The sequence below is a fragment of the Pelobates fuscus genome, chromosome 6, assembly GCF_036172605.1.
Source record: "Pelobates fuscus isolate aPelFus1 chromosome 6, aPelFus1.pri, whole genome shotgun sequence".
NCBI lineage: Eukaryota > Metazoa > Chordata > Amphibia > Anura > Pelobatidae > Pelobates > Pelobates fuscus.
Window position 1 is genome coordinate 199,093,142 of NC_086322.1, and position 144,179 is coordinate 199,237,320.

At 40.8% G+C, this 144,179-nt stretch overlaps 1 protein-coding gene across 1 annotated transcript; it reads left to right on the plus strand.

The window, feature by feature from the left end:
* The first annotated feature begins 566 nt into the window (after positions 1–566).
* Positions 567–108,199, plus strand: SNCA (synuclein alpha). The gene is made up of 6 exons (XM_063460112.1): positions 567–854; positions 1,964–2,105; positions 10,387–10,428; positions 13,004–13,149; positions 105,686–105,766; positions 107,477–108,199. The coding sequence occupies exons 2-6, from the start codon at positions 1,985–1,987 to the stop codon at positions 107,507–107,509; spliced, it is 423 nt and encodes a 140-aa protein (XP_063316182.1). The 5' UTR covers positions 567–854; positions 1,964–1,984; the 3' UTR covers positions 107,510–108,199.
* Positions 108,200–144,179: the final 35,980 nt, after the last annotated feature.

A 144,179-nucleotide genomic window follows, 5' to 3' on the forward strand; every position in this document is an offset into this window, starting at 1 on the left:
TCATGACTCCTGGAGCTCCGGTATTACAATTATTTGACAATAAAACATAATACACAGCAGGTAGAAAATAATTTGAAGTGATCTTAGCTTTTGTTGGAGCTCATAAAATGGCACAGCTTCCCCCGGCTATATACCAACTAGCAAGTGACTACAAAACTGTTCTTGGAAATATTTATTGCATAATCATATTAATTTGGCATTGAATAATTCAGCACAGAGTGTGTACGCTACAGCTGCCGCTGGAAGATAGCTCTTTCCGTGCATTTCTGGGAGTTCGAAAAATTGAATTGTTTTATGCTTGTGTTTGTAGATAGATGTGATTGCTGCTTTTTAACATCTGCATGATTAATTAATGCGATGCGAATAAACATTTTCATGCGACCTCCAATTCTTAATCTAAAGGAATCCTGCTGATAATGGCTCTCATTGTTTGCTAGAGCGGCAGTCAGCTTACAAGTGGTCCAGCCTGGGGAGCACGACTGCGATTATTCAGTTTTCACACTGACAAATCAGGCATGAGCAAAAAGAAGAAAGAGGAGGAGGGATATGTAGAGGGTGTTGGGGAAGGAAAAGAGACATAGGCAAACGAAGGAGGTTGCTCTCGCAGAGTAAAAGTGTGGATCTGTTATTCATTTTTTTCCCACTATTCCTCCTTTATTTTGTTTCCCCCTTTTATTCAAAAATATATATTGTCGTTGGATGATCTGTTACCTGAATAGACATTCCATCAGGTTGCTACATAGGAATATATGTCTCAGGAGATTTATATAGCAGACATGTACTGAATTTATTCACTTTTTATACTCAAGTGCTAGTATTTTACCTTCTAAACAGCCCTCCCCAGGAAGATCTATGTAAGTATGTGTGTGTGTATATGTATATGTATGTGTGTCGTGTGTCGTGTGTGTGCAATTATATATATATATATATATACATGTATATGGATAAAATCCATATGTGTGTGTGTGTGTGTTTATATATATATATATATATATATATATATGAAAATATCACAAAAAAAGAAATCAGATTATCTTTCATGGTTTATATCAGTCACTAGATTAAATATTTTTTTTTTACATTGATGCTGATATTTGGACACACTCTTATTTTTCGCAAGCTAGCTGCTGTGGAAGTAAGTCTAATGAGTGTGACTGATGATTTCACCTGGGATAGCAGATCACCTGTATCTCTCTGGTGTAAAATGGGAAATGAAGCTGAATTGTTACACGTTTAATTAATTAATACACAGACACACTAACATTGTGATTAAAACATTTATTGGATATATTGTTGTATTTTTGGCTGCACCTTTATTTTTTTTTAGAAGCATTTGATTTTTTGTAAATCTATGAAATCCACATCAGAGTGTACTTTTTGTGATAAATGCAATCTAAAGTTATTTTGTTATAATAAAGTATGTAGATGCTTAGAATAAATTCTGTATAGTCACATCCCAAGCAGTTCAGTGCCTATAAATTCTGTTTGAAAAAGGGATAGATACATGGAAAGATAGACATTAACTCTGTGATCACCATTGAAATACACGGCATGTCACGATAAAACAATTTGTCTGACACTTGACCCATGAGGATTGATTTTTATTTTTTTTATTGTGTAGTTTTACAATTGTAATCCTATAAACATCCACTAATGGATGCATTGTCGTGATTTAATGTAGCACAGCATAAAGGGTAGATGGAAAGTCACATGCATTATCTAAACGTTGGTTACTTTATGTCACATCCCTAGGGCACCAGGGTCAAATAACGGAAAAAATAAATGAATGAAATGCTGTGGAGAGGTCACATTGACAGACTGAATCTGATGCAAATCATTCTGTTATAGTAGAAAGAACATGATGTTCAATAGTAATGTGAAAATTCTGATTTTATTTTTTTCTTTTACGCTCTTTTTCACTTATATGTCACATAGTCAATTTTTCCCTTTATATTCTTGACAGATTTGCTATCATATATTAGCTATGGATGTATTCATGAAAGGGTTCTCCAAAGCTAAGGAGGGAGTTGTAGCAGCTGCTGAAAAAACGAAACAGGGCGTGGCAGAAGCAGCAGGCAAGACAAAAGAGGGCGTTCTTTATGTGGGTAGGTACAAACTAATCAATAAACTGTCATCTGTTAAACAGGGAGCTGTTTTTCGTCTTTACTGTGCAAATGAGCTTTTTGTAGGCAGATGGTTATATTTTGTATTCCTGTGTCGAGGATTTATTAACAAGATATGTAATTTTGTGTAGTCTATAATAAGTTTAAAGATGTAACGTCTTTTATTGGAATAAGGTGTAATTACACGATTATGATTATTTTCATTACGATTATTATGTACAGATTTTAAATAAACTCAAATAGCAATACATTAAAACAAAACATTACTCTTGTATTTGTTCATAAAACACGGAATAGCAGTGAACTGAAAATGGAATGAAATCATTCTAAAATAGTAAAACTGAGACTAAGGCTGAGTTGAAGGATGTTTCTAAATTAGTACTTTATCCCTAAATTCAGAAATTTAGTTTTGAATTCCTTGGAATTCAGTGTTAAGTGAATAAAACATTATGTGTAACTCTAAAAGGGTGTATTTGCTGATATTTGAACTGTCAGAAAATCTTGAGTGAATTCAAAGTTAATTTAAAATTCTAAGCCAAAAACAAACAAACATAATTAAAATAAGTATCCATAGCTATATTTTCAAATAAATTTGAAATTCACTTTGAATTCTCAATTCTCTGATTTGGAGAAATGGCTCATTAAGTTATGTGTTAAATTTTGAAATGATTAATTTAATGTTGATAATTGATACTGCATTTAGAATTCAATATAGGGAAAATAAGAGTAAAATCAATATTATTACTCTTGTATACTGCTTAATGTATTTGGTAATGTTAGCAATTCCAATACACATGTCAAGTAGTGTTCTCACTACTACAGGGTTCTGTGTAAACATTGGAAGTAATTAGTTAGCTAAACTGTGCAGCAGACAGGAATTTCAATGGTAAGACAGGTTCTTGTCTCAATGGTAGGCAACGTGTTGTCAGTCCCAGACCCAGGTAGTCACGCTCAGCCCACGCCAAGATTTGGAAACAGGTGAGTGTAGTCCTGAGGTACTATTGCTGGGCAATGGCATTGTGTGTTCACCTTCCAGCACCAGGCCTTGGTATGGGCCCGCATTATGACACCACAGACTCAGGGGCTCGTGACAGATTCCAAGTCCTTCCTTGAGGAGAAATTACAGAGTTTCCTGGGTGTTTGGCGTTGCTTGCGGCGAGGGGTCATCTGCCTTCGTGGTCTATGCCGCGGGTGAGTTCCCTGGGCGGCCCTCAGCATAGGTGGGCCGTGCTTATGAGGTACAGTGGCTTGTTGGATGCTTGTGCACGAAGGGGTTACATGCACCCCGTGCCCATCTCCTCTTCACGCTTCCTCCTCACCTCAAGCTGGTGCCATCCCGGTCCATGCTTCCAGTTTCCAAGCGTTGCTCCAAGCTGACTTGCGGGCCTGGTGCAGCTGGTGATAGTCGTTGCTCGGCTGAGGGAGGCCCGTCCTCCATTTTGAATGGGAGCATGGCGGTCTTATCCCACGCAGGAGCTGTCTGTGAGTGCAAGAGGCAAGTGGGGGCATGCAGTGGAGACTGGGATTACCCCCACCGGTCCAAAGGGGGGTGGGGAAACAATACACTGAGTACTCTGTCTGTATTAGAGCCAGGAGAGCAGCCGCCTCTCCTAGGCCTATGCTCGTCTAGGCCGCAAGCCTCCTGTGCGTGGTCAAGGGTGAGAGGGTGACAGGGGACAGTGTGAGAGGGTGACAGGGGACAGAGTGAGGGAAGGAGGGAGTGGCAGGGGACAGAGTGAGAAGGTGACAGAGTGAGGGAAGGAGGGGGTGACAGTGGACAGAGTGAGGGGTGACAAGGGGCTGAGTGAGGGGTGACAGAGTAAGGGAAGAAGGTAGTAACAGGGGACAGAGTGAGGGGGTGACAGGATGCTGACTGAGGGGGTGACAGGATGCTGACTGAGGGGGTGACAGGAGGAAGAGTGAGGGGGTGACAGGGGTCAGAGTGAGGGAAGAAGGGGTGGCAGGGGACAGGGTGAGGGGTGACAGAGGGCAGAGTGAGAGGGTGACAGGGGGAAGAGTGAGGGGATGACAGGGGGCAGAGTGAGGGGATGACAGGGGGCAGAGTGAGGGGGTGACAGGAGGCAGAGTGAGGGGGTGACTGGGGCAGAGTGAGGGGGTGACATGAAACAGAGTAAGGGGGTGACAGAGGGTAGAGTGAGGAGGTGACAGGGGCAGCGTGAGAGAATTACATGGGACAGAGTGAGGGAAGGAGGGGATGACATGGGGCAGAGTGAGGGGGTGACAGGTGGCAGCGTAAGGGGTGACAGCGGACTGAGTAAAGGGGTGACAGGGGGCAGTGTGAGAGGGTGACAGGAGACAGAGTGAGGGGTGACAGAGTGAGGAAAGTAGGGGGTGATAGGTGGCAGAGTGAGGGGGTGACAGGTGGCAGAGTAAGGGGTGACAGGGGACAGAGTGAGGGAAGGAGGGGGTGATAGGTGGCAGAGTGAGGGAGTGGCAGAGGGCAGAGTGAGGGGGTGACAGGTGGCAGAGTAAAGGGGTGACAGGGGACATCATGAGGGGTGACAGAGTGAGGGAAGGAGGGGATGACAGGGGGCAGAGTGAGGTGGTGACAGGGGGCAGAGTGAGGGGGTGATAGCGGACAAAGTGAGCGAGTGAGGGGGTGACAGGTGGCAGAGTAAGGGGGTGACAGGAAACAGAGTGAGAGGTGACAGAGTGAGGGAAGGAGGGGGTGACAAGGAGCAGAGTGAGGGAGTTGCAAGGGGCAGAGTGAGAGGGTGACAGGGGACAGAGTGAATGGTGGCAGGGGGCAGTGTGAGAGGGTGACAGGGGACAGAGTGAGGGGGTTAAAGGGAGTGTGGCTGGGCTAAGGCCATGACAGTGTGGGTGGGAGTGTAGTGATATTGTGTGTGGGAGTGTAGTAACAGTGTGTGTGGGGGTGGTGACAGGGTGTGTGGACAGAGGGGATGAGAGAGTGTGTAATGGGGTGACAGAGAGTGGAGGGTGCTGACAGAGTGTGGAAGGGAGGGACAGAGTGTAAAGCGGGGTGACAGAGTGAGAAAGGGGTGACAGGTGGCAAGGTGAGGGAAGGAGGGGGTGACAGGCGGCAGATTGAGGGGACAACAGGGGGCAGAGTGAGGTGGTGACAGGGGCTGACAGAGGACAGAGTGAGGGGGTGACAGGGGACAGAGTTAGTGGGTGACAGGGGACAGAGTGAGGGAAGGAGAGGGTGACAGGAGGCTGACAGAGGACAGTTTGAGGGGGTGACAGTGGGCTGACTGAGGAGGTGACAGGGGACAGAGTGAAGGGGTGACAGGGGGCTGAATGAGGGGGTGACAGAGATCAGAGTGAGGGGATGACAGGGGACAGAGTGAGGGGCAAACAGGAGGGGCCTCGCACCCGGCGGCACACAGGGCAAACTGCCTGGCCCCCTCTTGATGTCGGGTCCTTGGTCATGGACCGAGGATCCGACATGTATGTCTTCCCTAAGGCGATTTAGGCGGACACAAGGCCCCAGCCAGTGCAAGGCCTTAGGTGGCCGCCTAAATCGCCTAATTAGAGAGCCGCCTCTGTGTTTCAATTCCGACTTAAAAGAAATAACTTTTAATAGCCTACGTTCAAGCAAACTCCAGTGAGCAAGCTCTGTGAGTCAGCAGTGGCAATACAAATCCCACACAGGTGAATTTAAGGGGCACTCCCGTTAATTAGCTCAGCAACAGCCAACAATACACAGTCACCTACATTCACACACATATACTGCATAAAAAAACATACATTTAAACATAATAACACTGCCCACTTATAACACACTGCAAAGATGGGCAAATGGTATTTCCCCAGATGGCAATGCATCGTGGGAGATGTATGACAGATGAGAATCTTTTGGCCACCCTTGTGCTAGGAGGGGTACAAAAAAGATATCTTGCACTAGGGCTCTCTCTACATTTGATCTGCCACTGCACCCCTGTACACTAGCTCACATCAAGTGTTTATCTGCTTGTCTGCGGACTAAATGCAGTGGTTATCCTCATCCGATTGGTGGTTACACTTTCACGTGTGTGTGGGTACTGCCAAGGAAAGCAGTGACATCAGATGCTATGTCAGTGCTCTGTGGCACTTTCTCCTCCGCAGGTTAGCCTTATCACCAAATCCCTCCTACAACGTGCCACATTTACCATACACCTATGACATTCACCCCCCAACCATGACTCAAGATGTTTATACACTATGTCAAATGGTTCCACTGGAAAAATTTGGAAACCCTGCTGTATACAGTCAAGGGAAAAAGAAAGTATACCCTCTTGGAGTTTTATAGTTTTACACATTAGGACATAATAATAATCATCTGTCCTTAGCAGATCTTAAAATCAGGTCTCTGTGACACATCGTGTCATGATTTGGTTAACAAGCATAAAGCCAAAATGCCATATTGTTTGTAATATGAGATTAAATGATAGTGGATAGATGGAAGTTAACTATTTGCAGTAGCAAGCCTCAGACTTAGTAGCTACCTGGAGCTCCTAATTAAGATGGTCCTTTTGGCCACATTAAATACATCTTTATGATAGCGGCAGGGTCGCCACTTGAAAATGCTGGATTCTTTTTATCTGTAAGCTTGACATACAATAAGAATTCAATCAAGACCTGTGCTTGCATCACAGATGGTCAGACGCATGTCTAATTGTTAGTCACATTGAATACAAAAAGCGAGAATGAAAAATGAATCATAAAATGAGAAGTGAAGGATGATATTGAAAGATAAACTGAGGATCTTAGACCTCATACAGAGAAATGAAGACATGGTAATGATATAAAAAAAAAATGATTTTTGTATTGTAAGCAAGGCATTCGGTAGAGCATGTTATCTAGTTTCAATTATGCTAGAAAATTGGAAAAATAAAATTATTCTGACCAATGACTTCTTACATTGAGTTTTGAACATAACTCTAGCAAAACTTTTTTTATGAAAATATTCCTCTAGCATGTTCAAAGGGATTGAGATGTCATATATGTATTAAGGGTCCTATGAACCTCTGCTATTTGCACCTAATAAGGTTCCCCATTATTATTAATCAGAAAAGGGTAGATGCAAACCTCTCAGCTTAAGTAACTTTTTTATGAAATAGAATCAGAGATAGCAAAACCCACTGTTGTGTTCTCCATATATGATGTGGCAAATATGTGTTTTATCACTCATTATGACAAGATGTCTAATCACTTTTAAAACAGTTGTTTTTTTCTGATTATCTGTGATTTTATCCTGCTCCAAAGAATCATCTGGCCATTGAAAAATAAATCTCCAAAAAGTAATAATTGTAAAGATTATGAGAAATTCGACACTAGTTCCTGGCATTATCAGACTGTTATCTACTGACACAGAAGCTAAATCTGAAGTTAAATCGCAAAAATTTGACACTAAAATGACACTGTAAATGGGGATTGGTTAAAGCAAACACTGTTAAGACTTTCTTGATAATGTAAGGATGGTTATAATTCAGAGACACATATTAAATCAGAAATTAACTCTATTAGGCTGGGGTTGTTGGAGATATTCTGGCTCTGGGAATCCCTCACATTCCAAAACTGGTGGGCCTCTCCAGATGTTTTCAAGGAGTGCAAGACAACACTATGACATCACAGACATTACTGAATTACACCTGAAGCTAGCAATAGCAGAGCCTTGACCAAACATAGCAAATTGCCCTCTATGGTTATAATGATGTTTGTCAGAGTTAGATAAAGAGGGATTCCATTCATAAATTAAAGCTTGAATACTAACAGGGTTACTTACTAAAGTGGGAATTCAAACTCAATTCAGTGTGAGTTTGAAAGGCCATAGGAGCCAAATTGGAAGCAAAGCTGATTTAGAAAATATTCACATTTTGGCTATGATGACCCAGTAAATCTTTATTGCCATGTTAGTCAGGCACCTGTGTTGTGACAAATATGCATCTCACAACTTCATCAAGCAATTGTCAGGTGTAGATAAATATATCAAACTGATCTTTAAATATTCAGCTTCCCCAGAGTGTAGCACCTCTACAGGGAGTGCAGAATTATTAGGCAAGTTGTATTTTAGAGGATTACTTTTATTATTGAACAACAACCATGTTCTCAATGAACCCAAAAAACTCATTAATATCAAAGCTGAATATTTTTGGAAGTAGTTTTTAGTTTGTTTTTAGTTATAGCTATTTTAGGGGGATATCTGTGTGTGCAGGTGACTATTAATGTGCATAATTATTAGGCAACTTAACAAAAAACAAATATATACCCATTTCAATTATTTATTTTTACCAGTGAAACCAATATAACATCTCAACATTCACAAATATACATTTCTGACATTCAAAAACAAAACAAAAACAAATCAGTGACCAATACAGCCACCTTTCTTTGCAAGGACACTCAAAAGCCTGCCATCCATTGATTCTGTCAGTGTTTTGATCTGTTCACCATCAACATTGTGTGCAGCAGCAACCACAGCCTCCCAGACACTGTTCAGAGAGGTGTACTGTTTTCCCTCCTTGTAAATCTCACATTTGATGATGGACCACAGGTTCTCAATGGGGTTCAGATCAGGTGAACAAGGAGGCCATGTCATTAGCTTTTCTTCTTTTATACCCTTTCTTGCCAGCCACGCTGTGGAGTACTTAGACGCGTGTGATGGAGCATTGTCCTGCATGAAAATCATGTTTTTCTTGAAGGATGCAGACTTCTTCCTGTACCACTGCTTGAAGAAGGTGTCTTCCAGAAACTGGCAGTAGGACTGGGAGTTGAGCTTGACTCCATCCTCGACCCGAAAAGGCCCCACAAGCTCATCTTTGATGATGCCAGCCCAAACCAGTACTCCACCTCCACCTTGCTGGCGTCTGAGTCGAACTGGAGCTCTCTGCCCTTTACCAATCCAGCCACGGGCCCATCCATCTGGCCCATCAAGACTCACTCTCATTTCATCAGTCCATAAAACCTTAGAAAAATCAGTCTTGAGATATTTCTTGGCCCAGTCTTGACGTTTCAGCTTGTGCGTCTTGTTCAGTGGTGGTCGTCTTTCAGCCTTTCTTACCTTGGCCATGTCTCTGAGTATTGCACACCTTGTGCTTTTGGGCACTCCAGTGATTTTGCAGCTCTGAAATATGGCCAAACTGGTGGCAAGTGGCATTTTGGCAGCTGCACGCTTGACTTTTCTCAGTTCATGAGCAGTTATTTTGCGCCTTGGTTTCTCCACACGCTTCTTGCGACCCTGTTGACTATTTTGATTGTTCGATGATCACGCTTCAGAAGCTTTGCAATTTTAAGAGTGCTGCATCCCTCTGCAAGATATCTCACTATTTTTTACTTTTCTGAGCCTGTCAAGTCCTTCTTTTGACCCATTTTGCCAAAGGAAAGGAAGTTGCCTAATAATTATGCAAACCTGATATAGGGTGTTGATGTCATTAGACCACACCCCTTCTCATTACAGAGATGCACATCACCTAATATGCTTAATTGGTAGTAGGCTTTCGAGCCTATACAGCTTGGAGTAAGACAACATGCATAAAGAGGATGATGTGGTCAAAATACTCATTTGCCTAATAATTCTGCACTCCCTGTAAAGCAGCCAATGTACAATATATATACTGTAACAAGGATACAGCTAAAAATCTACAGAAAAGAAAAAAACATTATGGTGTTTTACAGTTAGAAAACATCCAATGTGTGCCCCTAGTAATGCACTCACATAAAAAATTGAAACCAAATGCCTCAGGGTGCCTCCCCAGAAGGGACCACGTCCACCTTGGTCTCCAACCTCCAGGACTAAGACAAAATTTGCAAGGACTCCAAGTAGGTTTTGGAATAAATGTATTACAAATAAAATGATAATAAATAAAATATACAGTAAAATGATATGGTACAATGTGTTTCTTCCAATATATTGACTTCAGGGACAAAATACTTGATAAAAACAATTAAACAGGTACAAAAACCATAATGCCTATGTCTCTCCCATCCATGTCCTTCTTACATAGAGCCAGTTCTTTGATCCCAATGGTGCTTCAATGGGGGTCCTCCAAGGTTTCCTACTCATTGACTATCCAATTTCCACGTTAGTCGAATCTCATTCATCAGTAAATGGCACACTCATTACCCCGTGAAGAGCTCGGTGCATGTGGTATAGACACATCTGTTTGCGTGTTGTGAGCATGCTGACATTATTCTAGTGAAATGTATTAAATCAATAAGCTTTAATGGTTTAGTTTTTGAACCGAACACTCTTGATTAAATAGAATGATGTTGTCTCACTTATTGTTTCCTTTTTTTCAAGGTTCTAAAACAAAGGAAGGAGTCGTTCATGGGGTAACAACAGGTATGGAAAATTTCACATTTTAGCAATATGAAAAATTGAAAATCATTAGGTAATATTTATCCAGATTATCAATTTTGCAAGGATGAAGAAAACAAATCTCTTAAGTGCAACAAGTTGTGTGTTATAATAACAGATGTTATTGACTATAAGAGAAGGGATCATTGTGTAGTCATTTGAACCTTTACATTTCATCTCTGCCATTATTCTTGTTTAGCAATAAGTGCTAATACCTGGGACGATATTAACTCCTGGACCTTTGTTCAGTTTATCTTTTATCCTTTTGCTAGTTGAACCCATAATGAATGCTATATTGTGAATGGCAATATACATACTGTATATGAGCAGTACATCCCAGTACACAGTCCACACACCCAGGCTCTGTGTCATTCGATCTCTTTAGAAAAAACATGAAAACCTACTTACCAACTATAAACTGGCTTCCTGTGAGCTCTGATCTATAAAAAAATAAACCACTATACAACAGAGATATAAACCTGCTAAGGGGGAATACCCCAGTGAACATTTGCCCCCCTCTGGTAATCAGGGGTCAGTACATTAGGACTCAGTAAAAGGGCGTCACTTACTAATCCAACTGGGAATTAGTGCCGTCAGAAAGCTAGTCTATGGTAGCAATAGTCTAGAATCTAGATAGTCTAGAAGTTGAATAATTTCCAAGAACTAATTTAATAAGAACCAAGAAAATATAATGATAAACCTCAAAAATGCATTGAATGACATATTAATACATATATTTGTTTAGTTAATTGGTGGGAGACAACATGTATCTGTGTTTTTATTAACAGTCTATTCAGGAATTATGAGGAAACATATACATTGAATATGAATATTTTATGAATATATAGTTTACAGAAAATTTTAAAACAGCCACAAATGTATTCCAATATCAAGTCAGGCTTTATTTGTGGCAAAGCTTTATCAGAGTCTGCAACTACTAAAAATCTGCATTTTCTGTAACTATAATTTGCATAATTATAGGTTAAATATAACTTTTTTCTCCACCTAAGGTTGTTAAAAATGCAATGTCACTTTTACATAGTTACATAGCTGAAAAGAGACTTGCGTCCATCAAATTCAGCCTTCCTCACATTTGTTTTTTGCTGTTGATCCAAAAGAAGGCAAAAAAAAATCCAGGAAGCACTTCCAATTTTGCAACAAGCTAGGAAAAAAATTATTTGTAATCTAGTAGCTGTTTGAACATCTGTATGGACTCTGATAAAGCCACTTCTTCAGGCAGAGCATTCCACATCCTTATTGTTCTTACAGTAAAAAAAAACCTTTCCTGTGCCTTAGACGAAATCTTCTTTCTTCCAATCTAAGGGCATGACCTAGATTTCCACACTGTTGCGGTTGCCGGCCCGTCGCGTGGCACGGCCATGCCCGACCGGCACGGCCTCGCTGACAGCACGAGCTTACCTGCTCGTCGGCAAGCCGACAACCGCTTCCCCAGATCTTCCGGGCATCGTGCCCAAATCCAAAATGGCGCTGACCGCGTGGTCGCGTTTAATGCTAGCTCCGCCCCCGAAGTTTATACTGACGTGCGCGTGAAATCACAACATCAACACGCACGCACGTTTTGGGGTCAGAGGTCGCCCTCTGACCAATCAGAGCTTAGAGAGGGATATTTAAAGCCTTGACACCCCAGTACCTTGCCCTGTCATGGTTTCCTGTTCCTGGATTCCTGAAAGTGCTTTATCTTTGTGAATCTGATATCTTGGTATCCTGATCTTGGCTTTTCCCTGGTTATTCTGAATTCTGGTTTCCCTGACTTGGCTTGTGTAGACGGTATTGCATATTTTCTGGCTTCCTTGACCTCGGCTTTCCCTTTGACCATTCTCTGTCTCTAGCGTATTAGTCCAGCCATTCTAAGGTCCGGTTTACTCTCTGTCCTTTTATTTTCCTTTTCTTCCCTATGTATATCTTTACATAGTTTCTGCGTGCTAAACCACACTAGTAGTCGTGACACACACAATAGTTTGTATTGGCCCCGAATATATTTGTATAATGTTATCATATCCCCTCTCAAATTTGTTAACCTTTCTTTATAGCTGATATGTTCCATTCCTTTTATTAGTTTTGTAGCCCGCCTCTGCACTCCTTCCAGTGCCGCAATATCCTTCTTTAGAACAGGTGCCCAAAATTGCACAAGCCCAAAATTTACTTTTGAAAAGTAAACTAAGTAGAAAATGATATTAAGTAAATTTCCCAACAATCCACACAATAATCTTAAACAGAAAACATAAAAATGTACATAAAAATACAAATATTGATCTGTTTTTATTTTGTTTGTTTTCTTCTTCTTTCTTCTAAGTGTCTTTGGGATAAATTCAGTTTTTATATGAAGGTTAGAATTTAGAACTGTTTAACCTTTAGCAAAAATGGGCTATTCGATATTTGCTATTTAGGAGTTGTTGACCTGAATTCAGTGATATGGGCTATACATCTTAAGATGGTATAAACAATTCTAATTCGAATTAGTAAATTGCAATAGTCTATGTAATAATAGCAAATCCTATAATTAAACCAATGCTGATGAATTTTCTTTTTATCATAATAGTTGCTGAAAAGACCAAAGAACAAGTGTCCAATGTTGGAGGAGCTGTTGTCACAGGGATGACTGCCGTAGCACATAGGACAGTTGAAGGTGCAGGGAACATAGCAGCAGCTACCGGGCTGGTAAAAAAGGACCAGTTGGCTAAACAGGTTAGTTATTAAAATAATGTATTAAAAATATGCAGATATATGATGGCCTAACATACAATTGCACTTAAAAATCACTAGTACATTTTGTGAATATAGGAAAAGGTATGTATTATTTTTTGCTAAAACATTTTAGAGTTATTCAAACAAATTATAAAAGAGAGAGTTTAAGACTAATTGTTCATTTCTACCTTAATGTATCTTTCCTATTGCAATGTACTTTGACTATTATGATGTATGTATGAATACTAAACAAAGACAGATTAGATGTATAAGGAGTCCTAGGCAATGTGCCACCATAAATGGACTCTCCGGCCACCATAAATGAAGCTGCTATAGAGGGAAAAGTCCCCCGTTCTGGATTGGTGTAACCCCAAAGGATGCCTCAAACACTGATCTAATGGCCACCCAAGTGGCATCCAGCTTCTGAATCTGAGTTACAGGAAGCACCAAGTGCAACTGGGCAGGTTCACCTCTGATTTGTTAGAGCGGTCAGTTGACACTCCAAGCACACCAGTTGCTCCCCATTTATAAAAAAAAAAGTACATATAAAGATAGCTTCCCCATCTTTTCCTCCCAGTTGCACATTGTTTCTTGTTTTTATTTTTAAATAAAATGCTCCCTCCTTCCTCTTCCCCACTCTCTTTCTTCACCTCCTCTCTTCATTCCCCTTGCAAGTGCATACACTCTGAAGCAGCAATAGGTCCAATCACAGGCTTTTCTATAAGTGAAGAAGTCAGCATGTGGGGCTGATTCATGTTTTACCCAAAAGGGAGGAGGGATGTTCTCTATAGTGTCCAATAAGGCATATTACACAGAAAATGTCCTCTTCTCAAACAGTTAAAGTAAGAGCAAATGAGGATATGTTAATGGTAGTGTTACATTCATATGGGTGCTGGTACAACACTTAAATATGATGCTGTGGTTGATCAGCGTATGACTTCATATATACTCTGGGATGTCTCAATCATAGAGCAAGTTAAAAATGACCTGACTTCAAGACTGGAATGCTTCCTTCTAGGTATAGCTAGAGAAGTCCACAGAGAACCAGGACTAACCTACACTATCAGCTTCCTTCCTATTCTTTGGCTAGTTATCAGCAAGCTGTTACTATGTATTGCCTAATTAGAGCAGTGGTAATCCTGGTCAGGTCACCTCCCCAGTCGGAGTCCTTAAGCAAGGACATGTATCCACCTGCCTCAATACATAGAAACATAGAAACATAGAATGTGACGGCAGATAAGAACCATTCGGCCCATCTAGTCTGCCCAATTTTCTAAATACTTTCATTAGTCCTTGGCCTTATCTTATAGTTAGGATAGCCTTATGCCTACCCCACGCATGCTTAAACTCCTTTACTACGTTAACCTCTACCACTTCATCTGGAAGGCTATTCCATGCATCCACTACCCTCTCAGTAAAGTAATACTTCCTGATATTATTTTTAAACCATTGCCCCTCTAATTTAAGACTATGACCTCTTGTTGTGGTAGTTTTTCTTCTTTTAAATATGGTCTCCTCCTTTACTTGTTTTAAATGTTTCTATCATATCCCCCCTGTCTCATCTTTCCTCCAAGCTATACATGTTAAGATCCATTAACCTTTCCTGGTAAGTTTTATCCTGCAATCCATGAACCAGTTTAGTAGTCCTTCTCTGAACTCTCTCTAAGGTATCAATATCTTTCTGAAGATACGGTCTCCAGTACTGCGTACAATACTCCAAGTAGGGTCTCACCAGTGTTCTGTACAATGGCATGAGCACTTCCCTCTTTATACTGCTAATACCTCTCCCTATACAACCAAGCATTCTGCTAGCATTTCCTGCTGCTCTATTACATTGTCTGCCAACCTTTAAGTCATCAGAAATAATCACCCCTAAGCTCCATTCCTCAGATGTTGAGGTAAAGACTCTATCAAATATTCTGTACTCTGCCCTTGGGTTTTTACGTCCAAGATGCATTATCTTGCACTTATGCACATTAAATGTCAGTTGTCACAACTCTGACCATTTTTCTAGTTTACCTAAATCATTAGCCATTTGGCTTATCCCTCCTGGAACATCAACCCTGTTACATATCTTAGTATCATCAGCAAAAAGACATACCGTACCCCACTGGTGACAAGTCCAAGCTTCGAATATACTCCATTGACTACAACCCTCTGTTGCCTGTCACTGCCACTGCCTTACCCATTCAACAATATTGGAATCCAAACTTAAATATTGCAGTTTATTGATAAGCCTTCTATGTGCAACAGTGTCAAAAGCCTTACTGAAATCTATAGATTGAAAACTCATTGAATCAGCTTCTTTTTTACTTGTAAATATCCCTTTCTTTAATTTTGAAGCACTGCAGAATATGTTGGCACTATAAAAATGATAATAATAGTAAGTTAAACTGACAGAAACACAGTATCTCAGTTGTTAAAGCAGGAACATAGAGTAGATGTATGGTACTAGCTAACATGGAATTTCAATGGGATTTACAGAAATATAGTTCTATGATAAGGAGTTGTAATTGTCACAATACTTTCCCGATCAATGCCACCATTCGGGATTTCTCGAAAGCAAGTTGAATGCACTATTTGGTTGCGCTACCTGCTTCCACATATTGATTCGGATGCTGGTCACTTGAATGGTGCACTTCTGGTTCGGAATTGTTCACATCACTCAAGCAACCTTGTTTCGGCACTTTTTTTGAGTTACAGGGGTGAGGAGGACCAATCAGAGTCTACATACCCTATTTAATTTTACTGTAGTTCAATACCCTAGCGAGATTTTTGCCTTATTATCCAATTAGTGCATTCCTTTTAGTCTTTTGTGTATTTCTGGATTTTGACCACGGCTAGTCTATAGGAAATTTGAGTATCCTGACCCGACTTGTTAGATTGATTTTCCGTCTATCTGTATACCTGACCTTGGCTTGTTTATTGACTTTCTTTCTGTCATTCTTTATTATGTTAAGTTTGGCCATCTAAGGCCCGATAATATGTATATCTCTATTTCTCCTGCCTGGGTTCCTGTTTCCTGCATATTTGGGTATACTGCTCATGACAGTAATATCCTAAAGCTAAAAACTACAGTATAAAATGTTTTATTAGTGACAATAATATTAGTAGTGAGGGCAGCATGTTATGGGACTTCAACATTGGTTGGTTTTAATTTTCAGTTTTAATCAAAGTTTGAACGTAGAAGCAAATCGTGTTTTTCTTAGTGTTCACCATATGGCTCAGACAGGTGTTGTTATTTAGACTGTAAACAAACAATTACTGTTTATGATTATGAGGCTCTGGATCCACATCATTGTACACATTCATTTCTCTTAGTTTCTACCCTTGTGACATTAGAGCAACATGTTTATAATTTTTACTTGAATTTGTCTTTTTGTTCATTGCATATGTAAGCATTGTATTTTGTGTAATGTACCTATTTAAGTATCAAAAAATAAAGAAACTCAAGAAATTGAAACCAGTACATAATATAAAATATATATAGATACCAAATGCACATTCTATACAGTAGTAAAAACACTGCATTATACGTATCACCAAGAAACTGTGCTGGATAGGATCTGAACCACTCAATGTTTCTAATTATATAGATATAGATATTTCTTTAGATATTATGGGAAAAGACATGTAAGTACATGCTGTAAGCTTTTTAAAAGTGTAACACTTGTATTTCTGGAACAGGAACAATGGTTTTAGGGTTTTGAAATGCTTAAAATAGGCTCTGTTGGAGGTAGGCTTTAGGGGCTAAGTACGTAACTCTAAATCTGTAACGTAACCTCTTTAGTCCCATGCTTGTCCTTTGTCCCTTGAAAGGATTACTATTGTGCCAGGAAAACAAACTCGTTTTCCTGACCCTATATAGCCCTTAGGTCCCCCCTAACCTCAGGGCCCCCCTCCCTTGGCGCTGGATGGGTTAAACCCCTTCAGTTACTTACTTTAATCCAGCTCTGGGCTCCCTCGGCGCTGGTGACCTCTCCTCCCACTCCGACGTCGGCTCCCGAGTGGAGCGGAATGCGCATACACGGCCAGAGCCGTGTGCACATTAAAAATGCCCATAGGAAAGCATTTCTTAATGCTTTCCTATGGACGTTTAGTGTTGCCTCTAGAGGCTGGATTAATGAAGGAGTGTAAACATATAGTTTCTCTGAAACTGCTATGTTTACATCTGAAGGGTTAAAACCTGGGGGACCTGGCACTCAGACCGCTTTATTGAGCTGAAGTGGTCTGGGTGCCTATAGTGGTCCTTTAAATATCAGCCTAAAAATACATGCAAACATACATTTAATTTTAGAACAGTATATCAAATCAGGAAGAACAAGCGAATTTGGGGAGGAGGGGGGAGAATTTTATTTCTGGGCAAGGGAATAAATCCTTTTTAAACATTTTCTAATATAACACCTGAGATATAAAAAATATATTTTCATTGACAAACGGGTTTAATGTATGTTTTAAATGGAACTCGTTATTTGTTATCTATAAAAATGTGCAGAGGCGGGGATCATAATGATCAAGGCCATATTATGCTGTAACTGGAGAACAGTTACTCTGTCACATGGGAGAAGAATTTGCAGTATAATCACCTCTTTTCTCTATTCTGAAAAAAATATTAGATGGAAAAATACTATTGATAAAATAGTCTACTGATTGTTCTGTACATCAGCCAAGTGACTAAACATGTCATGGCACCTTTTTATAATAACCAACTGCATCTACATTTAGAGAGAAAAAAAAGGTATTTAACATCGGAATTAAATACTATTAAAATGAAAGGCTGCAATTCTTTGCACCAATTCAGTAAGTTGAGGTGGTTATGGTGCTTATAGTGACTTTTAAATAAATTATACAGTACTAGGTTAACTATTACCTTTCTAATAGCAACAACAAACTTGTTCTCATGAGAAGCAAACAGTCAAACTCAATATTATATTTATTTGCATTCGTATGCTTTTTGCTTTAATTAAGTTGTCAGATAACATTTTCTAAAAATGCCTGACAGCTATGAGTTCTAGTTTCTATTTGAAATTAGTATTCAAATGAAAAATGTAAATTTATTTTGATAGAGACCAAAACGGCTGTTGAAGTGGAACATTGGCATAATGCTGCAACTTATCAATCCAATCTAAGGGCAAGCTAAACATGGATCTTCAAATACTGCAAAAATACTGATAAAGTATTGTGTAAATACGTGATTGGGTTTAATCTGTAGTGAAAGTGTTTTTTAAGACACATTACAGCCAGCTATAAACACCCAACAGACACAAGATATCTGCATCCATATTAACCATTGCAAAGGGAAAGAGCAGGCCAGCAAGTGGTAAAACTCTATCAAATACCAGGTAGCAATTCAGCATGGCCTGAATCTGTGATTATATGCTCTGCACTTCTAAATGACCTCTAAAATCTAATTTAGCAGACTTTAAACGAATCAGTAATATTTATGATTACTTAAAGCAGCTGAATTTGCAAAGTCCCCTGATGCTAACATCACCGCTGGGTGTCTGGTTGCAGGGGGGTCAGGTATAAGTAGGATTTGCTTACCTGAAACAGTTACTCATGGCTGTGACCATCTTCATCTGGTCCTCTTAAGTTCCAACATCACTGCTGTACTCTCTTGCATGCACAAGAGTTCATCATTGAGGTCTATAGAGGTTCCTACAAGACCGTGGGATCCTCCATAGACACAGACAATTCCCTGCAGCTGTCACTGGTGATGGCTGTCGTGATTGACTCTTTTTTTTTTTTCAATTTGACAATTTTTATTGTTTCAAATATTATCTCAAAAGAAAAGAACTCAGGGTACAGAAAATAAAAAGGGATTGGGGTCAAATTGGTAACATACCATGCCATGGTAATCAAAAGTGTTGTTCAGTTACATTGTAAAGTAATACTTTCATACTACACTCATTACATAGGTACAGAAGGGAAAATGGTTAGGGTTAGAGTGTTGCCATATCTTGCCCCGTCATTTCGAATTGTTATACGTTAACTTTATACAATAATACAATATTACAGTATCATCACCATTCCATGTCCCTTATGATTGTTTTGCGGCGTTTTCTGATTGGTATGGTGGCTAGCTGCTATCTATCCTTGTTCCTGTTGTTATGGTCTGTGCCCTTTTCCTCAAGGGTTCTCGTGTTAGTTGGGGTTTTTTATCTACGTTAGCATTGTGCCATCTAGTGAGTGCCTCCATGCTTCCCCCTTCCCTCTTTCTCCTTTAGCCATTTGTCCCTCCATTCTTATAAGACACATCTCAGTCCTTTACCTTGTTCTCCCTACTATACTCTGCCCATCTCTCGCCAGCTGGCCCTATGTGTTTTTTGATTCCCATATACGTGTTTGCCATTTTTTCATATTGCCAGTTCAGTGATACTTGCTGCATGAGAGCTTCCCTGGTCGGAGGTAATGGTGACCTCCACGATCTAGCTATTAATGTCACCGCTGCTATCAGTAAGTGGAACAGCAGAGCCTCCTCAACTCTGGTCATTGCCTGTGGTAACATGAATAGTATGCTTTGTTGGATGGATAGCTTCCATTCCCTGCCCATTAGATCCTTAGCTATTTCCTCTACCATTCCCCAGTAGTCCCTAATCACCTTGCATGACCACCAGATGTGGCTCATTGTACCCTTTTCTGCCCCGCATCTCCAGCATATATTTGGAGTGTTCGGATAAATCCTAGCTAATTGTTCGGGTACCCTGTACCACCTATATTGCAGTTTCCTCATAGTTTCTAGATGCGATGTGCATCGTGTGTTGCCTTTGTGTATTGCAAACGCCCTTTGCCACTGTTCTTCATCTATGTCTTGCCCCAATTATGTATGCCATGTCTTTTGGAATGTCATGTCTGGGTCTGACTTGTCATCTATGAGCATGTTATAGATCTTGGAGATTGTTTTTTTGGGGGGTTTACTAGTGAGGCATAGATGTTCTATAGATTATTTAGCGGCTGACCCTTGGTGGTTTATCGGTATCCCTGTGAGGAAGGATTTCAGCTGTAAATATGAAAAGAGCGCATTGTTGGATATGCCGTATCTAGCTTGGAGGTCTGGGAAGTGCATTAGTTGGTCCCCCTGGTACATGTGGGAAATCGTAGAGCAGCCCCTTTCTGACCATTTTTTTGCATCAAACGTCGAGATCCCTACTGCTATGCATGAGATTGGGGCGTCCCCAGATAGTGTCCCCTCTGTCCCTTCCCGCTTCCTATTTTCGTCCCAGAGTTGCAGTGTTAGTTGGGTGGTTGCTAATGGGAGTATGTGTCGGGGTCAGAGTTTTTGTGGTAGCCATAACAGTTCTTTGAGGGGTGTACCTTGTGTCCAGTGTGATTCTATCGTTGTCCACTGTGGAGCCTCCCCTCCCGCCGTGGCTACTTTAATTGCTGACAGTTGGGTCGCCCTATAGTAGGCCTGTACATGTGGCATGCCTAATCCCCCATTTCTAAGTGGTATTTGTAGTGTTCTGTTGGCTACTCTAGGTTTTTTGTTCGCCCACACATATCTGGTTATCAGTCTCTGGAAGGAGGCTAGATACGCAAGTGGCAGTTTTATGGGGAGGGTTCTCAGGAGATATTGGAGTTTTGGGAGCAGCATCATTTTTAGTGCTGTAATTCTTCCTACCCATGATAGATATTTCCCTTCCCATGATCCCAGTGTGGCTGCTGTTTCCATCAGAAGTTTGGTGTAATTGAGTTCTAGTAGTTTGTCAGTACTCGGTGGGATGCGTATGCCCAGGTATGTTAAGTAGTCCCCACGCCAATCAAATGGAAAGGCGCTTTTAAGTCTAGCTAGTGTTTCCTTTGGCATCCCCATCCCCATCGCTTGTGTCTTTGTGACATTTAACTTGTAGTAGGAGTGTTTCCCATACTCCGTGATGGTAGCCATGAGGTTGGGAAGTGATATGTGGGGCTGTGTCAGGGTCAGAAGGACGTCGTCCGCGAATAGACCTGCCTTGTATTCTTTATCTCCTATTGTTACCCCATGAATGGAGGAATGTTGTCTGATTGCTGCTGCTAGGGGTTCTAGGGCCATTACGTAGAGTAGGGGCGATAGCGGGCAACCTTGTCGGGAGCCATTTGTGATTTTGAGAGGTTCCGAGACAAAACCTGCATTGATGACCCTCGCTGTTGGCGTGTGGTATAGAGCCTTGACCGCTGAGATGAATCCCTCAGGTACCCCAAATTTCCTAAGGACCTGCTCTAGGAACTCCCATCCCAGTCGGTCGAAGGCTTTTTCTGCGTCTAAAGACACCAGCACTCCTCCCACTTTTAGCTTTTGGATACTGTGAACAATGTTAAGTACCTTCCTCGTATTGTCGGTCCCTTGTCTATTCTTTATGAACCCTACTTGGTCTGTATGGGTGACCTGTGTTAGCATTCCACTCAATCGCCTTGCGTAGATCTTTGCATACAGCTTGGCAGTGATTGACTCTTAGACTCCCCCCTGAGTATAAGAAAGTCGGAACGAGGAGAAATGCAAAGACAAAGTAGTCCCATGAAGATTATTGCTAAATTGTGCTTGGATTTTCTTTAATCAAATTTGGCTGGGGTAACCTAGGACTCTCCATTTTTTAAATTGTCCTTTCTTTTTTTTGAATGTGTTTTTTTTTAAGTTTTTTTTTTTTTAAGTGATACATTTGGTCAATATCACAGTTTGTTACAGATATGGGATATACAAACAAAGAGGGAATATAACAATGTAGCGATATAGAATACAGTATGGTATAGTTGTGCGAGCTGTTCATAGTTACATTACAATCAATCGGTTTGATATGCAAGTTCTGGTTGAAGTGATAGTGTACAGCGTCAATTAAATACAGGTCAACGTGCTTTGATTATTGTGCTATTGAACAATTAAACAGGGTTTGGTATGTCTAGATTTAGTTGCCTGTTTGTACTTGCATTGTCCACTTATGGACCGTAATGGGCTTTCTTCCGTTCACCTGGTAGGATGTATTTCTGTGCTGGGCTCCAATTTGGGTGTATAGACATGCTGCGTATTCCAATGTGGTGGTGTGTTTTCATTCTGGCTTTATCTGTGGGCTTATTGTTGATAGTTGAGGGAGCGGGAAAGGTGTTTGGGGATCGGGTGATAATGTGAGGTAGATGATGTCTTGGAGTTCCCCGAAAGACCCTTGTCTGTAGGTGCCGTCGTGGTGATGGAGTACTGAGCCTACAGTGCGTTTTTATGATATGGAGTGCTTTCAACCTAGGGTTGGGAAAGGTCTGAGTGATAGGTGTGTGGGGTGGCAGCTTTTATATCAGAAAAGTTGTGGGGGGCAATTAAATGCAGGATTTGTTATCAATTTTATGGGTGTAGGGCAGACAAAAAGTGATTGTTAACCCTTGCAGCTACTGAAACAAGTCATGTACACACCTAAAGTGCCCTTTACTAAGGCCATGAAGGTTTGAACTGTTTTAGACTGTTTTATATAAATCTTCTGCCTTCGTGTTTCCAAAATTGAGTGCGTTAGAAAAAGGCTTGTGTACAATGTTTTTTGCATCCTTTTAGTGAAGTACTGAGAATGTTTTATTTTTTGTGGGTGGATTGTTTTATTAGTTTCTATGGTGAAAAATCATAGTAATCATTGTGTGTATTAAAACAGTACTGTTTATATGCATCCAGAATTTAATACTGAATGTAAAAATAGTTTAATTATCACCTCTTTTATTTTATTTTATTTTTTGAGTGTCTTTTGAATCTGGCAGTTCAAGGCTTGTTTGAACATTGATCACTATGTATTCCCGTTTATCAATGCAAAAACTGATTGTCTGAATAGCAGTAATGCAAGTCTATGAACTGAATGACCAGCAGAACGTTTAGTTTGTGATGTGAGTTTTGCCCAAATTACACAATTTGACAAATCAGCATGATGTTAATATTATCACGTACGGATGCACTATGCATCTCTACTGGAAAATCAGAGCAGCAGGCCACAAGCTATCATTTTATAGATTAATTGTAGATTATAAACATTCAGTAAGACTCAAGTAACTCTATACTGGCTAGCTTTTTTATGCATGACCATTGGTAGACATAGAAACATAGAAACATAGAATGTGACGGCAGATAAGAACCATTCGGCCCATCTACACTGCCCAATTGTCTAAATACTTTCATTAGTCCCTGGCCTTATCTTCTAGTTAGGGTAGCCTTATGCCTATCACACACATGCTTAAACTCCTTTACTGTGTTAACATCTACCACTTCAGCTGGAAGGCTATTCCATGCATCCACTACCCTCGCAGTAAAGTAATACTTCCTGATATTATTTTTAAAACTTTGCCCCTCTAATTTAAGACTATGTCCTCTTGTTGTGGTAGTTTTTCTTCTTTTAAATATAGTCTCCTCCTTTACTGTCTTGATTCTCTTTATCTATATAATGTTTCTATGATATCCACCCTGTCTCGTCTTTCCTCCAAGCTATACATGTTAAGATCCTTTAACATTTCCTGGTATGTTTTATCCCGCAATCCATGAACTAGTTTAGTAGCCCTTCTCTGAACTCTCTCTAAAGTACCAGTATCCTTCTGGAGATATGATCTCCACTACTGCATACAATACTCCAAATGAGGCCTAACCAGTGATCTGTACAATGGCATGAGCACTTCAGTAACTGATCACCTGGCACCCCGACTGGGCACCTCCACCAACAGATGCTTCCTAGCTGACACTGAGGATCATAAGCACCGCACCGGACACCACAGGCACCGCAGATTCCACAAGCTTAGCTGGGATCTTGCCGTCTGCATCCCACCCTGGCCCAACCTCTGATATCCAGGACCGTGTAGGAAAGACCTCTCCTCCAGGAGAGTATAGCTTTATAGCTCTTATAAGAGCTAGTGATATAGCAGTATAGCAGTTCCCCTCCAATCACTACACCAAGCTACGTGTTGAGGGTTAAGCAGGACTCAATTTTAATGGTGCCACAGCTGGCCTTATATACAAGTCCCCATGCAAGGGAACACTTACCTGGACCTGATGGGGCACAGTGTTACAAAGTAGACAAACCAATGAAAACAGTGTTACAATACCTTACACTCCCACACACAGCACACAATCCCTCCCCTCTGCATGGTAGATAATTGAGTAAAGTACTGTATGTAACTCAATTATCTCCAGGCAGAAAAACCACATATTTTGTAAAGTCCCATAAGTACCCCAAAACACAAAATATCCCCATATCCCCTGTTACATCCCCTGATAGCCAGATCTGGGTGAACAACATATCCAAAAATCACCCAGATCAGAGCAGGGGTTCAGGAAATTAATGGAAGTCCTGGAAGACCGACCGCACACATGGTTTCATGCCCCAAACAGTTCCAGAGAATCAGGCTGTGTGGCAGGTCTATTTCAAATAGTCGAAATACCATTCGAATTACTGAACATAGCCATTCGTGAATGTAGTCAGTATATGTACCTTGTTCATGGGCTTCTGTTCACCGAACGCTGCTCGACTCCCGTTCGAAAAGCCGAAGTTCCATGGAAGGTAACTGTTCAGCGCTGTTTGTGCCGTCACATGTCCGATTTGAGTTCCATGAACTTGATGAAAAAACACAGATGAACACGTTCGACTAAACAAGATGGCCGAGGCCATGTGTTTGACTATACGAACGGCGACCACCCAGCCGTTCGCCAATTTGGCTGCGGTTAACTACCAGTCTAGAGGGAAATAGGCTGCACACTCCACTTGCATGTAGTCCGGCTGTTTGGTGGTTCGAAATGGCACTTCCAACCACTTCGAAAGTTCCGAGAATTATTGTCCAAAGTCCTAATAGGTACAAATAGGATTTTTTTAACTATAAGAAATGAAAGGGGCCATAGTCACAGGGTAAAAGACTGGCAAGTAGTCCCCTCCAAGCCCCAGTGGCGAAGTGGCTTTCACCACAACTTCCCTCTTTCTATTGCTAATACCTCTCCCTATACAACCAAGCATTCTGCTAGCATTCCCTGCTGCTCTATTATATTGTCTGCCTACCTTTAAGTCATCACACCTAAATCCCTTTCCTCAGATGTTGAGGTTAGGACTCTGACCATTTTTCTAGTTTACCTAAATCATTTGCCATTTGGCTTATCCCTCCTGGAACATCAAACCTGTTACATATCTTAGTATCATCAGCAAAAAGACATACCTTACCATCAAGACCTTCTGCAATATCACTAATAAAAATATTAAAGAGAATGGGTCCAAGTACAGATCCCTGAGGTATCCCACTGACAAGCCCATGCTTCAAATATACTCCATTGACTACAACCCTCTGTTGCCTGTCACTCAGCCACTGCCTTACCCATTCAACAATATTGGAATCCAAACTTAAATATTGCAGTTTATTGATAAGCCTTCTATGTGCAACAGTGTCAAAAGCCTTACTGAATCTAGGTAAGCAATGTCTACTGCACCACTGTGATCTATTATTTTAGTTACCCAATCAAAAAAAATTAATAAGATTAGTTTGGCATAATCTCCCTGAAGTAAACCCATGTTGTCTCTGATCTTGAAATCAATGTGAGTTTAGATGTTCAACAATCCTAACCTTTAACATGGTTTCTAATACTTTCCCCACTACTGAAGTAAGGCTTACTGGCCTGACTCCTCCCTACTACATTTCTTGTGAATGGGCACAACATTTGCTAACTTCCAATCGTCTGGGACTACTCCTGTTAGCAATGATTGGTTAAATAAATATGTTAATGATTTTCCTAGTACACCACTAAGCTCTTTTAATAACTTTGGGTGTATTCCATCAGGTCCCATTGACTTATTTTTATTGACTTTTGACAGTTGAAATAGAACATCCTCCTCTGTAAACTTACATGTAACAAATGTCTCATGTGTCCTTTTTCCTAATTGAGGCCCCTTTCCTTCATTTTCATCTGTAAATACTGAACAAAAATATTCAATGAGGCAGTCAGCGAGACCGTTTTCCTCTGCTACATACATTCCTTCTTTTGTTTTTAATCTAACTAATCCTTGTTTTGCTTTCCTTTTCTCATTTATGTATCTAAAAATTGTTTTGTCCCCTTTTTTTACTGACTGTGCTATTTTTTCCTTCTGTGTGTGATTTGAAAAGTCTTATAACTTGCTTAGCCTATTTCTGCCTAATCTTATAGATCTTTAGTAGTGTGTGTGTGGAACTGCACTCACTCACATAAATCTGAGGGGGCTTGCTGAACCGCTGTTGTGGTTCCTAACAAAGTACCTGTCTTGAACCAAGGAGTGCCTGGACCTCTATTACTTTATTAACTTATAGATCTGTCTCTCTTCCTCACTCTGTTTTTTTTATAATTACTAAATGCTAACCTTTTGATTTTTACTATTTTGGCCACATCTGTGGAGTACCACAGTGGTTTCTTGTTTTTTTTTTTTTTGCTTTTACTGACAAGCCTAATGCAATTTTTCTGTTGCCTTCAGCAGTGCAACGTTTAAATAATCCCTTTTCTCTTGGACTCTGTTTAAACTGCTCCAGTCTGATAATGACTCCTTTACACATATTCTAATTATAGAGAAGTCTGTTTTTCTAAAGTCTAAAACTTTTCTTTTTGTGTGGTGTGACTCAGTCACTGTTCTTATAGTAAACCACACTGACTAATGATCACTGGATCCTAAACATTCACCTACAGTAATATCTGATACCAAAATATGGGTCAAGCAAGATCTGCTGTGCTTTGTAAATTGATGAAAACATATTTTGCCAAGTTATTGCTTTCTGAATGTTTTTAGCTAGAGGCATGTTGTAGGCAGTTGACAGCACACATCACTTATCTATTGCAGTTTACAAATAAAAAAGTAGAAATGTTTGCTAAATATGAAATCTGTTATCACTTTTCTCAAGTTGCAAGTGTCTGTAATATAGTACCTCTATTAATTAAAGAAAAAAACACATTAAATATAATATATATTAATATCCCATTTGAATAACTATGACTGGCAGCCAAATTGCCGTTGATTTACACATTTAGAAAATGGCCCTGCATAAACCATGTTATAGAAATTATGGATAATTAAATTAACACTGATGGGTGATCCACGGGATGCACTATGTACCTGGAAGTAGCCAATGTCCCTTATCCAATGTATGACTGTTGATAGATAAATACAAGTATTATACACCAGGAAGTAGCCACTATCCCTCTTCCCATGTATGACTGTTAGTGATGTCGCGAACATAAAATTTTCGGTTCGCGAACTTCCGCAAATGTTCGCGACCGGGCAAACCGCCATAGACTTCAATGGGCAGGCGAATTTTAAAACCCACAGGGACTCTTTCTGGCCACAATAGTGATGGAAAAGTTGTTTCAAGGGGACTAACACCTGGACTGTGGCATGCCGGAGGGGGATCCATGGCAAAACTCCCATGGAAAATTACATAGTTGATGCAGAGTCTGGTTTTAATCCATAAAGGGCATAAATCACCTGACATTCCTAAATTGTTTGGAATAACGTGCTTTAAAACATCAGGTATGATGTTGTATCAATCAGGTAGTGTAAGGGTTACGCCCACTTCACAGTGACAGACCAAACTCCCCGTTTAACGCACCGCAAACAACCGCAAACAGTCCATTTGAACAACCGCAAACTCCCGATTTGCACAAGGTTGGATACCAAGCTAGCCATGTCCCGTTCCTTGTCCTCACTGATGTCATTGAAGGTCTCTCTTCCTCCAGCCAGGAAGCGGGAGATGGAAAAAGATGCTTGGTCGGTCCTCCTACTTCAAATTTGGGGCACTGCGCGTGCAATCTAATGTGCCACCAGATAGGAGTGGTGTGTTAAATAGTACTATTCCTATCAGTTTAATCCCTGTTACGTCCCCTATCAGGGGACGTGTATATAAGGCATCGATTTTAGGAAGTGGAAAATGGAAAAAGATGCTTGGTCGGTCCTCCTACTTCAAATTTGAGGAACTGCGCGTGCAATCTAATGTGCCACCAGATAGGAGTGGTGTGTTAAGTAGTACTATTCCTATCAGTTTAATCCCTGTTACGTCGCCTATCAGGGGATGTGTATATAAGGCATCGATTTTAGGAAGTGGGAGATTGTGCTGTGACATCACCCTTATACGCTGTGTAAAGCATACTTTTTAATTGATTTTGGAACTGCTGCATCCTTTCCGACTTGCCGTAATTCGGTAACATTTCAGGCACTTTCTGCTTATACCGGGGGTCTAGTAGCGTGGACACCCAGTACAGGTCGTTCTCCTTCAGCCTTTTTATACGAGGGTCCCTCAACAGGCACAACAGCATGACCCCATTTGCACAAGGTTGGATGCCGAGCTACTCATGTCCTGTTCCTCATCCTCAGTGATTTCAATGAAGGTATGTTCTTCCCCCCAGCCACGTACAACACCACGGGTACCAGATAGGTGACAACGAGCACCCTGGGATGCCTGTTGTGGTTGGTCTTCCTCCTCCTCCTCAAAGCCACATTCCTCCTCTGACTCCTCTTCCTCCCATCCTCTTCCAGCGTTGCCGCAGGTCCAGCAAGCTGATAAGGCTGTTTCTGGTGGTGATGGTGATGGTGACCACAACTCTTCCTCTTCACGCTCATCTACGGCCTGATCCAGCACTCTTCGAAGGGCACGCTCCAGGAAGAAAACAAATGGTATGATGTCGCTGATGGTGCCTTCGGTGCGACTGACTAGGTTTGTCACCTCCTCAAAAGGACGCATGAGCCTACAGGCATTGCGCATGAGCGTCCAGTAACGTGGCAAAAAATTCCCAGCTCTGCAGAGGCTGTCCTAGCACCCCGGTCATACAAATACTCATTAATGGCTTTTTCTTGTTGGAGCAGGCGGTCAAACATTAGGAGTGTTGAATTCCAACGTGTCAGGCTGTCGCAAATCAAGCGCCTCACTGGCATGTTGTTTCGCCGCTGGATATCGGAAAAGTGCGCCATGGCCGCGTAGGAACGCCTGAAATGGCCACACACGTTCCTGGCCTGCTTAAGGACGTCCTGTAAGCCTGGGTACTTATGCACAAAGCGTTGTACGATCAGATTACATACATGTGCCATGCACGGCACATGTGTCAACTTGCCCAAATGCAATGCCGCCAACAAATTTCTTCCATTGGCACAAACCACTTTGCTGATCTCCTGTTGGTGTGGAGTCAGTCACTGATCCACCTGTGTGTTCAGGGCGGACAGGAGTGCTGGTCCGGTGTGACTCTCTGCTTTCAGGCAAGTCAACCCCAAGACGGCATGACACTGCGGTATACGGGATGTGGCTGGGGGGGTGCCGTTGATGTGGAGCAAGACGCAGCAGCAGAAAAGGACTCGGCCGAGGAGGTTATGGAAAAGGATGGAGTAGGAGGAGTAGAGGAGGTGGCAGCAGGCCTGCCTGCAAGTCGTGGCGGTGTCACCAACTCCTCTGCAGAGCCACGCATTCCATGCTTAGCAGCCGTCAGCAGGTTTACCCAATGCGCAGTGTAGGTGATATACCTGCCCTGACCATGCTTTGCAGACCGGTCAGATGGACCCTTGCCCCAACACTGTGTGCCAGACATGCCATTACTTCCTTTTGCACAATCGAGTACAGGTTGGGGATTGCCTTTTGTGCAAAGAAATTTCGGCCGGGTACCTCCCACTGCGGTGTCCCAATAGCTACAAATTTTTTGAACGCCTCAGACTCCACCAGCTTGTATGGTAAAAGCTGGCGGGCTAAGAGTTCAGTCAAGCCAGCTGTCAGACGCCGGGCAAGGGGGTGACTTTGTGACATTGGCTTCTTACGCTCAAACATGTCCTTGACAGACACCTGACTGTGGGCAGATGAGCAGGAACTGCTCAAGGCGAGAGACAGAGGGGAGGATGGTTGAGAGGGGGCAAGGAGGACAGCAGTGGATAACGTGGCTGAAGATGCTGGACCAGGAGGAGGATGGCGGCTTTGAGTTTGTGTGCTGCTTGTACTCATGTGTTGATCCCATAGGCGTTTGTGATGTGCGATCATGTGCCTTCGCAAAGCAGTTGTACCTAGGTGGGTGTTGGACTTCCCACGACTCAGTTTCTTTTGGCACAGGTTGCAAATGGCATAGCTGTTGTCAGAGGCAGACACACAAAAAAAAATGCCACACTGCTGAGCTCTGCAATGACGGCATTCTGGTGGTGGCAACAGCATGCGTTGATTGGCGTGCTGTCGGGCTGAACCCGGGTGCCGATGCATGCTGTCTGACTGTGCCACTAGCTCCTTGCGACGACCTCCCCCTGCTTCCAACTCGTCTCCTCCTCTCTGTATCCCCATCTGAACTTTCCCCCTGTTCTTCTTCTCTTCTAGCGGGCACCCACGTGACATCCACGGACGCATCGTCATCATCAACCGCTTCACTTGTATCTGACAACTCAGAAAGGAAGCAGCAGTGGGTACAACATCATCATTATCACACCGTACGTGTGTAATGCTGCCTGACTGAGACATTTTATTTCGATTAGTGGTACTATGCGTGCAAGCTACTGTGACAACAGATATGAGTGGCACTGGTGTGACACTGTGCCTTGGCAGGCCCTGAAACGCACACTCGTGAAGGAAACTGACTGCTATTATATTACAGTCCAAAAAATTTTGTTGTTTTTAAATGCAAGCTATTGTGACACCAGATATGAGTGGTGGCACTGGGCAGGCCCTGAAACGCACACTAGTGAAGGAAACTGACTGCTATTATATTACAGTCAAAAAACTTTTTAGTTTTTTTTTAAATGCAAGCTATTGGGACACCAGTGAGTGGGGGGTGGCACTGGGCAAGTGGGCACAGTATACGCTCTGAGCCTGACACACACGCTGGCAGACAACTAACTGCTATTCAATCTATTACAGTCAAAATTGTATTTTTTTTTTTTAAATGTACACTACTGTTACACCAGATATGAGTTGCACTGGTGTGACACTGTGCCCTGGCAGGCCCTGAAATGCACACTAGTGAAGGAAACTGACTGCTATTATATTACAGTCAAAAAACTTTTTAGTTTTTTTTTAAATGCAAGCTATTGTGACACCAGTGAGTGGGTGGCACTGGGTAAGTGGGCACAGTATATGCTGTGAGCCTGACACACAGGCTGGCAGGCAGGCAACTGCAATTACATTACACAGAAGAAAAAAAAAGCAGACTGATGTTCTAGCCCTAAAAATGGCTTTTTGGGGTGCTGTCCTTACAGCAGAGATCAGATGAGTCCTTTAGGACTGTAGTGGACACTGAATACAGTAGCCTAGCTATCAATTTCCCTATCAAATCAGCAGCAGCTACACTGTCCCTACTCTCACTAAGAATGCAGCTTCACAATGAATGTAAAATGGATGCTGTCCAGGAGGTGGGAGGGTCTGGGAGGGAGGGTCTGCTGCTGATTGGCTGGAATGTGTCTGCTGACTGTGAGGTACAGGCAGGGTCAAAGTTTACTCAATGATGATGAATAGGGGGCGGACCGAACAGCGCATGTGTTTGCCGTCCGTGGCGAACGCGAACAAGCGATGTTCGCCAGGAACTGTTCGCCAGCGAACAGTTTGGGACATCACTAATGACTGTTGATAGATAAATACAATTATGCAGATATCCCCTGTTAAGATAAGAAGATATTATTTTACTCTATCCCCTAACTCAACTCTGTGAGGGGATAATGGATTAATAAATGAAAACAGAAAATGTTTCCCCAAGGTTGTTAGTGTAATTCTACTAAATTGAGAGGAATGTAACTGGCTCTCTTTCCACATTTCCCTGGTCAGTAGTATAGACATATTCTGGGTTTACAGTTTCCTAGAAGTACTGTTACACTCTCCACAAGCATTACATAAGCATTGGGAAACTAAATCACACAATCCATCTGGAAGCCCTCCAGGTTAAAATATATTTGTGGGTGTGATACAGCCCGATGAATACAATTAAACAGTCCTATGAATAGAATTAAACTGAAACACTGCAAATACAGACTATTACCACCATGACCATTTCACATCACTGAAGTGGTCATGGTTGTTGAAATAATTGTTTAAAAAAGGTCCAGGGACGTGATAATTTTGGAAATATTGCAACCATTATTCTTAACTTTTGTGAATACTTTTATGAACTACAGTCATTCTTATTCACTAATGTGAGAATTCAAAGTGAATTCAAGGTGACTTATAAATTCTCATTGAATAACTAAATTAACTTACAAGCAAGTCAATTCTGGACTTAAATTATAAATTAACTTTGAATTCTCTCATTAGTAAATAACCCTGAATATTGTATTACTTAGCAAGCATGTCTTTTTTTTTTTTGTTATCCATGCTTTATTTATTTATTTACATGTCCTTTGTTTCGTGGTACATCCATTTGGCTCCTTTGGAGTTACAGAATTTAGACAATCCACCAAAAATCAGACAAATTCCAATTCATTTGAAATTAAATGCACAATTCTAGTTCTCATGTATACTGTTACATGTACAGACAGTTGGACACAGAGTTCAGTACTTCGTTATAGACCCTGACTAGACATTTAGTCAGATCATCCTTCTTAAGATACCCCCACTTTCACTGAAAAATGAATGAACAACCCTTAAACAAGGTCATGGAAGCTGACGGCATCAGCCATTCACTTGTATTCACTTGTATATGAATTTATAATTTTTTTACATTTTAAATGCCATTCGTAACTGTTTTACATGTATAGCATAACACTGATTCTAATGAGATGAATAGCAGATAATAAGTGTGGAATTATATACACATTGGCTCACAATTTTTTCATATAAAACTAACCTATTTTTATGATTAAACAGATCTTTAGAGACCCATTATTATTACTGTCTTTTATTTTCAAACAATATAACAGTTAAGAAATTATTAGATTTCAGCAAGTAATTGTAATTTTCTAACAGTGGAAAATATTAGTGACCTTGGTAATGTTAAGGTGCATGCATCAAGAATTGTGATTATCTATAAAGATGACTGGTTTACGTTATAGATAATGATCTATTCTCTTGCCTGATTGTTAGATAAATAGTGTGCTGATTAAATGCTTTGATGAGTCTTATTTGGTAGATTACAAAAAGGTCATAACTCACTAGGTGTGAAGATCATTTACTTTTCTGTGAAGGTTGACTACAGGATAATTTGTAGTTTAATAATACTAAGAGGTTAAATAAACTAAATAAGATATTAGTTCCAGAATATATATATTATCCTCTACCTGCCAGGTGTATATTTTACTAAGGACAGTAACGTTATATCTCACATCAAGCAGTTCTTCGTAGAACTAAAATCTATGTTGTAGCGGAGAGCCGATCTTGCACAGCTATTCTCCACTAGAGATTCCAGTGAGGCTCAGGAACAAGGTGATGTTAAGTCCATAGGCAAGGTTTCCAGCAGGTAAAGTAATACAGCAGTATCCCCATCGCAATCCCAATAACTGGACGACACACAGTTTCAGGAGTAGACTGACAAGCTTTATTCCACAGTTCCTTATAAAGCCCTCTCCCATGCAAGGGAGGAGGTTCTATCACTTAAGACATTATCCAATCTCTAAGTAGTAACCTCCCACAGATCTCCTCCCCTCCTCTAGCATCATAATCCCCTTATTGTGTACACAGTTTTCCCCGAGTTTTGGATGTACCCTAAATACTTGGGGTACATCCACAAATCCAACATCCCCAGATAGCTCTATTCTGGGGGACCAACATACTTAAAAATTAGCCCATTCGGATGAATGGTTCGTGAGATATGGGGTTCCAAAGATTTGACCGACCGCATGGGTAAAGTATCCGAAAACAGTTCCATGCATTTTGGCCCTGCGGTCGGTCACAAACAAGGGAATGAAAACAGGCGAATTGCCTGTGTTATAGAGCCTGGAGAGGGTTTGAATGAATTCCCTTGTTTATGGGGCTCTTTCTACCGAACGGCGGGTCATTCGGTAGTTTCCATACGAATTTCTGGAAGTATGGAGGTCTCAGCGGTGTTTGCCTAGTCAAGTGTCCGATTTTAGTTCCAGACACTCGACGGCAAAACACCGCTGTTCGGTAGTTTAAGATGGCCGCCGCCACGTGTTTGTTTCCCGAATGGCGGCCACCCAGAGGACAAAGACCACACTGCACTGATTGCCAATTACCTGTTTGCAACATTGTTGCAAACGGTAATTGGAGGCACACTCATTCCTGGGTGGTCTGGTTGTTCGGTAGTTTCATTCCCTTGTTTTATTTGAATGATTCTACCGAACAACTAGAGGAATACCATTCTTTACATACATTTAACTGTCATTATACCCGGATACCATGCTTTCTATACATGTACATACACATTAAACCAGCCATATGACCAAATACACTTATTCTCATACATGTCGTGGGACAGCCCGGTACCAATCCGCTACACTGCTCCCCCTTGCCCACAAGCCGGCATACACAGTCTGATCCAACACGGATCGGCTTGGGGATGTCCGGGGGCTCACGGATCATTTCTCTAAGTCAGTTTGTCTTGACAACCCGTCAGCATTTCCATTCTGCTTACCCGGCCGGTACTGGATATTAAAGTCAAAAGGCTGTAGCGCCAAACTCCAGCGCAGCAGCCTGGCGTTGTCTCCAGCCACCCGGTTCAGCCAGACTAACGGGTTGTGATCCGTGAGCAAGGAAAAGGGCTGTCCATATAAATAGGGTTGTAGCTTCTTTAGGGCCCACACCACAGCCAGGCATTCCTTTTCGATGGCGGCGTAGCTTACTTCTCGAGGTAACAGTTTGCGACTGATGTAAGCCACTGGATGTTCCCCGCCATCGGCCCCGACTTGACTCAGTACTGCCCCCAATCCAAACATAGAAGCGTCTGTGTGAACAAGAAAACGTTTAGTTGGATTGGGAGCTGCCAAGACAGGGGCATTTATCAGTGCATTTTTCAATTGTTGGAATGCCTGCTCACACTCCGGGGTCCAGTTTACTTGGCGGGGAAGGTTCTTACGGGTCAGGTCAGTGAGGGGTTTGGCCAGGGCGCTATAATTGGGAACAAACTTCCGGTAATACCCTGCTGTCCCTAGAAACGCTAAAACCTGGGTCTTAGTCCTAGGGGTGGGCCACTGGGCTACAGCCTCTACTTTGGCGGGTTCGGGTTTTTGTTTACCGCACCCTACTCTATGTCCCAGGTATTGTACCTCAGCCATGCCGATACTACACTTGGCCGGCTTCAAGGTCAGACCTGCTTCCCTTATCCTATCTAGTACAGCTCCGATGTGAGCTAAGTGTTCCTGCCACGTATTGCTAAAAATAGCAATATCGTCCAGGTAGGCACATGTATAGTCCTGGAATCCATCTAGGAGTCGATCCACCATCCTTTGGAAGGTGGCTGGGGCGTTTTTCATCCCAAATGGCATGACCTTAAACTGGTACAAGCCAAATGGGGTGACAAAGGCCGACTTCGGGATGGCGTCTGGGGCCAGGGGGATTTGCCAATACCCTTTACACAAGTCAATAGTGGTGAGGTATTGGCCCCTGGCCATTCTGTCCAGTAACTCGTCTATCCGGGGCATCGGATAGGCGTCAGATACAGTCTTCTCGTTCAATCTCCTATAGTCCACGCAGAAGCGGGTCGTACCGTCTCGCTTTGGTACGAGGACTACAGGAGATGCCCAAGGACTGTCTGAGGGTTCAATCACCCCCAGTTGGAGCATTTCATCGATCTCCTTACGCATGTTTGTCCGTACCGCTTCTGGAATGCGGTATGGCGTCTGGCGCATGGGTAGTTGCCCTGGGGTCTCGACCCGGTGAGTTGCCAGAGGCGTGTATCCAGGTACATTAGAGAACGTGTCGCGTTTCTCTTCCAATAGTTGCTGTACCTCGATCCGCTCCTGTGGGCTCAGCCGATCTCCCAGCGTAACCTCCCCTAAATCTCCGGACAGCTGCCCATCCCCCAGCAAATCGGGGAGGGGTAAGCTGTCAAACTCTTCCGTGTTAGGGGCACAGATGGCGGTTACCTCCTCAGTACGCTCGTGGTAGGGCTTCAGCATGTTCACATGGAGCATGCGTCGCCCCCCAGTCCCTGTGCAGGGGCCGATAATATAGGTGGTATCGCATCTTTGCTCCACCACCTTATATGGGCCCTGCCAGGCGGCCTGTAACTTATCATGTCGGACAGGTTTTAAAATTAGTACCTTCTGCCCGACCTGAAAGCTACGGTCCCTGGCTCCCCGATCATACCATGTACGCTGGCGGGTCTGGGCCTCCTGAAGGTTTTCCCGTACCGTCTTGGTCAACGCTTCTAGGCGGTCCCGAAAGGCCAACACATATGGTAGGATGGGAGTGCCATCTGTGCTCCGGTCTCCCTCCCAATGCTCTCTAATAAGATCCAATGGGCCTCGGACCCTCCTTCCAAACAATAATTCAAACGGGGAGAACCCTGTGGATTCCTGCGGCACCTCCCGGTATGCAAATAGGAGGTGCGGCAGGAATCGTTCCCAGTCCTTGTGGGTCTCTGCGAAGGTTCGGAGCATCTGCTTCAAGGTACCATTGAATCGTTCGCAGAGCCCGTTCGTCTGGGGGTGGTAAGGGGCGCTGATAATAGGCTTAATGCCACAGATCCTCCAGAGGTGTTGGGTGAATTCTGCGGTAAACTGGGTACCCTGATCCGAGATAATCTCCCTGGGTAATCCCATCCGGGAGAATATCCGCATGAGGGCATCCGCGACCGTCTCAGCGTGGATGTTGGTCAGAGCCACTGCTTCTGGATACCTGGTGGCATAATCTACGACCGTTAAAATATACCGTTTTCCTGACGGGCTAACTTTATTGAGGGGGCCTATCAGATCCACCGCTATTCGGCTAAAAGGTTCCTCTATTATGGGTAAGGGGTGAAGTTTAGCCTTCCTGCGATCCCCCCGTTTTCCCACTCTCTGGCAGGTATCGCAAGTCATGCAATATCTGCGTACTTCCTGGCTAATCCCTGGCCAGAAGAAACTCTGGGTTAGTCTGTACCTGGTGCGACTAACCCCTAGATGTCCGGATAGCGGAATATCATGCGCTATCCGGAGTAATTCAGCCCGGTACCGCTGTGGTACCACTAATTGTCTCCTCGCTATCGGGTCTAACCCCGTAATCTGTTTGGTTGTTTCCCTGTATAAAAGTTGTTTATCCCAGATAAACTTCTCTCCCTCCGCCCCGGGGGAACCCGTGCCAACCTTGTCCCTATACACCTGAAGCGTGGGGTCTGTTGCGACATCAGCTACAAATTCATTAGGTGGAGCCCAGGGGACACATTCTAGAGGGGGGGTAGGGTTGCTTACCTGGACCTCCGGCAGTGTGTTGTGGTCCTGGGTGCGGGCCTGTTGTCGGGTGACTACAGGGTTGACCTCTCCTGTGGTGGGTGACTGGGGCTCAAAAGCAGAAGTGAGCCTCCCCAGATCGTTCCCCAATAAAACCTCCGCCGGTAAATGTGGCATCAACCCCACCTCCACTTCCCCTGCCCCCGCTCCCCAATGTAAATGTACCCTTGCTGTAGGTAGCCGGTACACTGCTCCCCCAGCTACCCGGACGGCAACAGTTTTGTTCAGTTTTGCCTGATCTGAAATCAGGTGGCTCTGTACCAAAGTGATGGTGGCTCCCGAATCTCGTAATCCCCGGACTGCTGTACCATTCAGATATACCGTCTGTCGATGGTGCCGTAGATTATCCACATTGGCCTGGACCGGATCTGCCTCGTGCAGTACCTCCCATTGTTCCACAGTAGTAATGGGGACTGCGGAACCATATGGGGTGGTGACTAGGTCCTGGTAGTGGTGGGATGCGGCCGCCCTGGGTGGAGGTGGGCCTGGACGAATCCAGGTGGAACGGTCCCGTAGCTGTGGGCATTCCCTTTTATAATGTCCCCACTTCTGGCAGTGATGACAGGGGCCAGCGGTGGGTTGTCGGAACCGGGGCTGTGCAGCAGGTGGTGGAGGTGGTGGTAGCGGTCTCGGTGGAGCTGGGGTGTAGTTGTTTCCCCCGAATGTTTTAAAGGTTGCTTTTGGAGCTGCAGGGTTTTGTGACCTGCGTGCATCCAGGTAGTCATCCGCTTTCCTAGCCGCCTCGGTAAGGGAAGTAGGGTTTCTGTCCCTTACCCATTCCTGGACCTCATTGGTTACTCCCTCATAGAACTGCTCCATCAGCAACATTTGTATTACATCCTCCATAGAACGTGCCTTGCTAGCTTGCACCCACCCGAGCGCTGCCCCCTGTAATCGGCATGCCCACTCTGCGTGCGAGTCCTTCTCTGTTTTCTTTAGATCCCGGAACCTCCGCCGGTATGCCTCGGGTGTTATAGCATACCTGGCGAGTATAATTTCTTTCACTTTACTGTAATTCCTTATTTCGTCATTAGGTACAGTCCGATATGCCTCTGCTGCCCTCCCGGTTAACCTTCCGGCCAAAATAGGTACCCAGTCCTCTGCGTTAATTTTATGCAGTGCACACAGTCTTTCAAAGTCTTGCAGGAAAGCGTCTATATCTTCCTCTGCCTCCACATATGTTTTAAAAGCCTGGTACGGTATTTTAGGCTTACCTTCCTGTGGCACATTAATTGCAGAGCTTTGTTCTGGTGCCTGTGTCCTTAGGATGAATTCTTGTACCTCGGCCATTGTCCTGGTAACAATTTCTGTTGGGGGGTTTTCCCCATAAAAGGATAGCCTGAACTGAACCTGCCTCTGGAATTCCGATCCTTGTGGTGTTCCTCCCGGCTCCCTCTGTGCCGGAACTGAATCGCCCTCCATTCTGTACTCTGCCATGAGTTCTGTAACAAGTACTGCTTTCTTCTTATTGCTGGCTTGTATACCCCTTGCCTCTAGGAGGTCCTTTAGCGTGGAGCGTTTTAGCGCAGAAAAATCGATCTCCATCCGTACTCCATTTACGCTTGTTCCTCTGTGAGTTTGGATCCCAGCGCTGCCAACCAATGTAGCGGAGAGCCGATCTTGCACAGCTATTCTCCACTAGAGATTCCAGTGAGGCTCAGGAACAAGGTGATGTTAAGTCCATAGGCAAGGTTTCCAGCAGGTAAAGTAATACAGCAGTATCCCCATCGCAATCCCAATAACTGGACGACACACAGTTTCAGGAGTAGACTGACAAGCTTTATTCCACAGTTCCTTATAAAGCCCTCTCCCATGCAAGGGAGGAGGTTCTATCACTTAAGACATTATCCAATCTCTAAGTAGTAACCTCCCACAGATCTCCTCCCCTCCTCTAGCATCATAATCCCCTTATTGTGTACACAGTTTTCCCCGAGTTTTGGATGTACCCTAAATACTTGGGGTACATCCACAAATCCAACATCCCCAGATAGCTCTATTCTGGGGGACCAACATACTTAAAAATTAGCCCATTCGGATGAATGGTTCGTGAGATATGGGGTTCCAAAGATTTGACCGACCGCATGGGTAAAGTATCCGAAAACAGTTCCATGCATTTTGGCCCTGCGGTCGGTCACAAACAAGGGAATGAAAACAGGCGAATTGCCTGTGTTATAGAGCCTGGAGAGGGTTTGAATGAATTCCCTTGTTTATGGGGCTCTTTCTACCGAACGGCGGGTCATTCGGTAGTTTCCATACGAATTTCTGGAAGTATGGAGGTCTCAGCGGTGTTTGCCTAGTCAAGTGTCCGATTTTAGTTCCAGACACTCGACGGCAAAACACCGCTGTTCGGTAGTTTAAGATGGCCGCCGCCACGTGTTTGTTTCCCGAATGGCGGCCACCCAGAGGACAAAGACCACACTGCACTGATTGCCAATTACCTGTTTGCAACATTGTTGCAAACGGTAATTGGAGGCACACTCATTCCTGGGTGGTCTGGTTGTTCGGTAGTTTCATTCCCTTGTTTTATTTGAATGATTCTACCGAACAACTAGAGGAATACCATTCTTTACATACATTTAACTGTCATTATACCCGGATACCATGCTTTCTATACATGTACATACACATTAAACCAGCCATATGACCAAATACACTTATTCTCATACATGTCGTGGGACAGCCCGGTACCAATCCGCTACATATGTTGCCATTGTAATATGTCACATACCTGTCCTCTTGAGACGCCCGCCACTGCTTATAGGTAGTTTATCAATTTTCTTTAAATTGCATTTCTCTCAGTTTATGTTTATGTTAGCCAAGTAACAACTAACCTTTTAAAATGCATCATCTAAATATATTGCATGCAATATTCATATCATACTGCAGGTATTTTAAGATTGGTTATAGAATATTGCAATAGCGGAATCTACATTGATCAATGGTTGCTATGTCTCTTTGAAATGAATGGGATGTCTCAGTTTGTTATTTTTAGTCTTACTCGCCAGAGAGATATTTTAGACAGTGCGATGAATCTGAGCCACACTACAACATAAGCTTTCTTAAACATCTCTAGAGAGATACATAGGCCTTATGTTAAAGGAACACTCCAGAGATATAAATAAATAATGGCTTTTACGCTAAAAATGTAAATGGTACAATGCCTACTGGGTCTCTGCTCTTTAGAATTGCTGTCAAATTTATATTGAACCATTCATGACGTTTTGTGCGATTTGCCCTTCCTCCTAGTTATGAAACCCATAGCCTGGTGTTTGGCGTGAACACCGAGAATTGTCATGCAAACAAGCCAAGACCGTGTTATTAAAAAAATATATATATTTCTTTGGCATCACAGTTGCTATGGCAACGTGCTGAAAGGTGCTGAAAGCGTGCCGGTTTGGGCAGGCTTTTAGTGGTGAACACACACGTACCCTCGGCTTGGTCGCTTGCCAGTTCTTTGTGTTCACGCCAAACTCCAGGGGATGAGTATATATATATGCAAAAATGGAGAATATTATATAAATATTATCTAAAATGCACATTTTTCATTATTGTGTTTTAGTTTGGATTAAGTCATTAGCGCATCACTTTTTATGGAGTAATATTATGTATGTTATAAATAACTTGCTTTGATTAAAACACTTGAGTGTTTTAAATACTTTTTAGATATAAAGTCTTCACCCCTACAAAAGAGGTAATTTACCTCTAATTCAGTAGCAAGATAATCCCTTGTCACAGTTCCTCTCCTGTGGAAGATCATCACTAGATCATCACCAACTCCTACTCCTTGACTCCAGCTACAAAGTACTGCACTAAATACTATAAACTGTCACAATTTACAACCCCTCCCCCCCCGAAAAAGCATCTTCACCCGTGTACCTCTTATCCTTTTCTTTCTTATCCCCTTTTTTAGATGTCTCACCCCCTTTAGTGTATATTATCCCCTATTTTTCCCCATAGTGTGTCTCACACCTCCCTTGTGTATCTCTTACAAGACTTTATTGTCAATCAGCATACTTAAGTGACAAGATTGGAAATAAGTAAGTTGTAACTAGTTGTAAATTGTGACAGTTTATGGTATTTATTGCAAGGCTATGTAGCTGGAGTCAAGGAGTAGAAGTTGGTGATGATCTAGGTGGAGGGGAACTGTGACAAGGGATTATCTTGCTACTGAATTAGAGGTAAATGACCTCTTCTGTAGGGGTGAAGACTTTATATCTAAAAAGTATTTAAAACACTCAAGTGTTTCAATCAATGCAAGTTATTTATAACATACATAATATTACTCCATAAAAAGTGATGCTCTAGTTACTTAATCCAAACCAAAACACAATTATAAAAAAAATGTGCATTTTAGATAATACTTTTATAATATTCTCCATTTTTGCATATATATATACTCATCCCCTGTTGTTTGGAATGAACACAGAGAATTGGCAAGCGACCAAGCCAAGGCTACATGTGTGTTCACCATTAAAAGACTGCCCAAACCAGCAGCGTGCCTTCCAGCACGTTGCCATAGCAACACAATGCATTCCTTGTGATTGTGATTGGCTGAGATCATCAGTTCTGATGATGTCAGCCAAGGAGGTGGATCGGTGTTGGAGACAGTGCCGGTGGACACACAAGGCACTGGAAATAAGGTGAGTTTAACTTTTTTTTTTATTCTTTTTTTTTTCGTTGTGCATGAAATATTAGTATACCTGCTCTGCCCCAATAGCAGTCACAAGTAGTATGATAACAGGCATGGCAGTACATAAGAATTAACAGCACTTTTTCTTTTTTTGAGTAGGTTAAAGGGACACTATAGTCACCTGAACAACTTTAGCTTAATGAAGCAGTTTTGGTGTATAGAACATGCCCCTGCAGCTTTACTGCTCAATCCTCTGCCATTTAGGAGTTAAATCCCTTTGTTTATGAACCCTAGTCACACCTCCCTGCATGTGACTTGCACAGCCTTCCATAAACACTTCCTGTAAAGGGAGCCCTATTTAGGCTTTCGTTATTGCAAGTTCTGTTTAATTAAGATTTTCTTATCCCCTGCTATGTTAATAGCTTGCTAGACCCTGCAAGAGCCTCCTGTATGTGATTAAAGTTCAATTTAGAGCTTGAGATACAATTATTTAAGGTAAATTACATCTGTTTGAAAGTGAAATCAGTTTTTTTTTCATGCAGGCTCTTTCAATCGTAGCCAGGGGAGGTGTGGCTAGGGCTGCATAAACAGAAACAAAGTTATTTAACTCTTAAATGACAGTGAATTGAGCAGGGAAATTGCAGGGGAATGATCTATACACTAAAACTGCTTTATTTAGCTAAAGTAATTTAGGCCACTATAGTGTTCCTTTAAGAGAGAGTTATAACGTTAGATGATTTGGGGTTAGTTACATGCTGACTAGGCAACTTGTCATATCCAAGGAAGAGAAAATAACATAGTAAAACATACGTTGCATATTTATGCTGGGCCTGTGTGTCATGATAGTAGGGTTAGGCTAAATTCACGTTAAACAGGCAAATAGCAGGCAAGGGTTATTTTCTCAAGGCATGGTGATTATAACAGGTGTGTGAGTGTTTGTCTCGTGCTTTTGAGTGTGGGAGCAATGTTAGGCTTGTCAGTTCTGTGTGACCTACCTATGTGTAATGTCCTGTGTAATATTAAGCATATAAAACATTTTAAGCTATATTTGTAAGCCGGGTAGTAGTAAAGTAAAAAACACATTAGCTGACCGGAGTGGTAGCAGGGATAGAGGCTACTGCAAACCTTCACCCTACGCCACTGGTGTGCTGTAGCAGATAGTCCATTCAGTGACTCGTCGGTCGGTCTTGCTCAGTGGTTGGTTTCAGCTCCTTCTGACTGGTCGTCGTGGCTTGTGCTTCCCTTTGCTGTGTGTAGGTAGGGCTCTGTTGGGCTTGTTGAGCTTTTGGTTTCGTGGACTGGGTCCGGTGTATAGGAGTGTGCTTGTTGCTTGCGTGCTTCTCTGCAGGCTGTGGACGTGTGTTGGTCTTATGAGGGGTCGGCGGCGACTTGCGGTAGATGTAAGCTCTTTCCCCATTTTTGCGCCTGGTGACCTTGCACGTCGCTGGGGGAGGCAGTCTTCGTCGGCGCCATCTTGCGGCGTTTTTCATTTTTGGGGCTGTGGGTCTACGGCTGTGTTGCGCTGGTGGCCTTGTGCTTGTGTGCTCATCTGGAGGCTGGGTGAGCGCCCGCTGTCACAGCTTCCCTGTGTCTGCTCTCGTCTGTGGGGACCTCTCGATTGAGGTGTCAGGATGTTCGCCAGGGTGCCCCCAGCTCGGGTAGCACTCTCCGGTACGTCCTGGGTCATGCTTTTGGTGAGTATCCCCTTTTATTCGGTTTGAGCAGTGGGAGCCCAGCCGACATGCGACTGTTCAGCTAGCTGGTCAAGCTCGGCCCCCTGAGTTTAACCTTTTTAAAGAGGGGAAAGAGGGGGGGTGGAGGTGCAAGGACCCAAATAGTTTTAACATTATAGAATCAGGAATCCACGTTTGTATTCCTGACCCTATGGTGTTCCTTTAAGTTTGCAAGTAAATTTCCTAAAAATTATGCATTTGATTTTTATTGATTTTGTGCAATGCATGTTTGCTTCTTCACTTGGAGAAATTAATGGATTTTAATGTTCCATGTGCTTTGAGCACTTTTGTAGGTTTTTATTCACAGTATCCATGTCTTTTGCATGAAAAATGCATGCATTTTTCCTGGCTGTAGAAATGTAGCACACAGATCACCTTCAACAGTGTATATGTTAGTGCGGACACACAGTTCTTTCTCAATGTAAACCAATGTCAGTGATGGTTTGTGTATCTCAACTGCTTAACGGGTGTGAAGTGATGTAAAACATAAGGGAAATACACAGACCTTGGATTTTTTTTTTTTTTATTTTTTTTTATTTTTTATTTTTTTTTTTTTTTTTTTGTGTTAAATTGTTTTTATTACGTTCACTTATGTTAAGCGTACACATAGCATATATAAACTGTTGTTGCATCATTGCCTACGCAGAGGCTCTGCTTGTATATCAAAGGTACTTGGAAGTGCGCCTACGCAGAGGCTCTGCTTGTATAACTAAGGTAATCGAAAATACGCCTGCGCAGAGGCTAACTTAATGAACATGCAGGCGAGTAAATTATGTGTATAGTAACTGTACAAACATAGTTTTTGCTTTAGATGAAACCTATATACCTATAGCTTTAGAACTAACAACAAAGAAGCTGAAATATGTGTAATAGTCGTGCATGTTGTATGCGGGTGAAGTGATCGATATGTGCAGTTCTTGTTTATTTACTATGCATGCAGTAGTAGGTGGTATTAATCTCTGGCCGCTAGGGGCAGTAACATAAACGAATGTAACGTATATTATGACATGCTGTGTTCAATGCAGTTCAGTAGGCACATAATATAATATTAAGGACTCTGGTACTGTCCTTTTAAGTCAAAAGCTAAGTGTCTAGTAAAAATCGCAGTTGTTATACTGAAAGAGTACACTGGTGTATAGCATGAAGGGTGTCTACATTTCCTGGCTGACGTGTATGCATGTGGATATCTATTATGCAATGCGTTAGCTTGTAGCCATATGCCCGGATAGCCTAAGCAAAGGTTAGCCCGCAGGACCCGCAGTAACATTATAATCATGCTAAACATCATTGTTGTACAGTCTGTCCTGTTGCACTCATTAATAACCTGCAGTTTTGTATAGAATGCTCATTAGGGCAGATAGCAATAAACTTTTGAAAGAAAAAATGAAAAATTATGGGATGGAAATAAAGGCAGGTCAATACGGGAGCAGGACCAGTTTTGATGTCAGTCCAATGAGGGCCTCCCTTGGCGCGGTCGCAGTGTGTCACCCAGGACCTCGAGTCACCATCCGTCCTCCCCGAGACTACTCCAGCCCAGCACCCGAGTCCTCTGCGGTGCTGTGGGCACTCGGGAGCTGAATCAGTCCACTCGACCCCCACACCTAGAGTCCGTGGGCCACTCACTCCCTGCACCTCCCCATCACCGCCTCAGACCCAGTGAAGCTCGTGTCCCAATGTCTCTCCTGGTGCCGGCCACACACTTGGGGCTGGTGCTCGCCGCTCCCAGCCACCGGTCCGCCGGAAGGGCCGCGCTGTCCCGCCCCACAGGGCTCGCGGCATCAGGGACATTGCTCTCTGGGGACCCCACAGACCCAGAGGTTAAGGCACTCACTTTTCCTGCGGGCCAGTAGCAATCCCAGGGGTCCGTCCGGCACCCAACTGTGCCAAATTCCGCACTGGCCGTCCAGATCAGCTCCCTTTGGTGGGTATTTTTCTTAGTATCGGTCACCCAGGTTCTGCCTTCTCCACCTTCCTTCCTCCGACTCAGCAGTAGCGCCTTTGTGGAGTATTTGCCAGTGTCAATAGGTCTGCAGGCAGGCCCCTGTCTGGTGGCCTTTGCCTGTATAGGGGATCGTGTGGGCTCCACGCGGTATCTACCGCCCTGGAGTGTGTCGTCCCCATACGGCCGGGATTACCCCCACCCGCCGGGGGGGGGGAGCGGGGCCGGGCCCCCCCCTGCGGCTTTTGCTTTCCTCAGCGGAGAATTGCCAGGGTTTAGATGTCCCTGGCCTGTTGGGCCGTTATCCGTGCTACTACATGTGCCGTGCATGTCCAGGCTTAATGTGGCGTGTAGGCCCGCTTTAGGAGTTTCAGTGTTCCCATCTCAGCACCGGGTTCAGTGTGGTATCGTCAGGTAGCTGATCTGTTCCTCTTCGGTAATATGCAGAGGGATCCCGCTTTATCGTATTGTATGTGCTGTTTTTAGCCGTTTTTCTGGGCTCAAGGCTGGGAGACATGAGGTGCTGCTGCCATTCAGCTTGGCGGCCCGGCCCCGCCCCTCAGACCTTGGATTTTAACACAGCTCAGAGCAGGAGAATAATATGTATTTGATATAAACTACTTTAGCTGTCTCAACTCTTGCACAGAAATTAGATTTTTGAAGTGTTCTAAATCATCAGTTTGCAGGTCTCCTAACATATTAGGCAGGGCATGCAGACAGTGACTTTGGTAGAAATTATAGGCATAAACAGAACACTGAGATGGTGAACCATAAATCTATTTCGCAAACACTGACAAATTATAATAAAACATAATGCCATACGGTGATTGGTAGAGCAGAAGAAGTAAAAATATTAAACTGCTGAAGAACATTTGCAGCATTCTCCATCACATGGACAAAGTGTAAAATTTTTGAAGCTCGCTATTGTGTGAATAAACATCTACGTTTGACTACATGGTTATAGTGCATTCAGGAAACAGGAATCACTTATTATCTATAAGATCTAAGGCCATACCTTAATAGATAGGTAGATTAGTAAATAGTGAAGGGCATCGTGATTACATGAAGGACATTGTGGATAACAGGGAATATTTTATAAAGCTGAGCTTTGACTAAAGATGTGGAAATAAAGGATGGACGAGTACAATAAAGGTATTACTGTGAGATAAATAATGAAACTGTTTTAGATTCTTTGTGTTTAATTTAATGATGGAAGAACACTTCAAAGTTTACAATTTCCACTGAGCAACTGTCAAATGATAAAAGAGGGGCTGAAAATGTTGGCAGATTGCCATGGTGATTCTCCAGCTCGGAGTGATATAGCGTGATACATGGGAAGGAGGACTGGCACATAAGAAGCGTGCCTTTCGCGTACAGAATATTAGCTTGAAAATCCAGATGAACAGTGCTGGAACTTATGTAACCCCATCATTAACTGTAGAGACAACAGAAGGCTAGATCAGGGCTGTGAAACATATCATAGGGTGATGGCAACCGCAGTCATGGTGAGAATGAACAGATGCGCTGAATATCCATAGTCGGAGCTATTTTAAATGTTTATTATGTCTACAACTGTAACTGGTTTGCTTGTCATTGATCAAATTTTTAGGTCAAATTTATTTTTAGAAGTAATATGCAGGTGTTTACTAGTCTGCAATAGTCCATCAGAATGTCAGCTGCATGGGAACATGGCATTATAGTGAAGTTCTATGACACTAATTATACTTTAGCATTTTGGTTCCTTTTGTAAAGACACGTTCTCCGCTCCATGTGCAGTTCTAAAGTGAAAATGATCAGTGTGCAATTGGCCCAGTGACCCGTAGAAGAATAGCTAATGGCAGCGAGGGTTGGACTGATCAGCTGTGTCATGTTTGCAAATAATACTCTTTGTAGTAATTATTCGAGACTTTGGAAACATTAGTTATAAGGCAATTCAGGGTCAGGGTTTGATGATTTCGACATTAGAGGGGAACTAAAAGTAGCATTTGTTCAAGATTACCTATTCTAAATTGCAAACCTGCTGATATAGATGTGTGTTTGAGTGTCTTTTTAGTCACCATCTGGTCTTAAAAATTGCTTTTACTGATCAATCACCATGACAGCTTTAACTAATGGGTTAGCTCTGCCCACTCACGGAAGGAAGAACAGGAAAGAAAACACATATTTTAGTAGGAATACCCACCCTCAAAAATACATTCTATGCAAGGATTCTGAGCTGTAAATAAATTAGGGCTAGTATCCAGATGTTTCTGGAGGGGTACTGGATAGACGTAATGGGGGTGTTCTGGCTTTCTTTTCAAATACATTATATTGATACAATATATTTTTTTAAACAAACTAATATTGAACATAGTACATTAAATAAAAAGAAAAAAAAGAAAAAGTATAAAAGGAAAAAGGGAAAAAATAGAAAAGAAAACGGGGGGGGGAAAGAGATCAATCAGAAATAGGTCTGTAGTATATACAATATACAGCAGAGATGCATTATTTTTTGCAGCAGGTACCTTATAACACCATCTCTACAGGGAGTGTGGGAATGATATACGGTGCCTTTTTTGTTTTTTCTTCAACTGGTTCCCATAATATCTTGAATCTACCATCCAAAGAGTTTTTAAAAAGATCATATGCTGAGTTTAGACAATTAAACAGGGATATTACTTAAGAAAATCTTCTCTGTTACTGAACATAAAAATATATACTCTGTTGCAATGGAGTTACTAAAATCGGTGGGAGGTTCAAACATCCCCAATGCTTTATTAAAATGGGAAAATGATTTATCAATAGGTATACATTATAGAATAAATTATAAAATACAGGAGAGCGCACCTTTTAAAAAGTAAATATAAACAAGATACAAATAGTAAATAATAAAAATTATTGTAGTGTAAAAATTAGCAGCTAGACATAAAGCAAAACTCCTTAATGATCATGCCCTAGTATATGAAAATAAAAAATGTCAGCGCTATATATGGTAGCCTATACAGTGAGGCAACCTGTAAAAATGTGCAAAAAAATCAAACAAATCTCTGTGAGTATAGTAGTATATAGATAGAAACACTTAAGTCCCACAGTAGTTTAGATTTATGCACAAAAAAATGGTAAAAACTTGCTTAAGAGTCCATATAGTCTTATAAGAGAGTCTTGAAGGGGTTAATCCTGTGTTGAGATGGGAGATACACTGTAGCTTTTACCTTCAAAAGATACAAAAGAAAACTTTCATAGTGTAAAACCGTTTTAATAAATCACAAGATACCCTTCCCCCCAAATAGGAACCCTTACTTGAGCAAGTTGTGATATTTGTTTCCAAGATATCACGAAATACACATTTGTAAAATCAGAGGCTGTGTAGCCGTTTACCGTCCGCTGCTCTCAGCAGTTTCAAAATTCCCGCCCGATCTCAGCGCTGATACGGTGGGTTCTCTCCTGCAGCATGGGAGCATCAGTGTGTGGACGATTCTAAGCCGGCTATGAGCATCAGACCTCTGCACCCGATGTCACTTCAACGCGTTTCGCCCTTTACACCGGGCTTTTTCAAGATAGTGTATCGGATAAGAACAGCATCTTTAAATACATTTTCTTTTGATCAGCTAATAATCAACTGCTGATCGACTAATAGTCTTTAACATATTCAATGTAGAGGATAAATAAGATCCTGTCATTGCTTAACAATTCAGAAATGTATATAACATACACATACTTCATATTAGTTAAAAATATTGAAACCACATTTAAAATCATTGTGGAGGAAACATTATAGTACAAAGGATTGTACTAGTGTCAAGAAGAATAAAGTATATTGTAAAACATGAGGTAGATGATATAAGTCATTTAAACATTTATACACTTATAGTAGTTATTGGGCTTCCCTCTTTCACACCCATTAATGAAAAAAGGGCGCATACATAAATAGAGTGAGGGGAAAAAAAACAGCAACATAATAAAGTATCAATTCCGGAAATACTGTTAGTAAAGGTGTATTGAATCTAATAAAATGAAATAGTGACATCTATTGTCTATATTCCTATTCTGGAAGTGTACATATAGTAAAACAGTATATCTGTACCCTAAAAAAACAATAATGATCAGGAAAAAATATATTATAATGACATTCCCTATATGCAAATGAAGGGAACACAAAGTTCCGTATAATAATAAATCGCTACTAATTATATCCAAAAAATGAAGGAGTCTCAAAGATGAAAAAATGGGAACCAAAAATAATTTCTTAAAATACAGTGGATCCCCCTTATGGACAATTATTCAAATATGACTCGCCTTAAGTTAAAAGATTCCAAGTCTATGTGCCTTATATAGAAGTTGGTTACAAAATATTTACAAGTTCTAGGTCCACATTTAGGCCTAGAGGGGCCAGAGATTTTAAATTAAAAATCCACAGCATTTCTTGATATATTAATCTCTTAGCCAGTTCTCCCCCTCTCCATGGAACATTAACCTTTTGTATTCCACAGAAAGTGAGACCGCCTGGGTCACTCCCATGGTGTTCCATGAAGTGTCTAGACACAGAATGTTTATCAAATTTCCTTTTTATGTTGTATATATGCTCATTGATTCTCGTCTTTAACATTCTTTTAGTTTGTCCTACGTATTGTAGTCCGCACGGGCAACTTAAAAGGTATATCACTTGTTTGGAATGACACGTAATACACTCTTTAATGTTATACGACTTCTTGGTAACTGAAGACTCAAAAGCAGAAATTCCTCTATATGGGGGACCTGTGGTTTTGCATACATTGCAGTTCCCACACTTAAAAAATCCTTTCTCCGTATTCAAAAAATGTGCTGTAGGTTTTATCTGTCTATAACTATGCACCAACTGATTTCTAATTGTGGGTGCCCCCCTAAAAATAATTGTTGGTTTCTGAGGTAGAAGTGGGGCTAAAATAGGGTCTTTATGTAAAAAGTGCCAATGCTTGTTGATTGTTCTCCTTAGAAGGTGTGCGTGACTGCTGTAGTTAAAAATAATGGGACACTTAAAATTCTGTGGATTCTCCTTGTCTTTCTTGGATGGGTTTATAAGAGTGGTTCTCTCCAAATCTTTCACTCTATTAAGTGCTAACTCTAAAAGTTCGGGTTCATAGGCTTTCTCTATAAATTGTTGTTTAACTTGTTCTAACTGTTGTTCGCATGTTACAGGATCTGTGCAATTCTTCTTTATTCTTTGAAACTGTCCATATGGGACATTGGTCAGCCATGGTGGATGATGGCAACTGGTTCTTAGGATAAAGCTATTAACGTCAACCATCTTAAAGAAGTTTTTGATTTTAAGATTCCTTCCTCCACATAGAGGACTAAGTCCAAGAAATCCACACTGGTGGCACTATATTTAGAAGTGAAAGATAAGTTGGATCCATTGTTGTTCATGTGGCCCAAAAACGTGGAGAGTTCAAGTTCCTCCCCTTCCCAAATAAAAAAGCAGTCACATTATAGAATGTAATAAATATCAACAAATATATCCACTGTTTAAATATACTAGAGACCCAAATAAAGATTAGTTATAGGTGGAATTTGGTCCCAATGAGACTAGCCAAGATATCCCAGACGAATCCTCAGAACTGCTGGAGATGCTTTCATTTAGATGGATCAATGACCCATATATGGGTCCAAGAATTATGCAACTTCAGAATGTAGCTTTTGATCTAATAAACAAAGTAGGAGGGGTGATACTAGAAAAAAAAGCAGAAATAGCACTACTACACTTAATTGAGAATGAAGAGGCAAAAAAAATCAGACATCCTGATCCTATTGCTAGAAAGAGGAAAAACATTTGTATTCCGACTAAAGAACATCTTAAAGCTCAATTGATAAATCAGCTTGAGATCGCGACGGGCATAATTCTTACCAATATATATTCTAATTGAAGATATCTTGAAACTTATACGACCCTTACTGATATGATTAAAGGTTATTGAGACGCTACCTTGAGCCAACCCTTTTGAGCTTTTTACAAGAATATTTAAGCAATCATATTTAAGTTGGACTCTATGACCATGGGTTTGTAGTTATGTTTGCGTATTAATTCCTGTCTTGCGTATATGTGTTTTGCGCTAGTGATGTACAAAAGGCTTATAACAATGGTCCATGATGGTGTATACTATTGGAATGAATGTTGATGTTTGTGTATAAAAAAATTATTTCTCAATAAAAAAAAAATAAGCATGCAGACATAGAGGTGAAAAGAAACATTGAAAATTGAAAATTGCTTCTTTAACATGAAGGACTTCACTCACAGAACTCATAATTCATAAGAGAAATCAGCACTTCTATGAATTATTTTTGCAACACCCTCCTGGAAGTCAAGCTAACAGCCAGGTCCAGATCCATTCCACTTGAATGCTCATTCAGTTCGAAGTGAGAGCTTCCATAGGGCAGCACAAGTCTAATGCTTCCCTATAAAAAGCATTCTATTGGGTAATAGCTGCATGCACTGGCGTACATACCAGGTATGCACGCAAGTTTTCCAACCTCTTTTCCTGGGGGGCCCAGGAGCTGGCCACCTCAGGGCCTGCCGAGGCTGGAAGTGAGCGCTCTCTGCCCAGCTCCCTCGCGTGCACCGCATTGATGCCGGAGTCGGAATATGACAATGTGCATCAGTAGCAGCAAAATACATCTATGACTGGTTAATCTTTGTCCTCAACAAAACTACTGTCATAAAATACATAATTTAGATTTCAAAATCATACTGTGAGTTGCAAGGTCACTAGATACAAGATTTAGGTTATGACATCATATTGTGAATTGCATTGTCCCAAAATCATCACCATGTGGTAATATACTGTAATAAAGTGTATATATTCATACCACCAAACATCAACATCTAGTGATGTGGGACACTAGACAGCAGGGCGAAAGGGGGTGGACCAGTGATACATATTGCGTCACCTATAAAGTGGACCAGTCTGCCCAAAGAATAGTCAGGTGAGCCTGGCGTTAATTCATGACAGACTGCCTGTCAATTACTTAGGGCCTTACCCACAATGGTTGCACCATATAGAGAGCGTTTTTTCAGTGTTTTTATTAATTTCACTGGACACTGGACTGCACTTTCTGGGACAACAAAAGTTGGGATGGCGGGCAGGACCCAAAAATAGGGACTGCCCTGTTTTGCCAAAATTGGGACTGTTGGAAAGCCTGTGTATCCCAGTTTGAGTAAGATTAATGGAAGCTATTGAGCTGTTAGGCAGTCCCTAGGCTGCTAAAAAGTAAAAAAAGAAAAAAAAAGAAAAACTAATAACTAAATATAGTATACATACATTATATGTGTATGATATATTACAAAATAATTTCAAATAATTAAAGCATTTTATAATATATTATACATATATTATACATATAAGTGTATAATGAAATCATATATATGCATTATATCTGTATAATATATTATAAAATGCTTTAATTATAATATATTATACATATATAGGAAATACAAGTGTGTGGGTGTGTGTATATATATATATATACATACATACATACACACACACACACACACGTATTGTGTGTATATATATATATATATATATATACACACAATACGTGTGTGTGTGTGTGTGTATGTATGTATGTATATATATATATATACACACACCCACACACTTGTATTTCCTATATATGTATAATATATTATGAAATAACCCCATCATGGCATACCATTTTCAAATGTAGACAACCCAGGGTGTTCAAAATAGGGTATTTCCAGTCTTTTGTTGTAGCCACTTGGTCAACGTTAGCATTTTTAGTTGTTATTTATAAATGTTTTTTTTCTTCAATATATACTGTATATATATATATATATATATATATATATATATATATATATATATATATATATATACAGTATATATTGAAGAAAAAAAACATTTATAAATAACAACTAAAAATGCTAACGTTGACCAAGTGGCTACAACAAAAGACTGGAAATACCCTATTTTGAACACCCTGGGTTGTCTACATTTGAAAATGGTATGCCATGATGGGGTTATTTCACATTCCTGGGCTACCATATGCTCTCAAAAGGCAACACAGACCCAGCAAACCAATCTGGCAAACTGAATTGGGCATGCCCTATATTGACCCTGTAACTTTCCAAAACACCCTAAAACCTGTACATGGGAGATATTGTTATACTTGGGAGACTTTGTTGAACACAAATATCAGTGTTTAAAACAGTAAAACGTATCACAACAATGAAATCACAAGTAAAAGTGCACTTTTTTTCTGAGAAAAAATGCCCAAAACACATATGAACACTAAGTTTGGCAAGCGTTTGTGGCTAAGTAGCTACTACAAAAGACTGGACATCCCCCATTTTGAATACCTTGGATTGTCAACTTTTACAAATGGTATGCCATGATGGGGTTAATTTTCATTCCTGGACTGCTATACGGTCTCAAAGGCAACATGGGCCCAGCAAACCAATTTCAATGTGCAAACATGGAAAAGGGGAAAGCCCTACATTTGACCCCTGTAAGTTTGCAAAACCCCGTAAGACCTTTGTCAGCACTGTTGTACTTGGGAGATGTTGCTGAACACATATTGGGGTGTTCTTTGACAGTAACAAATAACAGAAACTGAGAATCCATACCTTAAGTACAATGTGATTGGAAAATAACACAAAAAAATTACTACCCAAAAGTTTGACAAAGATGGTGGTAGAATTAGTGCATGGAAAGTGTTAAAATCCCACCATTTAAAAATACCCTAAGGTGTCTACTTTTTAAAATATATGGTTTGAAGGGGGTAAATTACATTGTCCGGCTTCAAAAATGTCCCAAATAGGACATGGTTGAATGATAACCAGCTGTGAAAATTACAAGTTGGAAAACTGGAATGCGCACCCTCCAGATAAGGTCTTTTAGCCCCCAGAGAACCCAACACACCTATACATGGGGATATCACTGTATTCAGGAGATGTTGATGAACACATAGTGGGGTGTTCTTTGGCAGTAACACATAACAGGAACTGAGAATCCATGCCTAAAGTATAATGTGAGAGAAAAATAACACAAACAAATGACTACCCAAACGTTTGACAAAGACTGGTGGTAGAATTAGTGCATGAAAAATGTTAAAATCACACCATTTAAAATACCCTAGGGTGTCTACTTTTCAAAAAATATATGGTTTGATGGGGGTAAATTACATTGGCCAGCTTCAAAAATGTCCAAAATAGGACATGGGTGCATGATGACCAGCTGTGAAAAACTGGACGCACACCCTCCAAATAAGCACAGTTGGAAAACTGGATGCACACGCTCCAAATAAGATCTTTTAGCCACCAGAGAACCTGACACACTTATACATGGGTGGTATCACTGTACCCGGGAGATGTTGCTGAATACATATGGGGTGTCCTTTGGCAGTAATCCTTAAAGTTCTCAATACATGTATTCTTAAATTGCTATGTGTGTCAAAAATATCACCAAGTATTATTATTATTTTTTTATTTGGCATAGATTGCTAGTAGAATGGTTGCATGAAAATAGTTAAAATTCCACAGGTTTAATACCTTAGCCTGTCTTATTTTAAGAAGATATACATGTGAAGGGTTATTCAGGGATTCCTGATAGATATCAATGTTACAATGTAACTTGCGTTCATTTTGAAAAAAAAATGGTTTGGAAATAGCAAAGTGCTACTTGTACTTTTTGCCCTATAACTTGCCAAGAACATGTTAACATTGGGTATTTCTAAACTCAGGACAAAATTTAGAAACTATTTAGCATGGGTGTTTTTTGGCGGTTGTCGATGCGTAACAGATTTTGGGGGTCAAAGTTTGAAAAAGTGTGTTTTTTACATTTGTTCATCATATTTTATAATTGTTTTTAAAGTAAATGAAATTATATGATGAAAATAATGGTATCTTTAGAAAGACAATTTAATGGTGAGAAAAACAGTAAATAATATGTGTGGGTACAGTAAATTAATTCCAGGTTGCACCTCTCCTTATGACAAGGAAAAGTCCCTTTTTTCTTCTTATTTTATAATTAGGGTGAGGTTCTGAGACACCTCTGGAGGTTCCGTGTAATTTGTTTATCCCGGACGCTGTATTTGTGTGTGGGTTTCTTATTTTTACAATCTTGGGATGTAGCCATGAGTGTCAGTTTGCCCCGTTTTCTAGTAGATACTGCCTGTCCATGGCTGCTATCAATATTATGTCCCTTTTTTATTCCCTTACTTTCACATTTGGAAGATGTTTAAGAATGTGAAAAGGAGTCCTAGCAGCAGTGTGCAAGGGTGTTGATCTGTGTGTATCTGTGTATTTGTCTGTGTGTGTATGTTTGGAAGAAATTCCCAATAGCATTTCATAACAGATAGCCAAGCATACATGAGCATGTCAGGAGCATCATGTATACATTATATTACCCCACAAACAGTATTGTTCTTTAGGAATCCATGATCTGCAATCTTTACACAAAATTGCTGTTTGACCTATTGTTAAAATAAATCTTATGTTAATATTGCTACTAAAACATTGTGTTTATTGCTATATATCAAAGTTATGGTGAAACAAAAGGGAATTACCGGAAAATATAGCAGAGCTGAAAAAATAACAGCATTTTTCCATCTTCTTCTATGAAGAAGGAGGTTAATGACACTGCTGTGCTTTTTTTGTTAAATGTATGTGCATGTATTATAACACCTTTATACTGTTATATAATGCTGGCTAAGCGTAGGTAGGAGGAGCATGTTTCTTCACATTTCTGCTTACCCTTTGATTAGTATCCCTCATGTGTTTGAGTTCATTCATTGTCAAAGAATGAACACATCTCATAGGATTGGAGACACAACAGTGGTAGAACTAATGCATGAATGGATGGACCTAGTGCAAGACATTTTTGGGGTGCTTCTAGGGCAAGGGTTACCAACTGTTACATCCTTAACTACAAATCCCTGGGATTGGGATCTACCATTTGCCCATCCTTGCTATGTTGTATTTGCAAACATGTTTGTGTTTTTGAATGTAAGCATGTAATTGTGAATGCAGGTGTTTTTGTGTTAAGTATTGGCGTGTGTGTGTGTGTGTGTTGCAATTTGATTGTACTGGTGTGTTTGGATTTTAGTTATATAATTGGTTCACTTTTAGATGTGACTTTTACCAAATGACTCAGTTTGTGATTTTGCTGCTGTATGCACCCTTTGTGTATAGTGTTTGCATTTGAATACAGGGGTGTGCTTGTATATAGTGTTGGCGTTTGAATGCAGGGGTATATTTGTTTGTAGTGTTGATGTTTGAATGCAGAGGTATAATTGTGTGTAATATTGGCGTTTGACTTCTGGGATGTATGCACATATACAAATACACTGCCACACACATTTCTGACACTAACACACATACACACAGATACAGAAAGACACAGGCACACTGAACACACAGATAAACACACTGACACACACATACACTCATAAAAGTAACATTTTACACAGCTTTACCCTCCTTTCCAAATATTTTGGCTGCAGTAGGGTGGCTTCCCTGGGGTCCAGTGGGATATTGATTCAGGAGGTGCTGGCTGAGGCTGATGGTAATCTCTGGATGGCTCTCAAGGCTCTCTTCTCTCCCCCTCTTCCCAAAGGTTCCAAAGGAGCTGACGACTAATGCTCAGTGGAGCCCAGGTCACTTGTCAAACCGTTCTCAAATGACTACTTACCCTGGCTCTTTATCAGTTCTTGTAACAGGGCCCTGTGATTTCTAGTTACGCACCTGATTTAATGAGAAATCCATAGGAACATAATTCTAAAGTTTATAGAGCTTTCTCTAAACAGAGTGCCTTTTTTATTCCTTAGAACAGGCACAGAGCTTGATGTCAACATGCATAGCTACAAAAGCAAATCAAAGTTTATGAAACATTAAGTCATAAGCTGACAAATATTAACAGCTTGTCCTAAGGAACAATAATGACATGGAAAAGCATTTCAGGGTAATTTCAGCTTCCTAGTCCCATTACAGTGAGAAACATTAATATGAGCACCACCTAAAAGCGTGGTGTAGATCTAATGCCAGTTAATTCCTCCCACCCCCAGTAAACCTTAAAGAGTTACTCAAGGGACCATGGCCACTTCAGTGATTTGATTTCTTAGTTGATTTTTTTTTTTTTTTTATTAAATCTGCATCTATTTTTTCATGCTCCTTAACAGCATATACAGGGGGCGAACAATTAGCAGATTTCCACTTTCCTTCACTAGCTCCTAATGAAACCATCTTTCATTCAATTGGCTTTCCGTGAGAAAGTGATTAAGACTGTTGATCAAGGCACTGTCTAATTATATCCTGCTAAAACATTTGATTTTCTGCCATGCTGGAGATTCAACCACAAAACAAATGAACTAGGCCTAAGGGATAGCATATCCACTTGGATATAAAAGAAACTGGTAAGAAGCAAAATATGCAATGCTAGGTTTGTTAGTAAGCTGGATTTTCTCAGGGACATGTTCTTGGTCCAAATCTTTGTAATTTATTTTGTTAATGAATGACCATGATATGACAAGTCTTTGACATGCCCAGTGAAACACAATGTGAGCATTCTCAAAAGGAGGTGTTATACCTGTTAGAAGCTAGAAGAATTGACTCAGATATGGGAGGGACAGGTACGGGAGAGATGAGAAGTAAAGATATCTATGATGGAGCTTTAACATACTGATGGGCTTGATATCCTGTTACTTTGTAAGAACAAAGTGGCAATTACCAACTAGTTTGTCTTTAGTGATATCATGTCTTAGCAACTACAGGTCAACAGTTGGAGCCCCAAGGAGAGATGGGAAAATCCTACAATTTATTATTGTGGATTAGAGTAATGTTGTTGTAGTTTGGGTCAAGATGATAAATGGAGCTGTTGGTATACCCTATTTCTATAGACCTGAGCAACCTGGATAGCACAATATTTAAGATCAAAATAAAAATCTTGTTATGTTTAGTAAACAAACTGGAGGAATAGGCATGTGGAAAAGTATGGTCAGTGAGTAAGACCGATCTTGTTCTCGTAATGTGGATTTCCTGCAAGAAAGCATCATACAATTTTAGACTCTTCAGACATATGTTACATATGTTTTGAGGGTAATTTAATCCCTTACTATAAGGGGAGGTAAATTGCAGGATTATGGCTATTGGTGAAACAAAGGGATGTTAAAAGCTCGCCAAGAAGCCTAGTTCTCCAATTCACTTTACCCCATGAAGAAAAAGAAAAATTAAAAAATAAGGGAATAAACAAGAAAGGGAGAGGACAAGCCAACAATGTCTGTGACTACTAGTAGGCAGGTAGCACAGGAGGCAATAGCACTCACTGGGATCCAATAAATAACATACAAGGTAGTAAGCGACTATAATAGAAACATTAATGACAGGATTCATTCATTGTCAAAGAATGAACACATCTCATAGGATTCGCGGCACAACAGTGGTAGAACTAATGCATGCATGGAAAGACCTAGTGCAAGACATTTTTGGGGTGCTCTTCTAGGGCAAGGGTTACCAAAGGTTACATCCTTAACTGGGATTGGGATCTACCATTTGCCCATCCTTGCTATGTTGTATTTGCAAAAGTGTTTGTGTTTTTGAATGTAAGCATGTAATTGTGAATGCAGGTATTTTTGTGTTAAGTATTGGTGTGTGTGTGTGTGTGTGTGTGTGTGTAGGTTGCAATTTGATTGTACTAGTGTGTTTTGATTTTAGTTATATAATTGGTTCACTTTTAGATGTGACTTTTACCAAATGACTCAGTTTGTGATTTTGCTGCTGTATGCACCCTTTGTGTATAGTATTTGCATTTGAATACAGGGGTGTGCTTGTATATAGTGTTGGCGTTTGAATGCAGGGGTATATTTGTTTGTAGTGTTGATGTTTGAATGCAGAGGTATATTTGTGTGTAATATTGGCATTTGACTGCTGGGATGTATGCACATATACTTATTTAACCTTGAAAAATAGAAACAAATAAAAGAAATGACCACTATATGTGGTGTTTCATGAGGAGGCAATCTGGAAGGTCCATAAAAATCTCAACAGGTGAGAAGACGGCAACAGGACATGAGTTTTACCTTTGTAAAATAACAAGATCTTGAATGGGTGTGCCAAGGCAAGAACGATCTGTCTGCAAATATGTGATCAGTTTCCATTTCCCCTCAGGGTTTCAGAAAAAAAATCAAAATTTTGGTACTGTAAAGCTGAATTTGGTACTGTAGTGGTGTATTTTCTCTTCTGCAGGATGACTTATTTTCTTTCATACTAATAAAACTGCACCAGTACATTCTTAAGGATTACTTTTTCCAGGTGTGGGGCTCTAAGTGAAAACCTGTCTATGTGCTACATCTTCTCTGTCAGAGATGAAAATAATGGTTTGAAGAGACAAAAGAGAGTCTTCTCAAGTGCAGTATCCCCTATGGACTCACACAGGCCCTGAATCCTGAGGTTAATATGGTGGGAGTGGTTTGAGAGGTCTTCCACTGTTGTTTCCTATACCTCAATCCTTGACAAAAGGGTGCTAGCAGCATTGTCAGTGACCTGGTTGTGCTCAGTGATCACTTCATCAAGCCATGATTCCAACTCCGAGGTCCATGCTTACAAGGCCTGAATTTCAGTGGTTATGGAGCAGGCACACTTATAGATTTCATTCATCAAGGAGGGTTGGACCTCTGAGACCATCTAGAAGATATAACCGATGTCTACGTCAGTGACTCAGCTATCAAAGCCTTCTAGAGATTCGCGGTTTGGAAAACTCTGGTGGGTCACTTTGGTGGCCTAGAAATCAAATGGTATGTTCAGATATTTTTGTGTTTTGTATCGTGACACCCAAATATCTGAACATACCATTTGATTTCAGACAGAGCAGGAACTATGGAGCCATGTGAGATGGCAGCTAAACCACACTTGCCCCAATTTGGACATGCAAAGATGATATGTGATATCAGTATGGAAGCCCTTATATACAGTAGTTAGCTTCGGTTGTAAGAACGTACTTTTTATTTTGGCATTAAAAGGCCAAATTCGCAAGTACAATCATTTGTAAACCATTTCTAAACACTCATACATTTTATTGTAGTGGTTGAGGAGGGATGCTTCCCATGGTTTTGACAAGCGTTTTTTGTGGTATGATAAAATAGCAAAGAATTCTACATCACCAAAAGCACTCATCCTCTGCGTCTAATCACTTTTACATTATTCATCCAAATAATTGGATGGCATAAGCACTTGTGCCTTTTACCACATGTAGTGGTTGCATATGGTAGGATTCTATGTCACCAAATTACTGTAGTCATTTCTGGACACATGGATCGTATAGACCAAAAGAGTTACTGACGTAGTAACAGGGCCGGCCTTATGGGTGTGTGAGCTGTGCTGCTGCACAGGGCACCATGCAGCAGGGGGCGCCATGTGGCCGACACAGCTCGCACATGGCCGGGTGAGTGCAGGGGGATCTGAAGGAAGTCCCCGGGTGGAAGATTCATCATTTTTTCACTGGGGACTATGAAAGGGGGCTGGGCTTACCAAACGGTGAGGGTGGAGCTTACCGCGTGGAGGAGGCGGGGCTAAAAGGCACTGAAGCTGTACTGCACGGAAAAGAATCCCTGCTTCCACTCCTCCCTTCCAGCCATAAGGGAAATAGGTCATTGTGACTGTATGGTGTGTGTGTGTGATAGAGAGAGAGAGACTGTCTGCCTGTGTGTGTGTGAGACTGTACTCTGTGTGACTGTCTGCTTGTGTGTGTGTGAGACTCTACTCTGTGTGTGACTGTAACAGTGTCTGACTGTCTGCGTTTGTGCACGTGTGTGTGTGTGTGTGTGTGTGAGAGAGAGAGAGAGACTGTACCTTGTGTGTGACTGTCAGCCTGTGTGAGAGAGACTGTACTTTGTGTGTGACTGTCTGTAACAGTGTCTGTGTGTGTGTGTGTGTGTGAGACTGCACTGTGTGTGTGTGACTGTCTGCCTGTGTGTGAAACTGCACTCTGTGTGTGACAGTCTGTAACAGTGTCTGACTGTCTGCCTGTGTGTGTGTGTGTGTGTGTGTGTGTGTGACCATCTGCCTGTGTAACTGTGCCTGACTGCAGGGCCGGTGCAAAAACTGTTGGGTACATAGGCAAAGATAAAGATAAAAAAATAACAACTTCACCTATGTGCCTCTTAACCAGCCCCTCTCCGTCCATTAGTGGTCCCCTTCCTTGCCTGTGACTTAGTGTTCTTCTCCCCTCCCCCCTCTTTTCCCTGTCCCTTGGTATTTCTCTCCCCTCCCTGTGCCTTGGTGCACCCCCTGCCCCCTTAGTGGTCACACTCCCCTTCATGGTGTACCTCTTGTAGTGTTGCCGAGCAGAGCAGATCCCCTACAGGAGCTTCAGTTTTCTGTACCCAGCCAGACTGACAGCGAATGCTCTCTCAGTGAGAGCTGTGCGGCCGCACAGGGTGCCATGGCAACAGGGGTGCCAGATGGCCGACACAGCTCGCAATCGGTCACTCACAAACCGGCCCGAATTGGAATGCAGGAGGAGCGTGGAGGAGAAGTGTGGGGGTGCAACATCGGAAGGATCCGCTCAGTTGGTGTCAGGGCGGCAGGTACTCTTCAGTCGGCGAGTCAGTGGAGAGGGAATGCAGCAGCAGCCTTTAATGTAAGTGTTTGTCCTTATTGCTTTTTTAAAAAAAAAATTTTTTTATAACAATTTAATTTTATTGAAGCGGGCAGGGGGCTAGTGATAAGGGGGTAGGGGGCTGGTGATAAAGGGGGCAGAGGGCTGGTGAAGCGGGGACTAGTGATAAAGTGGGGGGCAGAGGCTAGTGATAAAGGGGGGCAGGGTACTGATGAAGGATGGCAGGGGACTAGTGATAAAGGGGGTCAGGGTACTGATGAAGGGGGTTCAGGTGACAGATTGTGAATGTGCCTGATATTGTCTAGAGGGGGTCAAACAAAGATGGCGGGGGGCGCCACAAGATTGGCTTGCACAGGGTGCCTGAACACCTAAGGCCGGCCCTGCCTATTAATATAATTAAGATAAGACCTATAAATGAGACAAATGTATCTTAAAGTGCCCATACTGATTTTTTTTCTTTACTCTGGAAAATTAAAATCGAAAATTAAGTTTTGTTATACACTAATACTCCGATTACTGCAACATAAAGACAATTTCAAAGCAATAAACATAATTTAGTCCTACTGAGAGCTTAAATTGCATTTGTCTCTTGCCCTCTGCCAGGGGAAACTGCAATATAATTTAGTGAAGTATAATCATTCACAGTTTGCAGCAAAGCCCTTGTATTCATCTGAATTTTTTTCTATTATACATTTGCCTATAAATTTGACATTTATTCCCTGAACCCTGCAAAATATATCAAGAGTAGCTTTGAATGCTGTTTGACACTTCCGTCTCAGAGTAGTTTATTGTTTCTGGAAAATTTCAGGCTAAATTATCTCCGTAGCGAAATAAATTCATGTGGAAAAAAAAATCAAACCAAGTTAAAGGAGCACTACAGATGCATTGCAAGTCTGGCATCTTATATTCTATAATATCCATTAATTCATATGTATTATTTTTATCCAGAAAGTGAAAATGTAAAAAGTGTCATGAGAGTTTGAAAGTTCTTTGGGGAAACATTTATTTATCGCAATGCAACTCCACAGATAATATTCAATAAAGGACTTTGATTGTGCTGCCCTCCAGTAACCTCCATGAGGATCCATCATATTTACATGGCATTGTGTACAAATTTGGTATCACGCACATTACATATGTCTGTGACATGCACATAACCTGACCTATAGTGTGCATGTCACATACATGTTAATTGACCCTGACTAAGAAGATGACGAAGAAGAAACCTTTTAGAAGCTCAATTACATTAAGATTCAGATGATTTTAACAGACAAACAGCCAAATGGAAGTGTAACTTTGATTTTTTAAAAATCTAATTTGCCTTTAATTAATTGCGAAATTGGTAGGAACAGCTGAATTGTGACAAATGAACACCTTTTGGCCATTGTTTGGCAAAAAGTGTTGTTTAGTGAATTGGCCACATCTGTCATGAAGAAATCAAGCAGATAGCAACATTATGTTATGACAGCACTTGGCAGAGATTTACTTTGAGATTTTATCTGCAAGTTATAGCCAGTTGCTGTATTATATTTTCTTGTTATGCAGATTTTTTAGTAATGGGGAAACACATGGGCAGTATTCATTTTATTAGAGTTGTTATTAGGAAAGAAATTATCACATGACAGAATAAAATGTGCTGAGAACTAACAAGACAACTGAACTCATTTAGCAGTGTTTTTCATCACCTCCTACATAACAGGGAATGTCATCAATGTGTTCATCCAAATCTGCTCAGATATTTAATAAGATGCAGTTTTACAAGCTAAACAGGTCAGGCATAGTGTTGATTATTTTGTTTTAAATTTGTTTGTTAACCGTAACCTTTGGTTCTCTTAGAAAGGAATATATAGGGTTACCCAAGAAACTCTGCATTGTAGCAAATTGCAAAATGTAGGCTCCTTTCCAGCTCAACTATAGCTATTTTCACCTCAATCTTGCAGTTCTGTTCTCGATTTGCTACAATCTAGCGTTTAGTTAATACATGTAAATTTCCTTCTTTCATGTTCTACTAGTCCAGGGTTCTCAAAACTTTGGCCCTCCAGATATTACTGAACTACAGCTCGCATAATTCTTTGAATGAAAAAGATAGCCAGAGAACTATGGGACTAGTAGTTCAGCAACATCTGGAGGGTCAGCGTTTGGAGAACGCTGTCCTAGTCTATCTATTTATATAAATGTTTTACAATATGACACCTAATACTCAGTAATGGAATGATTTCTTTGCACATTTTGGTCATTTGCTGCAAATGTATGAAACCAAATATGTAAATGAACACTCAAAAGAAAACATGTTTTAACCATTTTGTAGATAAAGTACATTTTATGTTGGTTTTTTTTTTTAGAAGCTTTTTAAATGTCATTAGTTGCAGAAGCCTGAGAAGCCTGGAACTCTAACTGTGCATGTGTGCATCGGGCCAACCTGTTATTCAGACAGCTGAGAAAGTGTTACATAGGTGTTTTATAAAAGTTCTGAATTCTCTTGAACTCAACACTTATGTAAAATAAGCCCGCAAAGATAGGAAATTTAACCCCAAAGCAACGCCAGCTCCTAGCCATCCCACTTGAATGAAAGCCTACTGACCACCACACCATAATTACAGCAAGGGTGGACAATAAACCTAATACCTGCAAAAAGAATGCATATTGACCCTCATAATTCTACTTTAATCTTTATTTCTTCAACCCAAAAAGGCCAATTTAAAAAATAAAATATCTAAATCATAAAAAAAAACTGCAATCCAATACAAAGTAATCAATCATAGAAGTCAACCAATCATAGCACTCTGGAGAATGAATAAGAGATGAAACTTGCCTGTTAGAATGCTCTGACAAATCTCTAACTCACATTTCAAAGTGTGGGAAAGACTTTATAAAGGGCTTTTTCACCGAATAATGTCAGTTGTGGCCAAGCTAGTGACCTATCCATCCCCATTCTAGAAATTAATCCCCCTTCTCTATGTGATAGAGCCATTTTAGTGACAAGACAGCAATAGCTGCCCAGTTGCTAGCTTTATTAACTGTGAAGAGCTGCTGGCTGCTTACCATTTAGTACACATGTCCCAATGATACTGGATGCACTTCGTCCCAATTTTGTTTCAAATAGGTGTTTTGTAAATGTTCTCATATAGTTTATATAGAATTCTGATTCGATACTGATTTTAAAGTTCGCACCAAATGCATCCAGACGAATGACGCAGTTTTGGTCGGGTTGACCGAATCCGACAGGACCAGACTTTAGCAAAGTTGAGACATGCCAATCCCGTCTGAATTCTGACATTTTCAAAAGATGTATTCAAAATTATGTCAAATTCAGTGGTTAGTAAATAGAAATATTTGTACTAGAACATTTGATATTTGACATTTGACTTTTGAATCTAAATTAGAATGGATCAATGCATCGAGAAAATTATATAAATATATATAAAACATTTTTGTGTGAATCAATTTAAACAAATCAGTTTCCTTATGGGTGAAAAATTGCACAAGTTTAATATAAACATGTTTTTTCATTGTCTTGGGCATGTGACATATTTTACAAATAAAACTGGCACAACGTGTCGTCCAATGAATAAAAGGCAATTTATTCCTGCCAAGGTTTCATACTGTGTAGCTACCTGTCCCAGACATTTCTGGGAAACTTATTGATAATCAAAGCTAGAAGAAGATTTGGTAGCATTTTTGTTTCTAAAAAAAAGCACAAATAGAAAATGTCAATTCCTGTAGGGATAAGTGCCATTTGAGATTCTGTGTAAAAGACAGCTCAGACGTCTCTTTATTTAACCCCTTAAGGACACATGACATGTGTGACATGTTATGATTCCCTTTTATTCCAGAAGTTTGGTCCTTAAGGGGTTAATGGTTAAAGGGACTCTCCACTACATATATATGCCCCCAATGAAAACTTGTGCATTTAATTATGTATTTTTGTAATTGGGAGGGTATATCTAAAAACAGCTTGCAAAAGCTGCTGATCTCTTGTCTAACCTCGTCCAGACTTTCTGTGGCTGTCAAATCACAGACTTTCCAAATGTAGCCCAATGAGAAGTCTTTGCAAGGCAGGTGCTCTGAGAAATGTCTGCCTCTTGAGTTTAGATCCACTGAGTAAAACAAGCAGGAAATAACAGGACATGTTGTCAGACTGACGGCCAGAGGAACAAGGTTAATTTATAAAAGTGACAATTTTATTGAAGTTTGCACTTATTGTAAAATGAGAAAAAAGGACACAATCTGCACAGTCTGGAGGAAACTAAAATGCTTTTTTGGGGTCTTAAGTGAGCCTTTAAATAGTGGTGTCTGACCCATAGGAGCCCTTCCAGAATAATTATTGTCATAATTAGTATGACAATACTAATAGTAAAAAAGGGATTTGTGACATTGTTTTCCATTTGGAAATAGTTAACTTACAAATTTCCATTATAGATGGTAAACATACACCATACAGTAGTTCATTGTTAAAATTTCTCCACACCTTCTACCACCAGCTCATAGATAAATGAAGGCTGTTTGGATAAGCTGTTGAGAGCAAGTGGGCATGTGTAGAGTTTAGGTCATTAGGAAAATCTCTTGAAGACAGCACAGATTTACGGTGCATTGTTCTCCAAAAAATAACATGAAATACCATCTCGCACAGCTCAGACCATAACAGTACTAAGTGAGCATTTTTTTTAATTCACAAACTGGCTGAAGACAGTCAATAAAACCACACACAGTTTGTGATATCCTTACTATATGTGTAGCAGCCCTTTGGCATCAATAAAGAAAGGAGAAGAGGGCTTCTGATGGGTGCAGTATTTTATTCTTCATATAGAAGTGTGCAGGAATGCTCTGAACACAACCAAAGTCAATATCTTTAGCACCGTGAAAACTATAAACGACATGGAATACAAAATACATTTGCTTACAGAGTTTAACCGAAAGGATTATAAACAGAGTGATACAGTGGAGTTAAGTCACTTGCATACACACAGCGAAATTACATCAAATCACCTTAATGGAATTTATTTATTCATTTATTTATTTATAAAATATTTTACCAGGATGGATACATTGAGATTTCTCTTGTTTTCAAGTACCGTATATACTCGAGTATAAGCCGACCCGAATATAAGCCGAGGCCCCTAATTTTACCCAAAAAAACTGGGAAAACTTATTGACTCGAGTATAAGACTAGGGTGAGAAATGCAGCAGCTACTGGTAAATTTCTAAATAAAATTAGATCCTAAAAAAAATATATTAATTGAATATTTATTTACAGTGTGTGTATAATGAATGCAGCGTGTGTGTATGAATGCAGTGTGAGTGTATGAATGCAGTGTGAGTGTATGAATGCAGCGTGAGTGTATGAATGCAGCGTGTGTATGAATGCAGCGTGTGTATGAGTGCAGCGTGTGTATGAGTGCAGCGTGTGTATGAGTGCAGCGTGTGTATGAGTGCAGCGTGTGTGTATGAGGGCAGCGTGTGTGTATGAGGGCAGCGTGTGTGTATGAGTGCAGCGTGTGTGTATGAGTGCAGCGTGTGTGTATGAGTGCAGCGTGTGTGTATGAGTGCAGTGTGTGTATATGAATGCAGTGTGAGTGTATGAGTGCAGTGTGTGTGTATGAGTGCAGTGTATGAGTGCAGTGTGTGTGTATGAATGCAGTGTATGAGTGCAGTGTGTGTGTATGTGTGTGTGTGTATGTGTGTGTGTGTGTATGAGTGCAGTGTGTGTATGAATGCAGTGTGTGTGTTGCAGAGCCTTGGTGGGGGATGGGTAATTTTTTTATTTTTATTTTTTTATTATTTTATTTTTTTTAATTATTATTTATTGTTTTTATTTATTTAATTTAATTATTATTATTATTGTATTATTTATTATTTAATTATTATATTTTTTTTATTATTACTAATTATTTTTTTTCGTCCCCCCTCCCTGCTTGATACATGGCAGGGAGGGGGGCTCTCCTTCCCTGGTGGTCCAGCATTGGCAGTTCAGTGGGGGGGGAGAGGGGGGCTGGCAGAGCTGTAACTTACCTGTCCTGCAGCTCCTGTCAGCTCTCTCCTCCTCCGCGCCGTCCGTGCAGCTCCCTCTGTCAGCTCCCAGTGTAAGTCTCGCGAGAGCCGCGGCTCTCGCGAGATTTACACTGGGAGCTGACCGAGGTGCTGAACGGACCGGCGGAGGAGGAGAGAGCTGACAGGAGCTGCAGGAAAGGTAAGTAACATCTCTCTGCAGCCCCCACAGCCCCAGTCTGTATTATGGCAATGCAAATTGCCATAATACAGACTATTGACTCGAGTATAAGCCGAGTTGGGTTTTTTTAGCACAAAAAATGTGCTAAAAAACTCGGCTTATACTCGAGTATATACGGTATGTCCTTCCACAAAACATTGCATTGTTACAATAGGATACAATATTACAAAAATACAATATACAAACTATATATATATATACAGGTAGTAAATATAGTAGTAAATAACAGGTAGTAAATATATTCAACCATGACAGGTGCATTCTGTGCTGAGGTATACCACCATAGATCTCTTAAAAGATTTTAGATTGAATGAAGATTTGACTGTGTCCCTGAGGTTATTCCATAATTGCGGTACTCTGTAGGAAAAAGAGGATCGAGCCACTTTATTTTTGTATTGCGGTATGCAAAATTTCGTGCTAGTACTGGATCGGAGGTTATAGGAGGTGGGAACAGCTGGGGAGAGCATCCTACTCAGGTAGGGTGGGAGCTTCCCAGAAATGCTCTTATGTAAAAGGCTGGAAAGATGAAGAGTGCCTCGGGATTCCAGCGACAGCCAGTTTAGCTCTTTAAACATGTCACAGTGGTGGATAAGGTAATTACATTCTAGTACAAAGCGGCAGAACAAATGATATAACGTATTAAGTTTATTAAGGTGGGTTTGTGGTGCGGGTGCATACACTACATCCCCATAATCAATGACTGGCATTAGCATTTGCTGCACTATCTGTTTCCTAGTTTTGGGTAAAGATTTTCAGTTTGAAGGCCAAAGGATAGATTGGGGTCTAGCAACATACCTAGATATTTAAAAGAGCAGACTGCTGTCACTGTGCCATTTGAATTTGTTCTGATACACAGTTGTTGATTTTGTAGTTTACGTAATTTAGGTCAGCTCCAAAGATGATTGTAACAGTTTTTTCAGTGTTTAGGAAGAGTTTGTTATCTGCTATCCACTTTTCTACCTCTGTGAATTGGTTTTGGAGCACAGCCTTAAGCTGCGGTAGATTGGGTTTACTAGCGTAGATTATTGTTGTCTGCATACATGTGTACAGTTGAGGATTTGCAGACATTAGGCAGATCATTTATAACTAATGTGAATAGCAGGGACCCGAGTATGGAGATTTGGGGAACACTGCACGTGACTGGAAGAGGGAGGGAAGCGCTATCAGAAATGGCCACATATTGCAATCGGTCTGAAACATATGATCGAAACCAGGTTAGCAGACCAATGCCTGATTTTTAAGATTTTGCAAAAGAATGCCATGGTCTACTGTGTCAAAGGCCTTGGCAAAATCAAGGAAAATAGCTCCAGTTAAGTCTCCTTGTTCCATGCCAATTTGAATGTCATTGCAAACTTTTAAGAGGACAGTTGAAGTTGAGTGATTTGGACAAAAGCCTGATTGATCAGGGGTCAGATAATTTGATGGTTCATAATATTCACATAGTTGCACATGAACGCATTTTTCCAAGATTTTTGACAATACTGGGAGCAATGACATTGGGAGATAGTTAGATACCAAAGTATTGTCACCACTTTTATGGATAGGCACTACTTTCGCAGTCTTCCAAAGTTTGGGTATGTATCCTGACACCAGGGATTCATTAATAAGGATAGTGACAGGTTTAGCAATTGCTGGCGCACTGAGCTTAACCCCTTAAGGACACATGACATGTGTGACATGTCATGATTCCCTTTTATTCCAGAAGTTTGGTCCTTAAGGGGTTAAGCAAGATTGCTGGGATTTGATCTGGTCCACACTGGTTTTTCATTTTTAAATTATTAAGATGTTTATTAACGACACTAACAGCCACAGGTCTAAAATTGAATTTCTCTAAATGAGGATTTTGAAGATTTGGCAGGGCCTGATCTTTATTTGTGGTCTGAAAATGAGTGTCATTTGTTATCTTAGCAACCAGAGTGGTAGCACATCCAACAAAATAATTATTAAAGGCATTTGCTACATCTAGTTGTTGCAGTGTTTGGTTGGAATACAACTCACATGTACAAAGATTTGGGCTGCAGTACCTCCTATATGAACATTGAACAATATACAATATATCTTTAAGTTAATTACATGAACACACTTAATGCCTAAAACATATACTTTTATAGTGTACCTCGTTCCACTTGCCAAGGGGTGCAATTTAAACGTAGAAAACGTTGACATCGGTCGCCTTCCCACGAGGTGCTGATAGCCTCCTTCGCATCTAAACGCTGTGTCACAGAGAGCTTTTGCTGACGGATCTAGAGGAAGGGGGGACTTCTTGACTGTACAAGTTCCGGGGCAACGGGTCTGATGATGTCAGTGCGGAACAACAATTTAAAATTAGTAGCGGACACTTACAATATGTCTTCCTAGGTGTTCTCTCCTAATGCAAGTTGATGAAGTTCAGCTCATTCAGTACTGTCGGTGGCTTATGGTGTCAAGCTTATGGTGCGCCATTCTGGCTGAAAGGAAATAGACAAGTCACTAACCCAGTCCATTTACCTATTGCAGTGTACCTAATACAGTGGTGCTTACTAGTGTCATTTTTGGGAAATGCTCTACAGATAAGAATAATAATATACTAATTAAACAACAAAATATCAGCAGACAATTATACTAGTGGATTATACAGTTAACTGAATTAGTAAACAGTTACTGTACAATATAAAATTAGTTAATTAGAATCATTGAAGTACTCAAATACAAGTAATAGCAGAATGTGACAAAAATAAAAATAAACAACATTTGCCTTTTCACTAAATGCAAATTAGATAACAATTAATTTATTGTTCCCAAACTGACAATTTATTCTGTTACAGTGTAGATATAAGACAAATTGCATGAGATATGAAGCAATTAGTTTATTAATAATTCAGAATTTCTTCCAAATCAGCAAGGTCCACTGAGTGTACCATGTCACTGGCTGAAACTAAACTCCTCCAATCACAATACAGGGCATGTCACAGCTGGTGTTAAAAGCCGAAAAACTCTTTATTTGGTTTAATGCATCTTTGATCCCATTTGTATTTGGTAATTTGTGCCAGAGCATAATTAACTATAAGGTGACCTTAGGCAGCCATTTGGGGCCCAAGGATTAGATGGGGCCCAAGAATCATGAATTTGCTTGGACCCAGTAAACATCCAAATGTGAAGAATGAAGGGGGAGGGTGGATGCCAAAACTGGTCTAGAGCTCTCTGGGATCTTAATCCTTTGCTGATTTGTGTATGTGTTATGCCATATAATATTTAACTACACTCACCATGCACTTAGAGTCAAACTAAGCCCATATACAAGCGTTAAAGCAACACTTGGTCTCTGGACAATTTGTTATTCTGGTACACATGTACAACTTTTCCCTATTTTGGGCTGTCACGTTGTCTGTGATGCTAATTGTGTCTTAGGCCCAACAAGTCCCTTGTACTGTGCGCTTTTAATAATTTAGGTTGTTATTAAACTGCAGATAATAATTTAAGGACTTCGGTTATTTATGATGGATAAGTACATTTTTACATTACGTGGCATTTGGAGGTTAATTTATGTTCAAGGATCACAGCTTTTGGACTAGGGAGCCTGGAAACTCTTAGACCCAGAAGCTCAACATACATTTGAGCATTGGAAATGTCATTGGCTTTCGGTTTAAGAATTATATCATAGCAGTACTATAGCAGTGCACAATAAGTCTTGTCACTACTCCTGCACTTTGAACACCAGACCCTGAGGAGCCAGGCAAGGTCTAGGCAGAACATGGACATGTGAGTGTGAGGGGAGTGTATACAGAGGAATGTGGTAAAGTGGTCTTGGGATGTGGGTGGAGTAGTAAGTGGTAGATGGGTTGGCTAGTATAAATAGGTTGCCATCTTACAGGATAGCAGCCATCTTAATTATCTGTTGGTAACAGCTTCCCACCCTCCCTCCCCTTATTTGTTTCATGTTTGTTTGTCTGTGTGTTTTCTCTGTCACAGCTTGGTTGCCCAGTGGGCATGTGGACTCCCAGCATGTGTGGTGGGAGCCCAGGGGCATTGTGGGAGCCCAGCAGGCATGTGGAAGCCCAGCAGGCATGTGGAAGCCCAGCAGGCTTGTGGACGCCCAGCAGGCGTGTGGTGGTATATGGCCCTTGTCAACCGGGGATTGGAAAGTAAGATGGGTAGGGCGGTCCCCCCCCCCCCAACCTCAGGTACAGTTATGGATAACGGGCGTGCCCACTAATCCAATAAGCGGCAAGTGGTTAGCATTACGAAAAGAAAGGCCCAAGAAAAGACCTTGAGCTGGTTAGAACGAGGGGGGGGGAGGGGGGCAGCTGCCCTAAGTTATGTTTGGTTGGAAAGGTGGTACTCAGTGACGTATTTATTTACTGAGTAATTATGTATATAGTGTCTTATGTTATAAAGTTTAAGTTTAAAGATTTATATATTTATATTTTAATAAAACTGTGTCCTATTTTAATCCAAAGCATGTTTGTAGTGGTTCATTTGGGAAATAAGAGGTGGAGTGGTTTATCAATGGAGAAGGTTTATACCCATACACAGTTACCCTCTACCTACGCACATGTCTACTTTAGTATTAAAGATGGTTTCAGCTGCAGATCTATAAGATGCATCCTCATTATTGTGCACTATCAAGAAACACTTTCACCAAGTAAATTAAAATCTTTATTTAGAATGCTGGATGGCTTAAATATATCTATATTTCTGCCTCTCCCTCCCCCTGTTCCCTAAAAAAAAGATTAGCTTACTTTAAATCGAGTAGTAAGAGGGTCCTTTGCCATAGCTCTGCTCTGCCTCTGAACGTTTATCACTGTTAATGATCTCCTAACCAGTTCTAATAGAGAAGCATTGGGACGTAGGACACATGTACAGCAATTATCCCACTGCGTCAGCATTGCTTCTTGTACAGAACCTTTGAATCCGAAATACCCAAAGCAGTCAGGTAGAGCACACAGTGAGAAAGTTGGGACCTTGTTACACCGTAAAGAACCTCAGTTTTATGGGTTTGAGTTTTCCTCTTAGTAAAGGACAGACTAAGAAAAGGGTTAGAGTTATAATCATACAGAACATCTGCATTAGAAAAATACCTCAATACCCTGTGACATATGAATCACAAAATACTTTAGTTCATTTCCATTCTAATACAATTATGCAGATTGTTGCATGAACTGGCAATCGCGTGGTTCTCTGTCATCAAGCATTACGTCGTCCATGAAAGTGTTAACAATTACTTGTTTTTGAATTTTTATTTTAATACTTTAAAATGATTTACTAAATTTGTTTTAACGCAAAATCATATATGTTCAAACAAGTGAAAATCCAATTAAATGTCTCTGATGGGCAATATAATAAGTTAATAATCCAGGTATTGCTGGCACAAAGCCCAGCAGTAAAAATAGGCATATCATGAGAGCCTTGAAACATCGGTTCACCTTTCCATTGTATCTGCTTTATTCCAGCACTAATTGGCGCTATGAACATCCCTTCTGTAAGCATTTAAATTCTCCAGGTGAACTGCAATATTATAACAGGCTGTACTATGACAGTGATATAGCCTGGCATTTGATGGGGCCCTCTAGGTATCATTGATTAAGGTGGAATTCCCACTGTTGTCTTAATTACACTGTTGACAGTGTTTTGCAGTAATTTGCAAAAATGGCATAGCGTTCACTTCATTATTTTTAACATGAAAAATTTGTTTTCAATACGACATGTAAGTTCAATGTAATTGGCTGCTTATTTATTAAACAAGAATATCTTATATTAAAAAAGGAAAATGTTGGAGATCCTTATTGTATTGTGCATTTCTTCTTTCTTTTCATAATCATGCAAAATGAACTGTTATTACAGAGTAATCGTGCTATTTTGCAACAGTGTAAAGAGCATCCTGCTTTGCAAAAATATTACATTTTTCAAAGGAAACCGGTACAATGCTATCACTGAATGTAAATCAAATACAATTCTATATATTTAAATATGGAATTATACCAGGGGCTGTTAATGTCTTGGTCATGACTCTGAACCGGGCCACTGTGTGTTCTCAGACGGTCCATTAGTAAAAAGAGATACATCATAGAGACTGAGGTTAATAGAGCTACTCACAATAAATCGTTTACTGTAGCAGCACTGCCTGTTTATGTGCAACTAAGCCACTTACGACACTATGATGAATTTAAATGAACATCAGAGTGTTCCTTAATGTGTTTAGACTACTGGGTCTCACAATAAATACAGTATGGAGAGACTTAAATTATTATTACATGCTATAGGCACCTGGGTGCTAATTCTCTTGCTGGTATTCCCTCAAATACCAATATAAATAGTAACCAAAAAAGAGAAAGAGAATGCACACCAGAAATCACAATGAATAATCAACCAGGTTTAATAAAACCAATATCAGGTTGAAATACAAGGCAAAGAAATTTTACAATTAAACAATATATAAAGTGATACATAAATAGGCATAAAACATAAGCAATAAACAATAATAATATACCAAAATTCTCACAAGCCTATGGGCAGAAACAGGAATCAAAAATAACCCCCCAACGTTTCGGCACCTCCTGGTTGCCTTTATCAAGGGCGTTTATATCCACACACCACTAGTCTCCTTAAATAGCACTTACACATCTGATGGCCATCAGTATGAAAGGGAAGCCAAAAAACGGAAGTGACAAAGCCACCTCCCCCTTCACCACATATATACAAAAATACTCCTTAATCCACAACAGTCACCATTATTCCACATTTGTCAGCATGAAAAAATATTAATAGCAATCTATTACATTACCTATCAAAAGTTACCAGCTATTCTCTAGCGACACACTGTGATCGAAAATATCCGGCTCGGCAAAAACGAGATAGTTGTTACGCGCATGTGCAATGAAATGAGGTCCGAGTAGCCATCTTGGTTGCTGGCAAAGAGTGTCCTAACGAACCCGCGCACGCGCAATGATGTATAACGGCACCTGATCGTAGTGCGCATGCGCGAACGGACATAATATCGCCATATTACTCAATGGTTAAAGATTATACAAAAAAAGAATATAAAAGGGACATAACTTCATTCAAAGTAACATGACTACAAGGGATAGTATAAACACATCCCCTATAATTAATCCATGATGAATATAGCAAGATTAAAATGGAAAAAGGAGAATAGAAAGAAGAAAAAAGAGAGAAAGACAGTGGTGCTATATTTGTAGGGTTAATCAATATACCCAATTATTAATACTATTGGTAATACCACACCTACACCAATATCTTAAAGAAACACACCAAAAACAGTGCAAAAAGTCCTTATAAGTGTATCAAGTGTTTATTAATTATTCCAAATGTGTGTTTAAACAGGATAACAGATCATTCACACATTTTCTAAAAAAGAAAAATCTAAGTGTAAAAATAATTCTCCACTGAATCAATGCAATATATTGTTACATAGCAACATGAAGAAAGCATGCAATTACATCTGCCTAATATCCTTAACTATATATGTTCCTATTTAGGGAGTATCTACTAAATAACTGTAGAATTAATGAAATTCAGAATGAAATTCAGAATGAAAATAATGGCAGAATTTCATCCATAAATACATTAACAAAAAGATACAATTTGGTTCAGACTAAACTACATTTTTTTTCATCCAAATGTATTTGGACAAAACTAATTTCAGTCTAATATTTAGGTGTTGCCCCTCAGTTTGCAAAACATGTTCAAGAGATTTGAAAAAAAGTAGTTATTTCTGCATCCAAGTCATGTCCCCTTTCCTGTGGTTTGGCACAACATAGAATTAGTTAAGAAGTAGTAGTAGAAGTTGAAAGGATTGGATTAATCTGCTCTCAGAACTCTCAGTCTATCATTGCCATTACAGGTTGGACAGCTAATGAGGAAGTTCAATTTCCCATTAGCAGAGCAGTAGTGTAGGTAGGCATGCCCTGAGCAGTAGTGTAGGTAGGCATGCCCTGAGTGAGTAAACTTTCCGAGCTCCCGGAAAGGAGGCAGGCCCACTGAAGGAGCATTTTGGCCTTGAGTCGCGCATGTCAGGATGACAGATAACCTCCAGGCTTGCCCCCAACATATATGCCCATGTAGAGAGCACTACCAAAGCACTCCCAGCCTAGTCCTAGAGACCACTGCACAGCACAAGAGCATCTAGTGATGCTATCTGAGGACAGTTCCCTGTTGTCCTCAGATGTAGGACACCAGGGAACAAAACCAGGATGGTGGGACAGGATGTAGTGTGTATGTAAGGAATGTAGTGTGTGTAGGTAGTGCAGTGCGTCTATAGGGGATCTAGTGTGTATAGGGGATAAAAAGTGTGTATAAGGGATGTAGTGTGTGTGTGTCTGAAATGTAGTGTGTGTATAAGGGCAATAATGTCTATAGGTGATCGAGTGTGTGAGGGGTGCATTGTCTGTGAGGAGCACACTCGGTGTAGGGGTGCAGGGTATGTGATGGGTGTAGTGTGTGATTGTGATGGGTGCATTGTGTGAATGTGTTGGTGAAGTATAGGCCTATATTACGTATGTGTGTGTGTGGCCAATGAGGTGGGATATTGAAAACCCTGGTGGTCTGGTGGTATTGAGTGACTCTAGCATGCAGCTCCTCTGTTTACTTCTCTTGCCTGATCCTGCACTGTGCTGTGTCAGAGTGTTGCTGTGGTAACCACAGCAATGCCCCGAGTTTGCATGAAGAACATTCAGAGCCCGGCAAAGTCGTAGGCTAGAGGCCCCATGTACTCCTTCCCTCTCCTCTCTGAACTGAGGTGCCACTGGGCTGGTGAGGGATATCTTTGAACAGCAGGTGGGAGTGCTAAATCTCCCTTGGTGACCTTGTCTCCCCTGTTGACCATGGCTCAAGGACATTGTAGCCCTCCGGCATTTGCCTGGTTTGCCTGATGGCTAGTGTGGACCTGAACATAGGAAGCTGACCCCACTCAACACAGTGTGAGCATCATTATATATATTATATGCTCGTGATTTGCCAATGGTACTGGGACCGTGCATAACTTACTTCAACAGTGTCTGCCCTGAGTGGGCCAGCTGGCATTCATGTCAGGCTGATAAGACTTTACACTGGGTGACCCCACTCTTATTCTGGGGGGGACCTCCCAATTCGGATGTCACAAGTGAAGCAACCCTTTAGGTTTTCCCACCGCTTGTCCCTCATTCATACAACCAATGTGCATTGTTTTTATAAAAATAGCATAGCTAGGCACCTCACTTATAAATGATAATATTCAGCCAATTTAGCCGAGTTGGAAAACAGAGCGGCAGCACAATTCACTGAAAGTAAATAAATGTCATTATTTACAATGATATAATAAAATGTTTACTAGCTCAATTGATCATAAGTAAGTTGAATGAAAATTCAGCAGCAAAAATCATGACATTTAAACAGTTTGCACATTTATCATTTTATGGAATTACAGTTGTTTTGACATCTCCAAATTTTGTCTGTGCACTTTAGTGCATTTTGCATTGATTTATGTACATTGAGCCTTGCAGGGCTTTGCCGACCGTGTTATGCTTACTTTGTAATTGATTTCACCATGAAAATCTATTTTACTTATCAAGGGTTTATTACTTGTAAAGTTACAATAAAATGTGTTATGAATTTTGAGCTTTCTGACTTTTATAAAAAAAATATATTCCATGGGGATGATATTATATGTGGTGTGGTGAAATGGGAGTATTTTGAATGTGTACTGAAAACACAACGGGAGAGAACTGGAAGCCTGAAAGGAGCACTCAAAGGGAAGGGGTTAACCCTAGGGGAACTACCAAAGTAGTATGCAAAGGAGAGAGGAGGTTGAGTGCCCTAGTTTGATTAATACATAACCTTTAATATAATACTTAAAATAGATGTGGATAATTGTCGTTGTTGGGGTTTACTGTTGACCGTGACCGATCCCCGGCTTATATTCACATATAAGGCTTTTACTAGGCACCATTCAAGGCTGCCTATTACTAACTATGTTAGCATTGATACATTGTTAACTAGGTGCTATACCAAGCTTTGGGCAGATTAGCGATCTCCATGTAGGAGGTCTCAGCCTTTCACCACTACCTAGTTATTAAGATTGACGCTGCACTTGTGCATTACACTAGCCTCTATGTCAATACGAATAAGTAATTGTTTTGCTGCCATTATCCTGTAGGCTCTTGCATACAATCTTATTTATATCTCTCAATTGGGCAAATAATTGTTTTTGCGCAAATAGATTTCTGTATTGAGGACACTGAAAACTTCTGAACAGTTCCTCTTTCACTAAGTTTATTACCTTTATGGTGGCGATTTCCACATCTATTTTAAGTATTATATTAAAGGTTATGTGTACTGAAAACACTATCCATCTAAAACAATCACTTCTCTCAGACACAAGCATGCAATTTACACCAAACAAAAGCATTTATCTCAAGCTTTAAATTCCTTTTCATTTTTTGTTAAGCAACATTTACGATGCACTCAAGGCACCATAATCATTTTAGCCCTCTGTAGTGGCTATGATGCCAGCATGTCCCTGTTGCTGTCCTCTGGTTCTGTGTCAAACCTATTTCACGTTTTGTGCCACACACCAAAGTCCCCCCTGGTCCCTAGATTACAATTCTGCATTAGTATTATCATTATGTCCAACCTTGGATGAAATTAATTGACTGTCAATTAACACACTTAACCAATGCATACAGTATGAATACGGATGGACTTGACTGATATGGAAGTGTAACTACTACTGCTGTAGCCAAATGTTGAGTGAGAGGCTGGATTATGGGAAACGCTTAGTTTGTGGCAAACAGGTGAATAGGGAAGGCTGTAGTAATTGTAGGACTTAAAGGGACACTATGGTCACCAAAACAACTTTAACTTAATGAAGCAGTTTTTGTCTATAGATTATGTCTATGAAGTTCCTCTGCTCAATTCAAAGCCATTTAGGAGCTAAATCTTTTTTGTTTCTGTTCATGAAATCCTAGCCACACCTCCCCTGACTTTGACTGACACAGCCTGCGTGGAAGAAAAATGGTTTAATTTTCAATCAGATGTAATTTACTTTAAAAGTTTGTTGTGTAAATTAAACTTTATTTTCATACATGAGGCTCCTACAGGCTCTCGCAAGCTATTAACAGAGAGGAAGGTAAGGCATTCTAAATTAGAATTTGCAATAAAGGAAACACAAACATTATATGACTCTTTACAGGAAGTGTTTAGGAGGGCTGTGTAAGTCACATGCAGGAAGGTGTGACTAGGGCTGCATAAACAAAATGAGAATTGAGGCAGAGAATTGAGCTGTGAGACTGCAGGAGCATGAGATATACACTAAAACTGCTTTATTAAGCTAAAGTTAATTGGGTGACTATAATGTGACCCTTTGAAGACTACCATTAAGAAATAATTACAGAAGACAATCAAAAAACTTTTTTTTATACTTTATGAGATATAATTTTGAGACGGATCTGTCAATAGCAATGTAAAGGTTATCCTAGGGGTACTAACTGCTTTGCACCAAGCTATGCCTGGGCCAAGGCACAAAATATATGACCACTTTAGAGGTGATGTCGGCTCCCACATTGCAACATCACCACAAAAATATAGATTTTAATTAATTCAGAACCAACTATACTTTTGTCTTGCATCTTGGGTTGACCAGGTCAACTTGATTACTGGATTCACCTGCACAATCATTTAGTTTTAACATTAAATATATTTTAAGGGACCCATAGTAACATTTTGCCAGATGGCCATTTTATAATACATACTGAGAGGTAGCAAAAAAGGCAACTACTTGACATGTGTCCTTATCACAAACATGCCATGATTTCACTCGATGATTTAGATAGTATTTAGCATTCATCTCACATTTATCAGATATATGGTATCATCAGCACAATTAAGTTATTAAATCCAGCAATGGCACAACTTGTCAAAATCTTGATTTTTTTAAGTTGAGTAAGACATGTGCAGTGTATGTCAAACATAAATGTACTTTTTAAAACATATTTTGCTTGGCTCTTTAAAATATATAAATACATTTTTCAAGTAACCCCAAGCTAGTGTGCATCTATTATTATTATTATTATTATTATGCTATTTATATAGCGCCATCAAATTCCGCAGCGCTTTACAATGGGTGGACGAACAGACATGTAGTTGTAACCAGACAAGTTGGGCACACAGGAACAGAGGGGTTAAGGGCCCTGCTCAATGAGCTTACATGCTAGAGGGAGTGGGGTAAAATGACACAAAAAGGTAAGGATAGTATTAGACTAGTGACAGTTGCAGAAGTGGAATCAGTCAGGAGCTATTAACAGTTTAATTGATACACTTTTATGAAGAAGTGGGTTTTTAACGATTTTTTTGAAGGAGTGGAGACTGGGTGAGCATCTAACGGAGGAGGGAAGCGAGTTCCACAGGAACGGTGCAGCCCTTGAGATATCTTGAAGGCGGGCATCAGAGGTGGGAGTACGGACAGAAGATAGACGTAAGTCTTCAGCAGATCGAAAGGGCCTAGACGGGACATACTTGTGTATAAGGGAGGATAGATAGTCAGCATTATGTACTGATTTGAAAGCAAGAACCAGAATTTTAAATTGAGCTCAATATTTTATAGGAAGCCAATGTAGGAACTGACAGAAGGGTGAGGCATGGGAGGTGCGGGCGGACTGGAAGATGAGCCTCGCCGCCGTATTTGTTATGGAGTGTAATGGCGCAAGTTGGGAGTGCGTAAGACCACTGAGAAGCGGATTACAGTAGTCAAGGCGAGAAAAGACAGTGGAATGGACCAACACCTTAGTTGCATCTGGCATTAAGTAGGGGTGGATGCGCGCAGTGTTTTTGAGATGGAAATGACAGGATTTGGTGATAGATTGAACATGAGGCTTGAAGGAGAGGTCGGAGTCAAACAGAACACCTAGGCATGCCTATAGATTGAGACCGAGTGCCGGCTCTGCTCTAAGCCTCCATGGGCCGGTGGGGAGATCAAAGATCTACCTCACAGTTGCCACGGCAATGCACCAGATCTCGCGAGAGTGAAATCTAGCCCCGCAGTTCACTCTCCACTGGACCACCAGGGATGGCACATGGCAGCAAGGATCCCCCTCCCTACATAAGCTGTCTGCCCGGCCCCAGGTGCCGACTACCCACGTGGTGATGTAAAAGAAAGTATGGACCACACTCATATGGTCCAGAGCCACATATGGGTTGGCTCAGATCACTTGCACGGAGGTATATTAGGTAATACTACACCTTCTCTGGATCCTTGATCAGATAGTCCTCAAAATGGGAAGACAAAAGAGAGAAACAAGAACTTCTTGTGCAGAATTTGAGAAGTCACTGATGTGAACAGACATGCAAATAACAAGTGGTTGCTCACCTTTTAGAGATCCAATTATACTAGGCTCTCTGTTTACCAGTGTATATGCTTATAAGGAGAGCACTGCCCCTCTTGAATGATATGAACAGAAAACAATGGAGGACCTCTGGGTGTAAAGATCACTGAAAATACACTTTATTAAAACAAAAAAAGCATTAAAAATATATATAGAAAGTGCTAATGAGACCAGTCCACAAATGTAGGTGGTCCTCCATAGGTAGGTAAAAAAGAACTTGGTACACCTTGCTGGCTGTTAATCAACCCACCAACCAGTCCTGTTTAGCTCAGTGGAGCTAAACTCAAGAGACAAACAATTGCTCTGAGCACCTGAATTGCAAAGACTTCTCATTGAACTGTAATACTGTAATTGAGAAGTCTGTGATTGGAGAGCTATGGAAAGTCTGTTCTGAAGGTCTATGGCCTACAGTAGCTGGAGATGCTAGATCTGCAGCTATTGCAATCCAAGATTCCACATGCCTCCAAATAAAACATGCAACAAAAATATGATTTATTATAACTGCTAAATTGCTATTTATTTATTTAGTTATTTATGTATTTGTTTTGAGTGTTCCGTTAAAGGAAAACTCCAGTGCCAGGAAAACAATCCGTTTTCCTGGCACTGCAGGTTCCCTCTCCCTCCCACCCCCCAATCCCCAGTTGCTGAAGGGGTGAAAACCCCTTCAGTTACTTACCTGAGGCAGCGACGATGTCCCTCGTCGCTGCTTCCTCCTCCGCGCCGCTCTTCCTTCTGACTCTGTCGGCCGGTGGGCGAGACTAATCCCGCCCACCGGCCGAGGAGACCTAATGCGAATGCGCATTAGCGCTCCCCATAGAAAAGCATTAAATAGATTTTCAATGCTTTCCTACGGGGAATTGAGCGACGCTGGAGGTCCTCGCACAGCGTGAGGACGTGCAGCGATGCTCTAGCAAAGAAAATCTTTGCTATGAGTCAGGAAGTGCCCTCTAGTGGCTGTCTAGTAATAATTACACTTGCAGGGTTAAGAGTAGTGGGAGTTGGCACCCAGACCACTCCAATGGGCAGAAGTGGTCTGGGTGCCTGGAGTGTCTCTTTAAAGTTGAGGTTCATTTTTTTTTACAGAATCACAAAGCTCCTACTTGTATATTCTTAGTTGCAATTTGTTTATCAATATTTGACAGGATACATTCTCACAAGCATTTATAAGAGATCAGCACTTACTTGAGTAGGAAGAGCCTAGGCTGCCACAACAATGTGTAAAATTGGCTTATATGTGATTACAATGCCACATATATACAATTACCATGTAAAATAAGCTATCTTTGTATAAAATAGAGGGGACATTTCTGTAAGAGTTTAGGACTGTGTTTCTCTTTCCCAAGGAGACCTTTACTCCCTTTCATAGAGAATTCAGAAAGCCTGTAGAAATTGCACCTCATTATACACCAACATTCCAGACTGCTCAAGGTACAGCATAGCAAATTATCACCTGTTCTTTTTAACCCATTAGACCTCCTTACCTAATAAGAATATAAATAGGAACATAGAATATGTAAAATTCTACAGAGCCTGAGAATGTGTTTATAATATGAGAGGAGGAAGGGACTCAAATATATTCTTTTTGTCTGATGGCTGCAGAGATGGAGAGATACAGCACAGAGGGGAGGATTGTTCTAACTCTGTGGGAGGACTGACTACTCAGAAGTGATACTGAGACACAAAGCTTGTTTATTTGCTTTTCCTACTGTTGTCTCTCTACGGAGAATTGTAAGCAGGTACAGAATTGTGTTTCTGTTTCACCTTTATAAATCGAAATATAATTAACTTCTTAATTAACTTAAATCTGATGCTACCCCATTTGTTTTTCCAGATACACGGGCCAGTGATATCAGTATGCCTTGGTAAAAAAATTTTGCTCCAATGCTAATGTGCAGTGTATCTGGGCTGGTGAAAATATGTCATAAACATTTTAGGATACATGCCCATAATGTGCATCTATCATTGTGATCAACAGCAATCAGTCACAACCATTTGTATAAATAATCTTTATATGTATTTGTTACCAGAGAACCTACATAGTCGATACACCAATATCACTAAAAATGGGGGGAAATTGTTGGTTCGATTCAGTCTTACCAACAGCGAGGCTGGACTTTGAATAAAACTGTATGTGTTTGTTATTTGTGTCTGTTTTCATTGTTGTTTGGTACAGTTGATGTTTATGTGCTTAAGGGTTTCTATTTTAATGCCATATAGCCATCATATGTTCCTATAGGTTGTATAGAGATTTACGAGTGATAACTTATTTGTACTAGGAAAGAGGCTGGTGTTAAAGGGACACTCCACTGCCCAAATACAAGAAATACAAATCATACACTAGATATACTTCCAATGAGACCACTAATCAGGGCCGGACTGGCCCACCGGGACACCGGGAAATTTCCCGGTGGGCCGGCACACTAGGTGGCCGGTGCGCGGCCGCCTAGTGTGCACCAGCCCGGGCCGCAATTACACGGTGACCGGCAGGAGGGGATGCGCCCCCCCTTCTGCCGGTCAAAGAATGTAGCATGGCCGAGCAGGCAGACCGGGTAGGGGCAGTGGCGTACATACCAGGGTCACAGGGGGCCCGACCGCCCCTGTGACCCGGTATGTACGCACTGGGCCAGCCTCTTCTCCTGGGGGGCCCAGGAGCCGGCCACCTCCGGGCCCCCCGAGGCTGGCCCTGCTTACACCCGGCTGGCAGTCAGGCTGGCCGGTGCGCGAGGGAGCACTCTCCCCTGAGTGCTTCCTCTTCAGCTCCCTCCCTTCCGGCTCCGGTATCAGTACGCGGCACGCGAGGGAGCTGAAGAGGAAGCACTCAGGGAAGAGTGCTCCCTCGCGCACCGGCCAGCCTGACTGCCCGCCGGGTGACCGGCCCCCCAGGAGCCCAGCAGCACCACTGGACCCCAGGGAATCCCCTCAGCACTCCAAAAGGTAAGGAGGTTTGGGGGATTAAATAAAAAAAAAATGTGTTAGTGTGTGTGTGTTAGTGTTACTCTGAGTGTTAGTGTGTGTGTGTTAGTGTTACTGTGAGTGTTAGTGTTACTGTGTGTGTTAGTGTGTGTGCTAGTGTTACTGTGAGTGTTAGTGTGTGTGTTAGTGTTACTGTGTGTGTTACTGTTACTGTGAGTGTTAGTGTGTGTTACTGTGTGTGTTAGTGTTACTGTGAGTGTTAGTGTCAGTGAGTGTGTTCCTGTGTGTGTCTGTTACTGAGTGTGTTTGTGTTAGTGAGTCTGTTTGATGTCTGTTAGTGAGTGTGTGTTTGTCAGTGAGAGTGTATGTTTTGTAAGTGAGTGTGTATGTATGTATGTCGCTGAGTGTGTCTCTGTCAGTAAATGTGTGTGTCTGTTAGCTAGTGTGTATGCATCTGTTCGTGAGAGTGTTTGTGTGTCTTCAGCACTTACCTTTCTCCAGCGCCGGACTCCCTTGGCGCTGGGGATCCCTCCACCGCTCAGCTCCGAATGCGCATGCACGGCAAGAGCCGTGCGCGCATTCAAACCACCCATAGGAAAGCATTACTCAATGCTTTCCTATGGATGTTCAGTGTCTTAGAATCGCGGAAGCTCCTCTAGCGGCTGTCAGTGAGACAGCCGCTAGAGGCTGGATTAACCCCCAGTGAAACATAGCAGTTTCTCTGAAACTGCTATGCTTTTAGCTGCAGGGTTAAAACTAGAGGGACCTGACACCCAGACCACTTCATTGAGCTGATGTGATCTGGGTGTCTGTAGTGGTCCTTTAAGTGTGTGTGTATCTGCATGCACTGGTGTACATACCGCGGTCGCAGGGGTCGCAACCATGCAACCCCTGCAACCAGGTGACCGCCGCCATGTGTTGCGGCCCCGGCCTGCGCAGAGTAAGCGTGCAGGGGAGACCCATGGATCAATTTTCGCACCGGGGCCCCATAGGCCACTGGGTAGGGGAACAGAACCCTACCCGGTCTGACAGGAACCTGCAAGCGAGAACGCTCCTCCCGCGAGCAGGCAGGTTGGAGCGTTGCCGTGCGTTACCGTGGCAACGCTCCGACCTGTCTGCTGTTCTCGCGGGAGAAGAGCGAAGTCAGCCTGCAGCCACCACTGGACCACCAGGGATTGTGTTTTTTTTTTTATATAAATATATCAATGCTATAACCCCCTCCATACACACACTACACTCCTCCCCCCCACCAACAGCACCCCTACACACACACAGAACCCCCCCACACACACACAGAACCCCCCCCCCACACACACAGAACACCTTCACGCACACAGAACTCCTTCACGCACACAGAACCCCTCGACACATAAAAAGCACCCCTCCATGCACACAGCACCCCTTCACGCACACAGAACCCCTTCACGCACACAGCACCCCTTTACTCGCACAGCACCCCTTCATGCACACAGCACCCCTCCACGCACAAACGATTTCTTTCATGTTTGAGTGATAGTTTTCATTTTTTTTCCCGTTTCCATATCTGCGCACTATGCTGGCGCGATGCATTACGGGGCTGGTATGGAATTTTTTTCCAGGGCTGCTTTTCATTCCCAGTCCGGCTCTGCCACTAATGCATTTGATTATGCATTTTTCTATTGGGGTGTATTAAAAACAGCTTGCAGAAGCTGCAGATCTCTTGTCGGTCTCACACACACAAAGCATTTCTGCAAGCTGAAGTGCGTTATGTGTTTGGAGTGTTTCTTTTGACTGTTAATGGCAGCTGGTAATGAGTAGTCAGAGGGTTGAATCCAGTCAGAAACTAGTAGTTAAGTAGCAGATGTTAGCAAGTGAAGTGTGGTCAGTAAAAAGTAGCAACAACATTGGAAATGAGGCTCAAGATTCTACTGCTTTAAAAAAATGTTTAGTGACAGTTACTGTTTTATAACATTTTATGTGCTACCTAGTATGATAATTTAGTGGGGCAGGAGGCCCAAAAGTGAGTCAAACTTAGTTCTCCACAGCTAACCACCAATTTATTGGAGGAGTTCAGTGCTATGAGGAGCAGTGGATGACAAGATGACATCTCAGGAGACAGTTTAAGCTGCTACCTGGACTGGATCTCAATGCTGGAAAAAAGGTGAGTAAAACACCTTTTTTTATTTATTTTTTATTTTAGATTTGTGGGTTGGATCTTAAAATTAAATGCAAAGGAGAACACTATAGGTTTGTAGGAACGCTAAAGTGTTCCTTTAAGCAAGGGTGTAAATCTGACTCAGACAGGTGTGACGAACTGAGCCTTGTCACGTGTTCTTGGAGGGGCTTGCTGGCCAGCCTCTAACCAAAAGACTATGGGCTCTTTATGTGAACAGACTTGGTTTGTGGGATTTTATATTTGGTTCGGGAACCGAACAGCAGCACGAATCAGGGACCACCCTGAAGCCTGTTAAGCCTAATTGCTACTTTGTAGCAATTTCCACCGCAGTGTTCTAAGTGTTCGTCTGGGTGGACGCAATTCCTATGGACGACCACGAGGTGGCGGCCATCTTGTTCCCCTGAACGCAGGCAGCGGTGTTCAGGCATGAATCTCATTGAACTGAAAACAGACACAGAAACTCCTGAAAACCACTGGTCTTCCAGCATCGCCTGCGTTCGGTTCTACAATACTTAGAAAGGTGCTGTTCGGTGGAAACGTTCCCACGAACAAGGGGATCAAGCTTCAGGGTAAAACTATTGATTCTGTTTGATAGTTTTGTTCATTTTTTTTTACCAAATTAGACCAACCGTAAGCCCTGATTCTCTGGAACTGTTTTGGGCATGGGACCATGCGGGCGGGCGGTCGGTCAAATTATGACTTCCAGGAAATTCCTGAACCCCTGAACTGATCTGGGTGATATTTGAATATGTTGGTCACCCAGATCAGGGCTATCAGGAGATGTAGCTGTTATGGGGATTTGTGTGTTTTAATGTGTTTTGAGGGTTTTGTAAAAATGGTTTTTTGTGCCTGGAGACAATTGAGTTTAATACAGTGCTTGACTCAATTATCTCCCAGGCATAGGGGAGGGATTGGCCTATTTTGTATGGGAGTGTCCTGGACCTGACAGCCAATGTAATTGTGTATATGTTTTTACTGTAGTCTACTCTTAGGTCCAGGGGTGAGTGCCCCTTGCATGCGGACCTGCATATAAGGCTAGTTGTGGCTGCCATTAAACAGATTTGTTTTACCCTTCATGAAGTCTAGGCTGAAGTCTAGGCTAGAGCTATATTCACTCTGGGGATTGCTACAATCACTATACTCCCTTGGCTTACAATGATTGCTCTTGTAAGAGCAGCCTGCTTCGCTCTCTGGACTAGGAGAGGTCTACCCACTGGAAGCTGGATCCTGGTCTTGGGACCAGGGTGGGTGGAGAACAGCGAGACCCCAACCAAGTTGTGGTGGTTTGTGGGGTTTGTGATGGTTATGGTGTTCCAGTGCGGTGCTTATGGTGCTCGCACCCCCATTTGCAGCTATAACAGCTTCCACTCTTCTGGGAAGGCTTTCCACAAGATTATGGAGTGTTTCTATGAGAATGTTTGCCAATTCATTAAGTAGAGCATTTGTGAGGTCAGGACCTGATGTTGGAAGGCCTGGATCACATTCTCTGTTCCAGTTCATCCCAAAAGGTGTTATATGAGGTTGAGGTTAGGGCTCTGTACCAGCCAGTCAAGGTCTTCCACACCAAACTCATCCCCATGTCTTTATGGACATTCCACATCCCTGTCCCATTTGGGAGACCTTTGCTCTCTAGTCTCCTTTTGGATATATATGTGTATTGAACTAGTAATGGAGATTGATTATTGTTTTGCCATTTTACTTAAACTAACATAGACAAGAGGTGTAATTTGTTAAAGGACCACTAAAGGCACCCATACCACTTCATTTTAAGGAAGTGGTCTGGGTGCAGTGGTTCAGTAGTATTTTAAAAACTGAAATGTTTCCATTGCAGGGTGTAACAGAACCCCTGTTATTGCCTGGACCCCAGACTAACCTTGTACAAAATCTCCCTTCTAACAGACCCCTGGTATTTGCTTCATGTAACTGAGAGAAAACCGTTCGTTTAAATCTTTCACCTAAAATGAATGAACCTGTATTTGGCTAGGATCCGTTCGTATACCGAATCTTCTGTCGAACGACCGACCACCTAGAGAAGGAGTTTGGCACTCATTAACCTCCCTGACCCTTAACCCCTTAAGGACCAAATTTCTGGAATAAAAGGGAATCATGACATGTCACACATGTCATGTGTCCTTAAGGGGTTAAAAACCGCAAACACCTCAATGTTCTAATGGATCAACAGGGTGGTCGGCGTACATGTGGCGGTGGCCATTTTGTCTAGTCGAACGCACTCAGCGGTGTTTGGTCGTCGAACGCATGGAACTAATTTCAGCTACCTTTTCCACGAACATCGCTGAAACTTCTACCTTCCGTGCGTTCGGCTAGAATTATACGAACAGATCGCTATTTCGGGAGCATAAACTCACGAACAGGACGCATTCATTGACAGTAGGCACGAACTGAACCGTTCGGTCAAATGGTACTTTATGCGAAGGGAAAAATAGACAGACCGCACAGCCTGAATCTGTGGAACTGCTTTGGGCAAGAAAATGTACGTGCGGTCGGTCACATCAGACTTTCAGCTAACTCCCAAACCACTGGTCCAATTCAGCTGAATTTTGGATATGTTTTTTTACCTGATTATGCTGGTTAATAATATGCAACTTTAAAATGTTATGTATAGTTTTAAAGTTACAAAAAGTATGTAAAAAGTATATTGAGCTGATATAACAATTAACTCAATTATTTCCTAAGCAGAGGGGAGGATTGTACAGTGATGAATGGGTGTGTTTTAACTGTAAACCTGTAAATGATTGGCTGTTGTGTTTATGTCTTCAGTATCCAACAAGGTCTACGTGGGTGGTAACCTTGTTGGAAAATGTGCATAAAAGAAACTGCTTGTGTGGTCATTAAAACAGTTCTGCTTAACCCTTCAAAACATAGCCTCATCTCGTTATTTAAAGGGAACCTGCTCTAGCTTAATCACTAACTCTTTTAAGAGCTCTGCTTCTCTCTCTACATCGATCCAGCGGATGGGATATCGTGACTACGCTGCAGCACAGCCTCTCGCTGGGAAAAAGGACGTCTCCAACGGCAGACACCCCTCTACAACCTGGGTGGCCGTTACACAGGGTTTATGCACTTCTAGCAGCTGTCTTCCAGCACACATCACACATTTCATATACAGCCAGCATACAATAATTACCTATAAAAGGGTCTGCCATGTCTATAATAATGTACGCTCTTTTTAAAGAACATACAATTATATCTTTACTTTGTGCTAGCAAATATATAGATTGGGAGAAAAACCTACTTAAAGGAGCACTATAGGGTCAGGAACACAAACATGTATTCCTGACCCTATAGTGTTAAAACCACTATCAAGCCCCACTGGCCCCCTTTGCCTCCCTAAAGATAGTAAAATCTTACTTGTATTCAAGTCTGAAGCTGCTGCCCCTGCCTGTGAACTTCATCTGACTTCTGATATCATCAGAAGTGGTGGCCTGATCCAGTCAGAATGCTTCCCCATAGGATTGGCTGAGACTGACAAAGAGGCAGATCAGGGACAGGTCCAGCACAATTCAGACACAGCCCTGGCCAATCAGCATCTCCTCATAGTGATGAATTGAATCAATGAATACTGAATGTTACTGAATGTTTGGATGCATTTTAGGCAGCCATGACCCAGGAAGGATCTCTAACAGACATCTGAGGAGTGGCCAGTGAAGTTATCACTAGGCTGTAATTTAAACACTGCATTTTCTCTGAAAAGACAGTGCTTACAGCAAAAAGCCTGACGGGAATGATTCTACTCACCAGAACAAATTCAATAAGCTGTAGTTGTTCTGGTGACTATAGTGTCCCTTTAACCCCTTAAGGACCAAACTTCTGGAATAAAAGGGAATCATGACATGTCAGACATGTCATGTGTCCTTAAGGGGTTAAAATAGTTTTTTCTCCTATTTATGTCAGTCAATTCTTCAGCATAGCCTCTGACGTGCTACAGACAGTCTTTCTGCTCTCCATACATGGTAACACATCGTACGTTAACTCCCTAATACACCCGGCTAGTGCTGGCTAGTAAGTATGGGAACATATAGAGTGACATCACTCCATTCAGATGCCAGCATACTGGCAATACTATCACAGAAAAGGTTTGACCATCCCGGGAAGCATCCCCAATCAGGACAAATGGAAGAAGTGACCAGGTGAAGCGCAGGTGGAGTGAAGGATGAATTAGAGATGAGTTTTACAGAAGAGTAACATCTACAAAGATGAGGACATGACGATGCCGAATTGGAGATAAGGCAAGTATATCTTGTTTAATTAAATACATCATGCATCTCTGTGACATAGTGGTAGTAATTCAGATGGCCACTAGAAGTGCTTCCTGTGTCAGTGCTGCACATTCGGCGTCTCCACCTTATGCATGGAGACCCTGCACTTCTTTTATAGAGATGCACTGATTCAGTTGCATCTCTATGAGTAGAGGTTGATTGGCGCAGCACAGCATTTGCCGCACATACACCATTGCCTCCCAATGCTCTCCTATGGAAATGCAATGGATTGGCTGATATCATCAAAATTGATGATCTCAGCCACTGCGGTGGAGCCATGTTGATTGAGTCAGCCACGGCAAGACCTTGATGGTGTGGGGAAAGGTCAGTAAATGTACCTTTTCCTGCACAGACAGGGGGCCGGTGACCTAAAAAGTCACTTCAGCACTACAGTATCACACATGTTTCTTATCAGTATCAGGAATTCACTAAAATACAGCTAGTGACAATATGCCATAAACAAACAAACAAACCGAAAGATTGCTCTCTCTTAGGACTCACAGCTCTCTCTCAGGACTCACTTATGCTGAGTCTGAGCCCCAACAAACTGTTTGTGTTCAAAAAGTAGCTACCCAGATGTTTTGGAACTACATCTTCCATGATGCTTTGCTATTCTAAAGACTGGCAAAGCATCATGGAATATGGAGTTCTACAAAATCTAGCAAAGTACCTCATGGGCACCAGCTTTAAATATTCTTCCTGGCTTTTGCAGCATATAACAATGTAGACAAGAGTATTATTCTGCTCTATGCATTCCATTACATAGTAATAATTTCTGTTTATAACGCTACATAATATATATTTGACACAATACAAAATATGTCTATAATTGTTTAACTGGAGTGCCCCAGTTTTGTGAAAATGATCCATTAAATATAAGAATCCTGTGCTTTGTCTCAGCCAGCCAGTCACAGAGAATATAAGAATTTAATTGTTCTTCCCTTTGCGAAACATTCAGGAATTGCATGGCTCCTGTCATTGTTGCCTACTTTGTGTGGCTAAGAACTGGAAAGTCATTATATTGGGCCCTTCAGGGAAAGACGTTCTCCATCCACAGTTATAATAACATTCATCAGATCTGACACATTTCAAACTGCCCTCACTGTGACATCTGTGTCAACTACGAGAAACCTCTCTTCCTGCCTGATGTGATCAAGCCGAAAATAAAACACTGTCAGTGCTTTTAATAAAAGTCTTATGAAAAATGTCATAACATTTTAACTTTAGTGGCAACAGAAGTAAGAGAACACTGTGAAAAGATTGATTTACAGAAACACAAGCACCCACGTCATAACTTTATGTCTGTCTGTCTATCTATCATCTATCCTGTCTAAATTTCATGTTCACACAATTTTTATGTATTGCCGCCTTCAATGAATCACACATAAATAAAGAATAAAGGCCATTTCTAAGTTCCATGACAGGTTTGTATAATTGTAAAGGTGATGGTACATGGACCATGAACCTACGCTCGGCTTTGGTAGTGGCTTAGCACTGTAACAATTTGTGAAATCATGGGTCAGAGTAGTAAATTAATGGACCACTGTCTTCCTTGCAGACAACAGAGACAATAGAGACGGTCAGTTTCCAAACACTTGGGGAAAAGAATATCCAGGCACACCTAAAGGCAGTCCTTATCTAAAACAATAAAGTGGAGACAACGTTGTGGCTTCTCTTTGAGCCTTTATCAAGTCTCCCAACACTGTCTGACCCAGGGTGTATGTATATGGCTTCATGATCCTGTGATATACTAAATGTAGGAACATTTTTTATTATTTTTAAATATATATATATATTTTTAAAAATATATATTTTCTTTCAAAACTTGATAAAATTATTATTAATTATAAAATAGATTTGAACTGACAGTTGTCCTTTAAAGGAGCACTCCACACACATATTCAGCCAGTCACATTTGTTGTTGATTTCAATAGAATTTGGCACTTTCATACTTGGTCCCAAAATATCTCCCAATCAGAAAGACAGGAGAGTTTCTTTCTCTTCCATTAGCTTCAGGAATGTTTTGTTGTTGTTGTTGTTGTTGTTTTTTTAGATAGAGGAGGGGCAGAAAATCTGAATAAAGTAAAGATTATAAAAGGCACTTCAAAAGCTAATTTTTACACTATTTGGGGAAAAAGCATTTAGTAACAATAGGGTTGCTGTTGGGGGCGGGGGAGGGATATGCATTTTCTTTTACCTATATAGTTCTTTTAAATATACATTTTGACTTGTATTTGTGGTTTAAATGTTTTGGTTTTGTTTAGTTTTTTGTTTTTTTTTCATTTAAAATTGGTCTGCCTGAAAGGGGAAGCACAGTATGCCCTTTGACAGTGTGCAGTATGCAAACAAATTATGCACAGAATTGTCATTAGGAAGCCCAGAAAGTCACATGTGCCGGGGATTTAACTAGCACTCAGCACACAAATGCAGATTTCTCTGTATGTGCAGCGTTTCCAGCGGAAACCACCACTGAAGTGGTCATGGTGATTAGAGTAACCCTTTAAGTGTAACTATTTAAGTGGGAACAAGACTATGATGCCCAAAATACAAAAATATTCAAACCTAACTTTCTGATGGTTTTGTTTATCTTCAAGTAGCTGTCAGTCCATCAGTACATCATCAATTGATCTTGTCCTGGGATTGTGACCTGATAGCACTTATATCTAATGCATTAAATTTCCAGGAAGTAACAGCAATAACATGTATTTGATATATTTGCATAGTCGCAAGTCTGTTGGTAAGTATGAACACAGATGTGCACGGATACAGGTACTCATAGACACAGTGAAAAATGTAGGCACAGACAAATACACACAGTGAAATACTGACACATAAACATTGATATACACACACTGATAAACTGACACACAAATTAATAAACATAACACATATCTGAAAATGAATAAACATAACACATATTTACAAATTAATAAACATAACACATATTTTTAACCACCTTCTGGTGTGCCCTGCAGCAACTGTCTTGGAGTCCGAGCCATTTCTTTGAACTCATTTATGCTTGGATGGGATAACAAAACTAGGGACAGCTGGCAACAATGTATGTCTTTATGTGCAAGAATAAACTCTTAAACCTGCTCATAAAATACTTATATCGGAAAAGCTACATAAATATATTTATACAGATTATAAGTATTAATTGCAATTTTGTGGTTGATCCATTTATCATATAACATTTATATGGCAAAAATATTACATAACTGTTTATTCAAACATCTATTCATAATTACCAATTAATTAAGCAAAAGCTTAAATAAAAATTACCATCAATGTTAAAAAAACGTAGACATCCTTGAAAAAGAATAGAAACTGTGCAAGCAAAGTCATATTCTGGCCATCTATGGTACAACATGTGCTAATCTAGAATGAGGTATATCCTGACATGCTGTCTGATCTGCAAATCATCTTCCCTCAATGGCTATTCTGTGTATTATATTAAGGTTCCTAAAGCAGACACTTCATTAATACTGAGCGTGAAAGCAGCAGAACCTATCCATAGGTCATTCAAAGTTCATGAAACTGGAGATATCTATAAATTAAAGGGACACTATAGTCACCTTTATCAGAGAAAAGGCAGTGTGCACATTGCTGGCTAGCTACGCCTATAGTGGTAGTAATTCAGATGGCCACTAGAAGTGCTTCCTGTGTCAGTGCTGCACATTCAGCGTCTCCACCTTCTGCATGGAGACGCTGAACGTCTTTTATAGAGATGCATTGATTCAGTTGCATCTCTATGAGTAGAGGCTGATTGGCGCAGCACAGCATTTGCCGCACATGCACCGTTGCCTCCCAATGCTCTCCTATGGAAATGCAATGGATTATCATCAAAATTGATGATCTCAGCCACTGAGGTGGAGCCATGCAGAGTCAGCCATGGCAAGACCTTGATGGTGTGGGGAAAAGTCAGTAAATGTACCTTTTCCTTGCACAGACAGGAGGCCGGTGACCTAAAAAGTCACTTCAGCACTACAGTATCACAAATGTTTTTTATCAGTATCGGGAATTCACTAAAGCTCTCTGTTTTATACTAACTAAAATACAGCTAGTGACAATATGCCATAAATATAGTCTGAGCCCCAACAAACAAACAAACTGAAAGATTGCTCTCTCTCAGGACTCACAGCTAGCAAGTAGTGCAGCGCAAAAGCCTTCTGTTGGACATAAAAATAGAAATATCCAGATATTGGCTACAGAAAAAGACTCCATCTTGGACCCAAGTGCTAACTCAGCTTAAATACCAACACGATATGGAAAGGGGAATATCTTTTCAATATGATAGCCATTTAAAATTTGAAGAGAAATGGTCACCCTGGCTAGATAATCTCTGTTATGAATATGCTTATATATAAAGATCACTTTAGTTCTTCCCTACGGTACTGTATTCAGGAAAGTTATGAAGTAACCTAATTATTATAGTTTAGGCCCGCCTAATCCTTTTAAATTGTGATATTTGTGTTTTTTGTGTGTGATGTTTACTCAACAGTTCATATATCCTTCCATTGTAAATCAAAGTCTGTCTAATTCTGAACTGTTTTTGTCTGTGATGTTACATATGTAAAATGTGCAAAAATAATAATAATAATAAAAAAAGCCTTATGTTGAGTCTGAGCCCAAACAAACACTGAAAGATTGATCTCAGGACTCACAGCTAGCAAGTCTTGCAGCTCAAAAGCCTTATCCTGAGGTTGACGGTACCTGCCCACGGGACCCTTTTGAGCCTGGCCTCACCTTTGCACCTCATGTCCAGTCTGTTGCTAAAACCTGTTGATTCCAACGTAAAAACATTACCCACATATGCCCCTTTCTTACGCTCTAGTAATCTCTTGCATCGATTACTGTAATTCTCTCCTAATTGGTCTCATACGATCCTTCCACTGGCTTCCTGTCCCCTACAGGTGTCAATTTACAATACTAACCCTTACCTATAAAGATCTAACCAACTCTAGCCCATCTTACATTTCTTCACTGATTCATAGGTATGCCCCCTCTCGATCTCTCCACTCTACTGGTGACCTTCTCCTGTTTGCTGCTCGCACCCTTACTGCAAATTCACATCTGCAAGACTTCTCACGGGCGGCTCCTTTCCTTTGGAACAGCCTGCCTACCCCTGTCAGACTCTCCCCTGTTCTTCAATCCCTTAAGTAGTCCCTCAAAACCCATCTTTTGAGGAATGCTTATGGCCTCCAAGCGTAACTTCTATCTCTCAAACATTCCTCTCGTTCTCTCCTATAGGGCCACACTCTACTCTCACCGCCATGTCTGCTACTTTCCCACCATGTCTATTTGCTGTCTCTCTCAATACCCTTCCTATTGTGTTTTTATACCCCACCTTCCTATTGTGCTTTTATACCCCACCTTGTTTGAGCAGGGTCCTACTACCTATTGTTTCTGTCACATTTTGTTATTGTCTCATTTGGTAAATTCCCCTTTTATTGTAAAGAGCTGCGGAATAAGCTGGCGCTATATAAATACCAATAATAATAAGAATAATAACTGTTACAATGGTGTTGGCAAGTGACTAAAATCTGTTATGAATGTGAGGAACTATTTCAAAAGAACAATTGTAGGGTAACAGAACAATGAACTTACAAACAAAAGAAACAATCAAACTGACCATTTTTGGATTGTTCCCTAAAATTACTGCTCACAAAAACCCACCCTAATCCCAGCAGCCTTTCTTCAAATAGATAGCCCATTTATGGACAATATAGCTGAAACCTAGGGATAACATTTATGTTTGTGTTTGTTTTTTTATAATTTATGTGTAGAAAGTATTATTATTAAGTAATTTATAGATTTCAAAATACTTGACAGCAATGTATAGTTGCTATTTATTTCTATAGTAACAAGTCCTATAAATGTAAATCGATTTCACTGAGATTCAATAAGTACATTTGTTTGCAGAAGGATATAACTGCAGGGGAGAAGATTAGATTCATGTTACTAATGTACAACACTGTGTAGCATTCAATTTGTTTACTCTACAATCAAATGCTCACTGAAGCTAAATAACTAGAATTAAAAACACCTCCAACCTATCAATAAAGGATCGCCGGAAACAATTACACTTTCTCATGTTAGAATAACGATGTCATGGACTAAATAATTTACATCTTTCTTGATGTTTTATATATAAACTTATCTAATTATGTTACTTGTCCTATTGGTTTTTTTTATGATTATATTGTTTGATTATAAACATTTGGATGGATAATTTTGCCTCTTTTTATTCCAATTTTTGTTTTCTGTTTTTTCCTTTCTTTCTTTCTTTTTTTTTTTACAAAAAAATGTTTGTTAAATGTATTAATATTTAGAAAAATGTTCAATAACAAATATTTGAATAAACAGTTTAATTACAGAACTACACTAGTGAGACCAGGGTTTGGCAATATCTATTAGACAAGACAATTGAGGTTAAAATACATGAAAACGATTACACTTCCTTTAGCTTCATTTAGCTACAGGGAACATGTGCATAATTTTATAGTACCCTCTAGCAATAGACAAATCTAGAGTCTGGCAGCCTGTTTGCAGCTTGCAAAAAATAGCTGTCAAGGGCACAACTCATACCAATATGCATAAACAAATGAATCACATATCACAAATGTGGCTCTTTTAATACTTTGGCACTAGAGTTTGTCCATAGCTGTAGAAAATGTTATGGGTATTATATGTCAAATCTTTCAGTGGATCATCCTGATATAGGGTTTGTTTCTAATATTTTCTGTCTTCTTATAAAACTGCTGCTTAATGGACACCCATAGAACTGGTCAGCAGAAGTTGTCAAAAAGTCTCTTTAGAGACTCGAGGATTCTAACAATCTCCCAAGCTACCTCATTCATATAATGGGGACCCTTTACCAAAGGGAGTATTTCTTACTCCGCATTGTTGGGAATGCAAAGAGAATTACATATTTAAGGTCAAACTGGTTGTTGGGGCTTCCATTCATGACCTGAGTATATAGCCAACCTGAAAGCACAGTTTTTCTAGTTCAGCTATTTTGGACTTAAATTTGAAATTCACTTTTAATTCCCAGCAATTCTAACATTAGTAAAAAACCGAACCAAAAAACAAAAACTGTAAGAGTGATGTAAACCTGCAAACTACAATATTTCTCTGCAGTCAACCAAGGTCACCAGTAGCTCCACCAGTAATACCAGACATATTGATAGTAGGCTGTTCATCTTTGAGAAGCTTGTGTTCATTACCCTCCACATTGAAGTAAAACCTAACACAATGACCATCAGGTGGTACTTCCATACTGCCCCACAATTTGTGGGTGTTTTAATGGACCCTAAACATTCATAACTTAACAGTATGGAACAACCTACTGTAACATATCTTACTGGCCTCTCACCAATGTCATCAGGAAGTCATATACACCATGCTACTCAACAGCCACTAGTACTACAAAGCACTTGGGGGGGAAATATCTCAAATTTAAGGTCAAAGCAACTAAACGGGAATTTCTGTTGACTTTGATAATTGTTTCCGGTTCAGCTATTTTGGTAATAAATTTGAAATTCACTTTGAATTCCCATCAATTCTTACTATATAAAATAACCCTGAATGAGTGACATTAACCTGCAGTATTTCTCTGGAGCCAGCCAAGCTCATTAATGACTCCAGCCAGATCTCCAATCAAATTTGAAAACATATTACTAATTGGCTGTCCATCTAGCGGCAGCTGCTGTCTTGAAATTGTCTTCCTTCTCTTAAGTAGCTTTCACATTGAAGTAAAACCTAGTACAAATACCTCTGCTGAAACTCCTGCTCTACCCCACAGTTTGTGTGTGTTTTAAGAGACCCAATAGACCCTAATCGTGCATAACTAACAGTAACAACATACTGCCACATATCACACTGACCTCTCACCCATGTCTACAAGAAGGGTTATACGCCATTTTACTCATCGGCCACTAGAACTACAAACCGCTTAAATGGTAAAGCCAGGGGGATCTGTAATGAAAAATGTTACTGCAGTTTTAAAATTGAAAATATATAATTATCGATTGCAATTCTAACGACAATTTTAAGTTATAAAAACCCATGTGTCTCGGGGGGCGTGGCCTGACACGGAGCGAGCTGGACGCGATTCTTTAGAGCTCCGCTCCGTCTTCACCGAAAATAGCTCACATTAGCCAGCAAGACCGACTGCAATACCCACCAACCTACCATCTGAACAGCCCGGGAGAGATGGAGAAACGGCCGGGGAAAAAAACGCTGAAGCTGCCCCAACGCACCGGTAGCTGCCTTTTGGGACCAATTAACCACTAAAATTAGGGCCTTGCCCCACGGAATGATTGTACTGGGGGGGGGGACCTCAATGCCGCACCGTCCCCAGCTTCTGACAGGAGCTCCCAGGGGGGTCAACCGAGATCACAGGGTAGAGGGGGCCAGGACAAACTACTTCATGACTTCATCAGACACACGGCTCTCGTGGACGTCTGGAGGGCCCAACACCCCAGTGAGAGAGATTTCACCTTTTACTCTGCTCCCCACGGGACCTACTCGAGGATTGACTGCTTCCTTCTAAATAACACTGGAATGGCAAGAGCGGTAAAGTCTGAGATAGGGTCAATCACGTGGTCTGACCATGCAGACGTATGTCTCACATTGGGAAACCTAACAACGGCAACCCCATGGACTTGGAGGCTGAGCCCGGGTCTACTACAAGACAAGAATACCCAAGAAGAAATCCGGAAGGAGATCAACACATACTTCCAAGAAAATGACACGGAAGGTATGGCCCCTGCTATTGTATGGGCGGCCCACAAGGCGGTAATCCGGGGCACGTGCATCAGACTAGCAACAAGGAAAAAAGCAAGAAAAGTGAAGACCCTGAAACAGCTCCTTGAGACTCTGCGACAGACTGAACATAAACATAAGTCGGCACCCACACCATCACTCTATGAACAACTGAAAGAGGTCAGGAGATCCATATCGGAACAACTCCTGGATGATACAGCTAGGGCAATGGCGTGGACAAAGAGGACATACTACGAGAAGTCCAATAAAATGGACACAATGCTCGCCAGAACCCTGCACCCCAGACAAAACCGGACACCCATCGCAGCGATCAAACAACCTGACGGCACAACTAAGACATCGCCAATAGATATCAACAGGATTTTCACGGACTACTATAAACAACTATATAACCACTCTCTTGGGACCACGAGCGCACAAGCCGAATCGCTCGAAAACATGCAAGCCTTCCTAGGCGGCTTGGAGTTACCGAAATTACCCACAGCAGCATCGGCACAACTAAACGAACCCATCATGACAGAAGACATTGATAAGGCTATCATGGGACTGAAGGGCAATAAGGCTCCAGGACCGGATGGCTTTGATGGGTCGTACTATAAAACATTCCGAGAAGAATTATCACCAAGACTGGAAAAACTCTTTAACCATTTCATGGACGGAGGAACTGCGGAAGGTGAAATGGCTATGGCCAACATAATCCTCCTACAAAAACCAGGCAGGAACCCCACCCAACCAACTAACTACAGACCCATCTCCCTGATTAACCAAGACATTAAGATCTTAGCAAAAATACTGGCGGATCGACTCAACCCTCATCTAAAGACACTGATACACCCAGATCAAGTGGGGTTCATAACTGACCGACAGCTTTTCGAAAACACCAGAAGAAACATCGACCTCATATGGAGACAAAACCAAGTTAGAGAGCCAACCCTGGTTGTATCTATAGACGCGGAAAAAGCTTAGGGTCGCATGGCCCTACCTCTTCGGCCTCTTGGAACATCTGCGTTTCCCAGACAGATACATAGCCTCAATTAAGGCGATGTACACCCAAGCCTCTGCCCAAGTTAAAACACCTGGGGGGGCGGAGCCAAGCGATCAAGCAGCCCAGACGTGCTCAAAGCGAGCTCCCACGTCTGGGGCCGAAAAACGGGGTACTACACCCAGCCACAAGCACCCACAAGCTGCAGACCGCAATAACGGTTACCGGGAGGAGCTGCCGATTCGAAGGGTACCTCTCTCGAACCCCGGTACACTCGTCCGGACACGCCGAGGTTTGCGGCCTACCTGATACTCAGCCACGGAGAGACGGCCGCTCTCCGGGCGACGCACCGCAGACTGGGACCCCAGTGACATCATCATCCCCCCCCCCAGGACCGGCGGGGGTCATCCCGGTCCGCAAATAAGCAGCTTCACTCACCCTGCTAACGGGAGCTGCGGACCGAGTGAGACCGCAAAATAACCTACACTTAAAATGGCGGACGCACCCTCTCCACGAGGCAAGCAAAACGGGTGTGCAGCGGTGGACCTCATGATACAGCACCTCAATGAGTTCTTTGCCAAGCTATGGCAGAAATTGGAGGTATGTACACACGCAGCGGAGGGGTGTGCAGTCCCTGACCAAGCACTTCAGCCACACACGCTCAGCACATCCAGGCAGCGAGCTAGCGAGATCCCTCACCCACAGCAGCCCCCACACAGGCAGAAGCGCAGACTTCACAAACCCAGTTTTGCCGCAGAACAACCCCCAAGTGGCAGTGACACTTGCCGCAAGCCGCGGAGTCCACCTACCACGCTCCCAGCCCAGTTAGCGGAGAGAGCCCCAATATGGCGACGGATCAAGCAGCGCTCCTCATTCACAGCGACTACGAAGAAACCACCAAGAAGTACCTACACAAAGTCACAAATGAAACCTGTACCAAATAAAGAGAGCCCGTGGGCTACCACAGAACCGACTGGAGCAGTCAGCAGTGTCCCAGCCAGGCTCAAAGTCCTACCTCAAGGCCCACAGCTTCACCCACAACAACAGGGGCGAGGTACTAACACACTACGACGGACCGCCCGACGACTCACTCACTTACCAGAAGACTCCATCATAGGCCGTCTACAACGCCTTCCCAGGCCGAAGACCACATGGAGTCAGACTCCAAGACACCGACCACTCCGCCGGAGGCTTGCTCGCCGCTGGCGGCGGCAGAACATCCGAGCCCCACATAGCGCCCGACGAAGGGACGACCCGGTCTCTCTGAGCAACCGAGTCAGTGGACCACAGGTGAAGGCCTTCATAATGACCTGGGGCCGGCCGACGGCTGACGCCAACTCGCACCATGCCGTACCCCGGTAGCTCGTACTGAACGACGGTGCCGACCTCCCCACCCTGCCCAGCAGTGGTATTGGCTGAACAGGCCCCACTAACTGGCTGCCCCACCACCACCACTTTATCCCCCCATGGACTCTCCTTGCTGGACTCACTTATGCATATGCCTCCCAGGTTGCCTACTCGTATGACTTTATGTTATTATTTTACCTTAAGCTCTGATACTACTGCAAAGTCTGACGATAAAGCAACAAATGTTAAAGCGACAAATGTTAATGCGACAAATGTTTAAGCGACAAATATTAAAACGACACATATTAAAGCGACACATATTAAAGCGACACATTAAAGCGACGCAGGTTACAGCGGCACTTGTTAAAGCGACAAATGTTAAAGCGACAAATGTTAAAGCGACAAATGTTAGAGCGACAAATGTTAGAGCGACAAATGTTAGAGCGACTAATGTTAGAGCGACAAATGTTAGAGCGACTAATGTTAGAGCGACTAATGTCAAAGCGACTAATGTTAAAGCGACAAATGTTAAAGCGACAATTTCAACACACATATTACACTTCAGCTACTGAACCTAAACGACTGAAATGCTCACTATTACTGACTAGCCAGGACCCAGCCTGATTCTACTAAAATTAATTAGTACTGATTCTACTAATAAACACCTGGTGCAAGCCCCGAACCCTTTAAACTGGGAAACGGGACACGTCAAGGATGCCCCCTATCCCCACTCCTGTTCGTGCTCACTCTGGAACCATTGCTACAAGCATTACGGCTACACCCGCACATCAAGGGGATAAAGGTGGGAGGTAGTGAGTTTCTCGTCTCAGCGTATGCTGATGAGGTCCTACTGACCCTCACAGACCAGACGGAATCCATGAGTGCATTACAAGAAACTCTCGCCCGATTTGGGGTCTTCTCCGGCTACAAAGCCAATTTAGACAAATCCAGCGCTCTCCCGCTGGGGATCCCAGCGGGGGACGTGGCGGCATTGGGGGACACCTACCATATACCAATAGCTAAAGATCATCTCAAATATCTGGGGGTACTACTACCGAGTGACCAGGATAAGCTTTATATCCTCAACTACGCCCCACTTATACGAACCCTGATTCGAGACATAGATGAGTGGCAGGATAAACCCATATCCTGGATAGGCCGCCTGCATACCATTAAGATGAATGTCCTCCCCCGCATATTGTTCCTTTTTCAGGCACTACCGGTAAAGATCCTAAAATCAGATCTTGCCCACTTACAAAGGGCTATAGGGAACTTCATCTGGCAAAATCGTCGCCATAGTATATCCAGGAATATCCTGTACAGACATAAACAGAGAGGTGGGATGGGCCTGCCACACTTATACTATTACTACCTAGCAGCCCAACTAGCACAGGTGGCAATGTGGCACGCGCCTCTGGAGGAGAGACGGTGGGTGGACCTAGAATCCCTGATGACTGGCCTAGATCTTCCACAATATCACATGTGGCTCCCAGAACAGGACAGGCCTATCCTAAGAGCCACGTGCCCAGCAATTTTAAACTCCCTGAGAATTTGGGACCAGACGGCGATAAAATACAAATTGTTCAAAATGTACAAAATACATCGTCCCCATCACCACTCACTCCCATCCTGAGGAACAGGGGTTTTCCGCCAGGAATATCGGCAAGGGATTATAAGAACATAGAGAGGGTGGGCATACAAAGAATTTGTCATATGTACAACGGAGACCAATTGGTACCCTTTGCACAATTACAACAACTAGCACACCTCACCCACACAGACTTCTTTAGGTACATCCAAATTAGGGATTACGTACAACAACCAAAAATACAACAGGCAGCCCGAGGTACCCCCTCTTTCTTTGAGAAGATGTGTCTTAAAGAAATTGCACAACGAGGACTCATCACTATTATATATGCACACCTCTGCTCAGAAACACGAGAATGGGGAACCTTAACATACACAGATGCATGGGAACGAGATTTGGGGGAGGTGCTGGAGGGAGTGGAATGGAGGGAAATATGGGAGGCCAACACCTCGCTATCCATGTGTGTCACCCACCAGGAACAGGCGTATAAAACTATGTTTCGGTGGTATACCACACCTGCTAAATTGCACTCTATGAGACAAACACCCACCAACACTTGTTGGAGGGGTTGTGGAATAAAGGGTACTTATATCCACATGTGGTGGGAATGCCACTCCTAGCACACTCCTATTGGTTAAAAATACGCCACCTAATAGAAAGGATATTCCACAGAGCGCCGGCCCTGAACCCATGGACGTACTTACTGAACCGACCTGTAGATGGGTGGACACAGCGGGAACAAAAACTGATCCATAAGATCACTCTAGCAGCAAGGAAGGCAATGGCACAGGTCTGGCTACAAACGACACTACCACCCATACAAAGGGTTATATCCAACCTAAAAGAAACACACCTCATGGACAACTTAACCGCCCGATTGAAGGGAACATTACCTAGTTTCGACAAATAATGGGACCCATGGCACAGTAGTGACGTAGTATGACAAACCCACCCACCCTGACCCAATTGCGTAAAGGGGGGGAACGACTCAGGACAGAACACAAGTAGTACCCCAGTTACGTTCTGGACATACCACCGCAGACATAGATAATGTATATGGATGCGTTGCACTGCTGCAGGACTCAATCCCCTCCCACCCCCCCCTCTCCCCCCCCCCCTGATTTCCCTGCATTCTTCCTCTACTCAATCTTCTCTTCTGCCCTTTACTCGTATACTTAACTTCCTACTCTTCTTACTTCTATCTCTATATACTCATGGTGATAACATAAATTGTAATATGCTAAGCAAAAGTAGGGTATCAACCTACCTAGACACTGTACACTATATTAAGCCCACGTTCGAGGTCGACAAATGTGACACATTTATTGATTTCCATTGTTTATTATACATATTAATGATAAAGCGTTTACAAGTTATGTATGATATTATTCATTTATTGTTTATTTAAAAAAAAAAACCTTGACGCGGAGACAAGAGGACTTACAGCTACACAGCTTAATGTTTATATTATGGAAAAGCACATGTTGGTCAGAACCGGGATTACTTGGGCTTCTGCGTAAGCCAAGATGCAACTGTGTGTATTCATGTTGGACGAAAGCCATATTGCAACTGTGTTTTATTCATGTCGGTGAAAGCCGTAATGCAACTGTGTTCACCTAAGCTCTGTCAAGTGAAAAATAAAGAAATAAAAAAAAACAAAAAAAAACATGTGTCTCAAACATCTGAAATCTATTCTAAAAATGAAATGACTAAAGTATTGAAATATATGTATCTATTTATCTACATTTTTACTTGTCTTTACATTTTCAGAATGAAGGTGGCTTTGGACAAGAGGGAGTACAGGATAAAACAAACAAGCAAGATAACGAGACCTATGAAATGCCACCTGAGGTAATTATGCTTTTTGTTTTCTCTCCTAAGAGTGTCTAGGAAAACCATATATTTTATTACATCTTCAAATTAAAGGAACACTATAGGGTCAGGAGCACAAACATGTATTCCTGACCCTATAGTACTGGTCCCCTTGCACCCCTAAATATAGTAAAATCTTACATTTGTTCAAGTCTGCAGCTCATCTGCTCCTCATCTGCCTGCTTAGCTGACATCATCAGAAGTGATGTTCTGAGCCAATCACAATGCTTTCACATTGGATAAGCTGAGACTGTCAAAGAGGCAGATCAGGGACAGAGCCAGCACAAGCCAAACACAGCCCTGGTCAATCAGCATCTCCTCATAGAGATGTATTGAATCAATGGGTTAAAATCCTTTCAGCCACTTACCATAATCCAGCGCCGGGCTACCTCGGCGCTGGTGACCTCTCCTCCCCCACCGACTTCAGCTCCCGAGTGGAGCCGAATGCGCATGTGCGGCCAGAGACTCGCACACATTGAAACCTGCCCATAGGAAAGCATTACTCAATGCTTTCCTATGGGGATCTTTTTTTTATTCTGGAGGTCTGTGAGGACGTCCAGCGTCAAATAAGTGCGATTTACTCTGTGTAAATCGCGGAAGTGCCTCTAGTGGTTGTCAGGGAGACAGCCACTAGAGGCTGGATTAACCCTTCAGTGTTTATCCAAAACTGCTATGTTTTCAGCTGCAGGGTTAAAACTAGGGGGCCTGGCACCCAGAACACTTCATTAGGCTGAAGTGGACTGGGTGCCTATAGTGGTCCTTTAATTGCTAGGAATTTATTAAAACTAAACCAATGGATGTTATCAGAGCGAGGAAGCCCATACATCTTACAATTTTGTTGTGTGTGTTTACTGTGAATATGGAAAAATAATTACATTTAACATTTTCAACTTTCAAGATTTTACTTTTCAAGTTTTATCCACTTGAAGTAAAAAAAAAAAAAATCTATAATAAAGGCAAAAATAAAATCTATAATGAATTTTGCCTGAAGACCTAATCCCTTGATAAAATTATGTTATTTGACATGTTAAAGAAAATATGCAAAACAAATAAGCTTACTGTTTAAAAAAAACACGTAATAAAAAGATTAATTTGAAGTTTCCGGTATTGCTACTAAGCATTAGGGGTTTACAGCTTCTTCAATATAGTTCCATCAGACCAATAAGTGACTCAGTCAATTCTGATGCACCCATAGCAGGGCAGGGATTTATGAATACACTGGTTTCTGAGAGTTGTATCGACATAAGTAAAAAAAAAAAAAAAAAAACTGTAGGAAAACACTCAAATACATAAGAAAAAAAATAGGGTTTACCAAAGACAAGATAGTTGGGTCTGCAGAAATAAATTAATCAAAGCAAGCATAACTAAGATTCTCAAATCCAGGGAGACATGGCATGCTTTAAATCTACACAATTTGTTATTAGTAATATTTCCAAAATAATATAAATCAACAAAGTTCAGCGTATATTTAAGCAATAAAATTATATAGTCACAATAGGGATAACATTTTGATGGTATTTTAGGATCTCAAAATAGCAAGTTATTTGTATAAGTATATACTGCATGATCTTAGTTTCTTCTATTTACTATGAAATTTACTATGAGAGTATTTGTTGCTGGGAACAAAGCAGACAATATGCTTCTTGATTGCAACCTACTAAATGATGTCTTTGTGTTTGATGCTTGTAGGAGGAATATCAAGATTATGACCCAGAAGCATGAACATTCCACTCAAGTGAAATCATCAAAGAAGATTTTGCTTGCCATAAAATGTTCTGTTCCAATGTAAAACAATGATCAAATTCTATTATGTTGGTTTTGTTTTAACTTTATTTTTGTTCTGAACTGTACATGGACGTCTTCCATCAGCAATGATAAGAGCTTCATTAATCTCCAAATTTATGGATCTGTCACGCCACCTAATTGCGATGGACAATAGACCATTGGGCTACTTTGTTTGGCTATGAATGTTGTGGTTTCAGTTTAAAAAACTAACAAAATACACCTAAGTGTCTACTGATAGTCTACTTTATATTTGTAGTATTGATTGTTTTTTCTGTGATATTGGTATGGTTTTCTATTTTGCTAAACTTTTGTATGTTTCCTAAGTTATTAACTGTTTCATGTTACATATTGTGAGACTTGTTTCTATCTTTACAGTATTTTCTGACAGTAAGCATGAACTATGCACCAAACTATTTTACAATTATGTCATGTGTTTTAATGATTTATTGTTTAAAATGTGTAAAATGTTTCAATATTAAATAAATATGATAGATTCAAAAAAGCTTAATATATATGTTCATGAAAGAAAAACACATTTTTCCTTGATATAAAAAATGTTCTGTGCCAAATGTATTTGGAAAACTGGAGTGGATTTTAAAAGGAACAAAATAAAATAATGTAAGTTTTTTTGTGTTGCATATCTTACAGCATTTTTAACAATAAAAAATATGTAATTTATATAGCACTTTTTTCATGAATGGACTCAAAAGAGCCTCACACATTTTATTTGATTAAGAAGTTAATAATTAGAGTCTTTAAAGAATTGTGTGAACAGGCACTAACTGTAGTTGTTTTCTATAATGTCATAATAAAAAAAAAAAAGCAGTAGTCTAGATGACGGTTCTCCATTGCACCAGAATGTTATTTTAGTTTTTATTGTATGTATTACTCTAAATATCAATTAATGGGAATTCCCTGAAGAAGTCTGAGTGACAAAACACGTAGGGCTTGGCCAGATCACTTATCCAGATCAATTATCTAGAAGATTGGTTGATGTTATCTATAATAATCTTTTTATTTAAGTTAAGTGCAATAAAATAATATATCTTTTTTTTTTTACATGGAATAGAGAACATTCTGCACCATCTTTTGTATACTTCATTTTTAATGTGACTTCAAGAATTGCGCAAATCAGTCCTACTGAGATTCTGGTACATAATGGCTATGTTTTAAACACCCACTCTTAACAATCACAGTATTTTACAAGTATTCAAATAGATTATATAACTGCTACTACAGTTAACATACCTAATTTATTTTTATTGATGACAATCTTCATGTAGAATGTTGGGGAATGTAAGGTGTACCATACAATAGTGGAGACACACTTCTCTGGTCTGGCGGCACCTATATCGTGCCGTACTTAGAGAAGTAACAATTCCATATTGCATGACCCAGATATCGCGATGACTGTGTAATCTAAATGAAGCTCCTATTTCCCAACTACCGAGATGCCCGAGGTCTCCAAAATTACAATATGGGACTTCCATAAAGCATTAGTACATGGCCACCTTATTGCCATAGCAGTGAGACGAAAGTGTGAGCATGAACAATTAGAAAGGACACTGACGACCAGGTATTCTGAAAAAGCAAATTAACACAATATAATGTATGGTTTATGAGGTGGGTGGTCTCCTACAGCCATACCGAGATTTTCTCATTATTTGAGGAAATCCCACTATGAAGCGACCATTATGGGCCCTCATCCACCTCTAAAGGAAAGGCTCTATTAATAACTCATTAAAAGACACCCTACAGGATGAGGTTAAGGTAGTTTTTTAGCAAATAAAAAACACAAAAGCACTGGGAGCTGATGGCTTCTCTTAATACAAGAGATTCAAGGATATCCTCCTGCCATATCACACCACTCTTTATAATAGATTCTTACATGGCCTGGAAGTACCCTCTACAGCTCTATTAGAGGCTATTGTCATGCTTCCTAAGGAAGGGAAGAATCATACACTGTGCCAAAATCACTGTCCTATTTCCCTCATCAATATTGATGCAGAATTTTTGATAAAATCATGGCTATACACTAGTCTACTGTGCTGCATATGTACCCGGTGGACTTTATCCCGAAAAGGGAGGAGCTGAACAATATCTGGAGGACAGTGGATTTGATTTAAGCAGTCATTGTTTTTGGGACTTAATCCTTGTCTGTCTATAGACAATTACATTGCTTTTTACTGGGTAAACTTGTGGTACCTATGGAAGACCCTGAAATGATTTCGATTTTAGAGAGCCTTTCTGAGAGGGATTCAAGCTCTGTATTCTGGCAAGGGTTGATATTATTGTCTACCCGAAAGAAAAATAGGCAGGGGTGTCCCCTGTCACCCTTATTGTTTTTTCCGGCTATTGAGTCGCTAGCTTGAAGAGTCCAAGTTTGTGCTAATATTGAAGGTGTATCAGTGGGAGCAGCGGAATACAAACTGTACTTATTTCGATATGACATTCTGCTTTTGCTGTCCTCCCTAATAGTATCTTTGCCCAGCTTCTGTAGGGTCTTGACAGAATTCAGAGTGTCCTCAGGCTTTACAATCCATTACTCTAAATACAAAGCCTTAAGCTTTACCCTTGTACCTGGATACCTCTAAATCTATGTCCACATTCAGTCCCTTTGGTTCTAACATTTGGAGTTTGTGAATCCAAAAGGTTTCACTTGGGCACATTTTTTTTACCCTATTACTACCACGCCAATACGATGTCACCCTTTCACTACCTATACATTTAGGACTTACAATGAACTGGGACGAATGTGTCATAAGGTCTTTGTTTATATGGTTTAGATGTTCTAAAACCCTGACCTTTAGGATTCTAGTATGTTCAGATTCAGCACCATCTAAGTAAGAGGGAAACGGATAAGGGTATTTTTAACTTAACTGAAAGTGGAATTATCCAATGAAGAAATTAATTATTTAAAGGCATGAAATTTGCCCCAAATAAGATGGCCAACGATTTTGATGTTTATATTGATCTTAAAAAATATATTAGATCTATGACCATCAAGAGGCACTTCCTCTTGCATCCTTCTTCTCCAAGGGCTGACACTACAGATTACACTATACAACTTAACCAACGATTCAAGCCCAAATCACATTTTTTCCCGATTCAAAGTAGGGGTCCCTACTTGGAAATCTTTAAGCATATAGAATTCCAGGCTATGACCAGAAGAACTAAAAAAAATACAATGCATTTATAACCTTACAAAAAAAGAGGAACTATGTCTTAAGACAACAGATTATTATTTACAGACGTTATTCAATATTTTAAGTGACAAAAATCCTATGTCACACTTAAAAAGGATCAGACAGCACAAACCAAGACTAAAAATATCATATCACAACCCAATTTTGATTTTTTATAAAAAACAAACAAAAAAAAGATTTTTCCTATTATTTATTTTCGTCCCAAAACCCATAAACGGCTTTTCAATCCTCCAAGCCGCCCAATAATCAGTGGGGTAGACTCATTAACCGCCAACTTATCAACTTTTGCAAATGCGTATCTTCCAAAATATGCACAAGGAGCTCCATCGTATATAAGAGACACTTATATACTTTTTACAGGAAATTATAAACATTGAGTGGGATCCTGATTACAGTTGGGCGACATTAGACGTGACCTCATTATATACGATTATAATTCACGATCTGGGCTTGGAGGCCATTAATCATTTTATAACCCTAGACCCGGACCTAACATCAGGTTTAAGGGAGTTCATTTTAATTTCAGTCAAATTTATTTTGGAGCACAATTATTTTGTTTTTAATGGGGAATTTTATTTGCAAATCATGGGTACCTCATGTTATGCAAACACCTACATGAGGAGATGGGAGGAGTTATTTGTGTGGTGTTGCCAGGACAACCTGGTGCTCTGGCGGAGATACATTGATAATGTTATGATTATTTGGAGAGGGTTTTCTATTTTTTTTCAGGATTTTGTTAATTTTCGAAATAATAACCAATAAAATCGTAAATGTATCCCTGTGTGGAATAAGGATTAGATCAATTTTCTTGCTATGACTCTTTTCTGTGAAAATGGGCAAATAAAAACCAAATGCTTTTTTAAGTCGACGGATGGCAATGGATATGTCCATCGGAATAGTTGTCACCATCAACCGTGGCTTAAAGATATCGCTAAAGAACAATTCACGCGCCTAAGGCGCAATTGTTCCAATTTGCAGGATTTTAAGAATCAATCTTATAAAAAATAAACTCTTAGAAAATGGATATAAGAGGAATGCCTTACAGAGAGAAATACATTCAAATCTGCATTTGTGACCCAGTATAATTTGGATCATGGAAAAATAAGAAATAGCATACAAAAACATTGGTCCATATTATTGCAGGATCTAGTCCTGGGAACACATCTACCGGATTACCCTACACTCATAATTTTTTTTTTTTTTTTTTTTATATGTAATCTTAAAAATATGTTAGCCAGTTACACAATAAAAACTGATGTTGGGAACATCATGGGGCACTCTGGTACTTTTAGAGGATGCAACTCTTGTAAAGCTTGTTCCACCATGTCGCTGGATAGGACAAACCAATTTCCTAGCTTTATAACAGGAAATATTTTCAAGATTAAGTCCAAGGTTTGTCAGGGTATTTATATCGGCAGACATATTGTGCTATGATAGAAATTAAAATGTATATTGTCAGAGTCACTCTGAACAGAGCAGACTCCATTTTGTTATTTTCAAGTAAACAAAAGACACAAGATTTCTATCCCTTCTGTAAAACAAACCACTTTGCCAGAAGCTAAGGAATGCTTAGTATATACAAACCAAATTGATAAGAAATGAGAACGGGGGATGGACAGACTGTCTAAATGCTTATGGAATATAATTAATTCTAAACCCAGACATTTATGACAGAGAAGATTAAATAATTTAATTTTACTTTCGATATTGTATAACGTCCCATTGGAAGTTTAGGGGTCATATTTAGTTATAACTGTCATAATACAAATTATAGCAGAATTTGCAAGACACATAGTCTGAAGAAAGCCCAAAGAAACTCTTTGAACTGACAGAAAACTTAAGTTATAGACAACCATAAAGATAAGGTAAATGACGTCAAAATAGCCACCAGGAAAAGTTAACTCTTTCCTGGATAGGAAAGATTAGTGGGACGAGACTGCCCTCTATAGACCAAATACTTAAATTGCTATCTGAAAGGTATCCACACCTCCAGTTTTCTATTGGTCTATCACCTAGTGAATTTTCCCTTTAAAAAGTTAAGACAAAGGGAAGAGAGAGGTATGCAAAGGAAGCAAAGTAGGAAGGAGAAGGGGTTTCAGATTCGGCTATGCAGAGAAATCCATAACAGATATCCACTCCAGGGCACTCAGAATTTCTTACACACCATCACACATCCATTCATTTCCTGAGACTACCTACTCATCAGATGAGAATGTCTACTCAACTGGTAATTATACTGGTTTCATTTAATTAATCTAAATTAATTAAAATTTTCTAATAGCATGATATATGACTGGATAAATCACGATCAGATTTCGATATTTAGAAATCTTAGTTACTAAAGAATATATAATTAAGCATTCTATTCTGCAGATGGAAAGGAATAATTATATATATTAATGTGATATATCACATGTTAGCTTATCGTGATATTTATCCAGGTGTATTGATTTGCTCTAAAATAAGATAAAATATCTGTTTAGGCAAGTTAAGATTCTGCTTATAGAACATGGTAGATTACTCTTATTGGATGGTTCCAGGAAATGACTAATGAGCTGGTTTAGATGTTATTTTATTTAAAATTACATGAGAATAGGTCTTAATTACCTAGGAGGTCTAGCCATCATTGAAAGGGTTATTCTAACTGTCAGCTAAAGTTTTATGGCCTTAAACTGCAAGTTCTGTGTGTGTAAGTTTCCCTTTCGTTTCTCTGTGAAGCCCATCATAAATCATTGTATGACAATTGGCTGTGTTAACCAGTAAAATGTATTGCCATTTGTATTGCATACTCATGTTATACTAAATATTCATTGATTATTATCACGCATGTTACATATTATTATTATTTAATTTGTCACAATAAATTGTATATATTTTTATAACAAATTGTGATTTTATTTATATGGAATACATTTCACTTACACAATAACAATCTTTGGGATCTGAGAATTGAAATAGTGGGCAAATCTCAACTGTTTACTATTATCATCCCATAAATATCCCCACAGGTTGGATGCCACACAGACTTTGTAGTTTATTTGCTGCAGTGCCCTTGTGGTAAACAGTACATCGGACGTACTAAAAGAATCCTTAAGGTCAAGGTTTTAGAACATCTAAACAATATAAAGAAAGGCCTTATAACACATTTGGTCATTGTAAGTCCTGTCCCTATTTCTCATTTTAAAAATTTAAATGTATAGGTATTGAAAGGGTGACACCATATTGGAATGGTGGTAATAGGGTAAAAAAAAACTTGTCCAACGTGAACGTGAAACCTATTGGATTCACAAACTCCAAATGTTAGAACCAAAGGGACTGATTGTGGACTTTGATTTAGCTTGTTTTTTTATGATTTGGACCATCTCTCCAATTTTACATCTTCTCCATCTTCACTTCAGGTTGATGTATCTTTTTTTCTGTGTATTTTTTTCTGTGTACTCTCTTCCTCTGTACATACATATGCTCCATATATCCTCTCTCTGTATTAGGGATACCAATTATTGGTTTATGATAGGCTATACAGTTATATATTATAGAAGTGGGTATGTATGGTAACATCACATTATATTAATTTATTTCAATTATTATTTAGAATACAATAAATACATTTAAATATTAGGTATTTATGGTTTAATGTACTTACTCACCTTAATATATCCATTGTTACTCTTAATAATCAATTTTATGATTAAAACTGTTGTAGCAAAAGAAAAATATAAATATAAATATGTTTCTTTTTACCCTTGAAGTAGGGATATCAAATGTAATCAGTTGTTATTTTAGGACAGCTTATGCAGTCATGTATTATAAAAATATGTATGTGTGGTTACACTATATTATATTAATTCATTTCAATTATTGTTTAGAACATAACAATAAATAATTGACACTTCTCAGTGAACCACCAATGAACTCAGGGATTAGCCTTATTTAAAGGGGCTCTGGGGTGGAAATTGTTAGGCTGTTATATTTGTATAACCACTTGTTACCTAGTTTGATTTTATGGTCTCTGAGAAAGTTCGAAGTGTGGGACAAAACGTGTAAGACCAGAACTACTGCTGTTTTAATAGCATTATCAATTTTATTTGATTTATAATAAAAAGCCATTATTTTATACAGCCATCCGGGGTCTTGATATTCTGTTTTACCTGCAGACAGAGGAGAGGGATAAATGGCCCCCAAATTAAATCGGGGAAGGCACCCTTTGAGCGCATAATACGTGCATTCTTGTACAGCACACATTTTCGGTTTAAATGTTTTGTTTATGTTCCTTCTAGATTTTCCAGCCGTATCCCATATGTGTTCTGCTTGTATTCTGGTTTAAAAGATCACTGCCTGGAAAGTGATCTTAGGGTGGCTGTTCACTTGGCTTATCTGATAAGTATATTGTATACTTATTTTACACTATTCACACGTGATTGCGGTGATAGTATTGTTTTGTTTACCCTTGTACCTGCCCAGGTGCAGGACCTGGAGATGAACTTCACCTTTTGATGGCAAACTAGGACTTTCACTTTTCTCAGTATTTAGTGTTACTCCACAATGGGTGGACATGGTGCAATAAAACTATAAGCCAATGGTCACCCACCTAGGTCAACTCGATTCACAATGTGAATGTTACCAAATCTCATTCTATGGACATGTTCATGCTGCAAAATGGAGAAATTATAGGGTTGTGAGTATTTTCTCCTCAGAAAAAAAGTAGATTGTATCCTCTCTTTCTGTCAGGATGAACCAGTGGCCCAACATGCAGAATTAAGTAAAACATGTAACAAAGACAAACAGTAACAATGTATTACTGGGCCTTAGAATGGCGGGATTTAACGTAATAGAATAAACAGTCACGAGCCGAGGTCAGGAATACAGAAAGGAACAAATACGGTAAGAACAAAGCCAAAGGGTCAGGGATACGAGAAATACGGGAAGTCAAGCCAAGCCAAGATCAAAAACCAATAGACAGAATCAGGAATGCGCTCTCGGCTGACCAACAGGATGGAAGCCACGACAGGGCACTAAACAACTGAAGGTTTGGATTTAAATAACCCAATAATCCCTGCTAATGGCTGATTTGGGTCCCATGACCCCAGACAATGTGTGCACGGAGAAAACGTGATGCCGCACGCATTTTTATGTCACTAGTGACATCATAGTGGGCGGCGTTATTATATAGCACCACCTTGCAGTGGCCAGCATCCTTCCTAACACTGAACCCGGCCACTATATTAAGAACTGCACGGAGGGAGATACTCTGGAGGTAAGGTGAGTAACCTCTCCCTCCTTTAGTGTGACCGCACCGATCAGATGCGGTCACATCGTGGTGCCGATCAGGCACCGTAACACTTTCATAGCCAAGCATTTCCTGAAGGCATTTTCAATGGTGGATCAGAAAGGGCCTCACTGAGATTTGCCACCTCATCGTGAAGGATTCGGTGGCCACAAGACAGATCCAGCATTGCAAGTCTAGACTGATGCCAATATTGATTCAATTGTTAAATTGAGAGCAACTAGATCAATAAAACCACTGTTCACTTTTTGAGAATGTGGAACCCTTTGTCCCTCAGGCCTTACAAAGGACAACCCACTGCCCAAAAGATTTTCTTAAATCACCATTTAGTAGATATACTAATTATACATTTTATTCATTGCTGGTATATCAGCTTGCAAAAACTACAGATCTATTTGCAAACCCTTCCATTCCTCCCCAGCCCAGTGTCAGGATTACTAATTGTTCCCGCATGCAGAATTGTATCACACCTAGGACTAAGGATAACGTATAACCGGACCATAGAATGGCCGGACTTAATGTACCCAAGAATAGTCAGAATACTTGCTGAGGTCAGGGATAGAGAATCAGACACAGCAATGAGAAAAAGCCAAAAGTCAAGTATACCAGAAATCAGGGAAGTCAGAACAAAACCAATATCAAATACCAGAAAATCAAGATCAGGAATGCACTCTCGGATTACCATCAGGCAGAAACCACAACAGGGCAATGAGAGAAAGTAAAAATTAATTTAAATAACCCTCTTGTTATTCCGATTGGCTGTAATCAGCCTTTGACCCCAAAATGTGCGCGCACGTGACGTCACGCGGACGCCAATATCATTCTCAACATAGGCAGTCTGTTTGTTCATCTCATAGTTGTGGTGGTCGGACGCCATATCTGCTCCTCTTGTAACTCTAACGTCCTGCAGGGATCTTCTAAACTTCTTGCTAATGCAAATGTGGTCAATCTGGTTCTCTGTCACACTGATACCCAGGTGTTTTTGTGGATTCATTTGTGAGAAAAGATGCTACCTCCAATGACCAGGTTGTTGAGCGCACACAATTCCGCAAATCTCTCTCCATTATCGTTCATCAGTCCCAGCCCGTGTATCCCCATGAATTGTTCATATTCTGTGTTGTCGGGTCCAAACTTGGTCCAACCTTGGCGTTGAAGTCTCCCATAAGGATGACAATGTCTCTGGGTCGGAATGTCTCTATGGGTTTCTGCAGACTATTGTAAAACTCGTCCTTGTCTTCTTCATTGGAATCATTGGTTGGAACGTAACTCTGGATGACATTGAGCTTAACCTTCTTCTGCTTGGTTCTAAAGGATGCTGTGATGATTCTGGGGCCGTGCACCTTCCATCCAATCAGTGCCCTTTGTGCTTGCTTGGACAACATAAAGCCTACTCCCTGCGTGTGGGGTGCTTCACTCTCTTCCTGCCCGGAGTATAGCAACAGCTCCCCTGTCATCAGTCTCCTCTGTCCTGCTTGTGTTCATCTGGTTTCGCTGATGCCCAGTATGATCAAGTTGTTCTTCTTCATCTCGGCAGCTACCTGCTTCATCTTGCCTGTCTCGTACATAGTCCTAACATTCCATGTGCCGATGTGGGTTCTCCTGGTCGAAAGAAGGGTAATTGGATTGGTGGCTTCCTTTCTTTCGTCTTTCACCACCTATCGTCATGCATCTCCGAATTGTCAGAGGTCCTCCACCTTAGTCTCTGTTTCTCTTTTTTGTGTTTCTGTAGCGGTTGAGGTTTTTCCAGGGTGAGGTTGCTAGTCCCATGTCCAACCCTCCTCCATTTTCATCAGGGCTTGGGACTGGCAATGGCAGAGTTTTAGGTGTTTGAAGTATTCCTTTAATATGAAGATCTTAGTGGTTTAACCCTGTCATCGAATCCTAGCCTGCTGTATCTTTATTGTCTCTTTATTATTTCCCCTTCCTGTCTGACCATTCCACTGGCCACTTATAAGGCAGATGGGGTTTCCATTTTTGTATGTACAGGGTCAGGGTTCAAAAACCAGGGTCAGGGTTTTGTCCCTAGTGTTAATGTTGTTTTGTGACCTTTTGATTAGATGACCAAATGTCACTATGGTTTCCTGTTCTTATTTTATTTTGTAATGCACACAACTCAATAAAATATTAATGACAGAAAAAAGAGAGCATGTAGTCTTGAACATAGACAGAGGAAATAAAAGACAGAGAATAAACTTCAGCTGGTTGAACACACCAATTAGTATCACATGACATGTCATATGAGGACTTGTTTGTCAGCAAATAAATCAGCATAATTGAAATTTGAAAGACAGTCTGTTCAAGCAATAAAAGTTACTGCAAGCAAGCTAGACTGTATATAAGCAACCCTTGGTCCCGTGGTGCAATAACTTGCCTCTCCATTTAAATAATAAATAATTACATTTTATTACTGTTTTAAATAAATAAGCGCTACAGATGCCAATCCTATTGGCCATACATTTTCTGAGAGCATAAGCTGACTGCCCTCAGCCAATTACTACAATTCTGTGTATAGCAATATGCACGGTATTCATATGAGCCAATCTGGAATTATTGTACCCAGCTGGCTAATGATGCCCCAATGAAGCTACTAGAGGTGATGTTACACCTCTGGCAGCAAAAAAAGTTAAACTCGGTGTGTGGAGCATACCAGGCACCTGACTATTTCCTATCACTGAAGTGGTCATGGTGTTTGGAGTAATCTTAAATGAATAACTCACAGTGTCCAGAATTGCTTTAAATGCATAATTTAAAATCTGCTATATTTTCCTGTAAAATCAATAGAGAAAGTATTAGTCCAATAAATCCTTTGTACAGTTAAACAAAGGTATGCACACATTAATATGAGTCAGGAATTTATGAATGATAGATTATCCTATCCTAGGTTTGGTGCCTGGTAATCTGAATTTTAATAATGACAGAAGGTGGATATTTTGCATTAATTGCTTTACTGCTACCTCCAATTGTAGCAAAATGTCAACAGAAGAACCAATAGAAAACCGCAGGAGAGAACCATATAATCAGACCCTTAATGATACACTACTTTCTTTGAGGCTTAAAAACACAACAGATAAAGAAATATACATTTCAACAGCACAAAAAGCTGATCCAGTAGACTCCACGGCAACGAAGATAGGAGATGCGGCTTTAAAGAAACGTCAGGCAGATTTCGGTTCACTCGGAGAGATGGATTAAACTGAAAATAAACAAGAAATGTAAATGCAATAACTACTCATAAATAAGTTATAATGGAAAGCTCACAACAGATAAAGGAAATCAAAAACAAAACCAGACAGTAAGTCATGAAATTGAATACAAACTGAGCAAAGAAGCAGCTCAGTGAAATAAACCCATAAACTCATAAAATCGGACAAATAGATCATAGTCAACAAGTAAAAAATGCATGACTATAAAACAGATAACCAACAATGCAATTGTAGAATGTAAAAAAGGCAAAGAACATGCACAACACTTCCAGAAAGGAAAACGAGCAAATGGCAGGGAAAGAAAAATATTTGCCTGCTATCATTATTAAAAATCCAGATAATCAAACACAGAGGCTAGTATAATCAACGATTTTAAGGCAGGGCAGGAGGCTCATCAATTTAAAGCTAATGAATCAAAGACAAAAAAAAATTAAGATCTACAGAGGCAGCAAGAGTATTGATATCTACTTCCACACACCAGCTACTCCAACAGTTCCGGGTGCTGATAAAGCTACATTGAGTCCCTGGAGCCCAGGTGACCTAGAGCAAATCCCAAGAGACAGGGCCGCCACCAGAAATTTTAGGGTCCCTAACTCAGCTCAGGGTCTGGGCCCCCTGGGGCCCGCCTCCAAATACCGCCCACAGGAATACACACACAGACACAAACACACACACTGATACAAAAGGACACAGATACATACTAACAGACACACATACTGAAACAGACATACACGCATACAGGCATACATACTGACAAACACATACTGAGACATACACACAGGCATACATAGTGACAGACAGACACATACTAGCATACATACAGACACACATGCATGAGGACATAAAGACACATACATACATACAGACACCGACATACATACATACATACATTCATACATACAGACACTGACATCCATAAACACATACATTCATAATGGCATACAGACATACACAGACATACATTCAGAATGGCATACAAACATACATGCATACATTCAGACTGACATACATGCATATATACAGACATACTGACAGACATACATGCATACAGACATCCATACACACATACACACAGACATACGTTCATAATGATATGCAGACATACATTCATACTGACATACAGACATACATAGACATACACACAGACAGACACCCATGCATACAGACATACATACATGCATGCATACAGACATACACATACATACATACAGACATACATACATACACAGACATACATACATACATACATACAGACAGACAGACATACATGGACATACACGCATGCATACAGTCAGACAGATAGACAGACATACATATATGCATACATATATACAGACATACATATATACATATACAGACATACATACATACACATACAGACATACATACACATACAAACAGACATACATACAGACATACATACACACACACATACATAGACATACGTACAGACATACATACACATACAGACAGCCATACATAGACATGCATACACAGACATACAGACATACATACACATACAGACAGACATACAGACAGACAGACATACATACACACAGACATACATGCATGCATACATACATACACACATACAGACATACAGTCAGACATACATAGACATGCATACAGACAGACATACATAAATAGACATCCATACATACAGACATACATGTATACATACACATATACATATATACATAGACATACATACATACAGACATGCATGCATACATACATACATACATACACACACATACATACATAGACAGACATACAGACAGACATACATGCATGCATGCATACATACACATACAGACAGACATAGACATACAAACATGCATACAGACAGACATACATACAGACATACACACACACACACAGAGCTCATTTTCCAGTCACCCTCCTGTCTCTTACCTTTACTTTGCAGGACGGTGGCTGGGCATGGTGGGATGTGGTGTGAGTGCATTTAGTGGTTTTGTAAAGTGTCTTTATAAACTTCAGGTAATAGCTTTGCCACACTCCTGGATATTATGAGCAAAACCATTTTTTTTAATTAAACTAACCTATAAGGTATGACAGCACACAATCCACCCTTTAATTCCTGCATTAATAAGAATTAATCATAGATGTTAATAGAATGTGGAAACGACAAAGAACTTGAAGTGACGCGAGCCAATGATTGCCATATATTAAACCATAAGTCAGCAATGTCAGGCATGGATAGTTGTGGCAGCAGCAGCCACAATGCAGACATAACAATACTGCTGGGAAGATCAAAGCTTAGTAAACAATCAAAGCTTGCGTTAAGTGACGTGTAATATAACAGGACAGGAATAAAGTGAAGTAACAAGAGCTCTGATTACAAGAAGCAAAATAATATGAATAAATCAATACAGACAGTAACAATGTGACTCGAGCAACACAAAAAGAGGCAACATAATATATTATAGCATAATCAAATGTAAAATTGCATACTCATTGAGTCATCAGAAGCAAACATCAATCATACAGAATAAGAAACAACAAAATAGCTGCATTTCGTATCATTTTAAATGGATGGGCTACAAAGAAGAGAATCTAGAATGCATATATTACATGGAATGAGGAACAGACAATTATCTGGAAATATATAGAAAGCTGAATTCCAACTAACAGACAGGGAGGAGACTAGAAGTAGGTTGTTGGTGTCAAACTGAATATTAGATTTGTGCATTCAGGTTCAAACGTATTGAAGTTTATCCGAATTTAAGAAATTAGCAAGTCATTTAAATTCCATTACTCCATATCGCCATATTACCGAAGCAGGTAAACTAATTGAATGACTTGCTTAGTTTGTTTTGTGATTTATATATTATAAATATATAATATACAAATATATACGGTATATATATATTTGTTGCTCCTCCTATTTTTCCCAATTGGTTACTTTTTACTTGATCTGTGAACCAAATGATGCAACAAAATGTACCTGTAAGTGTACTGCAAAATATATGCATAATAATTATATGTACATATTTTGCAGTACATTAATAGGTGTATTTTCCCACCATTTTGGTTCATCTGGATAATTTCTCCTGTAAAGATTGCATAGATTGTTTATACCAATTATTTATCTCCTAACTGTTCTGAACTATTATTAAAGGGCTCCCAATTCACCCCCACACCTCCTTTATCTCCAACTCTGCAGTCTTTGCAGTGCCAGATTCTATTTCACGGCACCACCATCTTCTTCTTGCTGGCAATGACGTAACTTCACTGTCTTCTATTGCCCACAGTATGCAATTGGTTCTAGAGAGATAAGTATTGTGGGAAAAGTTATCATTAAGGAAGTGAAGTGTGCCTTAAGATCCACCCTTTGTCAAGCTTAAAGGGACACTGCAGGCACAGAGACCACTTCTGCTCATTAAAGTGGTCGGGGTGCCTTACCCCTCTCCCCTTAGCCCTGTTAGTCAAAACACTGTGGTTTTGGAGAAACTGCAGTGTTTTTTATTACAGGGCTAATCCCACCTCTAGTTGCTGTCTCTAGAACAGCCGTTAGATGGTGTTTCCAGATTCTTACTGGACCAAAAGTGGTTTAAATGGCATTCAATGTCCTCATGCTCGCCTCTCAGGGAAGAGCACATCACACCATGTGTTGTTTTACTGCTACTGCTGAATCTCTACGTGAAGCGTGTTATAGGCAGGGCGCTGCGCTTGATATACATGCGCTTTAATCTCTCAATGCTTCCCAATGAGAATAAGCTCATTGGAGGAGCGAAGCAAGGAATGTCAGCTGACCGGATGACGTGGCAGGGGGAGTAGACGATGGAGGCTGGATGTGTGACGCGGCGCTAGAAATAAGGTAAGAAAAGGGATATTTGGGTACGTTTTTATAGGTTAAAAGGGGGGTTACAAGGGTCCAAGGGCAGGGTATAATTGAGTTTAGGATAACAAATAGCTTTCATTTTGGCAAGTAGAGTTTCCCTTTAAGAAAAATAAAGTGGTCCTTACTTTGTCTTAAGTTTTAAAGAAAATAGATCGGAAATGAAGAAAAGAAGAACAGATTCTGGAAGTGGAAGAGAAGAGGAAACAATAGAAGAAAGGTTTGAGGTGACAGAGCTACTTTAATGAAACGTCTAGGGGAAGGAAAGAAGGACAACACAATTATGAAAGCATAAATAACTTAAAATACAGGTAAATTGTAAATATGTTTTTGTTAAACTTTATATTAACAAAGCAAATCATGTATTGTAAATATGCATTTATTTTTTTCCAGATTGTTACAGTTTCAACACTGCCCTTTTATAATTTCAATAATAAATGGCACAGAGTATACAGGTACATGACTACTTATTGGGTATTTCATACAATATGCTTATTAAGCCAAATTAATTACATCAACCAAGTGATAGAATGTGACATTCTTGCCATCCGTGACAAAAATGAACATATTTACCATTTGCATTTTCTAATTAATTGCTGTATTGTTAGTGATGTGTTATACGATTTTTTATAGCTGTGTCTGCAAAATTTCAAACGTGCTCTTTTGAAAGGTATTATAACGGATGTAACCATGCTATTTGTATTTCCCTTGTTAGTTATCCCACCTGCTATATTCTATCTGTCAACATGAGCCTTTTTTCTTCTAAGCCATACTGTATAATGTACTGAGCTACAAAAGGAATGTGATGCCCATGATGCAATTTTACGAGAATTACAAAGCAGTTTATTTTCTATTTAAATGCAAATGCTAAATATACTTATATACTCAAGTTCCGATTCAGCATTACAAGACGTGAACATGTTACAAAATGTTACAATATCTTTATATTCTGACGGAGAGTTTGGGTTTGTTCGGAAACCTAGATGTTAGAAATGTATTCTTCTAATAGCAAACTGGGATGAATTGAAAATGTAGTTTGTTAAATGTATGCTATATTGCCATTGTTGCCAAGCTGGATATATATACAGTTGTGCTCAAAAGTTTGCATACTCTGGCAGAAATTGTGAAATTTTGGCATTGATTTTGAAAATATGACTGATCATGCAAAACAATGTATTTTATTGAAGGATACTGATCATTTGAAGCCATTTATTACAACATAGTTGTTTGGGTCCTTTTTAAATCATAATGATAACACAAATCACCCAAATGGCCCTGATCAAAAGTTTACATACCCCTGAATGTTTGGCCTTGTAACAGACACACAAGGTGTCACACACAGGTTAAAATGGCAATTAAAGGTTAATTCCCCACACCTGTGGCTTTTTAATGAGTATTACGAACTAAGGGTATGCAGATTTTTGAACAGGGGTCATTTCATTTTTTTCTTTGTTGCCATGTTTTGTTTTATGATTGTGTCCTTCTGTTATAACCTACAGTTGAATATGCATCCCATAAGAAATAAAATAATCGTTTTGCCTGCTCACTCATGTTTAAAAAAAAAAAAAAAAAAAAAAGTGGTACATATATTTCCAATTCTCCAATGGTATGCCACCTTTTGAGTACAACTGGATATATAGTTGTGGTTGGCCACAACATTAAAACCAAATGCCTAATATCATGCAGGTACCGCTAATGCTGGCAAATCAGCTCTGTTGAGTCGAGAAATGGACACCACAAGACCTCTGAACGAGTCGTGTTGTATCTGGCACCAAGAATTTAGCAGCAGATCCTTTAAATCCTGCATGTTGCGAGGTTCGGCCTCCATAGATCTGATTTTTTTTGTTCCAGCGCATCCCACAGATGCTTAATCTTGGGAATTTGGACTCGTTGTCATGTTCCTCAAACCATCCCTTAACAATTTTTGCAGTTTGAAAGGGTGCATTAAACTCCTGAAAGAAGCCACTGCCATCAGGGAACACCATTTGCATAAAGGGGTGTATGTGGTCATATTTCTCCACACTAGATAATCATATCATAAATAATAGACTTCGAAATGTGCCATTTTTTTAAAATAAGATTTTTTAGTCACCGCCTTCCAGGAATTTTTTATCCCTATTTTTTATATGCTTTTTTATATGATTTTTTTATATGATTTTTTTGATATATGGTTTTTAGAGCATGTGGTATTAAATAGGTCTTATGCTTTTCGTTTTTTACACTGTAAGAAGATTGTAGATGTTTATAATTTTTCCTAGCCTGACTGAAGGCTGCTAAAGGGAGTGTATTACAATATTCCTTGTATATAAAACCTTATTGAAAATGCACCTTATGAAGAAGAAAGATACTAGTTGGGATCTTACAATGGATAAAATAGTACTATGGCATAGTCCCCTTGAAATAAAGAGATAAAAAAAAGATTATTAGCTTGGATTATAAAAAACTGTTATATTCTCTATACCTAACTATTAAGCATAGAAGAAAATAGGAAGACAAATTGTATAAAAGTGTTGTAAGAATTTAATGGGATTGTTTAAAGCAGATTAAGTAGTAAAGGATGTGTTCTCCCCTCTCTCTCGGTCCGTGAGTATGCTGGTTCAATATGTGATAAGAGAGTTGAACCGCAAGCTGAAACGCAAGCTGGAACGCACAGATATGACGTAACGGCTTGCGATCGAAAAAAACGGAAGTGACGAACCGACAGCAATACCCGGAAATGGATAGGAGAAGAGGCTTGACACGCGGGGCGTCACCGTTACTATGGTGATAGCCCGCAAAAGTACAAGCCGAAAAGCGATCATTTTCACCCCTGGAGGGGTACAAATACCAGGAGCCAGTACAAGAAGGATACAGACTTTTTGCACATCCAGCTGAGGAAGCCGCCACGGCGAAACGCGTTCTGGAAACTGTGTGAGCAAAGGACTCTTATACTACTGGACTTTTTATGCCTTATAGTGTGTTTTTATATATATATATATATATATATATTTTTTTTTTTTTTTATATTTTTATTGTACTAATTGTTTACATAGTCAATAAAGTTTACATTTTTGATACACACTTTGGGCATTTTTCCTGCTATTCTTAAAGAAGGAGTGTGGTCCTTAATCCACATATGCTATTGGATCAGAGCCGATACGGATGGCTCTGGGTTTGTAAGTACCCTTTTTTCCTTTAACGATATATAAGTGTACCTACGTTATTGCACCAGAGGTATTTTCCCTTATACTTTCCAGAATACAAGGAAGGAAGCAATAAAAGAAGGGATTAGAGTCGCCTCTACGGACTCTGAAAGTGCTTCTATTGAGCTATACCCCTCTAGCTCCTAAAAGTGTTAGTGGGAAATTTGTGGATATTTTATATCATTTAATTTAGCACTACAGTTTGCACTATGTTTGGATTTTTCTGTTTATGTTTTTAGGAAACCCCTGTTAAGAGTTGTTGTGAAATTGATAACACAGAAGGTATTTGTCAATCTTTCTGGTTTAAATCACCTGGTATTTTACACTGTGGTTACCCATTTATATAGCGCTTCACCCATACACTGGTTTTATATCATAAATAATGGTAAATGTATTCCATGAATTAGGATTTTGTAATGCATAGCTGAATTTGTCATAAAGTATTAAATGGGTGTATATTTACCAAAAAAATACATATTTTAACATGTAATAGAAGAAAGGTGTGTGATACAGTGGGTAATGAAGATGGTTAGGTATGATATCACATGCCACTATAGTAAAAGGAGTAGGTATGGTAGTGATACTGGTGTTAGTATTAATTTCACTTTTAGTACAAGATTAGGAGTTGTTTGACTAGTGGCCAAAGAAAGAGGAAAGCTTGTGGAATCAGAGGATGCTTAGGGAGAATTGCAAAGATGGAGACTGCATGACAGTGAACCTAGTAGAAGATAAGTAAACTATAAGAATCAAGTGTTGACACAGTAAGAAGTAATGGGTCACAGAGATGTGTGACATACAGTATGTTCATTGTTGCACAATGGAATATTGTCATTTATTGTAATTTGTGTAGTGCATAGATGAACTGGCTGCTTGGTAGAGGTGGTATTGTCAATTCCAAAAGGGGTTATTGTGTTGTGAAGGAGGGCAGAAGGTTTACAGCCTAAATTCCTCTTTGAAGCTGGGACCTCAACAGAGCTACTCTGTAGGTGTGAAAAGTCACACATAAGTGGCCTGGAAGTCTGGTTTAAATATAAACTAACTTTCTAATTTGCCATATGTCTAGATTCCCTATTAGATAGGGGGTCCTTTGATATGTTAATGGCCAGTAGCCTTTTGTTCCAGTATCATATCCAAAAAAAACATTAATACCTCCCCACAGATGAATAATTAAGCCTTATTTTTTTTATTATATTTAGAATGGGACAACCACAATCTTCTAATCAAGCCTACACATGATTTGTGTAACTTAACCATAGGGCAAGGGATTGTGATGTCTCCTATATTGGGCCACAAGTAAGGAGTGTGGAATATCTATGGGATGGCAAAATGGTAACAAATTCACAGATGCAATTATAATTTCTGTGGCAAGTACATAAGAGGAGAGAGAACCAAATTTTTCCATTTGGATTGATGTTGGTCTGGAACACAAAGGGGTGGTCACTTATAGTTACTATAGGTACGCTTTATCTCCACCTCTGACCTAATCCATAGGGTATATAGCTAATGTTACTGAAGTGTGTATTGTACTTGCTTGGGGCAAAAATCTAATTTTGAGTGAGTCGCCATCTTCCTTGCCAGAGACCCCCTGTGCAGAAATTTTACTTTGAAAACTTGAGTAAGTGATTTCGACTTCTGTTATTTTATCCCTTTTGGTTTTATCTGTTGTTGGTGTAAATAATTTGATTGTCATCTATGTTTTTGTATGTACCTTGACTATTTTTTGCTCATAATAAATATTCCTTTATTCAATTCTGCTTTTGTCTGGTTAAGAATCCCGTTACTTGAAGAGACTAATTATGTTTTGGTCTAGTGCAGACAAATAGCGAACCTTAACCCTTTCACCACGACAACTACGTCACGCACACTCTTGAAGTAGGGTGCTTTCGTTCTTGACAAATACACAACACAATCTCATTGATTGTACTAATACGTATCCTGCCAACAATGTTTTCCTGTCTAACTTAGTCCTACACTAAGAAATCAAATATTAAATGATGGGGTCTTGAGAAAGTAGAAAGAAATTTGGGTAATAGAAGCCATTGAAATCATTTGCACACACTGCAAATTTGTGATGTGATTGAAGAATTATTAGAGAAGATGTCAAAGGCCTGGAAAAGCATACTATAAAAGAAACAGATAGTAGAAACTAGGTGAATGGGTGTGAAGAGGAGACAGAGGGTGAGAAGTGCTCAGAGAAAATGGAAGATATTTCTAGGAGTGGGTTTGATGTATGTGAGGCCTCTAGATGCCATACAATGAGGAGAAAATATTTAGATGAAGGTATGTACTGCTGAGGAAAAAGGGGTGATGCAAGGTAGGAACAAAGGAGGAGGAGGGAGAAATAAACATGTAGGAGAGGAAAACAACGAAATACATAGAGTAGTAACTTGCCCTGGGTCCCCCCTCAGATATCAAGCTAGATTTAGCTCATATTGTGCCATTATAAAGAGAACCTAGGCCACTTGCATATCAGACTGATTCCACCCAAAAAGGTGGTCCAGATCCAAAATGCAGGCCGTCTCTCTCTGCATGAGAGATACAGCAACACCAAACAAACGCTTTTTTACAAAAGTAATAGAAAGAAAGTAAAAATGAAAAAAACAACAAGAAAAAAAAATATGTAGCCACAGAGAGAATAAACAAAAGGCAAAATAATGGTAATTATGCGGAGTTCAAAGCTGTCTCAGTACCTTAGAGCAGCGGTTCCCAAAGTGTGGGTCGCGCTGACCCACACATCCAGGGCCGCCGGGCAGTCAGGCAGACTGACATAAGGAGGGGGCCCGGCGGCTTGCCCTGTATGCCGCCGGGCTCCCTCCAATCAGTCTGCCCAGCAGCTCCGGTCTGCAGCTCCGCCGGGTACAGAGCTGCAAACCGTATGATAGAAGTCTTGCGAGCTCCCAGAGCGTTACCATGGCAACACTCTGGGAGCTCGCAAGACTCTTATTACACTGTCTGCAGCTCTGCACCCGGCGGAGCTGAGACCGAAGAGTTATCCCACTGGACCAGGGAATTAAATGAAGGTAGGACACAGCCCCCAGATCCTGCCCCCTAATGTGAATAATTTTCTCCTTACCCCCCCCCCAACTGTAACCCCTTCACTTCCTGCCCCTTCCCCTCCCCACCCTGTAACCCCTTCACTCCCTGCCCCCTCCCCACCCTGTAACCCCTTCACTCCCTGCCCCCCTCCCCACAATGTAACCCCTCCCCACCCTGTAACCCCTTCACTCCCTGCCCCCTCCCCACCCTGTAAGTAACCCCTTCACTCCCTGCCCCCTCCCCCTCCCCACCCTGTAACCCCTTCACTCCCTGCCCCCCTCCCCACCCTGTAACCCCTTCACTCCCTGCCCCCTCCTCACCCTGTAACCCCTTCACTCCCTGTACCCCTCCCCACCCTGTAACCCCTTCACTCCCTGCCCCCTCCCCACCCTGTAACCCCTACTCTGGGAGCTCGCAAGACTCTTATTACACTGTCTGCAGCTCTGCACCCGGCGGAGCTGAGACCGAAGAGTTATCCCACCCTGTAACCCCTTCACTCCCTGCCCCCTCCTCACCCTGTAACCCCTTCACTCCCTGTACCCCTCCCCACCCTGTAACCCCTTCACTCCCTGCCCCCTCCCCACCCTGTAACCCCTACTCTGGGAGCTCGCAAGACTCTTATTACACTGTCTGCAGCTCTGCACCCGGCGGAGCTGAGACCGAAGAGTTATCCCACTGGACCAGGGAATTAAATGAAGGTAGGACACAGCCCCCAGATCCTGCCCCCTAATGTGAATAATTTTCTCCTTACCCCCCCCCCAACTGTAACCCCTTCACTTCCTGCCCCTTCCCCTCCCCACCCTGTAACCCCTTCACTCCCTGCCCCCTCCCCACCCTGTAACCCCTTCACTCCCTGCCCCCCTCCCCACCATGTAACCCCTCCCCACCCTGTAACCCCTTCACTCCCTGCCCCCTCCCCACCCTGTAAGTAACCCCTTCACTCCCTGCCCCCTCCCCCTCCCCACCCTGTAACCCCTTCACTCCCTGCCCCCCTCCCCACCCTGTAACCCCTTCACTCCCTGCCCCCTCCTCACCCTGTAACCCCTTCACTCCCTGTACCCCTCCCCACCCTGTAACCCCTTCACTCCCTGCCCCCTCCCCACCCTGTAACCCCTACACTCCCTGCCCCCTCCCCCGCCCCACCCTGTAACCCCTTCACTCCCTGCCCCCTCCCAGTCCCCCATCCCACCCTGTAACCCCTTCACTCCCTGCCCCCCTCCCCACCCTGTAACCCCTTCACTCCCTGCCCCCTCCCCCTCCCCACCCTGTAACCCCTTCACTCCCTGCCCCCTCCACACCCCCTCCCCACCCTGTAACCCCTTCACTCCCTGCCCCCTCCCCCTACCCACACTGTAACCCCTTCACTCCCTGTCCCCTCTCCCTCCCCACCCTGTAACCCCTTCACTCCCTGCCCCCCTCCCCACACTGTAACCCCTTCACTCCCTGCCCCCCTCTCCCCACTGTAACCCCTGCTCTCCCTGCCCCCCACTGTAGCCTTCTCTCCCCCTGCCCCCCACTGTAGCCTTCTCTCCCCCTGCCCCCCACTGTAGCCTTCTCTCCCCCTGCCCCCCACTGTAGCCCTCTCTCCCCCTGCCCCCCCACTGTAGCCCTCTCTCCCTCTGCCCCCACTGTAGCCCTTTCTCCCCCTGCCCCCTACACTGTAGCCCTTTCTCCCCCTGCCCCCTACACTGTAGCCCTTTCTCCCCCTGCCTCCTACACTGTAGCCCTTTCTCCCCCTGCCCACCCACTGTAACACTTTCTCCCCCTGCCCGCCGCCCACTGTAACCCTTTTTCACCCTGCCCCCCTACACTGTTACCTGCACACACACTCCCTACCACACGGTCACCCTCACCTGTCTCTGCGTGTATGTGTATCTGAGTCTCCTTTTGTGTCAGTGTGTGTGTATTTGTGTGTCAGTGTGTATCTGTTTACATGAGTGTATGTGTATCTGTGTGTAGGAAAATAAGTGTCATTGTGTGTGTATCGCTGTGTCAGTATGTGTATGTGTGTATCTCTGTATGTGTATAAACTGCACACATACTCCATGCAAAAAACATGCTTACATCCAAACATACATTGTGTATATGTATATTTTATATACACAATATACACACACTGCATCCACTACACACGCACTGCAATCAAACGCAAACATTACATACAAACACACCCATGTTTTAAAACACTAAAATGATATACAAACACCCCTTCATTCAAACACCGACACTACACACAAAAAGCACGCCTGCATTTAAAGTCCAGCACTACATTCAAACACCCCTGCGTTCAGACGCAAACATTACAAACAAGTACACCACTACATTCCAATGGCAACAGTACATACAAACACTCCCATACATGCACACACATACTTAAAGGACCACTTCAGCTTAATGAAGTGGTCTGGGTGCCAGGTCCATCTAGGATTAACCCTGCCTGCTGTAAACATAGCAGTTTCAGATAAATTGCTATGTTTACTAATGGGTTAATCCAGCCTCTAGTGGCTGACTCATTGACAGCTGCTAGAGGCACTTCAGCACTTCTTACTGTGATTTTCACAGTGAGAAGACGCCAGCGTCCATAGGAAAGCATTGAGAATGCTTTCCTATGGACTGGCTATATGCGCGCACGGCTCTTGCCGCGCATGCGCATTCAGCCGATGACGGTTAAAGGAGGAGAGTCCCCAGCGCTGAGGGAGCCCGGCGCTGGAGAAAGGTGAGTTTTTAACCCCCTTTCTCTCCCTTCAGCCTGGTGGGAATGGGACCCTGAGGGTGGGGGCACCCTCGGGGCACTTTAGTGCCAGGAAAGCGAGTTTGTTTTCCTGGCACTATAGTGGTCCTTTAATACACAAACATGCTTACATTTAAACGCTCAAACACGATGGGCAAATGGTAGATTCCCAGCAGGCATAGCATTGTTGAAGTTCTCCGACAGATGGAGATGGATCAACCTTTTGGCCACACTTGCACTAGAGGGGGCCCCAGAAAGCATACTTGCACCAGGGCTCTCTCTACATTAGTTCCACCACTGGGGTAATCAATGTCTGATTCTGACTGAGTCTGTGAGTAAGCAGTTGTATGCCTCTAAAACTGATTGCCATGATATGCAAAGATTCTGCCTCTAAAACTCCATGATATATCAACATTATGCATCTAAAACTGCCATGATATGCCAAATGATGCCTCTAAAACTGCCATGATATGCCAATTTTATGCATCTAAAGCTGATTGCCATGGTGTGCCAATTGTATGCTTTTAAAGCTGATTGCCATGGAGTGCCAATTTAATGCATCTGACTGGTTGCCAATTGTATGCCTCTGAAGCTGATTGCCATGATGTGCCAAGTTTATACATCTAAAAGTGATTGCCATGATATGCCAAGTTTATGCATCTAAAGCTGATTGCCATGGTGTGCCAAGTTTATGTATTTAAAGCTGCCCTGATGTTCCAATTGTATGCCTCTAAACCTGGATGCCATAGTGTGCCATTTGTAAGCCTCTAAAACTGATTGCACTGGTGTGCCAATTTTATGCACCTAAAGTTGCCATGATGTGCCAAGTTTATACATGTAAAACTGATTGCCATAATGTACCAATTTTATGCATCTAAAGCTGCCATAATGTTCCAATTGTATGCCTGTAAAGCTGATTGCCATGGTGTGCCAATTGTAAGCCTCTAAAGCTGATTGCCATGGTATGCCCAACTGTATGCCTCTAAAACTGATTGCCATAATGTACCAATTTTATGCATCTAAAGCTGATTGCCACGGTATGCCTATTTTATGCATTTAAAGCTGCCATAATGTTTCAATTGTATGCCTGTAAAGCTGATTGCCATGGTATGCCAACTGTATGCCTCTAAAGCAGATTGCTATAGTGTGCCAATTGTATGCCTCTTAAGCTGTTTGCTATGGTGTGCCAGATTTATGCCTCTAAAAGCAATTGCCATGGTGTACATCTAAAGCGGATTGCTATAGTGTGCCAATTGTATGCCTCTTAAGCTGTTTGCTATGGTGTGCCAGATTTATGCCTCTAAAAGCAATTGCCATGGTGTACATCTAAAGCGGATTGCTATGGTGTGCCAATTGTATGCCTCTAAAGCGGATTGTCATGGTGTTCACTTTTTAAAATATGCATTAAAAAAAGCAAGTGGGTCTCGAAAAATTACCATTTTGAAAAGTGGGTCTCGGGCCATAAAAGTTTGGGAAGCCCTGCCTTAGAGCATTGCTGGTGAAAATGCAAGATATTGTTGGGAGTGGATTTGATGTATATGAGGCTTCTCATAGCTGGCTTTAAATTGATGGATTCTTTCTTGGAGTGGATTCAGTGTAAGTGAGGCCTCTCAAATCTTGCTGGAGAAAATAGAGGCTATTGATTAGAGTTTATTTAGTGTATGTGAGACCTATAAATGGAATAGAATATATTTTGTCTCTGTTGCAAAAAGTTCAATTATGTAATAGATTTCCTATAAGGTGGTCATACATGATGTTTATTATATGAAGAATCATACACAAAAGCACAATACATTGCTATTTACCTATTATACAGTTATATTATTAAATTGAAGAAAAAAGTTACCTGCGCTCCTTCCACATCAGTATGTTTTTTTAAACAAATGGAGGTTTTTAGTTACCTCCAATGACCATGAGAGGGTATGCCCACCTGCCACGTCAAGGCAGACCTCTGAGGTGGGTCCTAATGCTAACCATTCACCTTGCTTCCTTGAGCTTCTGGCAAAGATATCTCTAATGAGACAGAAAGGGGTATTTTTTATATACATCCCTACATGCGTATTAACCCTTAATAGGGAACACATGGGATGGGTAGCAGCATTGTAACCTAGTTGTGTGATACAAAAGTGAATACAAATACAAAGAAGCAAGTCCTGCGCTCAAACTGCCATTACTCCTGGGCGGCAGCAACGACCATAGTATACATCAGCCAAAATACATATAGTAAAAACCAAAGAAAAAAAAACATATTTATTTCCTGTCCTATGCACTTGCTCCTATTGACATATTAGCCATTCTACCTATTCTACAATAAATATAGCAGTTCTACACTACAATTTACTATCTAAAAATATTATTTTTTTCATTTAGAAATGGCATTATTGTACTTTTATTTTATTTATTACAGCCTAATACAGAATCGAAAATGAAGGGGTTTCTGAATTCAAAGAAGTAATTACTGTTATTGTGGCCATTTCTAGTATATAATTTGTATGCACAGCTGGACAGTATGTTATGAAGCATAGACTAGATGGTGAGGAAAGTAAGGGAGCATGCTGTGCATTTGGCAGGCCACTTATTAACATATTAATGCCTTTCCATTCCCAATAAAATTCAACTTAAACATTGAAAGCATTTTGAGTGTGCTTGTTAGTAATATTGGGGTATTCTATTATTATAATATTCTATTACAAGTAATATTACTAGGTGTTATCAATACTAATATAACCAAAATGTATTGTAAAGAATAACGAAAATATAGCAATGTAATAATCTATGCAGTAGTTATAAATATATATATATAAAAAACAAGCTTTCAAGGATTTTCAAAGACAAACTTTCAAGAGTTTTCCTCTCTTCCTCATGTCTGAAGCAATACTGATCAATCTTATAGAGTTTAACACAGTTGTTTTATTATCAGATTGATCAGTATTGCTTCAGACCTGAGCAGTCCAATAAAAAAGGTATCATTGCAAACTGCAATATTCTGGTATATTGGCATCTTGTTTACTGGACTAATACAGCTAACCCAATCTACACTAATAGTGATATTTATATATATATATATATATATACACAAGCTCCAGCACTCAACAAAAATATCAGTACTCTGCAATATGCCTATGTGCTAACACACAAATATGAATAAACCTAATATTAATTGGTAGCACTTTAAGGACTTCCAAAAAAGAAGTCATCACTAATACATGTCCAACAAAATCAATGTTTCTCCCCTATAGGGTTATTATCAGGACCCTGGAGGGTTAACGTTTCTACCTTATAGCGTCATAATCAAGATCAAGATGTTGAGCCTATAGGGTCTACATGATGATCCTATAGTGTCGAAACATCGATTTTTGGGGGGGAAATGAATTAGTAAACACTCTTTTTTTGGAAGTCCTCTGAGTGCTGCCATTTATTATAGATTATATATATAGATATATAAAATATATACATATATATGTGTGTGTGTGTGTATATATATATAGTGAGGATATTTATGGGGTAAAATAATATTTTATAACAATTACCAAAACTAATTAATCATTTGTATGAATATAAAAAATTGGTATTTTGGCAATCCCCTGTATTGATTTTAAGCGACGAGATACCCACTATTTTAACCAGTGAAGTGCAATCGGCATTCAGGAAACAGAGGTCTAACGATAACAGCCTGATTTACATCGACCACACACCAAGGTCTCCAGTCTACACGCAATACTCTGCCTTATCAGCGCTGAGATCGGGCGGGAGACTGTACTGCAGGGACCAGTGGACGGTAAACGGCTGTCGAAGCCTCTGATTCTTTTAAATGTGTTTGTGGTATCTTGAAGACGAGTACCACAACTTGCTGATGTAAGGGTTTCTTTGGGAATCTTTGTATATTAATTCAAGCAGTATTATACTATGGAAAGCTTTTTTGTATCCTTTCAAGGTGCAATCTACATTGAGCTACAGTGTATCTACGGATGCTACACTTCTGCTACAAGACAAGATTAACCCCTTAAAGACTTTTACCCAGAACTTTGGACTCTTATGCAAGTTTTTTTAATATGTTTTGTGCATAATCAAACTTATTGTGATATATAAAGTGTAAGATATATACTACTAATTCACAGTCATAAACTGTTGATTTTTCACATCCACACTGATTGCCTATTGTAAGGCTATCATATATAGTGCTGACACTTATTTTGTGAATAACCACCACAAAGATAATTTCTAAATCACTTAAGAAGTATTAGTCTAAACAGAAATTATCCACCAATAGGATCAGTATACTTAGCAAGTATTAGTACAAGTTTTCAAGATGCATGAATAATCAAATAGTTTATTAGCAACATAAAGATATTTATACAATTTCCTCTGTGAAAAAAGTACAGAAAATATATCATTGTTAATAACGCTACAACACTCTAGTGGGAATCCCTCTTACCCACCAAAACATGCACATGAAAAAGTGTAAAAAAGCCCCAAAATCTTTTAACTTCAAAAGTGGAGCGTAAAAATGGTGGAAATGTGACCATCTACCCTAAATAGGGATATGACAAAGTGTTTCATACTTGGATGATATTCAGATCCAATGGATATCAAGGCATATATAAAAGACAAAAATGAGGGAAAGCACATAGCATAATACTGTGGTAGGGAAGGTAAACATATTGAATTGAAGATTGACAACTCACATGTTTTCACACACATCCAGCTAATGTTATTTTTTTTTTTACATATAAATTCTTTATTTATTTCGACTTTTGTACTTTTTTTTTTATAAACGGGGTAGGGGCTACAGAAAAAAGAAAGGGTGTCAGAAGGTATATTCATAATTTTAAAGTTTTACACTCAGGATCTCGGAAGATACAGCAGGGTATAGTTATACAATCCATTGTGTGTTATTTCCAGAGTGTGGTGCTATCAGTTGTACTCTGTGTTGCTTAGTGGTTAGGTGATTATGCTCCCCACGGTGGGGAGAACCATCAGGGTTTGCTAGGTGTGTGATGTTTCTATACATTCTTCATTTATACCTTTGTGTCATATTGTGAGTAACAGGGGACGGGTAACAGAATAAACAGTGGAGGTTAGGGGATATTAATATATTGTGTCATGTATTAGTGCGGAAGGATTGTCCATCTTTCTGGTATTGTTTATTTTAATTTTGATTGTGTCCAGATTTGATGTGTCCGGGGTAATTAATAGCACAAGATGAGCTAAAACAAGCTTGAGATCTGAGCGGGGATCCACCAAAGGGCAGGCTAATTGAGCTGTTGTCCGTTCTCAACTCTCATGCTACTTGTTTTTTTTCTCTTCTTAAGTTTAAAGGACAATCCAGACATGGACCCCCTTGCTCAGGGTGCCTAGAGGGATATTGTCTATACCCCACTGATGATACTTTACAAGGTTGAAACGATCATCTGGGGTTGCTGTATCTCTCGTGCAGAAGGGAGATTGCTGGCATTTCGAATCTTGACTACCCGTATGGGTGGGACCAGTCTGATATGTTTCAGATATGTTCTCTCTCTAATGACACAAGATGAGCTAAAACTAGCTTGAGATCTGAGCGGGGACCCACTGAAGGACAGGCTAATTCAGCTGCAGTCCGTTCTCACCTCTCATGCTACTTGTTTTTCTCTCCTTAAGTTTAAAGGACAATCCAGACATGGACCCCCTTGTTCACGGTGCCTACAGGGATATTGGATATACCTCACTGATGATACCTTACAAGGTTGAAACGATCATCTAGGGGTTGCTGTATCTCTCGTGCAGAAGGGAGATTGCTGGCATTTCGAATCTTGACTACTCGTATGGGTGGGACCAGTCTGATATGTTTCAGATATGTTCTCTCTCTAATGGCACAATGTGAGCTAAAACTAGCTTGAGATCTGAGCGGGGACCCACTGAAGGACAGGCTAATTCAGCTGCAGTACGTTCTCACCTCTCATGCTACTTGTTTTTCTCTCCTTAAGTTTAAAGGGCAATCCAGACGTGGACCCCTTGTTCACGTTGCCTAGAGGGATATTGGATATACCTCATTGATGATATCTTACAAGGTTGAAATGATCATCTAGGGTTACCGTATCTCTCGTGCAGAGGGAACTTGCTGGCATTTCGAACCCGGACTACCCGTATGGGTGGGACCAGTCGGATATTCTTCATATATGTTCTCTCTGTAATGGCACAAGGTGAGCTAAAACTAGCTTGAGATCTTGAGCGGGGACCCACCGAAGCGCAGGCTACTTGAGCTGTTGTCCATTTTCACCTCTAATGCTACTTGTTTTTCTCACATTAGTAGGAGAACTAATTGGTTGAAAATCTTTAATTTTCTGTTTTGTCAAAAGTCGACCAGTTAGTTCCTTCCTCCGTGGGTAATAGCAATGAAATTAAATTTACAGTAAGTAAGAATATATTATCCATATTTTCTAACTTAAGTTTGACAGGAGTAGAGGATTTGATATTAAAGGGATCCTATAGTTAAAACCCCTTCAGCCACTTACCTGAATCCAGGGCCAATTTCCCTCGGTGCTGGGTCAGGCTCTGCCCATGCTCCTCCCACGCATACGTCAGCCCATGGAGGAAACCTAATGCGCATGCACAGCAATGACTGCGCGCGCGCGCATTAGACCTCACCTATAGAAAAAAATTCAATGCTTTCCTAAAGGGAAAATCTGATGCTGGAGGTCCGTGAGGATGTCCAGCATCAGATAATAAACCAAAAGTCCGTTTGGATTCTAGAAGCCATCTAGTTGCTTTCTGGTAGACAGCTACAGAGGGCAGACTTAGAGCTGCAATGTAAACATTGAAGTTCTCTGGAACTGCAATGTTTTACATTGCAGCACTAAGTGCAAAAGGGTAACAGCACCCAGACTACTTCAATTAGCTCAAGTGGTCTGTGTGCCTACAGTGTCCCTTTAAAGTATGGGATGTTAATAAATGAATGTTATTGCCTACTTGATACATCTATGAATAATGTAAACCTGTAGATTTGAACATGCTTAAAAAAAAACAAATAAAGGAGTTCCCTCAAATAATGAGGGCCTTATTTTAATATTGCTGTGTACATTTTTTTTAAAATAATTTAATATTTTTGGATAAACTTATAATATGATTTTCTGATTTTCTCAAAATATTACAATAAAAACAAAAAAAAAAAGCCTGGCTTTTATTTCCATCTCACACATACAGGCCACACCCAGGGGGAGGCATAAAATAACCAATCCGAGATATGGTACAACCCACACATCCCCTCCCCTTAGTGTGACACATAATCCCATTATTCATACAGTTTAAAATATACTTTTTACACAATATTTATAACTTCAAAACCATACATCACATTCACACAAAATTACATATCCATAATTAATCCATTCAGGGGAACAACATATTAAACAATGGCATGGATCAGACCAGGGGTTCAAAAGTTAATAAAGTATCTTTTAAAACCCCTAGCTTTCCAGCTCAGACCGTTTTTTACAGAGCCTTCTCTGTGCTGGAGAAGTAATCCAATTATCTCCAGCACAGAGACAGACTCCATTAACCACATGGTTACAGAAAGACATAAAACACTTTAAAATACAGAAAGTTACTTTTTATCCATAACACACAGACATTTCACATATCCCCAGATAGCTGGGATCTGAGCGCACAAAACTACCGAATAGCGCGCAGATCCTATTCACACAGTACAATTTCCATGGAGCTAAAGTCTTTCCCATAGTCTTTCATTATATGAATAGGCTCCATGGTATAGCTATCTGGGGTATCACCACTCACACAGGGCCATAATCACTGAATAAAAGTCCATACGTTATCAGGGGCCATAGTCTTAAAGGGTATTGTTACCCAAAGTCTCAATATGTCCCCAGACAGTTCTGAAAGGGCCAGCAGCAGTACAATAAAATACTGTGCACTGTGCTTAAAGGGCCAAATACTGTGCACTGTGCTTAAAGGGCCAGCAGTCGCACAATAAAATACAATATGCCCCAAATAACTCAGGGGCCAAAGTCAGCAGGTAGGAGGCAGGCAAACAGGCTTCTCCAGGGCCCAGTGGCGAGGTTGGTTTCGCCACAATCACTATCTCAAAAATATCAAAATACAATTAAAAGTTTTTTTTCCTAATATTTCATTTTTTTCAAACTTTATCCAACAATATTAAATTTAGGTCTATGTCATTTGCATGTCTACAGCTTTGTTCTTTACAGAAAAGATGGCCAAAGTGTTGATTTTTCATATGCTGCTCTGCCAGGCAATGGACACCGCTGCTTTCATTTCCCCCAGAATAGTTTCTCTTCCTCCACTAGCATCTCTTCCGCCACTAGCATCTAGCATCTCTAAAAATAATTTCTTCCTCACCAGGAAATAGGAAGTTCCCTTCTCAACATGCTCAAGTACACTTATGCCACACTCCTTCTTCAAAGTGTCTTCAAATCCATCAGAATTGTATTTTCAGATGTCTTACCTTTCTATACATTTCCCTTTATTGCTTCTTCCTATCTTTCCTCGCCCATCTGTCACCATATCCCTACTTAGCCTCTCTTATGCCGATACTCTACATTCCTTACTCCGCCCCTTTATCTATAGGCTCCTTCATGATCCCATTACTTTTTACACCTAACTCCCTATTATTGGAAAATAGCTCCCTCTACGCATTCAGTCAGCCATGTTTCTCTCTTTTGAAGACTCTCCTCTGCCGATCCTTACCTGACAATTTATTACTTAGTCCCCTTACTGGTCTTTCTCATTCCAGCTTATTTAACTAAACCCCCATCCCATTATAAAGCTTAGTATATAGATTATTACATACTGAATATGTATTATTACACCTATTATTCTAACCAATGTATAACCGTATCACTGCTAATACATGTAAAGGGATATGGTTACATAATAATTGATAAATAAATAGATAACTAATGTGATGTGTTGTTTGCCCTGATGAACAATGCTACTGGGAAGGATCTGTTTATGAGCTTGAGTTAGATGTTTTTAGAATAGTATATGTAGACATCAATAAAATATGTTAAAGGCACACTGTAAGGACAGTGCCAGGGAATATTGGGAACATAAAGAATTTAAAGAGATAAAAATGCTATACTGCCTACACTGCTGCTTTAAGCATTCTGGAGCTTAATAAACTGATATATTATTAGCAACTAATATATCTCTAAAAAATTTAACTGCATTTCAAATCCTGGTGCTTTGTTTAAACATTTGATGTAGGAGGCACATTTATTCCCTGTGGGAGTCTTGACTCAGTCATAACATTGTAAATACTAGACTCACAGTGAAATGAGAAACTGCAAAGCCATTTTCAAATATGATGATTCATGGCCCTGGATAGTTACTGTTTTCCTATTGTCTAAACATTATATGTGTATGCAGGCTTTGTATCGATCGTCCTGTCTATACTGCATTTAATTTCCAGGAATCAAAGGTTGTGCATATCGAATCTTTAATTGAAAAAATAAATTAATAAAATAATATAGAAATGTGTTTAAGATAACTGTTTGACTTGTACAATATGGAAAAGATCATTGAGGTGGTTCATATCTTGTTTCATAGAGATTAAGAAAAGCAGCATAGGTCTAAACCCTCCAAAGAGATTTTTAAGCATAACTTATATCACTTAGCTTTTAGGTGAGTGGAAAGATAAATTAGTCCTGCTGAGCCTGTCACTTTGTGATTTTTGCACATATTCTTATTGTAGTGTATTTTGAGTAATTCAGTGAAGCATTTTAGTTGACAAGTCTACTTAAAAAGTTCACATTAAAACTCCTGATTGACATTTTAACATTTAGAGGTGACCCATTGTCTCTAGAACTCTGATTTAACCCCTTAAGGACCAAACTTCTGGAATAAAAGGGAATCATGACATGTCACACATGTCATGTGTCCTTAAGGGGTTAAACTGCCAAGTGTCTGGAGTATTTAAATAGTGGCTAATGATTTAGGGCTAGGTTTGAAACTAAATTGTTATAGTAGAGTAGAGTTCTTATGGACACTTTCATCTTTAATGACCGAAGAGATTTTTGCACATGTAGAGAGAAAGCTGGGCATTTGTGAATCATGTATTAAGAATAATTATTGATTATTGAGAAAATTACACATTCAAATAATTTACTAAGCGTGGATTTATAAAGGATTGCTGATGTTTTTCTAGAACTGCTATATTTAACTTGTTTAGTACTACGGTATAGTCTTGTAGCATCCTTCATGAGATATACATAGTGCGGGGATTGTGTGACACACTGTCATCAGACACAAATGTGTGGGGTTTCGAAGACATATTTTCAGTAGACCCTACAGTGCTTGGATTAGAGCTGAACTTTGCAACTGCCTGAGTTCTCTTGCAGACTAATGGTTAAGGGGAACCTATAAAAAAGTTGCACTGCTGAAGGCAACAGAAAATTGCATTAGGCTTGTCAGTAAAAGCAAAAAATTCAAGAAACCACTGTGGTACTCCGCAGATATTGCCAAAATAGTAAAAAACAAAGTTAGCATTTAGTAATTATAAATTTAAAAAAAAAAACAGAGTGAGGAAGACAGCATGATCTATAAGATTAGGCAGAAAGAGGCTAAGCAATTTATAAGAGCTTCCAAATCACACACAGAAGAGAAAATAGCACAGCCAATAAAAAAAGGGGACAAAACATTTTTTAGATACATAAATGAGAAAAGGAAAGTAAAACAAGGATTAGTTAGATTAAAAACAAAAGAAGGAATGTATGTAGAAGAGGATAAAGCTCTAGCTGACTGCCTCAATGAATATTTTTGTTCAGTATTTACAGATGAAAATGAAGGAAAGGGACCTCAGTTAGGAAAAAGGACAAATGAGTAATTTATTACATGTGAGTTCACAGAGGAAGATGTTCTATTTCAACTGTCAAAAGCAAAGACAAATAAGTCAATGGGACCTGATGGAATACACCCAAAGTTATTAAAAGAGCTTAGTGGTGTACTAGCAGAACTAGCATTAACAGATTTATTTAACCAATCATTGTTAACAGGAGTAGTCCCAGAAGATTGGAAGTTAGTGAATGGTGTGCCCATTCACAAGAAAGGTAATAGGGAAGAGTCGGGCAACTATATGCCAGTAAGCCTTACTTCAGAAGTGGGGAAAGTAATGGAAACCATGTTTTTCATGTCACATACTTTTTTCCACCTGCACTGTGAATGTTTACATGGTGTGTTCAATAAAAACATGGCAACATTTCATTCTTTGTGTGTTATTACTTTAAGCAGACTGTGATTGTCTATTGTTGTGACTTAGATGATGATCAGATCACATTTTATGACCAATTTGTGCAGAAATCCATATCATTCCAAAGGGTTCACATACTTTTTCTTGCAACTGTATAGTGTTTCTATGCAAACACACAAGTAGTAAAAATTAAAGACATACACACACTCTCTCTCCATCTATCCCCATCCATATCCATCCACCCCCATCCATACACTCCCATCATCCATATCCATTCATCCAATCCCATCATCCATATCCATCCACTCCCATCATCCATATCATCCATGCATTCCCATCATCCATCCATTCCCATCATCTATATCCGTCCCCAAATCCATCCACTCCCATCACCCATATCATCCATCCATTCCCATCATCCATATCATACATCCACTCCCATCATTCAAATCCATCCACTCCCATCATCCAAATCCATCCACTCCCATCATCCATCCCCAAATCCACCCATTCCTATCAGCCATATCATCCATCCATTCTCATCATCCATATCCATCCCCAAATCCATCCACTCCCATCATCCATATCATCCATCCAATCCCATCATCCAAATCTATCCACTCCCATCATCCATATTCATCCCCAAATCCATCCACTCCCATCATCCATCCCCAAATCCACCCACTCCCATCATCCATTCACATCCATCCCCAAATCCATCCACTACCATCATCCATATCCATCCACTCCCATCATCCAAATCCATCCACTCCCATCATCCATCCACTCCCATCATCCATATCCATCCCCAAATCCATCCACTCCCATCATCCATCCCCAAATCCATCCAATCCCATCATCCATATCCATCCACTCCCATCATCCATGTCATCCATCCATTCCCAT

Bases quoted from the DNA above. Each gene is read 5' to 3' on its own strand.
- SNCA (XM_063460112.1), top strand. From the start codon at position 1,985: ATGGATGTATTCATGAAAGGGTTCTCCAAAGCTAAGGAGGGAGTTGTA. The intron at 10,429-13,003 runs GTATGGAAAATT...TTATCATAATAG, and splicing joins CGTTCATGGGGTAACAACAG to TTGCTGAAAAGACCAAAGAA. The intron at 105,767-107,476 runs GTAATTATGCTT...TGATGCTTGTAG, and splicing joins CCTATGAAATGCCACCTGAG to GAGGAATATCAAGATTATGA.